The 144,179-nt window shown below is 42.6% G+C and overlaps 1 protein-coding gene across 1 annotated transcript; it reads right to left on the reverse strand.

Annotated features, from left to right (window-relative positions):
- Window positions 1-14,305: 14,305 nt before the first annotated feature.
- Window positions 14,306-111,521, reverse strand: LOC124803179. The gene is made up of 5 exons (XM_047264363.1): window positions 111,330-111,521; window positions 92,054-92,194; window positions 66,855-67,138; window positions 33,823-34,011; window positions 14,306-14,495 (listed from the first exon to the last, which is right to left on the reverse strand). The coding sequence occupies exons 1-5, from the start codon at window positions 111,519-111,521 to the stop codon at window positions 14,306-14,308; spliced, it is 996 nt and encodes a 331-aa protein (XP_047120319.1).
- Between the last annotated feature and the right edge of the window lie 32,658 nt (window positions 111,522-144,179).

Consider the following 144,179-nt stretch of genomic DNA (forward strand, 5'->3'; position numbering starts at 1 on the left):
GTATGACTTACCTACGACTTGCACCACTCCTTTCCACTTATGCTGTCTACTGCAAAACGGCAGAAGCAAAGTTGTAGACATGGTATTAATTTTGATGAAGAATCTTTCTACATATTGTTACATCGATCTACAGTAAGATAATCAATATTCATGTATTTATGCGCTTTTGCTGTAGAATGAATTTGAATGAGACCAGCTTTGTATGTAACCCCAGGTTTTTTATTGCATCTTTTGTAATGATCATTTGTTTTGTAAATTTAATTTTTATGATATACAATTGCAAGTCAATATCACAGTATAGTAAGATTTTCTAGTAAAATATTACAGTCATTCTCCTCAGTCATTTGCGACTCACAATTCCAAGTCATTTTTATTTAAACAAATTCTAAATGAATCTCAGCCACATATCTTGCATTTTGACTTTTGCAGTAGTTAGTTTAGTGGTGCTGAGAGCTGAACAGTGCGTTATCCAAGGCGACACCGTTTATGGATCTTCGCGCAGGGATAACTTTTGTAGTTATTCATATTTACAGGACCATAATAAGATCGAGTAGATCTGAATGCTCTGAATGTACATACCTCCAATTTTTCATTATTGCACACATGTTTTAATTAGTTTGGGTTTAATGGTATTCCTTTCTTGCTAGTAGACAAATCGTTTAAAACAGAGTCAGGTAAATATACAGATACACGTAATCAGATATGCTCTCGGCATACCACTTGATATAACTGTTCTTTATAGGCACAAACATCACACCTTACTTTAGACTTAAGCATTACAACTTGCAACTAAAGTCCAAAGTTATTTCTAGGATATATTCCAATTTCTGTCTTCCCCTACTGTTTTATCCCCTAATCCCCTATATCCCCCACTGTTACTGTGGAAGTTAATGCTTGATGTCTTAATACGAGGGAGATTCAATAATTAATTTAACACTTTTTTTAAAGCAGGTTGGTTTTATTCAGGATTCCAACACACCATTTTATTCCGCACTCTTTTGGCTACAAAACTCTAGTTTTCAACATAATCTCCATTCAATGCGACGGCCTTACGCCGCCTTACTGAGAGAGAGCCTGTATGCCTGCATGGCATTACTTGACTGGTCAACATCAGAGCCAACATCTTGCTGCATCATTAACCTCCCTGTTATCTATCTACTGCTTCCTATGTAGTGCATCCTTCATTGGGCCAAACAGATGGAATCAGAAGATCAGATATCAGGACTGTAAGGTGGATGAGAAAGAACAATCGAATGAAGTTTTGTGAGCTTCTCTCGGTGCGCAGACTTGAGTGAGGCCTTGCGTTGACGTGCAGATGGACAAGTGGTGATGAACACGAAGTCGTTTCTTCAATTTCCCGAAGGTAGAACAATACAATTCAGAGTTGATCGTTGCACCATGAGGATGGACATCATAAAGAATAACCACTTTAGACTCCCAGAAGACTGTCGCAGTGCCTTTACCTGCTGAGGGTGAGACTTTGAACTTTTTCTTTAGAGGAGAGGTGGTCTGGGGCACCCCATGTGAGCGGCGGCGACGGCTCCTTACCGAATCTTCCCTGCCGCCAGTAGTAGTATGTGTCTCTGGCGCCACACTTCCCTCTGTGTATCGATTCTCCTTGTGAAGCAGCATCTCTGGCGGTGCATCGAGGTGGAGGCAGAATACGCAGCGAGCCAATACGACGAGGGCAAGCAAAGAGCTGGGTAAGGCAAGCCAGGACGACCAGCGTCATGGACTACCAGCGGCAGCTATATTTCTCAGGTGCTTGTTTTGGTCACGGCTTTAGTGTTTCTCACCTACTGCAATTTTTGGGGAGACGGCGTCCTATCATATGAATTCTGTCCATCTTGACATCCAGTGGTTTGCGATTCAGGCGATTCAATGATGTATGTGATTGGATATTTAATGCTGCCCTTAAAATATTCAAGTTACCTTCGCCTTTTCCATCTTCATGAACAATAGTTCTACCTGGTCTTGGTGGCTTCCTGAAGGACTGAATTTAATGTGATTGCTGATTGAGCCCCCTTTTTTATTAATTAGTGTTTTTTATTAATTGCGTATTTGTGCCTTTCAGTGTGTCTCTAATAATTGTTTTCTGTGTTATTTATTGCGTCTGTAATTTGGTCACTTAAGTCTAGTTAAGTGGCCAAAGGCAGTTATGTAACTAACGTTAGTTATACTTTTATTGTTTTGGTGATTACTTTGAGGGTTACCCTGCTTTATTTAAATGTAGGTGACAACCCTTTTCTAATAAGAGGGTTGTCAATTGAAGTTTAGTCCTTTAGTATTCTTTAAACAATTTTGTGGTGTAACTGGGTCAGAGATTTCTTATGGATGGCTATGTGCAATTCTAATTGAACTGAAATTTTTATTTAACCAGATGAACACCTGAGTAAAGTAAATTAAATTTCCTTGTAGTATTGTCTGCTGCTTATTTTAGCAGTTGCATTTTTTTCTTTTTATTTGTAGGGGAGTGGATTTAAACCTTGTATGTCTAATACATATGCAAATTGTGTTATAGATTTATTTGCTTAAAGTGCCTAAGCAGCTAATGGGCGTGAGAAACTATTTAAGTCCAGTTCTGTAGAGGTAAGCTTGTTCCCTCTTGCCTTATTGTAATATACGCCAACAAACGGATTGGTAGCCTGACAGTTATTGGCTGGATTTGTTGCTGAGCCTCTGATTTTAACTGTGACTAGCTACTTGATTAAAGCTTGAGGCTGCCTTAAATCGTCATGTTCTCTTTTCTTGAATAGAGATATTTCTTACGAGAGTTAAAGATAAGTAGCTAATCAAAAATGGTTCAAATGGCTCTGAGCACTATTGGACTCAACTTCTGAAGTCATCAGTCCCCTAGAACTTAGAACTACTTAAACCTAACTAACCTAAGGACATGACAAACACCCATGCCCGAGGCAGGCTTCGAACCTGCGACCGTGCAGTCTTGCGGTTCCAGACTGCAGCGCCTTTAACCGCACGGCCACTTCGGCCGGCAGTAGCTAATCTTTGGTACATTCTTGTAAGGGCTATATTTATAATTGTTAAACCGCTTCTTTGGGCCTCGCTTATTTCGTGCCTCTTGTTAACAGCACTCGCCCCAGCTTGCGGGCCGACTTCTCTACGCCTGACGGGTGCGGTGACTTGTTGATGTTACAGGCCGCCTTGTTGTTTGGTAACTTGGCTCAAGGTGTAAGGGACTGGCCTATGTATAGTAATTCAAGTCGTCCACTGGAACGAGCAACTTAAGTTCTCTTATGTATTTTACGCCCTGTATTCTTATTCAACATTGTACGCATTCCCTCACAACATCTTGCTTATTAGAATTTCAGATTTAAGTAACTGTACTCTACCAGTCTTTTCTCGACCATTAGGGATTCATAGTTTATTTCAAAGTGTTTCTTTTAACTGGCCTTAGCCTGAGCTGCCAATGTACTGGTTTCACCTTATATCCTCTAGAGTCACTTTACTGCTGTATATTTTTTTAAAAAAAATCTGTAAAAAAGAGCTGGGCAAATGTTTGCTGCGTTTTAAGAAATTGCTGGTTGTACTATAAATTGTAGCAGTTCCTATGATTACCGATGTAGATTGGTCGAGTACAGACTGAATGTGGGAATAGGACCTGAGGCCTCATTTTTACCATTTTCTTAATGTGAAATACCGCTGTTCTTCATTGCGTGTATATCTCTGTTACACATTTTGATATATTTGCCCTTTGGATGTGTTTTGTTAAGAGGGAGTCTGATCATTAACTGTGTTTAACATTATTTGTTGTTATCTGAATAAATCTAATCAAACGAAAAATGACATTACTACACTGGGTTGCCCTCACACTTCGTTATCTTTCCATCCTGTGTAAAGGAGTTATCACCGTGGATTGACGGTTTTTTTTTTTTTTCAATTCGAACTGATGAACCCAGGTTTCATAGCCTGTGACGATGTTCGACAAAAAATTGTCACGATAAGCCTCGGAACGCACAAGCAATTACACACAGATGGTCCTTCGTTTTTCCTTATAGTCCTCTGCTGAGCAGTGAAGAACCCAGCAGGCACATAGCTTTGACAACCGAAACTGGTGGACGAGTGTGTCAGCGCTACCAACAGAGACGCCCAGGTGTGCAGCGAGGTGTTCGATTGTGATCCATCTATCTCCTCAAATGAGTGTGTGCGCACGTTCCATCGTTGTGAAAGTAACAGTCGAATGCGGCCGGCTGAAACGCAGGAGATGGAACAGGTTTGCGCGACCCTGTTGTGATGGTGACAGTCGCCTCGCTTAGCGACCTCACTGTGCTTTTGTTCACTGCGAGGTCTCCGTAGACATTCTGCAAGTGCCTACGAATATCTGCGATGTTCAGGTTTTTCCCCCAAAAGAAACTCAATGATAACTGTCTACTTGGAACGAACCTCCATAACAGACACCATTTTGAAGGCTACCTGTAGCACCGCCACCTGTTGAAACTAATGAATTTATAGTGGCTGCAGCGGAAATATTCCTCGATGTTTACAAGAAATTCCGCATTTTGTCAACACTTATTGGACAAGGAAAAAGCATGTGTTCCATTACCTATTGAACGCCCCCGTATGTGTCCTACCGTCTTTTATCTTCTTCTTGTCAGTGTTTACATGTTCCTTTCCTTTTAGATTCCGCCAGGAAACTCCTCATTCCTTATGTTATCAGACCACGTAATTTTCAGCATCCTTGAATAGCACAACATCTGGAACGCTTCGAGTTACTGCTTTTCCGATTTTCCCACAGTCCATGACTCACTACCATACAATGCCGTTCTCTAGATGGACACTATCAGAAATTTCTACCTCAAATTACGGGCGGTTTTTGATAATAGTAGACTACCTTAGACCAGCTCCAGACCGGCTCCAGTCTGCACAGCACTGTATTAACCTCGTTATATCTTCGCCAGCAGTTTGATAAATATTTGTATGAATATCGGTTTTTGAAACTTTCTGTGCAGATTTACGAAAGTTGCTAATGTTTCTCAAAAACTCTACCAGAATTCCTAATGTTTCTCAAACTCGTATCATTTTTACATTATAGCTGTTCTACTGTCACAGGAAATAAACATCTTAGGATTTACCTTACCCTGTGTGTTGTGCATTTCAACCGGGGACCTAGAATCGACGGAGAGGTTTCGTCCCGCCGTAGCCCTCAGTGGTTCACAACCCCACAGCAGGCCACAGCAGTCCACCCACCCCACACCGAACCCAGGGTTATTGTGCAGTTCTGCCCCCAGCGGATCCCCCCCCCCCCCTCCAGGGAACGGCTCATACCAGACGAGTGTAACCCCAAATGTTTTCATGGTAGAGTGATTATGGTGTATACATACTTGGAGACAGTGTTTATGCAGCAATCGCCGACATAGTGTCTCTGAGGCGGAATAAGAGGAACCAGCCCGCATTCGCCGAAGTAGGTGGAAAACCGCCTTAAAAGCCATCCTCAGGCTGGCAGGCACACCGAACCTCGACACTAATCTGCCAGGCGGATTCGTGCCGCGGACCGGCACGTTTCCACACTCGGGAAGCAGCGCTTAGGCCAAGCGGCTTTACCCTACCTTAGTTTGTCCACTATCATCTCCCCTGTTGGTTACACCCAATATGATTTCCATCCATTTTAGCAGTATTCCCATACAGGCCGTAGAAATTTTTGTAAGGAATCACTTTCGAAGAAGACTGGCGGTTATCCAGTACGCTCTGAAATAATCGAAACATCTAATTCGCTGTACCTAGAAGCGAGGAAATGTGCAGTAGTGAGTAGTATTATTTTGTATCCTAACACACTACTACTTGCATTCAGTTACATGACATCTGCAGTCGCAGCTGTGAAATTTTCATCACGTAGTCAGAGCACAGTAGGAGTTTCCAACACTGTAACTGTTTATGGTTATCATCAGTCTTGCATCAAGATCGGTTGCTATGTATAATAATGTCTTAACGTTAAACAGTGTGAAAAAAGAAGGTATGGAAAGACAAAATGTGGGCAGTTATTGTAATAGCGGTGACGATTTCCAAACAACCTCGGATTGTGCTATCTGTAAGGAAAACAAATTGTCAGGGTGTGGAAAAGAAACAAAGTAAAAGATAAGGAAGAATTAGACCTATAACATTACAGACTGCATGCAGTATTGTAAAATACCGATAAACTGATGACGTTGCAAATATTTCTAGGATTGATGGGAGACAGAATACTTCCCACAAAAGTAATGTGCAGTTCTGTGCGTTGGGTCGTCTATATCTCATATCCATTTAGTGCTCCCATCTAGCGATAAGCCTTTGGAACTCGAAGAAAAATACTACAGACCATGGATATGTAGAAATCTGTTAGCAGTCAAATGGGTCAGCGTCTGTTTATAGCAGTCACAGTACGTTTGTTTCATGAAAATAAGATCAATTCGGCACCTTCTCCGTTCTAAGAATGTCTGACGCTACTAATTGTGTTTATTGTACATCGTGGACATCGTTTTGAAATATACTACCAAAACCAGTCATTCTTCTGGTTTGCATATAATTTTTTATTAGAGCCAGCGAACTTCGTACAGTGTGAAAAACATTGGTGTACCTTACTGTACGATATGTCAAAGCTATCTTGAAATGTTATGTAGAAAATTTGCGCACAGTACTTCATGCTTTTTCATAGTCACGAGGGTAACTGCGTTTTGGTACTGATTTATTATACTGGTACTTGTTTCCAAATCTCCCATCCCGATAAAATCACTCTACAAACAAAATTTTGACTTTGAAATTCCTAAGTCCATATGAAAACATGGACTGAGTTAGATTCTTGAGACGCATTTGTCCCAAGGCACCAGTTTTCCAAATAGGTCAACATCAGTTTTATATCATTGCTCACAACGAATAGCAGTTTAACCTTTTAATATGTGTAAAATAGATTTTAACGTCGAAAGGTTGGCCCCATATTCTGGAGAATGGATGCCCCCTCTCCATGTGGCCATCCAGATTTAGATGTCGGGTGTTTTCCCTAAGTTACGTTAGGCAAACACCGGATTGGTTGCTACCAAAGGGCCACAGTCAGCTACATGTGCCCTCCTTATCACTCTAGATCTGTTTGTGAATGGCTGTGTGTATCGATTATGTGTTTATTGATCTTAAATTGTAATCTTTATATGTCCAATACTCTTATGAAAATGAACATCGCATGAATAAAACTACAACTACAGCACCCGCCATTTTTGTTCTGTATTTTGGGCCACTAATGAAAGGAAGCATCTCATCTTTACTGACTAATCCCGTTTTAGTTCACAGTATTACTAGCGTCTTGTCCATGGTTACGCCAGCGTACCCATGTGTTAGATACATGTATTCCACTCTGGCAGCTGATTTTACACTGTTTTACAACATCCAGCTACAGAGATAACATTAAATGTATCAGCTATTAAGCCACGTGGCATTAACCTAGGCCTGAAACACGCTGAGAAAATAATTAGCTTCCTGCAGAGCTTATGATTGCGATCATACAGGGTATTAGGGGAATAAGTGGGTTTGCAGACAAATAATTATAGCTATTAGGAATGGTATGTTTTTAGACTGGTTAGTGGCAGCCAATCAGGTGTTGAAGTGTGGACGCAAAATGGTTCGTCTATACTCACAGGCGTAATCCACTTAGCGGGGCAGTTACGACCATGCAGAAAACATCAGGTAGTAAATTATGTGACATGTTAATGGGAAGACTATTAGATGCAGAAAAATAGCAACTAACACAATGAAGTGGGTAAATATTAATGTACCAAAGATCACAGTATCTGCACTTCTGCAGCTAATACCCTGTATATAAGTGTCAGATTGTGCTTCATACTTTTAAATTATTTCAAGTCAGCTAAGTACAGGAAAGAAATACCAATAAGTTGCCTTTGAACATTTTTACATGTCGCCCCATATCATCTCCACCTCCACCCCTAGTGTTAGTAGGAGTACTTTACCCCCACACTGTTTTTGAACAAATAATGAATCGTGTTTACCAAATCTGGCTGAAACTGCTCTATGCGTTTCTGAGTTAAGCTTTTATTTCAATATTTTTTCACGCCTAGACTTGCCCAAAGGGGTTGTAATACTTTCACAGCAATTTTGTTTCCAGACAGCAGGTGATACATGTGCCAGGCTCAGCAGAAATTGATTCAGGCACTACAGAGATATGCTGGAATGTCTGTGCCCCTCTCCCCTATCTCCCCCTTCCCGCCCATAGGTGTGAAACGTCATCAGGACTATCACCAGTGTACCTAGCGATCCCGAAAACTATTGATTCAATGCTAATGTCGGCCGTTATCTAACATTTTTTTTTTTAATTTCATGGCTTCTCAACCACATCACTAGCAATGTTAGATGCATATTATTGTCACTGTATTTCTATAAAAAAATCTTCTAAAATGTTTATACCAGATTTGTATGAAACGGCTTCAGAGGGTCCTGACTTATGCTTCTATGCTACCGCCTATCCGCCCCCACACACGTACCCCTGCGGGAGTCAGGTGGTTTTTACTCCCATCATGCTCTTTCCAGGTGTAGTAAGTGATATGTGTGCGAAGTCTGGTTAAAATCGATACGGATGCGTGGAATGTACATAGATACATACACATACTGTACTGAAATGGGTGTTCCGTGTACTCGGCTCAGAAGCATCTCCTACCCTAAACAAAGGCGTTTCTTTCTAAATATAAAACAAGTTTTAAAGTGATTTTCTTGTTTGAGTGTGCGCTCTTTTCTTAAGGAAATGTTTCATATGGTCTTTGAAAAATGTAATAAAACGTGTATGAACTGTGAACTGGTGAACTGATGAAAGCCATCAGAGGAATCAGCCTGTGGCTGAAATGAAAAGGATGAATTGTAGTTTCAGATGTTGTATAAGAAAATGTAAGCGAGAAGCGAAGCTCCACTCAGCAAACTGTACACTTTTCTCTTGTCTCCATCGATCTGAGTAGACGTATTTTATGTAAGGCTCTCTGCAGTATAATTAGTTCTGATTTATAATTAAACATATTAAAAATGGGATATATTTACGTTTTTTATTTAAAAGGAAATGTGCTCTCCGCAATCAGTACGTTGTACATGATTTACATTTAGTCAGAATGGCTCCACTGAAATACTGAACGTGCGTTGCACTATCGACCAACTGTGCATCGGGTGACTGATAACACCTAAGTCGACACTTAAGTCTACTGCCTTCTTGCAATACGTAGGAAGCACTTCCAATAAGATCGGTCGAAATGTATTTTCCAAACTCCATCTACAATTAGAGTGCTTTTGGGTTCTATTAAGGATGATCTTGGTTTGCGTAAGGCCGGTGTATATCGCATTCCTTGCAGCTGTAGCATGGCATACATTGGTCAGACTATTAGGACCGCGGAGGACCGATGTACTGAGCATAAACGGCACACACGATTACAGCAGCCAAGTAGATCTCCTATTGCCGAACATTGTTTGGATACTGGTCACGCTATGTTATACACTATGTGATCAAAAGTATCCGGACACCTGGCTGAAAATGACTCTCAAGTTCGTGGCACCCTCCATCGGTAATGCTGGAATTCACTATGGTATTGGCCCACCCTTAGCCTCGATGACAGCTTCCACTCTCGCAGGCATACGTTCAATCAGGTGCTGGAAGGTTTCTTGGGGAATGACAGCCCATTCTTCACGGAGTGCTGCACTGAGCAGTGGTATCGATGTCGGTCGGTGAGGCCTGGCACGAAGTCGGCTTCCCAAAACATCCCAGATGTGTTCTATAGGATACAGGTCAGAACTCTGCGCAGGCCAGTCCATTACAGGGATGTTTTTGTCGAGTAACCACTCCACCATAGGCCGTGCATTATGAACAGGTGCTCGAACGTGTTGAAAGATGCTATCTCCATCCCCGAATTGCACTTCAACAGTGAAAAGCAAGTAGGTGCTTAAAAAATCAATGTAGACCTGTGCTGTGATAGTGCCACGCAAAACGACACGGGGTGCAAGCCCCCTCCATGAAAAACACTACCACACCATAACACCACCGCCTCCGGCTTTTACTGTTGGCACTACACATGACGTCCACCGGGAATTCGCTATACCTCACCCTGCCATCCGATCGCCACATTGTGTACCGTGATTCGCCACTCCCCATGACGTATTTCCACTGTTCGATCGTCCAATGTTTACGCTACTTACGCCAAGCGAGGCGTCGTTTGGCATTTATCGGCGTGATGTGTGGCTTATGAGCAGCCGCTCGACCATGAAATCCAAGTTTTCTCGCCTCCCGCCTGTCGTAGTACTTGCGTTGGATCCTGCTGCAGTTTCGAATTCCTGTGTAATGATCTGGATAGAAGTCTGCCTATTACGCATTACGACCCTCTTCAACTGTCGGCGGTCTCTGTCAGTCGATAGACGAGGTAGGCCTGTACGCTTTTGTGCTGTACGTGTCCCTTCACTTTTCCACTTCTCGATCACATCGGAAACAGTGGACCTAGGGATGTTTAGGAGTGTGGAAATCTCGCGTACATACGTAGGACACAAGTGACACCCAATCACCTGACCATGTTCGAAGTCCGTGAGTTCCGCGGAGCGCCCCATTCTGCTCTCTCACGTTGTCTAATGACTACCGAGGTCGCTGATATGGAGTACCTGGCAGTAGGTGGCAGCTCAATGCACCTAATATGAAAAACGTATGTTTTTGGGGGTGTCCGGATACTTTTGATCACATAGTGTATACCATTACCGAGATATAGGAATGCGTGTCCACCTATTGGGACAGCGTTATTAGCGAAACTGTTGAGATCAAATTAGCGAGCAACCTTGTAAACAGGGATGGAGGTTTTTGTTTGAAATCTGTTGGAATCCTGTTCCCTCCCCTGTCAAAAAACGGAGGGACAGAGTCAATACTACCTCACCTGTTATTTCGTAGTTTTTCACTATCGATACCTCCGACTTTGTTCATCTTTGCTGGCACTAGTGTTCAGCGTGTGTGTGTGTTAGCTTTCCTGAATTATTCCAAGAACCGAGGTTTTAAATTTGCTTATACGCCGCCTGTCCGTTGCAGTTTGTGCCTTTACGATGGCGGTGTGTACTCCCGCCGAAATATCGGCGATCGCTGTAAATATTACCTGGTTGAATTCCCGTAAGCTGTTTGAAAATTGTATACGCCAGGAGAAACTCAGGTATCACGTGACGTGATTTTTGTAATATTCATTTCAGAAAAGCTAGCTGGAACTGCGATCTCAGCAGATAATGGTACGTACACGCAATGTGCCGAATGCATTCTGCTTTTAGCAAGCCGCGTCCCTGATATTATTTATGGATCATTTAATAGTGGCTGGCGATCATTTTGAGCAAGCAAGAATTTCATATGAGTCTGACTATTGTCTCCGAAATGCCAGTCCGTTGCTTTCGCTTCTGTGAAAAACAGGCCTCACAGAACTGATGGTGGTATTAAATTACTACGGCACGTAAATGCTAAAAACTTCAGTACCCTATTTTATTTTGAAATCATTACATTCTTTTTAGCTGCGTATAAGACGCAGTAGGAAGAATGCGCACCATCATCAACAATGACAATTGCTCCATTGCTCAAGGAGAAAGAAACTGTACTCAAGTTGCGTAGGTCAATTGTTATCTTTAGTGACTGTAATAAAAATCTTATAAAGATCAGATGCGTTTCGATTAATTTTAAAGTATCTTCAAGTGGTCACTGTAACAATATAGTCCTTTTCTTTTACAATTATGTTTGTTATGATCATTACTAGTTCGCACGCTCTACTTGTAACCACAAACGGTTTGTATACTTTTCGTTACGCACTGTTTCTTTTTTTCAATTTCATTCTTCTTCGTCTTCCACGAGTATGCGTTGAGCTTTTGCACACAGCACTTCCGCTGCACTTAACACATTTACACTTCTGTGTTGGGAAGTGTCATTGTCAGTGTCACTTCTGTAAAGGCCCTGTGGTACTAGCACCAGGTTCAGGGTCGGGTGACCTTACGCCTTGTAATGACACTTGCTGAGATTTCCAAAGAGGTATAAATAAAATAAAAAAAGGTAGCTCTGAGCTGCAGCAGAGACGCTGTTAGACGAGAGATATATGACTGCCACCTTTTTTTAAGTCGGCATAAGAAGAGGCGTCTGTGGTGTGTCTTTGATGAAGAGAAGCCGCGAACCTTTTATCGCTCCTCCTATTGTAACAGTTTTGTTAATAATATTTGATTTTGGGTTAATATAAATAACATCAAGTAAAATACAGCGTTGTCTATTTATTTGAGTAACAGTTCATCCCACCTCATTGAATTACGAGTTTCTTTCGTTACGCGAAACTGCCAACAATTTGCAACTTATGCTGTGGCTGTATTCGAGACGACCATTGCAGCAGATAGAAGAAAATCAAATGAAATCTGTTGGAATCCTGTTCCCTCCCTTTTCATTGAATATGAATGCAGTGTAAGTCTGTAACGACATAAAAAATTATAATTTATAATTGCAAAAGAACAATTTTCGAATTTTTTTCTTTTACTCGTACTGTGAAACATTGCTTCTTGCCAAATTTCAAGATTCTAGCGCAACAAGAAGTACCACATAGGTTTTCATGAGTGAGTTTCTATCAAAAAATGTCCATGTCTTTTGATTGCTCTAGCTTAGAAGCTTAAATTTTTCACACCGTTATCGGCCTTGGACCTTAGATGTGAAATGAAATTGAATTTCATACCTCTACCTGTTCCTGAGAGAAAGGGGTCTTAACAGTCAGACCGAAAGACAGACAACAGACAGACAGACAGAGAGATGGACAGACAACGAAGTGATCCTCTAAGAGTTCTGTTTACACCAACTGAGGTATGGAAACAGAAAAGTACTTCCTGTTTCCAAATATATTTGCTGAATTGCGAATTCCTTCAGCATAAGCTGTATTGGGTGCAGCAATGCTATCCATTGGTGACATATGAAAATTTGTACCCGACAGGGACTTAAGTGCGAATTTCCCGTTTATCGCGAGAATTCGACTTGACCACTTTGGCTGTCTGAGCATGCTCCCTAGACCTACACAAACCTTTATGTGTCACACTACCTACCTCCTTATGTCGCAGTCCAATCTGTTCATCTCTTAGTGCTCTCAACATTACTTATAGACTTTAGATAGACATCGTGATATGTGGAAGATTGGTCTGGTAATCGTGCTCAGATAGCCCCAGTGATACGGCGACCATTCACATGTGGGGAAGCCGAGTTGGTGTCCGAGTCCAGCACAGATATTAACATGACGACCACCGGTAGTATAGGCATACCCAGTACAGCAGATGCTAAAAACATTCTCAATTCAGCGAATACATTTCGAAAAATATTCCGACAGCACTTGGATCAAGAAAAAATAAAAAAGAAACCTAAACATTGCGTTAAGACAGTCACAGAGATGTACAGGCAACAGCAAAACCCAAGGTTTTCGTGCCGTTTATTACAGACGTTACTGGCCGTATAGCAAAGATCTTGGCGAAATAGTACATTGCTCTGATGTACATTCCCACCCGAAATATGCAGGAACTTCTAAATTCGACCAAGGCTGCTCAAAAACTGCTGAAAAAAGCACGAATTTACAGGATACCATGTAGCTGTAAAGAGGTGTACCAGGTTACTACCACAAGAATGGTCGAAAAACGTCTAGAAGAACACACGAGCACCTGCAGAAGAGCAGAAACAGAAAGATCGACCAGTTGTGCAACATGCTTTCCAGTCAGGGGACTGGCGGGTTCGATTGGATAAGACTCAGGTACTGGCAGCCACAAGGGGATACCATTAATGGCTGTGCGGGGAGGCAATAGAGATAACTGATTACCGCAATCTTTTTAATCGGAAGGAGGAAGGTGTGAAACTAAAAGGTATTTGGATTCAGTGCTGAAGACGTGTGCCAGCCTTCCACTATGGGGTGATGGCAACAGCGAACGACAACAGCCGACAATAGCCAACTGAACATGAGTTTTCAAAACTCGAAACGTCTGCATCTGCATGGGAGCACACAGAAAGGGATTTTATTTCAGTCAGTAGCGAGCCAGGGTGTGGATAAGATCTTCGAATAAGCAACAACGTCTCTTGAAGATGTCCTCCGCAGATGGAGACGAAACGTTGGGTTTCAACAGTAAACTCATGCGAGCACTGCATTATAGCATGGAATATTTCAGTAATTGTAACAACAGCATTGCTTCATTTTGGATGGCCTTTGGGATAGGTGTGCAATATGAGAAACGTAAACAGATTTTAGAATGTTTTTATTCGTAAAAGCATGATGTTGATTGTGAAGAACTAGAGAGGTCTTCCAGAGATACAGTTGACTCCACATTAGCAGAAGCCAAACTCACAGCGGTTGTGCACGGGGTTGTAGTAGGTGCCGTAGGTGCAGGCAGCATGCACCCACGTCCAGTTCTCGCTGCACTCGTAGTAGCGTGTGCAATCATCCGGGTCGGCGACCCTGATCAGTGGTGGCGAGCAGGGGGTGCCTGGGATGGGGGCAGAGCTGGATGTGGTGGTGCTGGTGGGAGCGGTGGTGGGAGTGGGAGGGGCTGGCGTGGTCGTGGTTGTGGTTGTGGTCGTCGTCGTGGCCGCTCCTGTGCTAGATGTTGGCGAATTGGGGTCGACACAGCTGAAATGAAATATTTATTTATTTAGCAGCTTTTGATGTACATACAGGGTATCCTGGTTAAACGCATAAGAATATAAAATGTAATAAAGTGAGAAGTAATTGAGATATTTTTTGACTGTGTGTTTGTACAAGTATGTTAACTCAAAATGTTTTTTCCACACCTAATACAACTTGATATGCGCACCATTAGTGGCACAATAGACATCTAATCCATATTCAACTACTCCCCAGATGTTTTGCAGTACTGCAGGCGTAATATTTCATACAGCTGGCGCAGATCTTGTAGAGAACGAACTGGTGTCTGGTACACTCGATTCCTGATGAACCCCTACAGAAAAAAAATCAAGTGGTGTAATGCCTGGGCCTCTAGGGCAGTAAGCAATCGATGGACTACATCCACAATCCAGCGATTTGGGAACACGCGATCCTAGAAAATCCTATAATGTTCGCAAAATGGTGTGGTGCAACATCTCATTGAAAGATCACATCATGAGTAAGTTAAGGCGCACCATACAGCTCCAACATGTGTATGTACATTGTTGTATTAAATGTAGGCTCTGCGAAGAAGAATGGGCATATAACCTGTCCTTCAACAATCCACACAACTCATTCACTTTCAGAGAGTCACGTTCGCACCCTATCACTATATGAGAGGGGAGAAAAGGGGGGTGGGGAGGGGAGTCGAGAACAGTTCCTCCATGCAGCAACTGTACATGTTTACTGTGCCAGAAGTATAGAATGGGCCGGCCGGGGTGGCGGAGCGGTTCTAGGCGCTACAGTCTAGAACCGCGCGACCGCTACGGTCGCAGGTTCGAATCCTGCCTCGGGCATGGATGTGTGTGATGTCCTTAGGTTAGTTAGGTTTAAGTAGTTCTAAGTTCTAGGGGACTGATGACCTCAGAAGTTAAGTCCCATAGTGCTCAGAGCCATTTGAACCAAGTATAGAAAGTAGTCTCATTAGAAAAACAGAAGAAATCGAGGAATGCCTTTTTTTCATCCATTTTCACCAGAATTGTCTCTGCGAATGCCTTCCGGGCTTGATTTTGTGATAAAGCTGCAATTTGTACGCCTGTGGGTGCAACCTTTTATGGACAATATGGTGTGTTGTTGAATGAGTTAACTGTAACTGACTACTTGCTAGTTGGGTTGACTTACAAATACTCCACTGGAAGGACGTACGGATTAGTTCAACAGTATCCTGTGCAACTACTTGCTCTGATGGTGGCCCAACACTGAAACAAAATCCCAGTTTCTAGAAGCCGCTTGTTCCATTTCTTACATAAGTGGGAACGTCATAAATTAGTCCCAGTCCATATTCATGCTGCAAATGACGTTGTATCAGTGTAACGGACTTCAGCTCTGCGAGAGTAAGCACACAGAACACCTTCAGCTGTGGAATCCACGTGGCTTCTGATGTATGTTTACGTTAATAAAGCAGTGACGTGCATGCGGACGCGGTACCAACTGCCTGGAGTGCACACAGAACACATTTCGAGGTACCATGCATGTAGAAGCAAACTGCCAAAAAATATCTCTGCTACGTCTCGAGTTATTACGTTCTTTGTTAATATATGTTTAAGCTGGACACCAGGTATAAGGATTAGATCCCAGTATATATTTGCATTGTCAGTCTTAAAAAATAATAAGCACATACACTATTTAATTATCATGGGTATATCTTTCTAACTACAATAACATCACACATAATTACACATTTTCTGTGTATTTTACAATCTCCCTACACACATTTTAATTCTATTACACCATGCATAACTATATCTTCTTCTATTTAGGACCCATCTGCTTATATACATTTTATGTCTATTACACTGTACTTGTATTTTCATTTGTGTTCACTGACGGAATAGAAAGGATTTTCTATAAGCAATAGTTTTATCATTCTCTTAAATTTCTCTTTCAAGCTGAAATATGAAATGGGAAGCAGTTGCACAATTATATTGGCATACTAGATGAATAACTGGCGTTGGTCAGGTTGAAAGGTGGCTACACTGTGCCACTGCGCCAGAGAGTGCGCCAAAGAGTACTATTAAGCCGCCTCCACAGTGCCTGTTTAGGGTTCGTGGAAGTCAGTGCTTGTTGTGACTTCGGAGAGGACAGTGCGTGTTGAGAACTCATAGAGTCAGTTTTGTCGAGAGCTCGTAGCAGTGTGTGCGTGGGCAGAGCTCGTGGTTGTTGTGAAGTTGGAGTAAGATGTTGTAGTAAAGAGTGTAGTTCCATGTCTTATGCAGTTATTTGATGGGAGAGATAGCAGATGTTATTGTAATGAGTGCATTTCGTCAATATATATGAAGGTAAAAATTACAATGTTTTTTTTTATTTATTGGTTGTGTATCTGAAATAATGTGTCACTACAGGTTCAGTCAACAAAGCATCTGGCTTGTGTTCTTGGATTAGAGTGTAATTGTGATTTTCTTGCGTAATTATAGTTTTTCTAAATTTTTTTTGTCACGCCAGTATAGTTGGTATTTAAAAATTCTTGTCTTGTTGGAAAAGAACCGTGCCAGATGTGGACGTTGAGTCACACTCCCACATACAGAACAGTTACATTTGTGCCAGGATTTGTAGATTTTATAGTTGCTGGGGACTTAATTAATTAACTGTGTTTACGGAAATTTTCTTACATTGTTTGTTGCAGTCAGATAGCGTAATAATTCTAGTCAGGGCCAACCGATTACGAGACTTACGTAATCGGACATACTAAAATTAAAAGTATTTTCAAAATTATTTAATTAAGCCCCCATGCACGTGGCGACCGCTGCTTCGGATCGTCCCTTGGATTCTTCTGATTGTGAAAATTGTAGACTGTAGTATTGTTGTAGCAATTGTAGTTTAGTAATTGTAGGTTATATTGCATGTGTAGATTTGGTAATTGGCATTCTTCTAATGGTATTTTTCAAAATTTAATTTTTATTGCCTTGCATACGCATTTGACAATTTTGTGCAATTATTTCAATTGTTCGATTGATCGTGTTTGAGGGAGACATTGCATGTGAATGGTATTGTTGGAGATAAAGAGTCATTGGGTGTAATTTTCGTACAGTGACGAATCTTTCGTATATTTTTTAAATGATTACGCGATCAATGAAAAAGGCAAAAATGATGAATAGTGAGAATAACGAAATTGTTGACATGGCGAACTCGCCAACACAGGAAAACAGTATGGTGGATAATGGAGTTGAAAACAATGTAATAAGTCGGGAAAATAGTCCAGAACCATTTCAAAATTTTTCTCAATCAGAAAATTTACAGAATATGAGATTAACGATAGAAGATTCTGAAATAGTATCGAACACAGATAGCTTTACAGCTATGACGAAGGAAACTGGTTTTGCGGGAAATGTTAGGCGCGAAAAGAATTGCGAACCGGCTACAATGGAGCAGTTGATGGGTGCAATATTAAATCTGGGATCACAAATGGGAACAATGGTAACACGAATGGAAACAATGGAAACAATTAAAACAGAGATGGGAACTTTGCGATCTGAAATTAAAACTGATATAGGAACAATTAAAACTGATATGGGAACAATGGAAACACGGTTTGGATCTGAATTAAAAACAGAGATTGGAACAATTAAAACAGAGATGGGAACTTTGGAAACACGGTTAGATTCAAGAATAGGGACATGTTTCAAAAATATGAAAGATGAATTAAAGAAAGAAATCAGGGAAGAAGTACAACCGATTCTGAATTCTCACAATAATAGATTAATTGCAGTAGAAATCAGACAAAGGGAACAGGATAGAGAACAGGAAGAAAGAGATCGCGTGATAGTACAGAATTTTTCAGAGTTAAATTTACAACGTGCAAAGGATAAGGAAGAAATATTTGAGAGAATCGAAGGATCCGTACCAAATGACAGATTAAATAACCTAACACAACAATATGAACAGCTAGCTACCAAATGTGACAATGCTGAAACCCGAGTCGCGACACTTACGGAAGACGTAAATAAACAGAAAGAACAATTTGGTGACTTATCGGAAAGAGTGGAGGAAATTTCAGATAAACTGACAAATCTTAGTTTACATGGGGACAGAGATTCAGATGATACAGTTCCATTACCATTTGCAGAAACTGAAGAGTATCAGAACATAAATAAGCATGTTGAAAATCAGGGAAAATTTAATGAACGTGTGAAAAGGGAATTTGAGGCATTACGGAAGCAAGTCAAACAAATTGAAGGCGAAATAGTAGGAAAGGACAGTAGAAGGAACTTAGAATCACAGATAGCAGAGGGGTATGAAGAAAGTAATTTATTTCATTTACGGGAGGCAGTAAGAGAGCGCGAGGCGCGTGAATTTAACAATAATCGACATTCGGACTGGGACAGACGCGGTAGGTCTTTGTCGCCACGAGGCGAGAACTTTGATTATAAACACTTTTTGACTGTCCGGAAATTTAAGATCTTCCGCAATTCTAAGGATGACATACATCCATGTTCATGGCTGGATCAATTTACGTACGCACTTCCGCCAAATTTACCACAAAGTCACAAACCTGAAATTATGTGCAGCTATTAAAGTCCTCAGGGGCTTCACTACACTAAGTGAATATGTGCGGTAGCGAGCATAGGGCCCCGAGCTGTAGTGGTGCTATTTCCCTTTTAGTTTTCTGTACCGCTGCCTACTCTTTTACTATTCTTTGCATCTGTCAAAAACAACTCTTCGACTATCAATCTATCTAGTGAGTAATTAAACAATAACCGGATTTGACTAATGTACCCAAAAGTGACTTCGGAAATTACCGTTTGGACTTACAGTATCTTCAGCAGCATTCATTCGTAGCTTAAATGAAATTTTACCTGTTTATCTTCGTGACAATGTTACTTCTTATGTTGACGACATTATTATTGCTAAACATTCTTGGAGTGAGCACAACAAAATTTTGGATTCATTGTTACGTATTTTTGCAAATGTTGGCATTACAGTGAACTTAGAAAAATCTGAATCTGGTCGTTCTCAGGTGAAATTTCTCGGTCACATTATTGCTACAGAAGGTATTCTTCCTGATCCAGAGAAACTAGATGCTATTCAGTTCGCAATGACATTTCTTTTAAACGAAAATCGGTCGACAACTCTGTTTGGTTAGTTTGTATTCCTGATGAGTGGGTTAATAAGCTGATTTGGTATACGCATTTCAGTTATGCGCACTTTGGTCCCAGAAAATGCTTTCGTAAATTACGAGAAAATTGTTATTTCAGTAATATGGAAAAACGTATTCGATCTGTTCTTGCCAAATGTAAATTATGTCAAATGGCTAAGCCTCCAACGATTTCTCACAGAGCACCGTTGTTTCCCATCATTCCAGCGAAATTAAAGGAGATGGCTGCAGTCGATTTGTTCGGTCCAGTGGTTCGTCCTACTAATGGTTTTGCGTACATTTTCGTAGCAGTGGAGTTGACGTCAAAATATGTGTGTTTTACACCTTTACGCAAAGCAACAGCTCGTTCAGTATCTAATGCTTTTATCAAACATTTTCTTAAAGAAGTTGGTCATGTTGACAAGGTTATATCAGATATTGGACCACAGTTTCGTTCTAAAATTTGGCTTCGTACTCTACAGCGTCGTAAAATTAAACCAATTTTCATTTCACTTTTTCACCCTCAATCTAATGCTTCAGAGAGATGGATGAAGGAAATCAATAAATTGTGCCGTCTTTATTGTCATCAGAATCACAGAACTTGGGATCAGTATCTTCATATTTTTCAAAACATTCTGAATGAACTCCCTAATGATTCAACTTCTTTACCGCCTCTATTGATATTAAAAAATAAAGCACCGACAAATCGCATTTCTGAAATAGTTCCTTTTCCGCCTTCACGGAAACTGCGGCATTCTGAAGTTGTCAACCTGGCTCTACGAAATATTGCATCTGCGGCTGCTAGAAGAGAGAAATCAGCTAAGCGTCCTGGTCGTTCAAAATTCTTGTCAGTTGGTCAAAAGGTATTAATTAAATCCCACCGTTTGTCTCACAAAGGAAAAGGCTTGTGTCGCAAATTTTTTCTGCTTTATAACGGTCCATACAGAATTCGCAAAATTATACATGATAACACTGTCGAAGTAGAAACTCTTAAATCTCGACGCTCTAAAGGAATACATCATATATCAAACGTCAAAATTTTTGTGGAATGACATACTTGTGAGAAACTAACAGCTAGATGTAAACATGCGGAGAGTACAAGGATACCGCGCTGTGTTTTGGCGGCGGCACATACTCAAAGCAACAGTCAAGTCTGCGCGCCGCACAAGGCAGTCGTTGACCGCGAACAATAGCTTCCTACGTCACGCGTCTACAGCTGATCGAGCGCTCAGTGCGAATGCACTGACAGCCGTAAACAAACACACAGTCTAATTTCTCCGACTAAATTCAGTATAAAGCTATAGTGACTTGATGAATTCTGTTATTAACATTCAGTATTTTGCAGGATACGGTTCTATAAAATATTTAAGAACTTCAGGTAAACTCTGTGTGTCTCCGACGTTAAGACGACCTGCTATCGAGAAATTTTCAGGAAGAATGTAATTTCCAAGAAGAAACTAATTAACTAAAAAAGGGTAACTATTAATTGAGTTTATTTTTCAGGTAACATATTTCCACATAGGTACGTACTTTAGACGTAATTTGCTGCTCGCGATTACGTGATTCATACTTTGTGCTAATTTTATGTTCTATGGATTTACTTGTGAAGCGACGTGCTTGTGTACATTTACTGATTTTGACAATTATTGATTAATGAACTGGGTTGTAACTTGTGTATATTATGCATCGCTTGGCTGCTATGCTTTTTCACTGACTGATTTTGACAATTATTGATTAATGAACTGGGTTGTGACTTGTATAGATTATGCATCGCTTGGGTGCTATGCTTTTTCACTGATGTCATATTTTCTTATTATGTGTCTGCTGTGCTTATTTATTTAAATTATAATTGTAACCTGATTTATTGTGCTGACTGTGGTTATGTATGTAGGTTATACTTTGTGATTTATCTGCTTGCGCCTTCATGTTTATTTATTAGGATGACATATGAACATTTATTTGCTTATGCTGATATGATGCTAATGACTTGTTTATTACGTAAGATATATGTTTGCTGCTTTTTGCATGGATTACATATTTACACATTTCTGTTTTGTTGCCATAACTGCTCTTTAATTTGGTATATAGAACTGCTGATATACTGTGTATGAACATAGAGTTTAGGTCACATTACTGTATTAATTATAGATTGTTCGCTTGGCAGAGCCTCGTTGTAGGAATTGTGCTGCATCCACTTGTTGACATTCTGTTCTTTACTGGTCTATTTATTCGCTATTGCTTGTTTTGCTTACGCTCAGTGCCTTATATTTTTAAGATAAGAAAATTCACTGCTATAATTCGACGAACGACATTAGTACAAGAAAGTCATTGAAGTCACATGAGCTGAGGTTTTATGGAAGCTGTATAAATTTATGCAAATAGGAAGGAGGCTAACGACATGACAGACCGAAACTAGGTTTAGACCATTAACAATTATTAGACTGCATTTTTCGTAAGCAATTGAAATAGGAAGTGACACTTGACACAAAAAATACTCCACATGTTTGCTTCTGCTATGATTCTTGAAGTGGTGTACACACTGTGAAATATTATGATCATTCACACTCCGTAATCGTACTTAATTACTGAGAGTTATTCGAACTAAGTCTGTTAGAGGTCAGGTATGCATTTCTTTTATTTAATGATGGACAAGGAACCAAAATGTATCTTATAATTGATAATGAGTAGAAAATTTGGGTCAGATGGATTACACAGAGGTTGTGTGTGGACACTGTGTCTTCGGATTGTATGGGATGCTGAATTGAAGTTGCATTAGGATTTTATCTGTACTTGTTCGAGGAGACTGACTAGAGGAAAGAGTTGTGTTGGAAGTGAAATGATATTGGTGCTGAGGTTTATATTTATCGACGTATTATTGAGGTATTGAGAGTATATTAAGTTGTTGATTATTGGAGTTTTTGTGGACAAGAGGTAAGGTAAATGATATTGATGATAAGACGTATTGAAGAGGTATTAGTGACGTATTGAGATTATGTGATGCAGATGATTATTGGAGTTTTGGTGTATAAGAGGCAAAGTAAGTGAGGAGCATATTTTTTGTTGTTGTTGGTCTTATGGAACAAGGAGGATGAAGATAGCAGACTAGAACATTAAAATAGAAGGAAGATGGTCTATACACACACTTTGTTAAATAACTAAGCAGTATATATTTTTTTTGGAGAGAGGAAGTAATTGCATATCTTGGCTCACTGACAGTTGTTCAACAACAGTACATTTTGATCTGGCTTGGCAAACATTGGTCTTGACATGATGACTATGACGTTGACTAACTACTATTGACTATTATACATTGCTGCCACTACTACTTGATACACATGATGAACATCAGATTTTGACAGAATTACATTTACACAGTTAACACTATTCAATTACACAGTAGTACTTAATGTGGATGAAGGATGAGTGAGTGTGTTTTGTGTGTTTTCCTTTACTAATCCTAACCACCTATCTCCTGAATATTATTTTATTTGTTTGTAGTGGCTTGCACTGACACCCATGAATATTATAGGTTTACTGGTATTTGTGTATTGTAATAGTTAATAGGATAATTATCTGATATCATTTATGTGTTTGTTATGATTTGTATGTTTAGTGTAAAAGCACTGTATGTGCATTCAAACTATTGTTCATGCCTGGACTGTCTGATTAGTGAAGATAAATATTCTGAACTGTTACCGGCACTTTTCAACATGATGTGTGACATTTGGTCGTGTTTAATTTCTGCTGATGAACTGTGTGATCAGTGTTAGTGAATTTTGTGGAACTGCTTCTGCTGAGAAATGTGACTTTTTGGTGTCTGCACCTGCTCTCAACATTGCTGGGTGCAACTGATGGACTGCTTGACTAACTACTATTGACTATTATACATTGCTGCCACTACTACTTGATACACATGATGAACATCAGATTTTGACAGAATTACATTTACACAGTTAACACTATTCAATTACACAGTAGTACTTAATGTGGATGAAGGATGAGTGAGTGTGTTTTGTGTGTTTTCCTTTACTAATCCTAACCACCTATCTCCTGAATATTATTTTATTTGTTTGTAGTGGCTTGCACTGACACCCATGAATATTATAGGTTTACTGGTATTTGTGTATTGTAATAGTTAATAGGATAATTATCTGATATCATTTATGTGTTTGTTATGATTTGTATGTTTAGTGTAAAAGCACTGTATGTGCATTCAAACTATTGTTCATGCCTGGACTGTCTGATTAGTGAAGATAAATATTCTGAACTGTTACCGGCACTTTTCAACATGATGTGTGACATTTGGTCGTGTTTAATTTCTGCTGATGAACTGTGTGATCAGTGTTAGTGAATTTTGTGGAACTGCTTCTGCTGAGAAATGTGACTTTTTGGTGTCTGCACCTGCTCTCAACATTGCTGGGTGCAACTGATGGACTGCTTCTACTGAAATGATGTCACTTGTTGGTGTCGGCACCTGCTCAACATTGCTGGGTGCAACTGATTGACTGCTTCTACTGAAATGAAGTCACTTGTTGCTGTTTGCACCTGCTCAACATTGCTGGGTGCAACTGATGAACTGTTTTTACTGAAATGATGTCACTTGTTGGTGTCTGCACCTACTCAACATTGCTGGGTGCAACTGATGGACTGCTTCTACTGAAATGAAGTCACTTGTTGGTGTCTGCACCTGCTCTCAACATTGCTGGGTGCAACTGATGAACTGTTTTTACTGAAATGAAGTCACTTGTTGCTGTCTGCACCTACTCAACATGGCTGGGTGCAACTGATGAACTGTTTTTACTGAAATGAAGTCACTTGTTGCTGTCTGCACCTACTCAACATTGCTGGGTGCAACTGATGAACTGTTTTTACTGAAATGAAGTCACTTGTTGCTGTCTGCACCAACTCAACATTGCTGGGTGCCACTGATGGACTGCTTCTACTGAACTAATGTGACTTGTTGCTGTGTGTACCTCTTGAACTTTACTGAGTGCCACTGTTAGAACTGTTTCTACTGAAATGATGTTACTTTTTGCTGTCTGCACCTACTAAACTTTACTGGGTGCAACTGATGGACTACTCCTACTGAAATGAAGTCACTTGTTGCTGTCGGCACCTGCTCTCAACATTGCTGGGTGCAACTAATGGACTGCTTCTACTGAAATGATATCACTTATTGGTGTCTGCACCTGCTTAACATTGCTGGGTACCTCTGATGGATTGCTTCTACTGAACTAATGTTACTTGTTGCTGGGTGTACCTGCTAAACCTTACTGGGTGCAACTGATGGACTGCTTCTACTGAAAAGATGTCACCTATTAGTATCTTTTTGTTGTATAAACTAATCATTGAAAGCATTTTATGTGAACATTTGTATAAACTGATTTTTTGTATATTGTGTAAACTATTATGTAAAGTCACGTGTATGAAAAGAATTTGTATTGCCTACTGTATTTCATATATTAGGTTAGTGAAAGGTCAGTGCAAAGCCAAAATTTTTAACTAGTTATGTGTTGTTTAGGTATTAATATTATCTTTTATTTTTGTCTGTATTTTTCTGGACGAATTTGGTGGTATTTTCACCACCAATGCTGGCAAAAATACCATCAAATTCTGGCCTGTGGAGGAGGGGCATATGAAAGGTGGCTACACTGTGCCACTGCGCCAGAGAGTGCGCCAAAGAGTACTATTAAGCCGCCTCCACAGTGCCTGTTTAGGGTTCGTGGAAGTCAGTGCTTGTTGTGACTTCGGAGAGGACAGTGCGTGTTGAGAACTCATAGAGTCAGTTTTGTCGAGAGCTCGTAGCAGTGTGTGCGTGGGCAGAGCTCGTGGTTGTTGTGAAGTTGGAGTAAGATGTTGTAGTAAAGAGTGTAGTTCCATGTCTTATGCAGTTATTTGATGGGAGAGATAGCAGATGTTATTGTAATGAGTGCATTTCGTCAATATATATGAAGGTAAAAATTACAATGTTTTTTTTTATTTATTGGTTGTGTATCTGAAATAATGTGTCACTACAGGTTCAGTCAACAAAGCATCTGGCTTGTGTTCTTGGATTAGAGTGTAATTGTGATTTTCTTGCGTAATTATAGTTTTTCTAAATTTTTTTTGTCACGCCAGTATAGTTGGTATTTAAAAATTCTTGTCTTGTTGGAAAAGAACCGTGCCAGATGTGGACGTTGAGTCACACTCCCACATACAGAACAGTTACATTTGTGCCAGGATTTGTAGATTTTATAGTTGCTGGGGACTTAATTAATTAACTGTGTTTACGGAAATTTTCTTACATTGTTTGTTGCAGTCAGATAGCGTAATAATTCTAGTCAGGGCCAACCGATTACGAGACTTACGTAATCGGACATACTAAAATTAAAAGTATTTTCAAAATTATTTAATTAAGCCCCCATGCAAGGTGTATATTCATTTTAATTCTATTAGTCAGTCTCTTCCTTCCCTTCTTTGCGGCCATCTTCTCTGCCCCCTCCCCTCTATTTCCATCTCCTCCTCCTCCTCTTCCCTGCCCCCCACCAGTGGGATGTCCATCTCCTCCTGCCCCTCCCTCGCTGTTCTTCTCCTTCTCCAGCTTCTCTGTGTCCACCTCCTCCACCTACCACTCTGTCCATCTCCTCCTGCTCCCCTCCCCACCCATCGGCAGCTCGCCCATCTCTCTCTGTCCATCTTCTCCTTCCCCAATCTCTGTTCACTTCCTCTTACCCTCTCCAAAGTCGGAGATCCCTATATCTATCACTTTCTTCAACCCATGGGCTGAGTTAGTGTGACAGGACTGTGATTTCACCATTCTGTGGAAACTGGAACATGATGTCATAGCTCCGCCAATAGTGTACAATGTCTAAGACCAACGACAATCAAACTTTCTCCCCAACAACACACATACTGCATGATTTTAAATAAAGACAGTCACATCATATGGAAACTGGAGGAGATTTGCGACATTGTAGAGCTTCTCCAATGTACGAGGATTTTGCTACTGCAGTGCAGTGCGTCTCCAAACTACATACAGGTACTGTAATCTCAAGGAGATCTGCTTTCCTCAGGGTGCATTCGTGGCTGAGCGGTTCTACGCGCTACAGTCTGGAACCGCGCGACCGCTGCGGTCGCAGATTCGAATCCTGCCGCGGGCATGGATGTGTGTTCTGTCCTTAGGTTAGTTAGGTTTAAGTAGTTCTAAGTTCTAGGGGACTGACGACCTCAGAAGTTAAGTCCCATAGTGCTCAGAGCCATTTGAACCTTTTTTTTTTATCATCCGTATTTTGTACCATTCAACAGAGAAAAAAGCAAAAATAAACTACAAAATATAAAAACTCCTCTAATGTCATCAGGTGGAGGACATGATAACATTTTTACCACATCACTATCTTCAGATATAGATATCAAAAACAAATATTGTCTATTTGCTGCCATAGTGCATATGTGCCGACCCTCATTAAATATACAGTTACTGATATACTCAGTTGCCTTCAGAGACAAGTGTAAAGTTTCATCGCCTGTACCTTAGGAGGAGGACCATATCCCATAGACTATACCATCAGCCACAAGAGACGGACCCTGTGTACCTGTATTGCTGTTTGTAACATTGTCTTTATTTATTTCTTTATTTATTTTGCTACAACACATCCAAGCAATGTATGACATAGCTTTTTACAACGCCATACATTTTGTTTATTTAATCATAACTTCAAAGTGTGTGTCAGTCTCTAAACTGACATTAACACATTTCCATCCATGGTGTAAACTTTGTTGCTGTTGCTCACACAGCACCCATACTGGATGATTGAAATAAGTCACAACATATGGAAACTGGAAGAGTTTTGCAGCATTGTGGATCATTTACAAACAGCTGTCGGAAGGTGATTGATGATCTCTACATTTAAATTCGTTTTTCACAATGAGCGGATAGCTGATGGGTCAGTGTTCTGTTTCGATCGATTCCTCATATTGCAGTCATGTACGGAATCCCTGGTTCAGTGGTAGCCATACCCGGAAGGCGTTTCAGCTCCACCGAGACTCTTTGTCCATCTCAGACAAGCAATGTCAGTCAATCATTATGTGGTAATGAACAATATACCAGTGGAAGGATGGATTCGAAAAGACACCACCTATGTACTGTTATAAGCATCACAGTTGATTGTGCGATCAATTTTAGCAATTTTACCAGTTTTTTACAAGGCCAACCAATGACACGGCGGCACGCTTCCCGATTTCTGTATCATCACTAAACTGTCCGTCCTCCATTTAGCGAGTACCATTGAGAATGTTGATAGATGACTGTGCAGTACGTTCATTCATTGTTAATTCTCGAACATACACACCAAAATATACCAGACAGTAATCTATACATTTCTAGTACTTCGATCATAGTACGTAATTTACGATCTTTCCCTATGCAGAAGGGAGTCACAGTGCATTCTCCCATTCTTAGGATAAAGTTGGAGACTGAAAGATCTCCTTGCATTGTCTTTGATCAATGCTCCCTGTAACACTGCCACCGATGTAATCTGCAGCTGACCAGAAGTAGACCACTCCACATTTCGTGAAGAAATAGAACGAACTGAGTCCGTAACTGCTCGTCCCGCACCCATCCAAGAGCACAAGATTTCTCCAGATGCGCACATGTGAAGGACGTTAGCACGCCTTATCGCTGTATAACAGATACGAAAATGCTGTGATGTAACAGCAGACGTTTAAGAAGAAGAAGAAGAAACAGGCGTTTTTATGCGTGATGGAGCTTCAGATGGACGGTGTTTGAAGAATTTCACGTAAAACAGCTGTACTATCAATTCTAAATAATTGTTCTAATGTCTGTGGGTCATCACCAAGAAGTTATTGGTATGAGAGAACATAAACACATGCATACCTAAGTCTACACGGTTATGCACTTGAAACACCCTTAATGTTAAATCGTTGCATGTGGACGGCACCGCTTTTACTACCCCAATGTAAGAAATGTATTTCCAGCACCTGGCATACGTTCTCCTTTCAGATTTCTATACGGTAAACTATGGTGACAAACAGTAAAATGAAAAAAACTACTTCCTTAAAAAGTCGATACTTTTTTATACATGCACAATACAGCCTTCCAGAGGTGTATATCGCCCACTGTTCACACCTGATCACGGTTAGGAATTATACTATGCTTGCACCAGTCCTATAAAAAAATGATCGATAGTAACGGAGAATTTCTCCTACAAGAAAACAGTCAAACGCATATCAGCCGTGTTTGACATGTGAAATTACAAGGCATGCCGCCACTAACTCCATAAACAGGACATTTGTCGAGCAGATGTGTGCATTGGGATTGCAGTAGCTCACAAACACTTGTAGCTAACTTAGAATCACTGTAGTTATGAAACTGAAGACTCGATTTTATCCCCAAGATGCGGCAAGGGAATGGAGTACGTTGCGTAAATCTTTTCTCGTCTAGAGGAAAGTGCAGAAAGAGGATAGACATGCTTCTCATCATCACATGTGACATGGAAGTCCTGTGATGACTGAGAGGTCTGCTGTTAACGATCGTAAGTAGACAGTGCTCTAAGCCACAGACAGAACATGCAGTTGTATACAAGTCGAACGCAGGTTATGCCACACAATTGATCCTCCCCGACAGAGCAACGGAAAAAGAAAGCGTTAAATGACGAGCAACAACATCTCTCTCTAGAATGCATAATCAGTCTCCCATTAATTCGTACTTCTTTACAGCTCCGTCTCAACCGACCACTCCATCCACTTTCTGTCGTTCTTCAACGCAGATGCAGATACGTTTAGAGGCAGATGGTTCTGTTTTGTGGATGAAAGCATCAACTCGCGTGTATCACTATTACCTCAATAGAAGTACAGTAGAATGTTGCCATACAGGAACTGTTTGTTAGATGACATCGCAAGATAGTGATCGGCGGAGAGTACAGAGAACCATACTGTAGATACTTGTTTGTTTGGGTTTAAAACAGTTAATCAGTCCTGCACACGGTGAAACACGCTATCGATTCTGTAGTTGTATATTGCAGTCATCCCATATCTAGAGCTGAAAGGGCTAGAACTGGTGTACAAAGGCTGGTCTGGTTTCCACCACGCCCCCCCCCCCCCCCTCTCCCCACCAGCCCCTGGTACAAAAATGTTACTGTTTCCAGCTCCAACCTGCTTGCTTACTGCCATGCTTTCTACAGCCATCTCCAGACTCTAGGATTACATGCGCTTGCGTATTTTGGAATCTGTCTGCTATATGTAGGAGTAGTGCTTTTGTATGGTGCACAATACGAATTGTGCGTTTACTACATCAGTATGGTATGTGGTGATATAACCCGGTTGGCGATCTGTTTCAAGCTGAAAAATTCAAGCATTCATCGACAGTAGCAGAGCATTGTAATAGAGGAAGTGTCTCTGGAGGTAGGTTCAGTATTTCATGATCTGTCGACCACTTTTGCAGGGTATAACTGTCAGTGCAAGATAACTGCTGTATGTTTGTTTTTATATCTTTACAAAATTGTTTTGCTGCTGAAACTCTCATCTGCAGAAAATGGCAGACAGTGCTCCCACACTGGCAGCAGCAGCAGTTTGGCGGTTAAATTCAGTAAGAGCCAATCAGAATGCTCCATTCACAAGATATCCTTTGTGCAGGGGATAGGAATCTCTACAGACTTGTTTGTACAAGACTGGGGGAAGGTATCAACGGAAAGCTCTGAGAGTAATCTGATGTCTTCTTTGTTTGAGCATTCAGTGACATGTCCAAGCAGACCATCCATCTCTGGCTTGATGCTGTCCCTCATTCACCATTGTGGCTTCAGAGCATCTCCAGACTAGCAGCTATAGGACACCGAAAATTCACCATAAATTCCAGCCCTTTTCTCGTCTGTAGGACAGTGCTTCTAATTGTTCTGATTTTCCCATCTGTGCTTAGACACAAGAGTGCGCTTGTAGAAATGAGGGAAATAACATCCCTGACTCCAGCAGCAGCAAATATAAAAATAAGCCCACTCACCGTTCCATAAAAGTGATGAACACCACAGCAGCTGTAGGATCTTAAACTCGAAAAATGGTGAGTGTGCTGTTTAGAGTTACAGAGATATTTCCTTCAACCTCCTTATATCCTAGCTTCGGCGTGTAAAATCAGGTTCCCACAAAAGTGTGTGAAGTATCTCACGGAGGTTTCACAAGTGTGCAGCGATCGTTTTTTGGAGACCATGTTCAAGTGTGGCAGTAAACATCGCAAAATTAAAGCAAACTACTGAGCATCGATCATTTAGAGACATATTAATTGGATTTAGTAACTCTTGAAGCAGCTCCTGCTCGAAGACAAGGATAATTCCCACAAAAGGGCGCGAAGTGTCTCTGATACAGTTTCACAACTGTGTCGCGAAATTTTTCCATCAGAGTCTGTGTTCAAGTGTGATGGTGGTGGTATTGCTACGTAATTGTTCGCATTTTCCCGTCTGTACATGGACACCACTGTTCTTAGAAAAGTGAGGAAAGTAAAAAATAAGAGCCTTAACATCCCCGACTCTGGCAGCAAATATTAACTAAGCCCACTCAGCGTTTCCATATGTTGGGGTTGGGTTGTTTTGGGGAAGAAGACCAGACAGCGAGGTCATCGGTCTCATCGGATGAGGAAAGGAAGTCGGCCGTGCCCTTTGAAAGGAACCATCCCGGCATTTGGATGGGGCGATTTAGGGAAATCACAGAAAACCTAAATCAGGATGGCCGGACGCGGGATTGAACCGTCGCCCTCCCGAATGCGAGTCCAGTGTTTTCCATATGTGATCAGAATATAAAAGCGCCGTAATTGTTTAAATATTCCATACTGCCTTGTCACCCATAAACTGTTTAAATAAACAGTACTCTATGCAGCGCAGTCAATTTCCTGACAAACTCTTTAACTAAATAAATAAACTATATTACAAACAGCGCCTTGTATCCCATAAATTATTTAAATAAACAGGATTCCACACATTGTCTAAATTGTTTAAACAATATTCCATACATTGCATTCGATTTCCCACCAAATTCTTTAAATAAATAAATAAGGTATATTCGATACACTGCCATAAGTAAATAAACAATATTCCACACACTGTCTAAACTGTTTAAACAATATTCCATATACTGCAATTGATTTCTCGCCAAATGGTCAATCAACTGGGTCTTTTTCCCACCAGTTTCCACGTGGTGGAAGGGAGGTGGAGGGCTGGAAGGTTTCCTAGAGGGGGAGGAGTTAATTAATTGATCAATTTAATTAAGTAGTCAATCAAATTGATATCAAAAGTGTGGTTTCATCGGCGAGTCGATTCCCAGAGGGATGGGTGAGGAGCAGATGGAGGGAGAGGTGGAAGAGGGGGAGGCGTTGGGTTGCAATAAGTTAAGGACCTGTTACTCAAAAGGAAGGATTATCCCTATGGTGGCATAATCTGTCAATCAAAAGGATGGGTTATCCCCAAGAGGACTTAATTCTCTTATCAGAACAATAGGTTAAGGACTTGTCAATCAAAGGAGAACAATATGTTTGTCCCTGATGTAGGCAACCCACGATGTGGGGTGATGTCGTTGTTGCCCTACTACTTACACTATCTAAGTTCAATTACAACAGCAGAACTATTTAAAGAACCAACCATAGTGATCTAGAATTTCGCTCTCTATTAAGAAAGCAACTAATTTTGATTAAGACTACTAAACCACAATTAATACCAATACAACAAAAACTTAACACAATTTCTTATCTAAAACCAAAAATTCAAGCGACCACATGAACACTCAACGAAACTAAACTCAGTGAACGAAAGTTTTATTGAAATATTTCACTACAAACAATAAGAAACGTCAGCTGAAAACTAGCGTACTAAATTTAATAAACGGCTTCAATGCTAAACAACTCCAAAAAAAAGTGGGCGAAAGTTTCCGAAAGTTTATTAAACCGTTATTTCGCCAGAAACAGCACGAGACACCGTTGAAAACTACTAAATTTAATAACTGAATAACAGTGCACAAACAACTTTGTCAGGACTTAAAGAACCGCTACAGCTGCAACTGCATGCTACGAAATATAAACACACTGCTAATATTTGGATGAACGACTGAAAACTACTAAATTTAATATTCAAATACGGTACACAAACAACTTTATCAATACTTTTCGATTACAGTTACAGAAATTCTTCCAGTTTAGTGTTACTGATATAAAGGTAATCTACATGTTGAATTACATCTCATCATTCTCTTCACCGAGAAAATTTTTTATAATCTTTGTTCTTTCGACAACTTCAATGCTACGTTGCAGCTTTTTCTACATGTGATAATACTTACTTGTCTACAAAATAGTCTCTTTCACCTGTACTACAATATTAGCCACAAGAAATTTCCATACCCGAGCCAGATTAATTACTTCTGGATGTCCTAGAAGATTCCAGTAACCTGTCATGTATTCTGGAAGGGACTTCCCATAGATTTCTTTTTTTCCCTTTATTCTTTATAATACCTCTTAACCTCGTATGCAACTTTTTCGGTTCCTTCTGTGCAACGAAATAAGAACTTCCTGTTTCTACGGTTCAGGTTTCACTTTCATACCATACTGCGTTCCATCTGTACATTTTAGGAGTAATTCCAGCATTCCATCTCCGTATTGGTCACCAGTCGAATTTACATGCTGAAAAAGCTTCCTTATAGTTCAATAAACAGCGTCACTTTTATTCCCTGTAGCCTGCTGCCTAAGAAATAGATATCTTCACTTTTTCTGTTACAGTGTCTCCGTAAGTATTGATGATCAACAAACCGACAGGTTCTTTCTCTTTTTCATCTTAGCTCTGTTTACCTTATACCCAGATGCTGAATAATTAGGCCGCTTATTCGACTGGAATGAATGGTAAAACACAATAATTAACGCTAATAGTGCTTGGGAGATGTTACAGTTCCTATGAGGCAAATCAGAAGATGAAGACTGTGCTAATATTCGAAATCTGGGGTCACACGAGTTGAAGGCTGAGAGAATTTTGTACACGACTGCTATTACAGAAAACTTTGTTGCCAACAAACCAAAACTTTCATTAGTATCAGTGGCATCTTTTCATCTCAGCTTCGCACTGACTGTTGTAAGCTGTTTGACTGGCAACTTACGTGTATGTTGGGGCGTCATATATTTCTCCGTTGTCGCACTTGTAGAGCGATGGGATCAGTACGTTATTAGCGTCGACTGTGCAGACGTAGTAGATGCTTGGATTGGTGGCCAGTGCTCCACTCTGACCCACACTGGCACAGGCAGGGACGGGGGGACCGCTCGTGCAGACTGGATCCGACGTCAGAAAGCTGAAACAGAATGCGCACCGGCCTATGGAGAAAGCCGCCCAGAACCACTAGTGGCGCAGCGGGGCTGTGCTGATCGTCCGTAAACATGCTGCGCGGAGTAGAATGGGAGTTTAAACAGCCCTTTACACTTCCGACTAATCAGGATTTAAATGAGTCGCGGGGAAGATATATAATCAGAAGAATAAATGAAATTTGTGAAACGTAAGACCCGCAATAAACGAATCGCCAATCCTCTGTGCTTTCAGCAATGGCGATAAGAAAGTTCGGTTTAAGTTAAAAGAAAATAAAGAATTAATTGAAATCACAATAGTCAGTAAAAACTGAAAAAAATTTGCGAATTTAGAAACGAATAAAGAAAATTAACGGTCGCCAGCTCAATACGTAAATAAAATTGCTGTTCTTGTATTCAGTGATTTGTATTACTGGTAAATTTATGTAAGAATAGTTGTTTTTTATCAGGCGAAAATAGCACGATATTGTTAAATATTACATTAGAACAGTTTCAAATGCATCTGTCACAGTGGGCAAACATTTTTCAATCACATCGTAAAGCATAGAAACAACTTAGTGATAAACAGAGAACAAAAAAAATTCGAAACTTTCCTTTATTAATATTATTCTCTTCATTTGATTTGAGATTTCGTACTGGCTTGCTTGGTTGGTTGTCGCTTTGCTCTTGGTTACGTTCGGGTGACTGTGCGTTTCCAACTGCGACAGAGACCAAATATGTTTGCCTGCGAGAATGCAACATGAATTTGGACCTGTTTTATAATCTTTCTAACAAAATGTGCAAACTGATTAAATCCTGAAATTTACTATGAATTTCTCTAATTAAACAAAGTGGTCCCTATGCGTTAACGACCTGCCTACTAATGCTGTTGATGAAATTGCCCCTGTGGATTAATAATTTTCGTAGCAAAGTGATACTGAAATGAAAATGTCTTACCTTGTAATGTAATTGCTTGCAAACACGGTTATTGCTGTTCTCTGTGCGCCAGCTGCAAATTACTAACTACATTTGCTGAAAGCTTAGTGCAATGCTCCAGACAACAAGTAAACCTTTTTTACACATCATTGAGTTAGACACTCTTTTAAATAAAAAATGACTTCGATCGAGGATGTGGACAATGCTCTTAGGTGAAATATCCTTTTAACAAAATGTTTTTTAAACTGATATATTATTACTTGTATGCAATTCGTGTTACAACACTCATTAACTTTGGCAAATTCTTACGCTCACAAATGTTAGACAAATCATTAATAAACACGAAAAATACCTTACACTGAAAATTACTCAATCTTTAACGAAAAATCTAAACTTTCCTAATATGGATGTCTCATTCAACGATGAATGGTAACTACGCGCTGCTGCAGTGTCAATAAATAAAACATATTACCTTCATTCCTTTTCATACTCTTTTTCGTTCTAAATCATTAATCAAATCCTGCACAACACACACACACACACACACACTTGTACTCTGCCCAGCATTAAAGTCTGATGTTAGTTTCACCGAAGTTCGCCGCCCGTCCTGTTTTAGTCCGCCGAGCCTACGACGTCCGACATCCGTAATGAGGGGTGGCCACCCAATCCACGACGTGTGGGCGTCGTTTCACCTTGGGTTCGCCACGTGTTGAAGAAACTCACCACAGCACTCCTCGAATACCCGATAAGCCATGCAGTTTCCAAAATTCTCGTGCCGAACCTCCGTGACATCACAATCAGCTCTCGGCCAAACTCAGTTTGATCGCGCGCCTTCGCCATTCTACACAAGGACCACACGCTCATTGATACTATATTAACAGTGCGTGTGTCTGACTAGCAGTCAGTCTTCGGCAGGTGACGCTGCTGTTGCCTGGATGGGTTTATATCGATAGCAGGTCGGTGGTCATAATGTTCTGGCTGATCAGTGTACATAAAATTCGAGAAATGACTTCACTGAGTTGTTGATCTCATCATAACTGCAACTTTCTCTGTTGCTTATTAACAGTTACTGAAAACAGCTTTACACGATTACTACAATAATTTACTCAAGACTTAACGAACAATTCTAAGTGATTGCAGTTGCGTAAAATGAAACCAATTTATCGTTGAAAAAATAGCCAAATAATATCTTTTACTGAATTTTATTCTGTTAAGCACTGCTTTTGAAACTGCTGTTCAAATTACCAGACGTAGTCACTTTGGTTGATCACTGTCTTTATAAGCAATTGAAACTTTAATTATTGTTACTAGTTTCAGCATTGCAAAAAGTTACTCACTGTTTAGTTATTTTACTTGACTTCAGTTTTTTATAGAAAAACATAGCTAATGCTTCTCATTCATTAGGTCTTTTGCAGGTCAGTAATAATGGATAGAAATGAACCTATTTTACTAAATTGTCTTAGGTAGAACTGATACGCTCAATAATGTTCATGTCTGGAGAGTTTGGTGGCTAGTGAAAGTGTTTAAACTCAGAAGAGTGTTCCTGTAGCTACTCTGTAGCAATCTTGCTATTATCCAGTCACAAAATTAGGTAGGACGCTAGCTAGTCGTATACAAGGCTAATCGGATAATTGGTTAGATGTTACTTCGTGTTGAGTCCTTGTCGGTGTATGTAAAGCATTCTTCGTTGTCAGTGTTTGGTACAGGCTCTTCTTACAGCTAAACGATAAATAAAATTGAATTCGCAGTACTCTTCGCGTTAACGGGTATCCTCCTGCAGTGATTGTACTGAACACGCTTAATGCGTTAGACTGTGCCGGGCCACATCAAACTTCTGTCCAGCCATATTTCAGAAGCGTGGACTTTCGACCACGTCTCACAAGGGAACCTCCCCATCGCACCCCCCTCAGATTTAGTTATAAATTGACGCAGTGGATAGGCCTTGAAAAACTGAACACAGATCAATCGAGAAAACAGGAAGAAGTTGTGTGAAACTATGAAAAAATGAACAAAATATACAAACTGAATAGTCCATGTGCAACATATGCAACATCAAGGACAATGTAGGTTGAGGAGCGCCGTGGTCCCGTGGTTAGAGTGAGCAAATACAGAACGAGAGGTCCTTGGTTCGAGTCCTCCCTCGCGTGAAAACTTTACTTTCTTTATTTTCGCAAAGTTGCGATCTGTCCGTTCATTCATTGACGTCTCTGTTCACTGTAATAAGTTTAGTGTCTGTGTTTTGCGACCGCACCGCAAAACCGTGCGATTAGTAGACGAAAGGACGTGTCTCTCCAATGGGAACCGAAAACATTTGATCGCAAGGTCATAGCTCAACCGATTCCTCCACAGGAAAACACGTCTCATATATTCTATACGACACTGGTGACGGCATGTGCGTCACATGACAGGAATATTTTGTCGACCCACCTAACTTGGACACTTGGCGAATGGGTAAAAAGATTCTTCTACCTTGCCCGATTTAGGTTTTCTTGTGGATGTGATAATCACTCCCAAAAAAGTGATGAAAACATAAGAGTTTGTCACATAAACTGCAACAAATGAATGCAACAGTTTCACAGTCGCACAGTTTTCCCTGTGCTCTGTCAAAACATACGTTTTTTTACGTTTTCAAATGTTTCCGTGTGTAGACCGTCAAATCCTGCATATGTCCAAGCAAATCTAAACATGTCCTGGAATTTTGGAGAGCGAAGTTGATTATGTGTGAGTGCCTGAACTTTAATAATTGTCTGAAAATAAAAAACTAAGCTTTTCACTCAAGAGAAGATTTGAACCAAAGACCTCTCGTTCCGCAGCTGCTCACGCTAACCACGGGACCACGGCGCTCGTCAGCTGCCACTCTCCTAGATGTTGGCTACCTTGCGCATGGACTACTCAGTTTGTATATTTTGCTTATTTTTTTCATAGTTCCACACAACTTCTTCCTGTTTTCTCGATTGATCTGTGTTCAGTTTTTCAAGGCCTATCCCTGTGCCAAGTTATAACTAAATCTGAGGGGGGTGCGATGGGGAGGTTCCCTTGTCAGCAAACACACCGTATCGCTACTTTCTCTACCGTTCTCTGCACGCAACATGACTGTTCAACCAGACTGTTTAACATCTCAACACCATTCTACAGTGTACTGCCTGTGCGCTCGCACGCTCAGCGTTAATTGGATCGAAACTCCATTATACTCTTTGATAACAACGTATGACCCTGAACAAACCAGCGTGTCTACGTACAACTAGCTTACGTTTATCATACGATATTGCTGTGCCTGTGTTATTAAGAAGTACAATACAATGCTCCCGCTGATATACGAGGGTTGTCCAGAAGGTAAGTTCCGATCGGTCGCGAAATGGAAACCACAGAGAAAACCAGAAACGTTTTGTTTGTAACAGTTAGGTACACCTTCCACCTACTTCTCTACATGGTCGCCGCTCCAAATTCGAGTTTTGTCGTAGTGTTGTATCAACTGTCCAATACCCTCGTCATAGAAAGCAGCCGCCTGTGCTTTCGGCCAGTTATCTGCACTGGTCTGCAGCTCGTTGTCTGTGGAAAAAGTTTGTCTTCATAGCCAGCGGTTCTTGAGAGCAGAGATTAGACTCAGGGGGAGACAATTACGGACTGTATTGTGGGAGATGAAACACTTCTCATCGGAAACACTGCTGGAGCGTCTTCACTGCCCCTGCAGTGAGCGGCTGAGAATTGGCACGAAGAAGGAACGGCTCGACAGTTGTGTTATGTGGGCTGCATGACACAGGCGAAATCTCTAACCAGGCCCTCATACTTGGCGGGAGACTTTACGTGCTCACTGTTCACTGAAAACTGAAAAGAGCGACGCAACACGATCGACGGGCATACTAGAGACACTGGCCAACACATCTGTGCAAAGCTTTACCGGCTTTTCACAATGGTTTCCATTTCGCGACCGATCGGAACTTACTTTCTGGAGAACCCTCGTACGTGCAAGTCCGAAGGAACAAGGACTTCGGTCACTACAAGCACTGCGGCAGCCATAGGCGCTGCGGCAAGAAATACATGAAATGTATTCGCAGTTGTGAATACGGACAACCCTCAGCTGTATAATGGAATGACGATGAAAATTTGTGCCAGACCAGGACTCGAACCCGCATTTCCTGCATTACGCGAGCGGCCGCCTTCACCTCTCTCGTCATGCATTCACGACTCACAGCGAGACCCAAACTCGTCGTTCGTGCGTTACAACCTGCACACGTACACATCATGTAACTCCCTTTCAGAGGGACGAAATTTTAATTGAAAGTCGCTGTCTTTTATCGGCGGATAAATACGATTTTACTGTGCCTGCGTTGTTCTAGAAGTACGATGCATTGTACTTTCTGACATGTATGAATGTCTGAAGAAACATTCGACCGTTCTTCCTCACTACATAGGCACTGTAGTATCGTACAAGGATCACTTCAAAAGAAATGCACACTAGCTTTTTTTTAAATCCATCTTTTATTCCACATGTTTGAAAGTTTTACAGTGTGTAGATACATCCTTTGGGAACAATATTTTCATTTCTCCACATAATTTTCATCCCTCTCAACTGCCTTACGCCATCTTGGAACCAGCACGGTAAAATTCTGGACCAACCTGTTGGAGCGACTGTTTGGCAGCGTGCACAAGGGAGTCATCATCTTCAAACCTTGTTCCACGAAGAGAGTCTTTCAGTTTCCCAAAGAAATAATAGTCACATGGAGCCAGGTCAGGACTGTAAACGGGTGTTTCAGTGTTGTCCATCCGAGTTTTGTGATCGCTTCCATGGTTTTTTGACTGACATGTGGCCGTGCACTGTCGTGCAACAGCAAAACATCCAGCTTTTGCCGATGTGGTTGAACACGACTCAGTCGAGCTTGAAGTTTCTTCAGCGTCGTCACATATGCATCAGAATTTATGGTGGTTCCACTTGGCATGATGTCCACAAGCAAGAGTCCTCCGGAATCGAAAAACATCGTAGCCATACGAGTAACTTTTCCAGCAGAAGGTGTGGTTTTGAATTTTTTTCTTGAGTGAATTTGCACGATGCTACTCCACTGATTGCCTCTTCGTCTCTGGTGAAAAATGATGGAGCCATGTTTCATCACCTGTCACAATTCTTCCAAGAAATTCATCTCCACCATTCTCGTACTGTTCCAAAAGTTCGCTGCATATCGTTTTTCTTGTTTCTTTGTGAGCCACTGTCAACATCCTGGGAACCCACCTGGCACAAACCTTTTATAACGCCAACACTTTCAGTATTCTGCAAACACTTCCTTCCCCTATCCCAACGTAGCGTGACAATTCGTTCACTGTAATGTGTCTGTCAGCAGTCACCAATTCGTTAACTCTCTGCACATTGTCTGGAGTGTGTGCAGTACGAGGCCTGCCGCTGCGAGGACAATCCTCAATAATGCCGTGCGTGCTTTCATCACGTAAACTGCTTGCCCACCGACTAACTGTACTGCGATCGACCGCAGCTTCTCCATACACCTTTTTCAACCTCTTGTGGATGTTTCCCACTGTCTCGTCTTCACGATACAGGAATTCTATGACAGCATGTTGCTTCTGACGAACGTCAAGTGTAGCAGCCATCTTGAAGACATGCTGTGATGGCGCCACTCACGGGAACAGGCCGAACTAAGTTTGAAAACAAGCGGGAAGGATGTATCTACCCACTGTAAAACTTTCACACATGCAGAATGAAAACTTTATTTTTACAAAAATAGTGTGCATTTCTTTTGGAGTGACCCTCGTATTTACCCGTCGATACTGGACAGCGACTTTCAATTAAAATATCCTCCCCTGAACGGGAATTACATATTGTGTGTACGAATACAGGTAGGAACGACATCTGGAAGTATAGGTCTATCCGTGAGACGTGCACGAATAGGTAAAGTGGTTAAGGCGACTGCTCGCATAAAGCAGAAATCCGGGTTCGAGTCCCAGTCAGCCACAACTTTTCGCTATAGTCATTCCGTTACACAGCTGACAGTTGTCCGTGTTTGCAACTGCAAATACATTTCATTCAATTTTATAATAGGAAACAGTAGAATATTTCATCATTTCATAAGAAAAATATTAGCACAATTAATTCAACCTCTGTTTGACAGAAAGAGACACATCACAACAGCAAAATCGAAAGGAAAAAAATTAGTAACACACAAAGTTGTATTATAAGTTCTGTCACACACTGTTGTTTATGTGCGCCATCTGCACGATCGCGTATCAGGTCACTAAGCCACACACCAGTCTGTGGATTAATTTTTCTCTGCTTTCAGTACACAGATTGTGTTAGAAATTCATCCCCCGCTTTCAAATAGTGATAGTAGTTCGCTATTTAGGTGTCGAGTTGGTAATTGGAGTAGTCGATGATATACATAAATTTATGTAAAACTCGAAATTTCCGTATTCGTCCCAGGCATTGGTTCCTGATACACTGATATGACATTATGTACATATACCGAAGAGCCAAAGAAACTGGTACACTTGCCTAATGCCGTGTAGGGCCCCGCAGGCATGCAGAAGTGCAGCAACACGAAGTAAGGGTACGAGAGGGTGGAGATCTCTTCTGAACAGTAATTGCAAGGCATCCCAGATACGCTCAGTAATGTTCACGTATGGGGAGTCTGGTGGCCAGTGAAAGTGTTTAAACTCAGAAGTGTTCCTGGAGCCACTCTGTAGCAATTCCGGACGTGTGGGGTGTCGCGTTGTCCTGCTGGAATTTTCCAACACCGTTGGAATGTACAATGGACATGAATGGATGCAGGTGATCACACAGGATGCTTACATACGTGTCACCTGTCAGAGTCGTATCTAGACGTATCAGGAGTCCCATATCGCTCAAAATGCATTCACCCCACATCATTACAGGGTCTCCACCAGCTTGAATAGTTCCCTGCTGACATGCAGGGTCCATGGATTCATGAGGCTGTCCCAATACCCGTACACGTCCATCTGCTTGATACTATTTGAAACGAGACTCGTCCGACCAGACAACAGGTTTTCAGTCATCAACAGCTCAGTGTTGGTGTTGACGGGCCCAGAGGAGGCGTAAAACATTGAGTCGTGCAGTCATCAAGGGTACACGAGTGGGCCTTCGGCTGCGAAAGCCCATATCGATGATGTTTCGTTGAATGTTTCGCACGCTGACATTTGTTGATAGCCCGGCACTGAAATCTTCAGCAATTTGCAGAAGAGTTGCACTTCTGTCACGTTGAACGATTCTCTTCAGTCGTCGTTGGTCCCGTTGTTGATGGATCTTTTCCCGGTTGCAGTGATGTCGGAGGTTTGATGTTTTACCGGATTCCTAATATTCACGGTACACTCGTGAAATGGTCGTACAGAAAAATTCCCACTTCATCGCTGCCTCGGAGATGCTGTGTCCCATCGCTCGTGTGCCGATAAAAATATTACGATCAAACTCATTGGAATCTAGATAACCTGCCATTCTGGCAGCAGTAAACGATCTAACAACTGCGCCAAACACTAGTAGTCTTATATAGGCGTTGCTGACCGTAGTGCCGTATTCTGCCTGTTTACATATCTCTGTATTTGAATGTGCATGCCTATACCAGTTTCTTTGGCGCTTCAGTGTATCATAGAAATAATCTAGGTTGTTACACTACTGGCCATTAAAATTTGTACACCACAAGGTTGACGTGCTACAGACGCGAAATTTAACCGACAGGAAGAAGATATTGTGATATGCAAATGATTAGCTTTTCAGAGCGTTCACACAAGGTTGGCGCCGGTGGCGACACCTACAACGTGCTGACATGAGGAAAGTTTCCAATCGATTTCTCATACACAAACGGCAGTTGACCGGCGTTGCCTGGTGAAACGTTGTTGTGATGCCTCGTGTGAGGAGGAGAAATGAGTACCATCACGTTTCCGACTTTGATAAAGGTCCGATTGTAGCCTATCGCGATTGCGGTTTATCGTATTGCGATATTGTTACTCGCGTTGGTCGAGAACCAATGACTGTTAGCAGAATATGGAATCGGTGGGTTCAGGAGGGTAATACGGATCCCAACGGCCTCGTAACACTAGCAGTCGAGATGACAGGCATATTATCCGCATGGCAGAACCGGATCGTGCAGTCACGTCTCGATCCCCGAGTCAACAGATGGGGACGTTTGCAAGACAACTACCATCAGCACGAACAGTTCGACGACGTTTGCAGCAGCATGGACTATCAGCTCGGAGACCGTGGCTGCGGTTACCCTTGACGCTGCATCACAGACAGGAGCGCCTGCGATGGTGTACTCAACGACGAACCTGGGTGCACGAATGGCAAAACGTCATTTTTTCGGATGAATCCAGGTTCTGTTTACAGCATCATGATGGTTGCATCCGTGTTTGGCGACTTCGCGGTGAACGCACATTGGAAGCGTGTATTCGTCATCGCCATACTGGCGTATCACCCGGCATGATGGTATGGGGTGCCATTGGTTACACTTCTTGCTCACCTCTTGTTCGCATTGACGGCACTTTGAACAGTGGACGTTACATTTCAGATGTGTTACGACCTGTGGCTCTACCCTTCATTCGATCCCTGCGAAACCCTACATTTCAGCAGGATAATGCACGAACGCGTGTTGCAGGTCCTGTACGGGCCTTTCTGGATACAAAAAATGTTCGACTGCTGCCCTGGCCAGCACATTCTCCAGATCTCTCACCAATTGAAAACGTCTGGTCAATGGTGACCGAGCAACTGGCTTGCCACAATACGCCAGTCACTACTCTTGATGAACTGTGGTATCGTGTTGAAGCTGCATGGGCAGCTGTATCTGTACACGCCATCCAAGCTCTGTTTGACTCAATGCCCAGGTGTATCAAAGCCGTTATTACGGCTAGAGGTGGTTGTTCTGGGTACTGATTTCTCAGGATCTATGCACCCAAATTGCTTGAAAATATAATCACATGTAAGTTCTAGTATAATATGTTTGTCTAATGAATACCCGTTTATCATCTGCTTTTCTTCTTGGTGTAGCAATTTTAATGTCCAGTAGTGTAGCTCGTCAAATAGGACGTATGTTGGATAAAATGGATGAGCGTGGGAACTGAAAAAATGGCAATTGAGAAGAAAGCAGAAGAAAGCACTAAAAAATCTGAACAATGAATTGAGGAACTGAACTGAACAAGCAAGAGAGGATTGAATGATGTACCAGTGTGAGGAACTAGAATAAGCAGAATCGAAAGGAAAATCGGAAGACATGTACAGAATAGTGAATCCTTAATAAAAAGAGAATTAAGGAAAATAATGAAACAAGGAAGGCTAAATAAAAATAGGAAAGCACAGTATGTACAGGAGAGGAGTAGAAAATTTGGAGGGGTTATGCGGAAGAGTTATACAGTGCAAGGTTAATAACGCCAGGCTGGTTTTTGAATATGAACTGGAACAACATGAAGAAGACCGAGGTCCAAAGATATTGAAATGGGAATTGTATAAAGCCATCCAGGGTCTTTGCGAAAATAAAGGATTGAGCTGTGATAGAATGCCATCTGAGGCACTGAAGATCTTAAGTACAAATTCAATAGCCTGATCGACTAAGGTAGTAAACATAATTTGCGGCACAGAAATTTCGCCTCAAGATCTGCTTAAGATTATCATAGTACCTACTACCTAAAAAGTACAAGCAAAAGAATGCAAAGATGATAGGACATTAATTTTATATCATGTTTCACAGGCTGTAACGAGAGTCTTACTGAGAAGAAATGAAAAAAAAATTGAGGAACATACTGGTGAAGACCAATTCAGGTTCAGAAAGGGTAAAAAAATAAAAGATGCTATGCGTTGTTTGATGATGATTGGAGAAAACTGTTAGAGATGAACAACGAGACATACACAGGGTTTCCCAGAAGAAATGATCAGTATTCAGGGATATGACAGCAACGATCATTTGAAGCAAAAAATTTCATATGCTCTATTCCGAATTATTGATTTTTCGTATTATTCAATACTTGTTAGATTTGCATACACGGTGACAATTATTGAACTATATGAAATAAAATAGTACCAATTCTGAACGGTTTGCGTAGGACGTTCAAACTGCACGGTTGGCCGCGGGGCCATGCATGCATGATTTGGTTTAGCGATGAAGCCCACTTTCATTTGGATAGGTTCGTCAATAAGCAAAACTGGCGCATTTGTGGGACTGAGAATCCGCTTTTCGCGATCGAGAAGTCTTTTCACCCTCAATGGGTGACTGTGTGGTGTGCAATTTCCAGTCACGGAATAATCGATGCGATATTCCTTGATCGCACGGTGACTACCGACCAATACATGAAGACTTCGGAAGAGGATTTCATTCCCATTATCCACAGTGACTCTAATTTCGACAAAATGTGATTCATGCAAGACAGAGCTCGACCGCATCGAAGCAGGAGAGTGTTAGATGTCCTGGAGGAGCAGTTTGGGGACTGGCGTACCCAGAGGCCACTAGCATGCGCCTCAACTGGCCGCCATATTTTCTGGATCTGAACACATGCGACTCCTTTTTTTGTGGCTATATTAAAGACAAGGTGTACAGTAATAACTCCAAAACCATTGCTGAGCTGAAAACAGCCGTTCAGGAGCTCATCGACAGCATCGATGTTCCGACACTTCAGCGAGTCATGCAGAATTTCGCTATTCGTCTGCACCACATCATCGCCAATGATGGCAGGCATATCGAACATGTCACAACCTAAATCCGAATATCTGTAGTGACGTTTACATGTTAGTAAGTAAATGTCGTGTGACTAGGGCCTCCCGCCAGGTAGACCGTTCGCCGGGTGCAAGTCTTCAAGTCTTTCGAGTTGACGCCACTTCGGCGACTTGCGCGTCGATGTAGATGAAATGATGATGATTAGGACAACAGAACACCCAGTCTCTGAGCGGAGAAAATCTCCGACCCAGCCGGGAATCGAACCCGGGCCCTTAGGATTGACATTCTGTCGCGCTGACCACTCAGCTACCGGGGGGGGGCGGACGTTTACATGTTGAATAAAGTGTGTGCACGCTGTAGTTTGCAACTGATTTATGTTTTTCTTCACATAGTTCAATAAATGTCACCCTGTATATATAACGGTTAGCATGAGAGGTGACATAACTTTTACATGCCTTTTGTGACCAGTCCCCTCTCATTTTTGCCGTCTTTATCATCGTTTTTATTGTGTCTCTTTGAGAGAAGAGTGAATAAAGTCATTGTGGGCAATGCAGTGAGTACTGACAACTGTAATCACACGTGGTGTGCGACTCTGCATGATTCCTTTGCAACACTGTTAAAGCCCGTCGACACGCAACGATCTGTCTGCGCAAATGTCTGCGCACATCATATCTGCGCAGACAGATCATTGCCTGTGGACAGAAGATTTGCACCAACTTGAGGTGTGTGCAAACCTGGAAGTTGGAGTATGAGGTTTGAGCGAAACCTCTCAAATCTGCGGGTTCAAACCACATCTGCGCAGACAAGTTGGAGCGTGTGGACAGGAGATCGCCGCAAATATGGAGCGAAACAGCTGTTTGCTCAGTCTAGTGTTTGTATTTGTGCGCACAGGGCATTAAAATGGCTGATACTCTTTAGTGTTCTCGAGAGTTTGTAAGTGAATTCATTGAAATATATAGAACCACCCATGTTTGTGGAAGATTAAAAGTAAAGAATATAGTGACCGAGACAAAGAGACAGCAGCAATTGAAAAATTGCGGGCAGTTGACGCCTCGGCAAACAGAGAAACAGTAATAAAAAAATTAAAAAAAATCGTTGCGAACTGTTTACCGAAAAGAGTTACCAAAGTTCAGAATTCTAGAAGATCTGGTGTAGGAGTAGATCAAGTATACCAGCCAACATTATGGTATTTTGATCTGCTTGGCCAGCCGTTCATGAGGAGAAATTGCCCTTCTCATACAAGTATTTTTTCTCATAATATGAGGGGTTACAAGCTTTAAGAGATAATTATAAGTTTCGACATCCATCTGCAAATAATTTCGCCAGTCGTTAGGTTCGCCCAGCAACTCTCGCAGTAAATTTACGTGAGAAAACTGCTTTCGCTTTAGCAGCCACTGTTTACACCATTTTGACCGCTTTCTCTGTTTCCTGCGGTTGGTCTGAATGTTTTTTTCAACACAAGTTGTGAACACAGACCACAACAGAACTTCCTCCATTTCTATATTTCAAAGAAACTGAATTAAATTTTTGACGTTTACGGGGAGCGTAGTCGCTTGTCACTGATATTTCTTTTCTACACCGACAGATGGCGGGCGAGCAGTAGATTGAGGTTTGTGTCGTGTGAACACACCACATTTGCAACGATCTTTTGCATGTACAGACATCTGCGCCGATGTCTGCGCAGACAGATCGTTGCGTGTGGACCGGGCTTTAGCCTTCAGTTGGGTGGTCAGTGAAGCTACAGGCGGCCTGACTCCAGAGTGGCCTTCCTGTGGTGTCACCGCCAGACACCACACTTGCTAGGTGGTAGCTTAAATCGGCCGCGGTCCATTTAGTACATGTCGGACCCGCGTGTCGCCACTGTGTGATCGCAGACCGAGCGCCACCCTGGGTCACGCGCCGCCCATCGCTTCCCGTGACCAGCTGTCCTCCGCCATGGAACTCTTGCCCGCTCCGGACCACATGGCGTCTTCGCGCGTCGGCTACCCCGACGCAATGGAGGTCGACCCTTCGGCCACTCCTGTCTCTTTACGGGCGCATACACCGCATGTTGACGTGCACCCTGGACTAGGTTTTCAGGCGTTTCCTAGCTCCCCTCGGACCGAATGGCCGGGTGCGGGTGGCACAGCCTCGCCTGTTAGGCTCCCCATCTCATCGCATACGTCAACATGGGGTCCTCCCCACGGCGGGCGGAAGCCTTATAACACGACCGTTCGCCGATTTGCGGGGGAGGAATGTGGTGTCACCGCCAGACACCACACTTGCTAGGTGGTAGCTTAAATCGGCCGCGGTCCATTTAGTACATGTCGGACCCGCGTGTCGCCACTGTGTGATCGCAGACCGAGCGCCACCACAAGGCAAGTCTGGGGATACGGACTAGCACTCGCCCCCAGTTGTACGACGACATTGCTAGCGACCATACGGACGAAGCCTTCCTCTCATTTGCCGAGAGACAGTTAGAATAGCCTTCTGCTAAGTCCATGGCTACGACCTAGCAAGGCGCCATTAGCCTTACCTAGTTTGAGAGTTATCGTATAAATGTCTCAAGAAGAAGCTGTATTCATCAAAGAATAAAAGTTAAGTATAAAGCAGCTACGTACTTTTCTTGCTACCATTCAATAGTTATCCTGTTCCAGACTTGACGCCAGTCGGCGTGTGTGTACTCGTGCCTTTCTTTCGGCTCCCTTCCCAGTGTGGCGTAGCAACCTTGTTACGCCACAACACTTCCTGCGGGTTCTTTAGGATCCGCAGACAATAGCGGCCGGCCCGTCCGTCTGCGCATGCGACCCGAGTTCCATTCCGGCCTACTGTACACACTGTGGAGCGATTGGGACGGCGACGGTCCGGAACCGGTGTAATTGATTTCGACAGTCTGGCGTCTTGGCCTAACTTGGTCGACGCCACCAGAGAATGACATTTCCGACCTTCCCAAAGGCTGACGCTAGGCGACCCGCTGGGTGCGACTCTCTGGCACCGGTAGTTCGATGAACTTTTGATCTTATATGTGTAGCGGGGGGCGTGACTATTCCCCCTCGTCAGCGTAGATGTAGGAAATCGATTGGACACCGCACAGTGAACGCTCTGTGACGTCTGAGAGCCTCGTAATGAAATTGGCGTTACAACATCCCATTGGATGGATATGTGTCGCTCGTCAGTTTCGTGGAATTTTCCACTGCACCTTGAATCTTACGAGTGGCGCATGACCCCGCGGCCGCCGTCAATTGGAACTTTCGACAATGTTTGGGATCACGGATGGCTCAACTTGGAAAGTGTGAGCGCGGTGCACATTGGAGAGGGCACTCTGGATCAAGCTCCGACGCTTCTTTCTGATACACTCTCAATCTCTCGCACTACTTCACGCGTAACCCACTGTGGACAACTTCGTGTTCAGCAGGCCAGTCTAAAGGCAGGAAGACATCTGGAAAAACGAGGTTGAAAGGACCGGGGTAGGTTGGGCTAGAATAAAATGTCAAAGAGGTTAATTGGCTAAGACGCATACTTGCACGCATTCGCCCAAAAATAAATGTACATGTCTTCTATCTCGAAAACCATTCGTAATAGGACACATTTCCGTATGATGAAGTTTTTTGCTTCAAATCAGCTTTCCTGCCACATCCATACATGAAGAATAACTGACAGGTAAGGCCACAGAGGACACATGAGGCACTGTAATTAGAGCAGAAAGGATGAAGATTATAATGTACACGGATGATCAAGCAATGTTAGCGGAATCAGAAGGGCGGCTACAGTAGATGTTGAAGAGTATTGCACGAATGGGCGAGCAGTGTGGAATGAAGATGAACACAGGAAAGACAAAAGTGATGACAGTAAGCAACAATGAAGCTCCAATTAACATGTTGTTTATTTGGTTTGTGAATAAAAACCGCATTTTCTTGCTGCACTATATTTTATTTCTGCCAGACGCATTTCGCTGTTCTCACCTTAAGACATCATCATTGGGATCTAGAAAGATACATATTGGCTTTTATGTGTGTTATTTGTAGATTATAAAACAGTTCACATCTCGTTTTTTTTATGTCCATAAGTGATTGCTTTCAGTTTCTCGCGTTTTTGGTTGCATCTGCGTATCCTCTCATCTGGTCACATGCTGGAGGTCTATTTACGACATAGGCAAATTTTTATGTTCAGAACTTTCTTCTTCCCAGTTTTCACCTTGTTTGTTCTTATTGTTTTGCTGCACTATTAGTCTTCTGTCACTATTTATAGATATTTGATCTAAAACTGTGATTTAAAGACGTAACTACTATGTTTTATCCTGTTTGGTTTGTTTACATACATGTTGCCAACCTAATGAAGTATATGCTGAAAACTAACATTTATTCATTTCTGTTATGTTTATATCTGTAAGTGCGTGTGTGTATGAGAGAGAGGGAGGGAAAGAGCATGTGCATGGAACTTTTTTTTGTGGGGTGGAGGTGATTGTGGTTATTCAGTGTGAGTTGTAGAATGTTGAATATGTATGTAATAGCTGTCAGAGAATGGTTGAAAGTTTTGGTGTTCAACTGATTTCAGTTATGGTTGAAAAGTTTTGTGGAGAGGTAATGAATGTATTCTTTGATGGGAAAAATACAGAACAAGTACAATCTTTCTTGTACGTGGGAAATTTGTTGGTACAGGTCGGAATCTTATACAAGAAGTAAGATGGAGGATATCAATGGTAGAAACAGCTTTTGGAAGGGTGAAGCGGTCAGTAAAATCTAGAAGAAATCCGGTCGAATTGAGATTGCTAAATGTTATGTCTTGAGTGTAGTGTTATGCTGCAGTAATCCATAGACAGTTAAACTGTCAGACTTAAGAACGAAGAATTAATGAAGAAAATGTGGGAAGATTGTAGATCGTTGGAAGTGAGCAGAAAGAGAATGAAATCTGCGTAGAAACTGTCTCCTTCAAAGAATTATGTAGGGAAAAGTGGAAAAAATGAGAGGAAGAAGTAGGGAGAGAACAAGAATGATGGACAACATTAGAAGAGGACGAAATTACGAGCGTATGAAGGAATATGCTCAGAACAGGACACGATGGAGAGCCTTCAGTTGAAACCTGTCATAAGACAGATACACTAAGAAAGGAGTAGTTACAGCAGTGAATGGTCTGTATGCACCAGTTGGTTGCGGAACCACTGCTGTAAGGTGGGTCGACGCTGAGGCATGACCGAGTTGTAGGAACCAACCGCCGTGTTTGTACGTGCGGGTAATCACACTTTGAGTAGCGTTGTCCCATTTTTTGCTGTATCAAAGGGCACTGTTCATCGTGTCTGCAAAGAGTGGTGCTTCACTTATGACAGAAATTACGCAACAGACCAATGAGGATGAGTTACCACTCTGTCTGCAATATACTGATTTTGAGAAAACATTCAATTCGGTTCTAACGGCCTTGAGGAAGAAATTATTTTGCCCAGTGATTGAAGACCAATCGGTCAAAAATTTTCTTACGGTCGTTGCAGAGAGGACAATGAACAACGTGCTAATAATCCTGACCGATGGAGGACGAGCAAGGATGTGGTGAGGACGTTTAAAGGTCACTTTTTCACGTTGTTCTGGAGTAAATCGGAAACTACGGACTCTAGGACTAATAGTCAGAGTGGTGCAGGAAACTGAAAATTTGCATATTATTAAAACGTTGCTTCAAATGTGTGAAATTAATGTTTATTGTGAAATGAAATGAGTTAAAACCAAATATTGAATACCTGTGCCGCAACTAAGTGAAGTAGAGCCATATTACGGAAGAAATTTTGTTCTGGGCATGTGACAGAGTAGAGGGCAGAAGCGTGACAAAAAACAAGTCATTACAGATAATAAGAATAGTGCAGACATTTTAGGTTGGTTGATTTTTGATGGGGTACTTGATGAGGGTGAAGAAAATGTCATTAGGGGCAGGAGTAGTGTACAGAAACCACATTTTGTAACAAGTGTGTGCTTTCAACGTCTTTTTTGAGGAGCAGTTGTAGGTTGCAGTGAGAATTATTTCATCATTAGATAAAAAAAGGTTGTTAGAAATAAGCAGTACTAAATGTCTCGTTAGATTGAGGCTTAATAAAACACCTACATTAACTAAATATAACTTATTTGTCATCATTTTAAAAATAAAAGTATTCAGGGAAATTGATTTTTTATTTTAAAGTGTAATTAGCGCTAATACTGATGACGGTGTGGGGACGGGGGGGGGGGGGGGAGGGGGGGAGTTACTAGCTAATATCTGATTGCACTCAGGGGTAATGACCCAAGAAGGATTGGGAACCACTGTCCTTGACGAAATATTCAGATCCTTCAATTAGGAACATGAAGAAAAAAACGCTTTGATGGATGATGTCCGAACCACATTCTTTGGTTTGTTGACATTCTACCGTTTACTTGTAAGACAGTTAAGCTTCAAAAACAAGCAGAGGGACTCAAGGAGTAAAGCAACCTTAAAAAACAATCAAAATAATAGGAAAATAATGTATACAGGGTGGTCCATCTGAAGTTTCGGATGAGATTATTTCGAAAACAATACATCGGGTAAAAATAGTTGGTAAGACAAGTTCGTAAGCTGAAAGGGGGACACCAAATGGTACTACACGTGGCCCCCAGCCTCCTCCCCCTTGGGTGGGGCGGGGGGCAACTTTTAAATCTTAACCCTCGTAATACCGTGGGGTCTATAATGACCCCAGGCCGTAATTTTCTGTAAAATATACCTTATTTCCTATTCCTAAAAATTATGAAAAATTCGGACTTTTCCTGAATTAAGTAATGGGTTCATAATATATTAATATAACTTTTTGAAAATAACTTTGTTTTGGAGAAAATCAAGAGAGAACCACTGAATACCATTGGGGTTAAATGCGACCCCATTTTTCTCTGGCGGTATTATTACCCAATAATCCTGCATTGAATCCGTAACTGTTTTTGTATTTCCTTTGTTTTATTCTTGTAAATCTTGTTGTAACGTGTGATTGTTGCCAATACTTTATAAGCCGACAGTTATTTGTTCCATACAAGTGGAGACTACTATCGTGTGTGTTGCATTTAGTGGAAAATGTCTCGTCATCTTTCCGAAGACGAAGTGCTTGAAATATTACTGCAGGATAATCCTCTATCTTTAGAATCAAATAGTGATATCAGCGATATAGTTGCTGATGTCTCATGCACTGATGGAGAAATTGACGTCTTATAAGAGAATATTCCTCAATCAGACGGAAGTTCAGAAGAATATTTGGACAGCGCAGATGTCCTGCCTGAACAGGAAGTAACACGTATTTATGACTGTTATATGTAAGTACCCGTTGAATTTTTGTAAATGTGCGTTAGGGTCTAGTGCCAAGACATACCCTTTGTATTTTTTATTATTTTTTTTATTTTGTGTAGGTCTAAAAACAAAGAAGAATTGTGGCACAAACACGAGTTGAGAAGAGCTTATGGAAGAGAAGAGAGATGGAATATAATGCGAGTAAAGCCAGGTCCAACAAAATTCGCAGTGAAAAATGTAGACTCCATATAATCAGCTTTTCAGTTGTTTCTTAGGAGAAACGTTGTTGATGTAATTCTAAAGTGGACTAACAAAGAGGGTAGTCTTGTTTGCGGTAGTAAATGGAAACCAGTAGATGCCATTGAACTGAAGTGCTTTATCGGTGTCTTGGTTCTAGCAGGTGCTTACAAGGCCCATAATGAAGCAGTTACACGTCTGTGGAACAAAGAGGATGGTAGACCCATTTTTAGTGAAGCAATGGCTAGAAATCGCTTTACGCAAATTTCAAGGTGCATCCGATTTGATGACGCAGATGTGAGACGTCACAACCGTGCTCCTGCCAATCTGGCTCCCATTAGGGAAATATTTGAAATGTGGGTACACACATTTCAAGAAGCATATGTTCCCCACAGCAACGTAACAATTGATGAATAACTTGTGCATTTCGTGGTAGATGTCCACTTCCACAATATATTCCTTCAAAACCAGGAAAATAATGGTTGAAATTATCGGCTGTACGTGATAGTGCAACGTCTCACGTTCTGAATCTCCAAGTTTACACTGGTCGACAAGAAAATGAATCTCGTGAAGTTGGTCAAGGCAAGAGAGTTGCTTTAGATATGGTGAAAGGCTTAGAAAACAGTGGCAGAAATGCAACAACTGACAATTTTTTCACTAGCCTTAGTTTGGAGAGAGAACTTCTGAAAATCAGTCTCACACTCTTAGGAACAATTAGAAAAAATAAAGGAAAACTACCACAAGCGTTCACTCATAACAAAGGTCGATTCAAATATTCATTTATTTTTGGATTCCAAGAGCATGCTTCAATTGTTTCATATTGTCCGAAAAAGGGAAAAGTTGTAACTTTGCTCAGTACAATGTATTCAAGGAAGGAAGTAGAAGATCATGAAGAATGCAAGCCAGTAGTGATTCGGGATTATAATAAAACAAAATCAGGAGTAGATACCATGGACAAGCTGGTTAGAACATACACTACAAGGAGGATGAGCAGAAGGTGGCCAATGGTATTATTTTACAAAATGATTGATATCGGTCCACTGAATGCATTTATCAGATGGCTACATCTTACACCACACTGGGCAGAAAGAACCAACTACAAGAGACGAGCATTTCTCATAGAATTATGAAAGCAGCTCGTCGAAAGAAAGCCAGACAAAATTATTTCCACAGTACTTCCTCAATACTACAGACAAAAAAAAGAGGAAGATGTCCGTTCTGTAAAAGGTCTGAGGATAGAAAATTCACCGATAAATGTTCAACATGTGGATGTTCTGTGTGTAAAAAGCACTCTGCAATTTATTGCTGTAAGTGTATTGCGTCATAAATGTCATTTCGGAATTTAATCAAAAATGTTTGTAGTTTCATGAGAATCGTTTGTAAATTTTACGGAAATAAATAATTTAAAAAAAATTGCATTTTAATTTAATGTTATGTCACTGCCATCATGTTTTAGATTGTGGAAAAAATAAGGAATGTGATTTTATTCTACCATTATTAAAACCATCCTTACTAAAAAATAAAGTCCGTTGGGGTTACTAAAGACCCCAATGGTACTCAGTGTAACAAAAAAAATCGGTATTAGAAGGGTTAAATGGAAACACATATTTTTTATTGCAGATTCGGATTCTCCATAAAAAAGTAATCAAGTTTTGTCTGAAACATTTTTTAAACCATTGACAGATGGCGCTGTAATCGAGAGAAAGGTAAAATTGGGGAAGAATCATTTATTTAGAATTATCCAAGAAAGATGCATCAAATCGATAAAAAATGTGCACCAATTCTTTCGTTACGCCAAATTAAGCTATTTTTGTACAAAATGTACTGTATCCTACTTTTAGCGTTACCCAGGAACAACGACATGGACGTAGTAGAATGATGTTCCCATAGGGTGCTTCATTAGTGTGAGTCCCCTTGCCTCTCACAATTTGGAGTGCTTAATTAATGAAATTAGCCACGAAGAAATTGTTCAAAATTATCCCCATTTGCTTCAATGCATAAAGTCAATCGTCTGCGAAAGTTGTCCACAGTTTGGAGCAGCACAACCAGTGGTATGGCTGCACACGCTCTTCAAATGCGTTGCTCCATATCGTTTCGGTTTGTTCACTGTTTGCAATAAACAATATTTTTTAAATAACCACACAAGAAAAAATCAGGAGTTGTTAGGTCTGGTGAAACTGAAGGCCACTGAATTGGTGCGCTGCATCCTATCCACCGACCAGGGTACCGTAAATTTAAAACGTTCCGCACATTTTTAGGACAATAGGGAGCTGCTCCGTCCTGTTGGAATCACATTCGTTGGCTAGTTTCTAAACCAGCATCTTCCATTAGCTCCAGCAAATCATTGTGGAGAAGCTGTAAATAAGATTCTCCAGTAACATTTCGGTCAAAAAAAATACGGTCCTATCAAGTAACAGTTTAAAATTCCACACCAGGCCATAAACGACCATTTTTGTTGATTGTCAACGGGTCTGTGCCATTGTCGATTGACAGGGGACCAATAACGACAAACATGACGATTTAATTCGCCATTGTTTTTGAATGTGGCTTCATCGGCGAACATAAAATGTCTAAAAAAAAAATCATTGTCACCTCTTATCATTTCCAAGGTCTATCGGCAGAAATGCACGCGTATTTGCATATCTGTCGGCGTTTATGTCTATGTCAGTGTGATGTGATACGTATGATATTTATGTGCCTTCAAAATCCCAAGACAGTTGATGTCGATATTCCAGTTTGTCTCTGAATCGCACAACTACTCATATTGGGATCCAGTTGAGCACAGGCGAGAACGGCAAGGGTACGAGCATCATTTTCATTGTATTCGTGATGACGAGGTGGACAGCGCATGTATCCATTTCAAGCTCGTTGAGTGCAATTTCGAATAATGTTTTCTCTTGGATGTCGTTTGTTTGGGAAACGATCAGCATACCATTGCGCAGCTGCAGCGTTATTGTTATGGCATTCACCTAAAATTTCATCATATCAACAATCTCTGTAGGAGGATAGTGAGCCACGTTTCGCTAAAAATAATTTACTTTCGACAATTCATGTTTATGGTTCACAATCTGAAAGTGAAGTGACGTCTGATCGCATTGCACTGACCTTTATACGGAGCCATAGTTCGCAGTTTGGCCAAGGTAGCGTCACAGGCGGGTGAGTAATGCAACTGTGAAGAGTTCCCTAACGAGATTTTAATACCATTCCGCCTCCCTCTATCAAAAACTGTGGCGGGTAGGATAGATTTTGTAAAATCATAGCTTAATTTGATGTAATGAAAGAATTGATGCACATTTTGTATCGATTTGGTGCGTTCTTCTCGGATCATTCTAAAAAAATCGGGGTTTCTCCCCAATTTTAATTTTTCTCGATTTCAGCGCCATCTGTCAATGGTTTACAAGAATGTTTCAGGCAAAACTTGATTACTTTTTTTTTTATGAAGAATCCGAATCTGCAATAAAAAATGGGGTTTTCCATTTAAGATTTAAAAGTTGCCCCCCGCCCCACCCAAGGAGGCGGGGCTAGGGGTCACGTGTAGTATCATTTGATCTCCTCCTTTGAGCTTACGAACTTGTCTTACCCACTATTTTTACCTGATGTATGGTTTTCGACCTAATCTCTTCCGAAACTTTAGACGGACCACTCTGTATATAACATCCCAAAACGAAAATCGCACAAACGAACAGTGAATTTGTAAGGGATTCATGTCGCTCACACAGCTTGCGAACAGGTAAATGATCGATTGTCGAATACTGAGAGAGCGGAGTCGGTGAGGTTGGAGTGTGGTGTCGGTGCTGTGGAGCTGTAGCGTGAGATGGTGTATTGGAAGTATTATCGGCAGAGTGGGCCACCGTTGCTTTCGGTTGACCCGCAGTATACCGTTAAAATTATATGAATTGGTGGAAAAAAGTATTAGTTTTTAACAAAAAGTGAACATCGAAGTGCACAGTGCCGATTACACACATACGCGTCAGCCGCATCAGCCAATGGATCACGGTGTGGACAACGTGCGGCGATATTTCGTCGTACTGAACCTTTATTCAGATTTGTATGAATGCAGTCTCGCGGCGATAACATTGAATAAAATGTTCTCGGGTTTCCAACCGCGTCAGTTGCTTAAAACTGCACGAGCTTTCGGCCAAGCACTCCTTGGCCATTGTCAGGTGGTATGACTGCCAGTGGGCTGTTGGTGCGCCCTTATATACGCTAGCTGCCGGCTGTGACGTCACTATTGCCCGTGACATTGCCATATACGGGCATGTTTTGAGTCGCCGTTCGATCCTCTTCAACTGCGCGATCGCTGGATCCCACGCAGCGCTGAGCTGCAAGCCACCGTCTCTATTCAGGGTGTTTGCGGTAATTTTTATTTCAATAGCTTCCTTTATTAAAGTGTCCCAGAAGCCGTTAGCGCGAGCCACGACAAAGGTATCGTCAAATTTTATGTGGTGACCGTTTTCTAACGCATGCTCAGCTAACGCAGATTTTTCTGGATAGCGTAGGCGATAATACCTCTCATGGTCTTTCCTGCGTTGTTTCACAGTGCGCACTGTTTGTCCGATGTACTTCTGGCCACAGTCACAAGGTATTTCGTAGACTTCAGGTGTTCTGAGACCTACTGCGTCTTTAACTGGTCTCTGTAATTGACGGATTTTCGTTCGCGGACTGAAGATTGATTTGATCTTGTGTCTTTTCAACAGGCGGCTTATCTTGCCCTACACAGAGCCACAGAATGGCAGCAAAGCAAGTTTCTTTTCCTGCTCTTCGTCGGTGGTCTTATTCTTATACTTCCCAGAAATCACTTCTTTCAGTTCTTTTACTCACGGCTACAGCGCCCATCAAGTGAAAGAAGTGATTTCTGGGAAATATCAGAATAAGACCACCGACGAAGAGCAGGAAAAGAAACTTGCTTTGCTGCCATTCTGTGGCTCTATGTCGGGCAAGATAAGCCGCCTGTTGAAAAGACACAAGATCAAATCAATCTTCTGGCCTCCAACGAAAATCCGTCAATTCAGTCAAAGACGCAGTAGGTCTCAGGACACCCGGAGTCTACGAAATACCTTGTGAGTGTGGCCAGAAGTACATCGGACAAACAGTGCGCACTGTGGAACAACGCAGGAAAGACCATGAGAGGTATTATCGCCTACGCTATCCGGAAAAATCTGCGTTAGCTGAGCATGCGTTAGAAAACGGTCACCACATAAAATTTGACGATACCTTTGTCGTGGCTCGCACTAACGGCTTCTGGGACACTTTAATAAAGGAAACTATTGAAATAAAAATTACCGCAAACACCCTGAATAGAGACGGTGGCTTGCAGCTCAGCGCTGCGTGGGATCCAGCGATCGCGCGGTTGAAGAGGGCACATCGAACGCCGACTCTAAACATGCCCATATATGGCAATGTCACGGGCACCAGTGACGTCACAGCCGGCAGCTAGCGGATATAAGAGCGCACCAACAGCCCACTGGCAGTCATACCACTTGATGATGGCCAAGGAGTGCTTGGGCGGGAGCTCGTGTGGTTTTAAGCAATTGACGTGGTTGGAAACCCGAGAACATTTTATTTATTGAGAGTACTCGCGAGGAAATGTGTAAGACGAAGGTAGTGACTGTCTCCCATTGTGTTTAATGAGAATACACAGGGTGAAGAAAGATTTGCGCTCTCGGACTTCACAGCGCGAATCCTCACATACTAGCAATACAAAAATGCCTTTCACAAAATTTCGTCCTGCGCATATTTCCGGCAGTAAATGGAAGTTAAAAATTGGCAGTCTAGCAACACTGTAATCGCTTGTACGGTAACTACCTCTGTCAGCAGTGTAGTTGGTGCAGGTGGTAGCGTTTTTGGTTGGCTTGCAGAAGATCGGGGGTTCGATTCTGGATCGACGCGTATTTGTTTTTATCTGCCAATTTCATTCTGTCATATAATACTCTTGTATACACAGGTTCTTAAGCTACACGTATCCGACATCTACATATCACAGTGTTTTGTAACGATGAACACAACAAAAACGTGGTCAGACAAGTCATAAATAGACAGTTTAAACAATTAATCTGTCATAGGACAGAATAACTACAAAAACAATATTAGTTTCGAGATGTTAAAGATGACTGCACAGTTAAATAACTCTACAGCTACTAGTCGTTTATACCACACGCCGTACATCGACTCAGATGTAACACATCAGCAACCAGTGACAACAATAATTTCTATATTAATGACCACATGACGTTCACAAAAGAATACTTTGTACTTAGAGCAGATGCTCAAAGCGGCCTCTCTTTACGTCCAAACATTGCGCGACCCGTTGGATCATACGCTCTGGACTCTTCGCAACTTGGGCGCATCCACAGATACAAGAGCAGCATAAAAACCTGTTATCAGCTCTTAGCTCTTTCACTTGTATCGGCAGAGAAGATTACATGGGATCCTTCAAGTGTCCCCACAGGAAGAAATCTGGGGGATTTCGGTCAGGTGGAAGCGAAGGCCATACAACTGGCCCTCCACTTCCGAGTTATTATCCTGGGAATATTCTGTCGAAATACTGTCGCACATTAATTCCAAAGTGTGGAGTTGCACCGCCATGTTGGATCCACAGTCTATGCCGAACATGTAGGGGATAATCTTCCAGTGCGTCAGGCAAATCGTTTGAGAGGAGTGCACGATACCTTCGTGCTGTCAACCGTCAGAAAATAAGTAGGGACCCAGACTCCTGTCTCCCAGACGTCGATGCCAAAGCGAACTTGATATCCAAGGTCACGGGTGACGTTCGGGTTAACGCCACACCAATGAAGGACATTGTGCATATTGAAGACGCCCTCACAAGTGAACGCTGCTTCATCCGAGTATAATACAGTGATTATGAAGTCGTCGTTGGCTTCCTGTTGTTGCTGGAAGCATTCACATAGCTGCATCCGCAGATGGCGGTCTGTAGGATGTAGGTGTTGCGTTAAAGAATAATGTTAGGGGTGCGGCCAGCGCATGTTAAGCACGTCAATGACTGCCTTGCTACCTACAGGTGCTTCGATGGGGTTCTTGGTGCATGACCTCCAGAATAGCTTCCCCATTAGCTGCAGAACGGCGAGTATGTGGATGACCTCTGTCGCGCGATGGTGAAAAGACAGAGCCTGTCTCCCGAAGGCGAAGCTCCACACGACGAAACATATTTTTATTTGAATGAAGTCGACCAAGATATCTAGCAGCATGTTAACAAGCGGCAACACCAGCCTAGTTATCAGAAGCATATCCACATATTCATCAGTTGTGTATGCCTTGCGCCTGCCACACTGTTTTATAATAACACAAGAAGAAAATGCGATATGTGAACGAATGGACGCGGAGTCCCTCATGGTGGCGTTACTCCACTACCAACTAGCCCACGTCTAGTGAACAGAGTATAGAGTGCAAACACGTCATTAGACGCAGAGGGCTATTCCACCCAACGCGCATCACCTCTCGCAGCTTTTGCTCTGCTTCATTCATCCCGACGCTGCTAAGTGTGAAATGTTCGATTTCTAATTACACTCTTTCCCTAATGGTAATGGGCTTGATGTTTCCACATTTCGTCGATGGTAATAATAATAATAATAATAACAGTAATGCATTGGCATACTTACTAAGCAGAATGTGCTTATCAGACTCCATGCTGGATCAGTGATTCCATGGTGGTAATACATACACTACTGGCCATTAAAATAGCTACACCAAGAAGAAATGCAGATGATAAACGGGTATTCATTGGACAAATATATTATACTAGAACTGACATGTGATTACATTTTCACACAATTTGGGTGCATAGATCCTGAGAAATCAGTACCCAGAACAACCACCTCTGGCCGTAATAACGGCCCTGGTACGCCTGGGCATAGAGTCAAACAAAGCTTGGATGGCGTGTACAGGTACAGCTGCCCATGCAGCTTCAACACGACACCACAGTTCATCAAGAGCAGTGACTGGCGTATTGTGACGAGCCAGTTGCTCGGCCACCATTGACCAGACGTTTTCAGTTGGTGAGAGATCTGGAAAATGTGCTGGCCAGGGCAGCAGTGGAACATTTTCTGTATCCAGAAAGGCCCGTACAGGACCTGCAACATGCGGTCCTGCATTATCCTGCTGAAATGTAGAGCTTCGCAGGGATCGAATGAAGGGTAGAGCCACGGTCGTAGCACATCTGAAATGTAACATCCACTGTTCAAAGTGCCGTCAATGCGAACAAAAGGTGACCGATACGTGTAACCAATGGCACCCCATACCATCACGCCGGGTGAAACGCCAGTATGGCGATGACGAACACACGCTTCCAATGTGCGTTCACCGCGATGTCGCCAAACACGGATGCAATCATCATTATGCTGTAAACAAAACCTGGATTCATCCGAAAAAATGTCGTTTTGCCATTCGTGCACCCAGGTTCGTCATCGAGTACACCATCGCAGGCACTCCTGTCTGTGATGCAGCGTCAAGGGTAACCGCAGCCACGGTCTCCGAGCTGATAGGCCAAGCTGCTGCAAACGTCGTCGAACTGTTCGTGCAGATGGTTGTTGCCTTGCAAACGTCCCCATCTGTTGACTCAGGGATAGAGACGTGACTGCACGATCCGTTACAGCCATGCGCGTAAGATGCCTGTCATCTCGACTGCTAGTGATACGAGGCCGCTGGGATCCAGCACGGCGTTCCGTAACACCCTTCCGAACCAACCAATTCCATATTGTGTTAACAGTCATTGGATCTCGACCAACGCGAGCAGCAATGTCGCGATACGATAAACCGCAATAGGCTACAATCCGACCTTTATCAAAGTCGGAAACGTGATGGTACGCATTTCTCCTCCTTACAAGAGGCATCACAACAACGTTTCACCAGGCAACGCCGGTCAACTGCTGTTTGTGTATGAGAAATCGGTTGGAAACTTTCCTCATGTCAGCACGTTGTAGGTGTCGTACCGGCGCCAACCTTGTGTGAATGCTCTGAAAAGCTAATCATTTGCATATCACAGCATCTTCTTCTTGTCGGTTAAATTACGCGCCTGTAGCACGTCATCTTCGCGGTGTAGCAATGTTAATGGCCAATAGTGTACAAATGGTAACCGAGTTTGGAAATTATTTGCGAAGCACCTTGCTAGCCCTACTGGTGACATAAGGCACTAATAAAATGTAATAGACCTGAATGTGGCAAGAATAATGGTCGATACTAATCGATGGGACCAGGAAAACAGGTTTAGAATCTAGTATATGGTGTGAAACAATTTTCGTCTACGACGTGCAAACGGTTCTTTAAATGCTGCCCAATGGAAACGATTGCCCTTTTTTTCTGTGTTCGTCGTACGTAAGTGCAAATGTTTTGTAGAAGACCCACAGTAATTCCTGTATGACGATTGAGACCCCAGATACTGTAGACTACATTTAGAAAATGAAAACAAATACGCCTGGACCCACATTCGGACCCTCGACCACCCGCATGCTAACACAAACACTGTCCACGTCTCCATCTGCACACCACTATTCCTGTCCCTTTCAGATCCTCTGGCTACAGTTGTGTACATTAAATTATACTGTCTCTTAGTTGGAACAGGAATATTTTTCCCCAATGTGAATGTTCAATTTTCTTATCATGTACAAGTGCTCGCAACTGTTGGGCTTCACTATAAAAATATCAATTAGTCAGTGTAGCAATACATAGCAATTTGTGACTGACAGGATACCGAAAGTAGTTGGTTAGTTATATTTCACTGCATAAATCAATATTATTATTGTTACATTGCATGGTAATTATTAAATGACCAGTTTAATTATTACAACAGTGAATATTTCAAAATTAGTTATTTTAGTCCATAAAAAGAAAGTAAGCGTACAAAGTATATGTTTAGACCGGTGCGTATTTTTGTATAAGTCTTGCATCTAAACTCCCTAAAACATCAACTACGGGGGCTAAAGCAAAAAAGAAAAATTTTTTCCTCCAGGAAAAATTTAGGTCCGAAAGGGCTATGTGCTGATAGCGGCAGTTACCGCAAATGTGATCACAGTTTTGCCAGGTAGCCCATCTTAAACGTCCATTTATATGGGCGAAAGGTTCGACTGCTGGAGTATTCCGAACTTTAACAATCAAAATATAATTGGGGATGTTACAAACTCATAGAACCAATTGATGATTTTGTATATCGATGGAAGTTGAAGACAAATGGACTGATAGGGAAAAGAGGAAACGAAAAAGTAAAATTGGACTGAACTCATTTTTGTAAACTTAGCTGGGTTGCAAAGCTAGGTTTCCTATACGTTTGATAATGAATGCTTACAATCTGTAGGTACTACCAATTTTGAATTATGGCAGCCACACATGTGCTGCCAGTGCCAAACTGTTCACAAACTAATAGTCGCTGAGAGAACAGTGGACAAAAATTCACGATGACCTTTAATAGAAGAGACAAGACGACGACCGAATAATCAGGGAACACAGTGAAAAGGAAAACGTAGCTATGACATGAATGCAAATACAATGGTTTGATGCGGCCCGCCACGAATTCCTTTCCTGCGCTAACCTCTTCATCTCAGAGTAGCACTTGCAACCTACGTCCTCAATTATTTGCTTGACGTATTCCAGTCTCTGTCTTCCTCTACAGTTTTTGCCCTCTACAGCTCCCTCTAGTACCATGGAAGTCATTCCCTCATGTCTTAGCAGATGTCCTATCATCCTGTCCCTTCTCCTTATCAGTGTTTTCCACATATTCCTTTCCTCTCCGATTCTCCGCAGAACCTCCTCATTTCTTACCTTATCAGTCCACCTAATTTTCAACATTCGTCTATAACACCACATCTCAAATGCTTCGATTCTCCTCTGTTCCGATTTTCCCACAGTCCATGTTTCACTACCATACAATGCTGTACTCCAGACGTACATCCCCAGAAATTTCTTCCTCAAATTAAGGCCGGTATTTGATATTAGTAGACTTCTCTTGGCCAGAAATGCCTTTTTTGCCATAGCGAGTCTGCTTTTGATGTCCTCCTTGCTCCGTCCGTCATTGGTTATTTTACTGCCTAGGTAGCAGAATTCCTTAACTTCATTGACTTCGTGACCATCAATCCTGATGTTAAGTTTCTCGCTGTTCTCATTTCTACTACTTCTCATTACCTTCGTCTTTCTCCGATTTACTCTCAAACCATACTGTGTACTCATTAGACTGTTCATTCCGTTCAGCAGATCATTTAATTCTTCTTCACTTTCACTCAGGATAGCAATGTCATCAGCGAATCGTATCATTGATATCCTTTCACCTTGTATTTTAATTCCACTCCTGAACCTTTCTTTTATTTCCATCATTGCTTCCTCGATGTACAGATTGAAGAGTACGGGCGAAAGGCTACAGCCTTGTCTTACACCCTTCTTAATACGAGCACTTCGTTCTTGTTCGTCCACTCTTATTATTCCCTCTTGGTAGTTGTACATATTGTATATGACCCGTCTCTCCCTATTGCTTACCCCTACTTTTTTCAGAATCTCGAACAGCTTGCACCATTTTATATTGTCGAACGCTTTTTCCAGGTCGACAAATCCTATGAAAGTGTCTTGATTTTTCTTTAGCCTTGCTTCCATTATTAGCCGTAACGTCAGAATTGCCTCTCTCGTCCCTTTACTTTTCCTAAAGCCAAACTGATCGTCACCTAGCGCATTCTCAATTTTCTTTTCCATTCTTCTGTATATTATTCTTGTAAGCAGCTTCGATGCATGAGCTGTTAAGCTGATTGTGATAATTCTCGCACTTGTCAGCTCTTGCCGTCTTCGGAATTCTGTGGATGATGCTTTTCCGAAAGTCAGATGGTATGTCGCCAGACTCATATATTCTACACACCAACGTGAATATTCGTTTTGTTGCCACTTCCCCCAATGATTTTAGAAATTCTGATGGAATGTTATCTATGCCTTCTGCCTTATTTGACCGTAAGTCCTCCAAAGCTCTTTTAAATTCCGATTCTAATACTGGATCCCCTATCTCTTCTAAATCGACTCCTGTTTCTTCTTCTATCACATCAGACAAATCTTCACCCTCATAGAGGCTTTCAATGTATTCTTTCCACCTATCTGCTCTCTCCTCTGCATTTAACAGTGGAATTCCCGTTGCACTCTTAATGTTACCACCGTTGCTTTTAATGTCACCAAAGGTTGTTTTGACTTTCCTGTATGCTGAGTCTGTCCTTCCGACAATCATATCTTTTTCGATGCCTTCACATTTTTCCTGCACCCATTTCGTCTTAGCTTCCCTGCACTTCCTATTTATTTCATTCCTCAGCGACTTGTATTTCTGTATTCCTGATTTTCCCGGAACATGTTTGTACTTCCTCCTTTCATCAATCAACTGAAGTATTTCTTCAGTTACCCATGGTTTCTTCGCAGCTACATTCTTTGTACCTATGTTTTCCTTTCCAACTTCTGTGATGGCCCTTTTTAGAGATGTCCATTCCTCTTCAACTGTACTGCCTACTGCGCTATTCCTTATTGCTGTATCTATAACATGTACGCAAGCAATAAAGGTAATAGATGGACCAAAGGAATCAGAAACCAAATGCATGTGTATAGCTGGAGACTGCGACGTAGCGATGCGTTTGGAGGAGTGTTCAATGGATGTCAAATGGCCGATGATGTGTAGCAGCTAGTTCAAGTTACTCACCCAGGCCAAATGCTTTGAGATGAAACAAGAAATTTTATTTTATAGTTTCACTTTTACGTCGCGTTATAGACTTACGGAGTTCCTTATTAGCAGTCTGTTGTTTTGCACAACGAAATCGAATCATTCATTCAATCGCCTGTGGTTTATAGCCCATGTTTTTGTATGTACCTCAGAAGTGCAAGGGAATTTGATAATATGTGGGATAGTTACTTCAATACACAGAAATGCTGTGTTACGTGTTATCACGAGTAGACAAGCATTATTCTTCGCAGTAATGTGGAGGTATAAGACGACTCTGAATGAATACTGTGTCCATGCGTGTACGTACTGCCAGGGGTTGGACGAGTATATACCGAACTTCTACATCGTGCATGTACTTGTTTCACAGGGTTAAAGTGTAAGTAGGCTGTTTAGGTTTTTTTATTGGTAACGCCACGTAGCGCTCTGTATGAAAATCACTGGCTGTGCTGTGTGCAGTCTGTGGCTGGTTTGCATTGTTGTTGGCTATTGTAGTGTTGGGCAGCTGGATGTGAACAGCGCGTAGCGTTGCGCAGTTGGAAGTGAGCCGCCAGCAGTGGTGGACGTGGGGAGTGAGATGGCGGAGTTTTGAGAGCGGATGATCTGGACAGAGACAGTAAATTTGAAAGACTGGATGTCATGAACTGGTATATATATATTATGACTTTTGAACACTATTAAGGTAAATACATTGTTTGTTCTCTATCAAAATCTTTCATTTGCTAACTATGCCAATCAGTAGTTAGTGCCTTCAATAGTTTGAATCTTTTATTTAGCTGGCAGTATTGGCGCTCGCTGTATTGCAGTAGTTCGAGTAACGAATATTTTTGTGAGGTAACAATTCATGAAAGGTATAGGTTATTGTTAGTCTGGACCATTCTTTTGTAGGGATTACTGAAAGTCAGATTGCGTTGCGCTAAAAATATTGTGTGCCACTTTAGTGAATGTCTGAGTACGTTCAGTTTTGCTGAGCTGTTTGAAAATCAAATAACGTAGGGGTTTATCAGCACAGTAATTCATTAATTTTTCTAAGGGGACGTTACAACAGTGCTAGCTGAATGTTCTCTAAAACGAAGGTTGTCCCAGTCGTGTAACAACCAAAACTTACCTGCAGTCACTCGTGAGAGGATTGTAGGCGTGTCCGGCAGCGCACACCATTCGCTGGGAGTTGATGTACAGTTCGGAGCAGAAGTGGAAGACGCTGCAGTTGTACGGGTCTGGGAAGTACCCGAGGCTGTGGCAGGGAATGCTGCCGGTCGTGTCAGCGCCACAGGCCGTGGGGCCAGTCACGCAGGTCCCCTGCTCGGCACTGCACCTGGTAGTGGCCGGAGTGCACGTCTCCAGCACCACCTCCTGGAAGCCTCCCTGGCCGTTTGACACGCAGAGGATCACCTATAACCAGAAAAAGGCGAAAAAGCTCCTTTCAGCTAAGGAAAGCTTTCTTCACCAGATTGAATCTACTGACATGAAACATTCCTCTCGTAGCGGTCCAGCGCGATACGACCACTACGGAGCGGTAGAGAGCCATTCCTCCAGCTTGTCAGGACAGTATGTGTGATGACTGTCCTTTCGGACATGTACGAAAGAACAGACACCAATTTGATCCTGCATCGACCATGAATCAAGACACAAAGGAATTAAAGAAATTAGCTGCCACTCGGCACAGCATCTGCCTGGTAAACAGGAGACCTGGTTTCGAATCCTGGTCCGGCACAAATTTTCAGCTTGCCCCATTGATATAAATCAACACCCACTGACAGCTTACGTCTTTAATTCCTTTGTGTCTTGATTCATGGTGGTTGCAGGATCAAAGTGGTGCCTGTTCTTTTAGACATGTCCAAAAGAGAAAACACCACATATACAGGATGGTCCTTTGATAGTCACCAGGCCAAATATCTCATGAAATAAGCATCAAACGAAAAAACTACAAAGAACGAAACTTCTCTAGCTTGAAGGGGGAAACCAGATGGTGCTATGATTGGCCCGCTAGATGGCACTGCCATAGGTCAAACGTATATCAACTGCGTTTTTTTTAAAATAGGAACCCCCATTTTTATTACATATTCGTGTAGTACGTAAGGAAATGTGAATGTTTTAGTTGGACCACCTTTTTCGCTTTGTGATAGATGGCGCTGTAATAGTCACAAACATATGGCTCATAATTTTAGACGAACAGTTGGTAACAGGTAGGTTTTTTAAATTAAAATACAGAACGTAGGTACGATTGAACATTTTATTTCGGTTGTTCCCATGTGATACAAGTACCTTTCTGAGAACGCATGCTGTTACAGAGTGATCATCTGTAAATACCACATTAATGCAATAAATACTCAAAATGATGTCCGTCAACTTCAATGGATTTGGCAATACGTGTAACGACATTCCTCTCAACACCGAGTACTTCGCCTTCCGTAATGTTTGCACATGCATTGACAACGCGCTGACGCATGTTGTCAGGCGTTGTCGGTGGATCACGATGGCAAATATCCTTCAACTTTCCCCACAGAAAGAAATCCGGGGACGTCAGATCCGGTGAACGTGCGGGCCATGATATGGTGCTTCGACGACCAATCCACCTGTCATGAAATATGCTATTCAACACCTCTTTAACCGCACCCGAGCTATGTGCCGGACATCCATCATGTTGGAAGTACATCGCCATTCTGTCATGCAGTGAAACATCTTGTAGTAATATCGGTAAAAAATTACGTAGGAAATCAGCATACTTTGCACCATTTAGATTGCCATCGATAAAATGGGGGCCAATTATCCTTCCTCCCATAATGCCGCACCATACATTAACCCGCCAAGGTCGCTGATGATCCACTTGTCGCAGCCATTATGAATTTCAGTTGCTCAATAGTGCATATTAAGCCGGTTTACGTTACCGCTGTTGGTGAATGACGCTTCGTCGCTAAATAGAACGCGTGCAAAAATCTGTCATCCTTCCGTAATTTCTCTTGTGCCCAGTGGCAGAACTGTTCATGACGTTCAAAGTCCTCGCCATGCAATTCCTGGTGCATAGAAGTATGGTACGGGTGCAATCGATGTTGATGTAGCATTCTCAACACCGACGTTTTTGAGATTCCCGATTCTCGCGCAATTTGTCTGCTACTGATGTGCGGATTAGCCGCGACAGCAGCTTAAACACCTACTTGTGCATCATCATTTGTTGCAGGTCGTGGTTAGACTTTCACATGTGGCTGAAAACTTCCTGTTTCCTTAAATAACGTAACTTTTCGGCGAACGGTCCGGACACTTGGAAGATGTCGTCCAGGATACCGAGCAGCATACATAGCACACGCCCGTTGGGCATTTTGATCACAATAGCCATATATCAACACGATATTGACCTTTTCCGCAATTGCTAAACGGTCCATTTTAACACTGGTAATGTATCACAAAGCAAATACCGTCCGCACTGGCGGGATGTTACGTGATACCACGTACTTATACGTTTGTGACTATTACAGCGCCGTCTATCACAAAGCGAAAAAAGTGGTCCAACAAAACATATTTCTTTACGTACTACACGAATATGTAATAAAAATGGGGGTTCCTATTTTTAAAAAAACGCAGTTGATATCCGTTTGACCTATGGCAGCGCCATCTAGCGGGTCAACCACAGCGCCTTCAAGCTAGACGAGTTTCGTTCTATGCAGTTTTTTCGTTTGATGCTTATTTCGTGACATATTTGGCCCGATCACTATCAGTGGACCTCCCTGTATAATTAAGATGATGATGGGCAATGATCGTGCAGATGCACAGCAAGCTCGAACGATATGCCATGAGTAGTGAGGCTGATGAGCAGAGCACTACATCAGAAGTATGTGGTATAAGTTGATAATTCCGGTCTGTCGGTATCCTCCACACCTACAAATCCTTAATCCATCCCATCCTCTGTTATGCCAGTCCCACCTGGTTATCTGCCCCCCCCCCCCAAATTCTATAAGTCCCTCCAGATCCTTGAGCGTCATGCACTCCGCCTCGCATTCCGTATACGCCTCCCGTCCCCCATGTGGATCCTCTATGACCTCATTCCTTTCCCCCATCTGCTCCTGTTCCTCGAACATATCCGCGTACTCTACACTTCCCGCCACCTTGATCCCCCTCGCCCCCTGGTTGCTCCTCTCCTCTCCCATCCCCCCCCCCTGTCACGCCTTCACTGTTGTGTCCCCCCTGCCCTAAATCACCACACCCTTCATCTCCTTTCCCAAGGTGGCTTCCATCAACTCCCCCTCCTGGATGATGCCCTCTCTCCCTCTGTCTATCCCTCCTATCAACTCTGATCCTCACCCTCCCTCCTTTCCTCTGTCCTTCCCCTGGGTTCCCTCTCCCCCCCCTTCCATACTGTTTCCTCCCCACCAAACCTCTCCCTACCTCCCTTCTCCCCCCCCCCCCCTGAGTCCTTTTGTATTCCCCTCCTCTGCCTTCCCCACTCCCTGTCGCATCTGCCCAGCACCCCCACCCATCTTCTGGGTCCTCATCCTCCATCGGCTCCCCCCCCCCTTCACTTTTCCTCTCCTTCCCCCCTTTTTTTTATTTTCCCATCATCTGTCCAGTTTCCCCCGCCTGCTCTCGACTGTCGTATGTCACGTTTGCCAACTTTTTAGTGCAGTGTTCCAGTGATTGTTCAGTGTTGTTCGTCTTTCTTGTGCTGTGAACAGAGTCGCTGGGTGTGAATTTTATGTCTTTTGCGAACAGAAACCAGACTCGTCGTGGTTTTTAATTGTCTGTCTATTGTTTTGCCTGTCTGCTTCGTATGTATTTTATTAGCATCATCATCCCTTTGTTCTATGTTTTAAGTTCCACGATTTTTTCGCCATGTTACTATATAATTCTCCGATTTTATCGCCTGTTTTTATTATTTATTCTCTTCATCTTTTTCACAAAGTCTGTAGGCTGAAGAGCGGCATACTAAGCTGCTGCCAGCCCTCCCCCTTTGGGGGGGGAATCGAAATTCAAGAAAGGAAAAAAAAAGTCTGTCAGTAGTCGTGCTAGTGTAGTCCACGTGGCTGTGGTGACCACTGTGTCCAGGTGGCGTACTGGTCAGCACATCTGCCTAGTAAGCACGAGACTTCGTTTCGAATACCAGTCCGGCACAAATTTTCAATTTGGCCTATTGACATAAATCAAAGCTCAACTAGCACCAGTGTCATCAGTTTCTTTGTGTCTTGTCACGATAGTGTGGCTGCTCACCTACCCAGGCATTATGGGTTCGATGGGCTGGTGAAAGAGACAGGAGACTGTCAGTGGTGAGGCTGGCCACAGCAAGGTAGAGTTCATGAATACTCTTCATTATTCACGAGGCTAGAGCAGAGAAAGGTGAGTGGCCTCATCTTTTGGGTGTAGCCTGGCGTCGACCAAAGGCATCTTGATTCCTGCACAGTAGATTCGGATGAGCCTGAAGGGCACAGTTGGTGCAGCGATACAATGTGATTACTCGGTGGTGCTGAGACGGCTGCTTGTGCACGGGCCTCGCAGCTCCACTGGATCTGGCTGGCATGGTCCACAGCACTCAGTACCTCTGGGTCAGCACCTCAACGTATGGGCCGAAAACCACAATGGCTGTACGGAGGATACAGTGGGCGTCCGGAAGCATGGCGGTCGTTTGGTTACTGGCGCGACTTCGAACACGCCTGGCGCCTTTATCAGCGTGTATAATGTAGAAATGCACTACTAGCCACTAAAATTGCTACACCAAGAAGAAATGCAGATGATAAACGGGTATTCATTGGACAAATATATTATACTAGAACTGACATGTGATTATATTTTCACATATTTGGGAGCATAGATCCTGAGAAATCAGTACCCAGAACAACCACTTCTGGCCGTAATAACGGCCTTGATACGCCTGGGCATTGAGTCAAACAGAGCTTGGATGGCGTGTACAGGTACAGCTGCCCATGCAGCTTCAACACGACACCACAGTTCACCAAGAGTAGTGACTGGCGTATTGTGACGAACCAGTTGCTCGGCGACCACTGACAAGACTTTACAATTGGTGAGAGGTCTGGAGAATGTGCTGGCCAGGGCAGCAGTCGAACATTTTCTGTATCCAGAAAGGCCCGTACAGGACCTGCTACATGCGGTCGTGCATTATCCTGCTAAAATGTAGGGTGTCGCAGCGATCGAATGAAGGGTAGAGCCACGGGTCGTAACACATCTGAAATGTAACGTCCACTGTTCAAAGTGCCGTCAATGCAAACAAGTGGTGACCGAGATGTGTAACCAATGGCACCCCATACCATCACGCCGGGTGATACGCCAGTATGACGATGATGAATACACACTTCCAATGTGCGTTCACCGCGATGTCGCCAAACACGGATGCAACCATCATGATGCTGTAAACAGAACCTGGATTCATCCGAAAAAATGACGTTTTGCCATTCGTGCACCCAGGTTCGTCGTTGAGTACACCATCGCAGGCGCTCTTGTCTGTAATGCAGCGTCAAGGGTAACCGCAGCCATGGTCTCCGAGCTGATAGTCCATGCTGCTGCAAACGTCGTCGAACTGTTCGTGCAGATGGTTGTTGTCTTGCAAACGTCCCCATCTGTTGACTCAGGGATCGAGACGTGGCTGCACGATCCGTTACAGCCATGCGGATAAGATGCCTGTCATACGGCGTTCCGTATTACCCACCCGAGCCCACCAGTTCTATATTCTGCTAACAGTCATTGGATCTCGACCAACGGGAGCAGCAATATCGCGATACGATAAACCGCAATCGCGATAGGCTGCAATCCGACCTTTATCAAAGTCGGAAACGTGATGGTACGCACTTCTTCTCCTTACACGAGGCATCACAACAACGTTTCACGAGGCAACGCCCGTCAACTGCTGTTTGTGTATGAGAAATGGGTTGGAAATTTTCCTCATATCAGCACGTTGTAGGTGTCGCCACCGGCGCCAACCTTGTGTGAATGCTCTGAAAAGCTAATTATTTGCATATCACAGCATCTTCTTCCTGTCGGTTAAATTTCGCGTCTGTAGCACATCATCGTGGTGTAGCAATTTTAATGGCCAGTAGCGTAACACCGCGGTCTGGCTACGATAGCGTGTACCGCAGATTAGTGCTATGCCGTTTCGACGAGTCGTTGCGAGAGTCCTGTCACATACTGATGTACCGTGTGTGACGTTTTTGCCTTCAGTATGGTTCACTGTGTGCCAAAGTTCCCCCTGTATCGTATATTCCGTCCATGTAGCAACGCCCTAGATGCACAGAGGAAGGAAAAGAGGCTTCATCGAGTCCCTCACCCCAAAAGCATTTAAATACAAATGCTGGAGGAAGGCGGCTGAAGTCGTTTAATGAGAGGGACTGAAATTATATTAATTATATTAATGTTATATAGGGTACCTGCAATAATCTAGTTTTACGACTGGAAATATTTTGTACATGTATATCTTGTGTAATTCAGTGCTGCCTATATTCAGAGGAATTCATTTCGATGGAATTCTCCTCTTTTGTATACATTGACTGGAACTGAAAATGCCTGGCAAATAAACGGCTAAAAACTGCGCACAACGTTCATATCTCTGAATAAATATGAACATTTTTTCATGTGGTGCAGGCATTGAAGGAATAAGTCTCATAGAACTGAAATAAATGTTGTCCTTCGAAATACAAACGAAACAATAATCGAAACACTGGCAGTTTGTTCGAAGCTGCGTATCTTTGCAAATCTTTCAAAACAAACTGTGGTGTTGCGTAACATTCAACACCATGTTGCTCCAATCAATGCACAATAAGAAGATTGATCCACAGTCTTGTATAAGAATCGTCGAGCATCATTCAGATCCAGTGTGTGCCAGTGAAGACCTAGGTTTCAGATCACCTCCTCAGCATACCACGATGCTGAGGGGGAGTTAGCAGCCAATCTCGTAACGGACAGATAAACGCCGAACCGATGCTGTTGAATTCTCCACCTACGAACCAAATAATTACTATTAAAAACAGTCTTGACCACAATTTATTTAATAAGGTGACCGGTTTCGACCACTACTGTGGTCATCTTCAGACCATTGAGTAGGAACCTCTTTGTAGTGATTCTCCAACAAAGAGGTTCCTACTCAATGGTCTGAAGATGACCACAGTAGTGGTCGAAACCGGTCACCTTATTAAATAAATTGTGGTCAAGACTGTTTTTAATAGTAATTATTTATAAGACATTGATCACTGCTGTTCCCATAATGCATTCAAAAGTAATTCATTTATTGCCAAGTCAGGTATTGGGAGATTACAAGAAGTTTAGAGGGTTACGCACTAAAATTATGAGTAGTGATTCTCCAACAAAGAGGTTCCTACTCAATGGTCTGAAGATGACCACAGTAGTGGTCGAAACCGGTCACCTTATTAAATAAATTGTGGTCAAGACTGTTTTTAATAGTAATTATTTATAAGACATTGATCACTGCTGTTCCCATAATGCATTCAAAAGTAATACGAACCAAATGTTGTAGATGGCCGTCATCAGCTCTTGTCATTGAGAGCTGTGTTTTGTGCCTCACGATAGCAATCGATTGCTCGAATGAGGTCGCGGTGGTACACGCCTGTTTGGAGGGAAGCTTCCAGCATAGACAACTTTTTTTCTGTAAAATGATAGTTGCACGATCTAAGCGTGAAATGACCTGAGTCATGACGTCAAACTTAACTTTGTTCACAAGTCTTATCGACCCTTTCACGATTGGAGAAACGGAGTGCGTTTCTAAACTGCACTGACTCACATCTGTATCTGCATCCGCGACGACATTCTGCCAATCATTGTGAAGCACATGGGAGAGAATACTTACCACTGTACCACTTCTTAAGATTTCCTCCTGTTCCATTCGTGTACTGGCTGCAGGAAGAATGACTGCAATCGTTTATAGGCTGATTGCGTTTCCCAGTATCCTGCCAGTGAACTGAAGTCTACCACTTGCTTTGCCCAAGACTGAGCATCTGTGTTTATTCATCCGCAACTCGTGGTCTAGTGGCTGACGTTGTTACATCTGGATCACGGGGTCCCGGGTTCGATTCTCAGCGGGGACGGGGATTTTCTCCGTCCGGGGACTGGGTGTTTGTGTTGTCATCATCTTTCGGAAGTGGCGAGATTGGAACTGGAAAGATTGGGAACTTGTACGGGCGCTGGTGACCGCGATGTTGAGCGGCCCACAAACCTATAGCATCATCATATGCGTTTATTCCACCTGATGTGCCTACTAACTATTGCAATTGCATACATTGTTCTGCGAAATCCGAATGAAGAGCCATATGCATATACAAAAAGGAGTCCCATAGCTTGGCTAATGACCATACAATACGTTACTTCCCGACAAAAAAAGAAAAAGAAACGTCCTGCACTTCAGATTCATTGCACGATAAAGACAAAAGACTATCAGAAAACATTGGAAAATTTTTAAAAATTTATATAATTCTTTGCAATTTTAAAAAAATACACAAGTCTGTGAAATTTTGTGAACAGAGTGAATCGAAAAAGACGCAAACTCAAGGACAAAATAATTCTAGTGTGTTGACTTATTTATTCTCATACGTGGTACAGTTTTTTCTGGAAAGGTGACAGACATTTACTCTGAAGTAGAAATATCGGAAGTGCCTTATTTTTTATGCTGAAGAAATCTCAGAGAGGAACTTCATCCTCACATCAGACGAAGTGGTGTATTTACTTTTTTTTAAGATTATGTAAACATTTCTGTGGTGTCACCGCCAGACACCACACTTGCTAGGTGGTAGCTTAAATCGGCCGCGGTCCATGTAGTACATGTCGGACCCGCGTGTCGCCACTGTGATCGCAGACCTAGCGCCACCACCAAGGCAGGTCTCGTGATACGAGAGTGGACTCGAGCCCAGTTGTACGAGAACCTAGCTACCGCCCAGTTGTACGCGAACCTAGCTATCGCCCAGTTGTACGAAGCCTTTCTCTCTCATTAGCCGAGAGACATAATAGCCATCAGCTAAGTTAATGGCTACGAACTAGCAAGGAGCCATTTGTATCAGTGCCTATAGCTTACGAGTAATCAAGAGAGATGTATTCCAAGGAATCAATAAAAGTTAAGTAAAAAGCATCTACATACTTTTCTTCTTATTCATTCATAAGTTCTCATGTTCCAGACTTCACGCCCGTCTGCTTATTGCCGTTCGTGCACTATCGGCCACAGCGTTAGTCTAGCTTTCTTTTTCAGCAATCCACATCACGGTGTCGGTCCAGCTACCGACACTACAATTATTGGCGACGAGTAAAAGAGTTTGTATTAATTCATTTGTAATATTGGTGACGAGGGAAAAGTGAACTTTTTCTGATTGCTTACATTTAATTGTGTCATGGCTTCGCCACATTCTCCAGATGTACTGTCCGAATTTTATCGCTTGCAGAATCAGCAGACGCAGGCGTTACTGGATGCCCTTGGACAGCTCGTCCAGGGTCAACGTGCGCTGCACACCGATGCGGCCGCAGCCGCTTCACCGCTACCGCAGCCACAACCTGCCGTTGCACCGCCTTTTAGGCACTACGACCCGAACCAAGAGACCTGGCAAGAGTGGTCTCGCCAGTTCGCCTTCCACCTTGCTGCCTACAGAATTCAAGGTAATGAGCGGCAGCCGTTTTTGCTTTCTTGTGTCGGTGTGTCCACATACCGTGTGATAGTGAAATTGTTTCCCCGACGCGACGTAGCAACTCTGTCCTACGAGGAAATTTTGTCTGCATTAGATGCCTATTTCAAAGAAACAGTTAATGTGGTTGCAAAACGGTATACGTTTTTTCGTACAAAACGTACGGCCGGTCAAACTAATAGGGAGTGGGTAGCAACATTGCAAGGACTTACTAGGGACTGTGCCTTTGAATGTGACTGTGGTCTTTCTTATTCAGATACAATGGTGCGTGATGCAATTGCACAGAACGTTTCTGATGTTCGCATACGGGAGCAAATTTTGAAACTAGTTAATCCCTCCCTTCAACAAGTGATAGACATATTGGATAGACAGGACACACTGGACTGTGCTCAGGAATCTTTTGAAACTTCGCCAGCCGTGTGTAACATTAACCGGCCCGCTGGACGCGCTGCGCGGCCCGGTAACCGGGCCTCGCGCACGGACGCACAGCGACCGCCGCGTGCTAAGCCAGGTGTGCCGCGCCAGCCCACAAATGTAGTGAAATCATGCCCGCGGTGTGCTACTAGACATTCGCGTGAACATTGCCCGTCACGCCAAGCTATTTGCTTTTTCTGCAATAAGAAAGGACATGTTCAAAGTGTTTGCCAGAAAAAGCTCAGATCAGACAATCACGATCATTCCAGGCCCTTTGCTTCGCGCCGGAATCGAACCAAGGACGCTCAGGCTCGTGGACCTTCGCCTATGGACATTCATGTCGTTAATTCCGCTTCGTCCAGTGACACTTTCTCTAACAGTAACAGTGATCGTCCCACAAAAACTGTGCGTCGACGTCGCCGGAAATCACGTCAATTAGCAAGTGATTCTGTACCAGTGTCTGTTCCACTTGCACAAAACAGTCGCTCTTGTCGTCAGCAGAACAATAAACTTTTTGTGGACTTAGACTTTGAAGGCCAAGTGATACCATTCCAGCTCGATACCGGAGCTGCAGTTTCATTGCTCAATCATGACACATACAAACAACTGGGCGCACCTCCGTTGCGTGCCGCACATGTTAAGCTAACTACATATTCCGGACAGAAAATTCCTGTGTTAGGACAGTGCAGCCTTCTTGCAACATACAAGGGACAAACAAAACTTGTGTCATTTTACGTTCTTCGTTCTTCTTCTGCAGTGAACTTGTTTGGTCTCGATTTATTTAAGTTGTTTAACATGTCTATTGTAAATCAGGTCCTCTCAGTGAATCAGACTGTGCCTACAGACAGTGTTTCCCGGCTGTGTGACGAATTTGCAGACGTTTTTGCACCGGGCTTAGGTTGCGCTAAAAACTATGAAGCACATTTAGAACTGAAGGTAAACGCGCAACCGAAATTTTTCAGGGCGCGCAATGTTCCCCACGCATTGCGTGATGAGGTCGCAAGAACGTTACACGATCTCGAATCACAGGGTGTAATTGAACGTGTGCAAGCTTCTCTCTGGGCCTCACCCTTAGTAATATTGCCAAAACCTTCCGGAAAATTGAGACTTTGCGTGGACTTCAAGGCCACAGTGAATCCACAGCTAGTGACTGCTACTTTTCCTTTGCCCCGCCCGGAAGATCTTTTTGCTAAACTGTGCCCGGGAAAATATTTTTCAAAGTTGGACCTAGCCGATGCGTACTTGCAAATACCGGTGGACGACGAATCCCAGCGCGTATTGGTGGTTAACACGCATCTTGGATTGTACCGCTTCAAAAGACTGCCATTCGGGTGTGCATCCGCCCCGGCCTTGTTTCAGCAATATTTACAAACTATTTGTGCGTCGGTCCCTACTGCAGCAAACTATCTGGACGATATAGTGATCTCCGGACAGACAGAAGAAGATCATCTTGCGAATTTACGAACATTATTTCAGGTCTTGCGGCAAAATGGTCTTCGCTTGAGGAAGGACAAATGTGTGTTTTTTGCTCGTGACTTACCATACCTGGGACATGTCAATAATGCCCAAGGCATACATCCAAGTCCAGAGCACCTCCGTGCCATACACGATTTGCCTTCTCCTCAAAATCTGAAACAGCTACAGAGTGTGTTGGGTAAAATTAACTATTATCATAACTATGTGCGCAATGCCTCTTCCATTTCAGCTCCGCTTCATCGCTTACGCCGTAAAGGTGTTCCGTTCGTCTGGACGCCGGAATGTGAACGCGCCTTTCGCCAGTTGAAATCGGCGTTGCTTTCTAATACTTGCCTTACGCCATTCGATCCCCAGAAACCCCTTTTGTTGATGGTAGATGCATCGGATTTCGGGATCGGTGCTGTGCTTGCGCACAAAGTTGGCTCGCATGATCGCCCTATTGCCTTTGCGTCCAAATTGCTCTCGTCTGCGCAAAGAAATTATTCACAGATCGAGAAAGAAGCTTTGGCTCTCGTGTTTGGTGTTACTAAGTTCCATGATTTCTTGTATGGTCGTCACTTTACCATCATCACAGACCACAAACCTTTGACATCGCTTTTTCATCCGACCAAGCCTGTACCTCCACGTACAGCGCAGAAATTCATTCGCTGGTCTATTTTCCTCTCGCAGTACCGCTACGATATCTTGTATCGGTCCACTGCTAAGCACGGAAACGCCGATGCGTTGTCCCGTTTGCCTGTTGCTGAGGATAAAGCATTCGATTCTTCCGAACTTGCTTGCATGTTCATTGATTCGGAAACCGATGAAGTGGTCGAATCGTTTCCGATTGATTTTCGTCGTGTAGCTACAGCCACAGCTGCTGACCCTGTCCTTGCTACAGTTTTACGTTTTGTTGCTACGCAATGGCCTTTGTCAAAGTCTCGGATCGAGGATCCGTTGGTTCGCCGATTTTTTGCTCACAAGGAGAGACTTTTTGTTCGACGTGGTGTTTTGTTGTTGCGTTCTGATAATGATCAGTCCAGAGTCGTGGTCCCACGTTCGTTACAGTCCTCTGTTTTACGGCTTCTTCATCAAGGACATTGGGGTATAGTGCGAACGAAACAACTTGCTCGTCAGCACTGTACTTGGTTCGGAATCGATGCTGCGATTACGAATATGTGTTCTTCGTGCCCGGCGTGTGCCGAACAACAGTCCGCACCGCCGCGGAAAGTCTTTGCGTGGCCAAAAGCCACTTCCCCTTGGCAACGCTTGCACGTTGATTTTGCTGGTCCATTCTGGAATGCTCGATGGTTGGTTCTGGTCGACGCCTTCAGTAATTTTCCTTTTGTTGTCCGGATGTCTTCCACGACGTCCTCCGCCACCATCCAAGCGTTGTCTGCTATCTTTTGCATTGAAGGTCTTCCGCAGACTATTGTTTCCGACAATGGCCCGCAATTCATGTCCGCAGAATTTCAGTCATTCTGCCAGGCCAATGGAATTCAACATCTGACATCCGCGCCGTTTTCGCCTCAGTCCAACGGTGCTGCTGAACGATTGGTCCGGACTTTCAAGTCACAGATGTTGAAATTGAAAGAGTCGCATTCTCGGGAGGACGCATTGTTGCTCTTTTTGTCTTCGTATCGCTCTCAGCCCCGAGATGGTCGCTCGCCGGCTGAGTTGCTCCACGGTCGTCCTCATCGCACCTTGATGTCTTTGCTGCATCCGCCGCATCAGGTTCCTGCGCAGCGGCAGACTCCTGCTTTTGCTCCAGGCGACGTTGTATTTTATCGCAACTATCGAGGTTCACGGCGTTGGCTCGCAGGGCGCATTCTTCGCTGCCTCGGCCGCGCGATGTATTTGGTTTTGGGGGCCTCTGGTGAGGTGCGTCGGCATCTCAATCAGCTGCGCCTCTGTCGTCGCTCGGGTTCTGCCGCTCCCCGTCTGCTTTCAGCGACGGTGCCGTCCGGTCAGCGCCCTGGGGACCCATCTACTGGCTCGCCTCATCCCCAGGTGTTACCGACGATGCCTTCCATTTTGCCCCATGGCGACGCGCCGCCGCCGCCGCAGCAGCAGCAGCAGCAGCAGCCGCCGCCGCCGCCGACCGCATTCGACGCTTCGTTGCAGCCGCCAAGCGCCTCCCAGGGTCACGCGCCGCCGATCGCTTCCCGTGACCAGCTGTCCTCCGCCATGGAACTCCCGACCGCTCCGGACCACATGACGTCATCGCGCGTCGGCTACCCCGACGCAATGGAGGTCGACACTTCGGCCCCTCATGTTTCTTTACGGGCGCATACACCGCATGTTGACGTGCACCCTGGACTAGTTTTGCAGGCGTTTCCTAGCTCCCCTCGGACCGGATGGCCGGGTGCGGGTGGCACAGCCTCGCCTGTTGTTAGGCTCCCCACCTCATCGCATACGTCAACATGTGGTCCTCCCCACGGCGGGCGGAAGCCTTATCTCACGACCGTTCGCCGATTTGCGGGGGAGGAATGTGGTGTCACCGCCAGACACCACACTTGCTAGGTGGTAGCTTAAATCGGCCGCGGTCCATGTAGTACATGTCGGACCCGCGTGTCGCCACTGTGATCGCAGACCTAGCGCCACCACCAAGGCAGGTCTCGTGATACGAGAGTGGACTCGAGCCCAGTTGTACGAGAACCTAGCTACCGCCCAGTTGTACGCGAACCTAGCTATCGCCCAGTTGTACGAAGCCTTTCTCTCTCATTAGCCGAGAGACATAATAGCCATCAGCTAAGTTAATGGCTACGAACTAGCAAGGAGCCATTTGTATCAGTGCCTATAGCTTACGAGTAATCAAGAGAGATGTATTCCAAGGAATCAATAAAAGTTAAGTAAAAAGCATCTACATACTTTTCTTCTTATTCATTCATAAGTTCTCATGTTCCAGACTTCACGCCCGTCTGCTTATTGCCGTTCGTGCACTATCGGCCACAGCGTTAGTCTAGCTTTCTTTTTCAGCAATCCACATCACGGTGTCGGTCCAGCTACCGACACTACAATTTCTTTTAACAAGAAGAAGCGATTAACTTAATTTCTGCTGTTCGGTGATACATTCATCGTAATCTGGAGCAACCAAGACGGCAGTACGGAGCTTCTGGCGAGTGGCGTGCTCATAGTTAAGAGAAGCCAAACTCAACAAACAAGCCTCAGGAAACCGATGCACCACATAAATCATGAAGATATTGTGAAATAAACTGGAAACCAATCTACGAACTGAGCCGAAAGTGTTCCCCTGCAGTGGTGGTCATCTGGAAAAGGACAAATCAGAAACAGAGACAGTTATTGTTTATGATTCTACAAAAATGCAAGTTCTTCATAACTTAAGCAAATGGCATTGAAGCGAGGCCGAAAAGACAAGCACGGCGAATGGAAGGATGGGCTGAAGAAGAGGAAGGAAAACCTGGAAGAGCACTTGTTCATGAAAGACAAAAGTCCCAGGTTAAAGTCCCATTTGCTTTAATCTGCCAAGAACTTTCATATCAGCGCTTATTCCGCTGCAGAGTAAGGAATTCATTCTGGAAGCGACCCATCAGGCTGTGGCTAAGTCATGTCTCTGCAATATCCTTTCTTCCAGGAGTATTAGCGCCGTAGGCTATGCAGGAGGACTTCTGAGAAGTTTGCAGGGTAGGAGATCAGGAGCTCGCGGAAGAAAATCTGTGGGGACGGATCATGATTCGTGCTTGAGTAGATCAGCTGTTAGAACAAGAGCACTTTCCCCCAAAAAGCAAAACTCCCGGGTTCGAGTCTGGGTCCAGCAAATAGTTTTAATCTACCAGGAACTTTGATATCAGTGCACACTCTGCTGAAAAGCGAAAGGTTCATTCTGCAGACAACAAGATGTCGGATGTCTACTCTTCATCACAGAGCATGAATGTCTGAGGTCGGCCCACAGGTTAGACGACGGTGTACAGCACTGGTGCAGCGAAAGCGATGGCATCTTGCGGTAGCATAACTGTGTCACGAGGCCAGAATCGTAACATTTTGGTTTGAAGATCATAATGTGCTGGCCACCGAATTCGCTTAATTTGAAACCCATGGAAGACATCTAGGTTGCTATCGGGTACCAACTGCGCTCCCACAAATCAGCGGTCAATAGTTTAAGGGAACTGCATGACCTGTGCGTAGACATCTATTACCTTATATGTGTGGAAAGCTCCCATTCCAGCAGTCAAATATACGCAGTTCCGAACAAACTGCCACTGTTTCGATTATTGATTCGTTTGTATTTCGAAGGACAACATTTTATTAGTTGTATAAGACTTATCCCTTCATTCTCTGCGCCACATGAAAAAGTGTTCATACTCATTTACAGATATGAAGGTTATGCCCAATTTTTAACAGTTTATTTGCCAAGCATTTTCAGCTCCACCCTATGTATACAACAGAGAAGAATTTCCCAGAAACTTTTATTGGGACCTGTCCATCGAAACTACACTGGCGGGAAAAAAGTCGCAATACCAAAAAAACGCAGAGTAATGAAATTTCGGGAATACATTTATCTAGATAATATATTTAAGTGATTAACATTGCAAGATCAGAGGTTAATGCAAGCGCGAGGTAAGCCATTGCAAATATGAAATGCTGATACATTAATAACCACTGTAACAGTCAAAACGTTGAACGCAAGCACGCAACCGTTCATGCATGGTGTTGCACAGGTGCTGGATGTCAGTTTGTGGGATGGAGTTGCACGCTTGATGCACTTGGTCAGTCAATACAGGGGCAGTCAATGCTGTTTGTGGATGGCGGTGGAATTGTTGTGCTCGATTGGAGACAGATCTGCTGATCGAGCAGGCCAAGACAACATATCGACATTCTTTATAGCATGTTAGGTTATAACAACTGTATGGTCCCTGGGAATGCTGTTTATGATTGCAGCACAGCAGGTCGAATCATCAGATCGAGGTACTAATTTGCAGTCAGAGTGCGTGGTATACCTTCGAGAGTGCTCCTTCTGTCATGAGAAACCGCACCCCAGAACTCCTGACTATAATTCCACGTATAGCTGCAGGGCGTCTAGGATGCAGGCAGGTTGATGCAGGCCCTCAGCTGACAACCCGCTAACCAACACACGGCCGTCACTGGCATCGAGGCAGAACCAGCTTTCATCATTAAACGCAACAGACCTCCACCTTGCCCTCCAGTAAGGCTCTCGCTCCTCACCACTGGAGGCGCAGACAGCGGTGGCGTGGGGTCAATGGAAGACACGCTACAGGGCGTCTGGTTCGGAGCTGTCCTTGAAGTAACCCATTTTTAATAGTTCATCGCGTCGCTCTGGTGCCAACAGCTGCTCAAATTGGTGCTGCAGATGCAGTAGGATGCGCCAGAGGCATACATCGAACACGATGGTCTTCCCTCTCAGTAATGCCACATGGTCGTCTGGAGCCCGGTCTTCTTACGACCTTAATCACCGCTGCCAATAATCATGTACAGTGACAACATACTTGTCAAGTCTTTCAGCAGTATCACAGAAGGAACATCTAGCTTCTCGTAGCCCTATTACATGACCTCGTTCAGACTCAGTGAGGTGCTGATAACGGCGTCTTTGTCGTCTTGAAGGTTTGTTGTTGCGGTCTTCAGTCCTAAGAATGGTTTGATGCAGCTCTCCATGCTACTCTATCCTGTCCAAGCTTCGTCTCCCAGTACGTACTGCAACCTACATCCTTCTGAATCTGCTTAGTGTATTCATCTCTTGGTTTCCCTCTACGATTTTTACCCTCTACGCAGCCCTCCAATACTAAATTGGTGATCCCTTGATGCCTCACAACATGTCCTAACAACCGATCCCTTCTTCTAGTCAAGTTGTGCCACAAACTTCTCTTCTCCCCAATCCTATTCAATACCTCCTCATTAGTTACGTGACCTACCCACCTAATCTTCAACGTTCTTCTGTAGCACCACATTTCGAAAGCTTCTATTCTCTTCTTGTCCAAACTATTTATTGTCCATGTTTCACTTCCATACATGGCTACCCTCCATACAAACACTTTCAGAAACGACCTCCTGACACTTAACTCTATACTCGATGTTAACAAATTTCTCTTCTTCAGAAACGCTTTCCTTGCCATTGCCAGTCTACATTTTATATCCTCTCTACTTCGACCATCATCAGTTATTTTGCTCCCCAAATAGTAAAACTCCTTTACTACTTTAAGTGCCTCATTTCCTAATCTAATTCCCTCAGCATCACCCGACTTAATTAGACTACATTCCATTATCCTCGTTTTGCTTTTGTTGATGTTCATCTTATATCCTCCTTTCAAGACACTGTCCATACCGTTCAGCTGCTCTTCCAAGTCCTTTGCTGCCTCTTACAGAATTACAATGTCATCGGCAAACCTCAAAGTTTTTATTTCTTCTCCATGGATTTTAATACCTACTCCGAATTTTTATATTGTTTCCTTTACAGCTTGCTCAATATACAGATTGAATAACATCGGGGATCGGTTACAACCCTGTCTCACTCCCTTCCCAACCATTGCTTCTTGAAGGTATTCTTAACTAGTATCGACTCCCCATGCCGAGTCTCAAAGGTAAGTAACACTCACGATAGTTACAGCGTGTCTTCAGATGTAGGACGATGCCTACCAACATTCGTTTATGTCGCGCAACTCCTTCTTATGTTGCGATTTTTTTCCGTCAGTGTATTTTTATTTTGATATGAAAGCCTAGTGTGTGTACGCGCATCTCTATTTCTAGATGCGTAAGAGCTGTTTTCATTTCTCTTCTCGTTAGCGTAGCGTCTGCATCCGTAGCTGAATTGTCAGGGCAGCTGGCTACCGGATGGAGGACCCGGGTTCCATTCCCGGCACTGCCAGGGATTTTTCCTTCGTGGGAGGACTGGTAGGGAGTGTCCTGAGCCTCGCGAGGCCGACTGAGGCGCTACTTGGCAGAGTAGTAGGGGATGGAGGTCGCGAGAACTGACGACAGCCGGGAGGGCGCGGTAGTGGCCCCATGCTCCTGCGTACCGCGTCCAGTGACGCCGTTGGCGGAAAATGACGCGGGGTCGATCCGTACCGATGAGGTCACCTGGGCTTGTGGACCAAATTCACGTTTTACATGAGTACCGTGTGGCCTATTGTAGAGTTTTGTCCTTTTGAGCCAATTCAAACGCTGGACTGGGACGAATTCGTTCTTAGTTGAGAACAATTAGAGAGGTATCTGCAACGCAGTTCCTACGACAACTCAGAGAAACTTCCCTTCCTTGTTAAGCAAATAGATTGGGACTGCTTTCGGTTAGGTCAAGAACATATTTCGTTCAGTCTAAAAAAAAAGTGTGTGTGTGTGTGTGTGTGTGTGTGTGTGTGTGTGTGTGTGTGTGTGTGTGTGTGTGTGTCTGTGCGTGTCTCTGTGTGTGTGACTGGTTGTCTTCCTAGATGTCGAGCGCAGATTTCGTTGCTCGCTGTTTGGGCTCCAGCCAGACAGCGAGCGATATACGCTGCGTGCCTCCTAACAACTGCAGTATTTCCCGGCGTCGATAACAATAAGACAGTGGACAGAAATTAAACGGATAGCTACTTCAAGGGAAGCAGTGGTTAGGAACGGAGTGAGACAGGGTTGTAGCATATCCCCGATGTTATTCAATCTGTATATTGAGCAAGCAGTAAAGGAAACAAAAGAAAAATTCGGAGCAGGTATTAAAATCCATGGAGAAGAAATAAAAACTTTGAGGTTTGCCGATGACATTGTAATTCTGTCAGAGACAGCAAAGGACCTCAAAGAGCAGCTGAACGGAATGGAGAGTGTCTTGAAAGGAGGATAAAATGGTTCAAATGGCTCTGAGCACTATGGGACTTAACAGCTGTGGTCATCAGTCCCCTAGAACTTAGAACTACTTAAACCTAACTAACCTAAGGACATCACACACATCCATGCCCGAGGCAGGATTCGAACCTGCGACCGTAGCAGTCGCACGGTTCCGGACTGCGCGCCTAGAACCGCGAGACCACCGCGGCCGACCGAAAGGAGGATATAAGATGAACATCAACAAAAGCAAAACCAGGATAATGGAATGTAGTCGAATTAAATCGGGTGATGCTGAGGAAATTAGATTAGGAAATGAGACACTTAAAGTAGTAAAGGAGTTTTGCCGTTTGGGGAGCAAAATAACTGCTGATACTCGAAGTAGAGAGGCAATGACAAGGAAAGCGTTTCTGAAGAAGAGTAATTTTTTTAACGTGAAGTATAGATTTAAGCGTCAGGAAGTCTTTTCTGAAAGTATTTGTTTTGAGTGTAGCCATGTATGGAAGTGAAACGTAGACGATAAATCGTTTAGACAAAAAGAGAATAGAAGCTTTCGAAATGTGGTGCTACAGAATAATGCTGAAGATTAGATGGGTAGATCACATAACTAATGAGGAGGTATTGACTAGAATTGGGGAGAAGAGAAATTTGTGGCACAACTTGACTAGAAGAAGGAACCGGTTGGTAGGACATATTTTGAGGCAACCAGGGATCACCAGTTCAGTATTGGAGGGCAGCGCGGAGGGTAAAAATCGTAGAGGGAGACCAAGAGATGAATACATTAAGCAGATTCAGAAGGATGTAGGTTGCAGTAGCTACTGGGAGATGAAGAAGCTTGCACAGGATAGAGCAGCATGGAGAGGTGCATCAAACCAGTCTCTGGACTGAAGACCACAACAACAACAACAGCTACTTCTGTCTGACTCTCCACAAGTATCATTCTTCTCGTCCTCTTCACTAACTTCTGTTGGTACTTGCGCATCCAGTAGTGTGATATCACCGTATTTATGCCCGACGGCTGCGACAATTGTGGCTCCTCGCTGTCTGTTTTGGGGATGATATACAGTCTTCGCCTAATTATTCTCCGCTTTTTTTAAAGATAAGATAAACTAATGAATTGTACTCTGATGTATTAATCAAACAGACAAATGAGGAGGTGACACTCAAAGCCGAACATGTCCACAATTTAAAAAATAGATACGTAATGGAACGGTAAATATAGGTTAATCGGAATCTAAATACATCACGCAGTTTGAGTGAAATCTAAAACGTGCCATGATATAAGCCTGCGAAAATATATGGTTCAGAGCAAACACGAATCTCATGCGACGGTACCTAAGAGTTAGTGCTAGTTCAGCTGCTCTTCCAAATAGCATCCCATACGACCAAACCAGTTTGGTCTTTACATGTGGTTACTCGTACTTAAGTACTTGGTCTATGTACGGCCCAGTTTAAAAAGAATAACTCGATGCGGTCGTAGGGTCGAGCCGCTCACGTCTGCTTTCATGCTCCTCAGCTAATTCGCTGCAGTCAAATAGTCTAAGCACTGGCTATAATTTCGAGTTGATAAAACACACAGAAATATAAAATGAAAATCACATGAATAATTTAATACCAAGGGCTCTATTCTAACGTCTGTAATTGATGTAGACGATAGAGAATTATGATGAAAAATTACATTTCAAATAAATGGAAAGTGGTCCTATGATATAAAGTTAAAATACAGACAGAAAATACCCTTATTAAATGTAGAAAAGTTACATTGAGAGCGTTACGAGTCTGATAGCAAAATCCTCAAACAGTCGCTAAAGATACGCGAAAACTAAGTCCATTTCGTAATCACAATACACGAAATATACACCATTTCAGAACGGCTCAGTGTTTAACACGACGATTTACAAATTATCACACATGATACAAAGAACAGTAACCCATATTCTGTTTGTCCTCAGTTCCGTGACACGATTGGAAAAAGTTAGAGTCCTATACAGGAGCACTTTCAGACCTCTCGAAATATAAAGTCTCTTAAGAGGTTAAAGTATGTTAGCGGCCATTCACTACCCAGAATTAAACGCCGCCACCATCGAATACCACTTGTTACCACAGGCAGGTCTGCCTCGTTTCAGAACTCACGTGAAAGTGTCCAGAATAGATCCCTTGAGTTCTTCACTCGAAAGGTCCCAGTCTCCACTTGACTCCCGTAGTGTTCCGTTATTGTCTGCTTTTCCATTGGCTAATGGCTGACCCCACCGAAAATACATCGTTCTTAAGTTCTCAGACATCATTTGACTCAACTTGACCACTTCCCAGACTGTTGTAACACAATTCTAAGTTTCAAAAACTCACGCAAAATATTTCTGTGTGTCACGTCTGACGAGGCAAAAGAACTTTATCACTGAAACCGTGCGTGGCTAGATCACCACTCATATCAGCATAGATCTTGCCTCTTCAACATCATGCTAAACTATAAGACGGCCATGACCTTTCAAAGGTGTTCCTCCACGGGAACACGCTGCATCTACATCGCTTAATGACTTTGTACTTTCTCCAGCCTCATTCACAACCTTTTTTTACTTAAATGATATCACAATTTGAATGAGCTGCGATCTAAAATTCTAAACCAAACTGATAACTTACACTTAGTTTTTTGTGAAGCAGTTTTCCCAAAATTTAAAGTTAAACAAATGCAAAGTTTTGATGAAGAGCTAAAATTCGGTTCATACTTTCTGTGCTATCAATAATTACTACAAATACAGGTGTAGCGCCACTTCATTCTTTGATATTTCCTCCTGTTTTCATTGCACTGTTCAGAATTATGATCGGTGTAAGAGTTTAAGCAGTTAACTAAAAAAAAAAAAGGAACAGAATAAAATATGTAAATCTTACGAACTAGATGTTGAATGTGACGTGTATACATGTCCTTTAGCACGTACTGCCTTGCTAATTGTGTATGTGTCTTGTATTAAATTACATGTAGATTTTTATTAAAGTTCGGTTAAGAAGTTTCTCACAGATTAATTAGTTCAATCGATGCACACTATTGAAAAATATAATTCGAGCGCTTGATTTCTTTTGCATCGTAAATATTATAGAAGTTATTAATGAACTGCTGTATTTCAATTATGAAAGTAATCTAGGTGCTGTATCTTCTCACACATATAAATTAGAATTCATATCTGCATACTGGCAGAGTCATGTTAACCTCCTGTTTAATTTTACTTGTCATCCTTCGCCATAGCTGTTGCAATTTGCACTGTGGGTGCACAAATGCGAACAATGTAAAAGAACGCATTGCTTCTCATTACCAAACCAGATCATCCTCATTCAAATACAGTATGTTGTGTCAATGCTGACTCTGTATAACTGTTCCACTTGTGCAACAATTCACTGACTACAAAGCCTGTTACTGGGACTCTTAACAATTGCAGGATGATGAAGCACAGCGTGAAGGTCAATCAGGCACTCTGTGTACTAAAAACAACGTTAGCAAATAATACGTATATTAGTTTAGGTTTTACAGTTGAACAATCTCTGTGACAGTGCTGAGGGCAGTGGACACATCACTCAGGCTTCGAACATGACGCATTGCCTGTCTTCCCGGTGCCATCTGGTAGGCTATGACAGCTCACATAGCAGGTGCTATGTCATGCAGGTAGCTGGTTGAACAGTCAGCAGTCATAGCTTGTATGATGGTGGTGTTCATGAAGTCGTCAACTCCCTGTTACTAGGGCACACTAGTGGGTATTGCAGTAAACTTCCACCAGCTCTGCATGGGACAAAGGTGGTGGTGCAGAATTTCAGCATGGCCTCTCCATTAGATACGCACAGCCTGTGCTCACAGATCCAAGTTGAAGGGCAGCAGCAGCTACCACACCTCGCCAGTACAGAGACAGGTTGACGGCGTGCCACACACCATCACTTTGGCTCTCAGCAAGTCGGTGGTAGAAGACTCGAAAGTCTTCACATCAGTAGATGAGACGTCGGCACTCACAGCAGCCAAGTTCAGAAGACAAGGCAGGCCGCAGTCTCCAAGGTAGACGTCATCTGGTGGATGGTAGGCAACATATAACATGCTCTGCATTGTGGCTGACTTCCTTTAACTGAACAGGAAAAGAACTTGGAAGTCCAAGAATTTGTAGCAGTCCGTCTGAGCCACTGCCATTACGTCTTATTGGGGACGAGTGAATTTGGCTATTCTTCCAATCTCATCGGCGTTCTTCACTGCACCTCAGTGTCACAACTTATTCTTTCAGTGCTTCACCTTAGTACTTTTCCGCGATGTCAGTGGGCTGATAGGCGTTCTTGTGTAAAATTTACTCGTTGTTTTGGCACCTTTCTGTGCTGTCAGACGACGTTATGTTCCTTCCTCAGTGAGGTCACGTTGATGAACTGATGATTCAGATTTTTTGCTCGTGCAAGGTGTACAAATAGCTTCGGCTGTGTGCTACACTATTTGCAGCGTCCGCTCTCTGCCTATTTGTCATTCTGATTACGAACCTGTCTCTGCTTGGCTCAGTGCTGGCTGGAGAAAACTGAAAATAAATTCACATTTCTCCACGATATCTTTCTGCAGCACAGCGCATCCCATCTCCTGTAGAGCAGTGACATCATTTGTGAAAGGTAAATGAAAACTTTGATCATAAACGTAATTGTAAAACAGTACCCCAAGTATGTACATGTCCACGTATAATAGATACAACATTGGAAATTCGATTCTTTTGAAGCTAGGAATTTGGGATAAATTTTAACTTACACACAGGACTACAAAGATTTTATATTCATTGATATGGGAGGTATAGGCTCGTGAAATCAGATGAATCATTCTGAAAATCCCGTATTTCCACGGATTAAGTTACTCGCACAGGAAATCAGTGTACGACAGCATGAAACTGGCCACAAAACTATTTGATGAAATCAATGCATACACTAGGACAGGGGTCTCCAGACTTTTTAGTCCGCGGGCCACATTGACTCCTCCACGAAGTCATAAGGGCCAAGATCTACCTAGTGGGATTAAAGCACCCTAGCACTCCATGATCGCCGTAATGTAAGGCTAAAGGAAACATGAAATCGCAAAAATCTAAGGTTGTGGGAATAGCTAGCACTGAAACGAACTACGATTTTTATTTAATTACATAATTTTAACCGAAATTCTGGCTTATTTTATTCTGGCGAATTTCACCGACAAAAAAGTATGTCACTGCACATTCTTCGCGAAAGCGTCCTGCAAAGTTAACGAAATCTCAAAATCATTGTTAGCAACATTATTACTGCAAGACGTAACAAGGTAGAGTACGTCAACGCATTGTTATTTCAAGAGGCGCAACAATAAGTTCAGTTATGTAGTCTTGTAGCGAGTAGCAGAACCAGAGCATGGATTTGATAGTTCTGTTGCGTTATTGTGTCTATGTTGCGAGTGTCTCACGAGTTTTTTTAGTGTTTTATGCGTTGTACTAGTAGGTGAGACGACGAAGTGTGGGACAATTCAAAGTCTGAATTCGAAGAGACAAGGAAAATCTGAAAATCTAAATACGTATAGCACTACTTAAGTACTTTTTGACTGTATTTTTAGTGAAACTACAGTGTAATTGTGAGTATTTAATTTGGTGATTAAAGTACCTGAAAAATAAATTCATTGCATTTTGTTTAGGCAGACTATTACCTAGTTTTATTAGTATAAAATAGCATAATTTTATTTTCAGGTTACAATCTTTTGTGAAGTTCTGTACAAATATGGAAAAGAAACGAAAGGTCTCTGAAACGCCATCTATCGTATTGGTCGCGATACGCCTCGAAACTCAATTGTTGGCAGTATAGGTACCACTTCAAATATTTGGCGGGCCGGATACCGGGGATGTCCGGCCAGCTAACGCGGGCCGGTTTGCCGGCCCTCGCGGGCCGGTTTCGGCCCGCGGGCCGTGGTTTGGAGACCCCAGCACTAGGAGAATAACTTTTTTTCTGTCGTGTGTACTCTAAGGCAAATGGAAGGCAGAAAAGAGATTCTCGACCAACAAACTTGTTCTGTGAGCAGCAGGATATGTGGTGTTTAGTTGCTCCTTACCCCATAGCAGCCCGTAGCACAGACAATCTCCCCAGCTTGGCTGCACGGGGAGTCTGCCAGCGGTAGCGCGTGGCCCAGCTGCAGCAGAAAGTCCCGCAGCGACCTCTGGGCTGGAGACGCGCCGACCTGGGACGCTGTCACCTGCAACACGGACCCACAACCAGACAAGTTAAAATGCAGCAATTACTATAGCAATATAGCGAAATTCAGAATGAATACAATATCTGATCAAAAGTATCCAGACACCTATCAGTGGACATTAATATGGACTGTGTCAACCTTCGCCTTTATTAAGTCTTGAATCCTGCTGGGGACACTTTCAGTGAGGTGTCTGAATGTTTGTGGAGGAATGGCACCTCACGCTTCCTCAATAGTCGAAACTGGAGAAAGCAGTGTTGTTTGACGCTAGGGCCTAGAATGAAGCTGATGCGCTAACTGATCCCAAAAGTGTTCCAGTGGGTTCACGTCAGGACTCTGGACAGGCTAGTCCATTTCAAGAATGTTATTGTCCTCAAACCACTGCCTCACACACCCTGCTTTATGACAGTGTGCTTGTATACTGATACAGTCATTGACTCCTAACTGTTCCTCTACTATACACTCTACCACAATGCTGTTGACTGTGATTGATATCCTTCCACATTAGCGCTTTCTTAAGTGCAATAAGGTTGCCACAACCTAATCACGAAAAACATCCCCAGACTGTAACATAACCTCCTCCTCACTTCACTGTTGGCACTACACATGATGGCAGGTAATGTTCTCCATATGTTCTCCAAATTCAAACCCTGCCATCAGATAGCCAAAGGGCCCAGCGTGCTTCGACCACCACAGATCACTCGTTTCCAGTCATTCAATGTCCGGCAGCTTTCCTTCTTAAGACCACCTCAAGCGTTGCTTAGCAACATGCGGCTTATGAGGTCCTCCTCGACCATTGTACGCCATTATTTTTAATTCCCAATAAACAGTCACTGTCCTAGCTGGACTCCTAGTAGCACATTGGAACTCACGAGTGATTCCTCCCACTTGTTTCATCCGATTTCTTACAACCAACCTTCACAGTGCTCAATGATCACTGTCAGTCAGTACGTGCAGTACGCCTGGTTTTGGTTTGGCTGTTGTTGTTACTTCGTATTTCTAATTCACGGTCACATCCACAGCAGTGGACTAGGGCATCTATAGAATGATTAAAACCTCTCCGATGGATTTGTTACTTACGTGACGCCCAATGACCAGTCCACATCCGATGTCACTAAGCTCTCCTGACTGACCCACTCTGATGTTACTGCTTACAACAAAATACTCACTTGCGATGCCTTACTTAGGGTAGTGCGTAATCAAGTCCATTTAAAATACGAAGTCTGCAATCTATTCCAGATATTCTCATTTTCGTTCCTCCACTCCTTTTTCCTTCATAAATTCAACAATAGCGAGATTTAAATCGAAAAATCATTCCAGGCATGCCTCTTGACTTAGCCAACGTACTTCACAGTAATAGACACTGAAGAGCCAAAGAAACTGGTACACCTGCCTAACATCGTGTAGGGTCCCGCAATCACGCAGAAGTGCCGCAACTCGATGTGGCATGGACTCGACTAATGTCTTAAGTAGTGCTGGAGGGAACTGAAACCATGAATCCTGCAGGGCTGTCGATAAATCCGTAAGAGTACGAGGGCGTGGAGATTTCTTCTTAACAGCACGTTGCAAGGCATCCCAGATATGCTCAGTACTGTTCATGTGTGGGGAGTTTGGTGGCCAGCGGAAGTGTTTAAAGTCATAAGAGTGTTTCTGGAGTCACGCCGTAGCGATGCAGGACGTGTGGGGTGTCGCATTGTCCTGCTGAAATTGCTCAATTCCGTCGGAATGTACAATGGTCATGAATGGATGCAGGTGATCAGACAGGATGCTTATGTACGTGTCACCTGTTAGAATAGTATTCAGACGTATCAGGAGTCTCATATCATTCCGTTCATACACTCCCCACACGATTACAGAGCGTCCACCAGCTTGAATAGTCCCCTGCTGACATGCAGGGTCGATGGATTCATGTGGTTATCGGTGTTAACGGGCGCAGACGTGGCGTAAAACTTTGTGTCGTGCAGTCGTCAAGGGTACAGGACTGGTCCTTCGGCTCCGGAAGCTCATGTCGATGATGTTTCGTTGAATGGTTCGCACTGATGGCCCAGCATTGAAATGTACAGCAACTTGAGGAAGGATTGCACTTCTGTGACGTTGAACGATTCTCTTCAGTCGTCGTTGGTCCAGTTCTTGCAGGACCTTTTTTCGGCCACAGCGATGTCGGAGATTCGATGTTTTACCGGATCCCTAATATTCACGGTACACTCGTGAAATGGTCGTACGGGAAAATCCCCACTTCATCGCTACCTCGGAGATGCTGTGTCCCATCGCTTGTGCGCCGACTGTAATAGCACGTTCAAACTCACTTAAGTCTTAATAATCTGCCATTGTAGCAGCAGTAACGGATCTAAGAACAACGCCAGACACTTGTTGTCATATGTAGGCGTCGCCTACAGCAGTGTGGCATTCTGCCTGTTTACACATCTCTGTATTTGAATACGCATGCCCATACCAGTTTCTTTGGCGCTCCAGTGTAGTTCGTTTGCCGATGACCATTTCAGATTTTTCTGTGGAGGAAAGGTCTGGAACGGGTTTCACACAACCTTGCCAGACCGAATGAGAAATTATTTGGATAAGAAGAGAAATTTTGCTCACAGACTATGGAAGTGGTGAGAAATCGAATTGCTTGGCACAGTATAGAAGCCCCACATCATTCTTTACAAAACCCGAAGTGGTTATGACAGTGCACGGGTCTCGGTAGAGGCTATTTTAGAACAAGGGATCCTCGCAAGAAGTGGGACGAAATATTTTCTTGATAACCGATATTTTAAATAAATTCAGTAAATGAATTACTTGAATGAAAATTTAGGTTGTAAGAGAGGCATATTCCCAGCTGTTTCTTGCGTACTGACAAGGCGCTCAGAGTATCAATATTCGTTTACGCTACTGCGAAGAGCGTGTGTGTTGGGAAGTCGTTGAGGGACGTAGAGCCATTTCCAAGATGTGGCGGCACAGATTTTAAAGGCTTAAACCTACAGAGGAAGTCGGCCGCCGCATAAACGCATTATCCTCTTGCCTGTGTATCCTCCCTAGCTTTTTTGGCAGATTCTAATTCTGTTTCCGCTCACATTTCGACAACAGAGAAATGTACGTCTTGTTGCGAAGTGAAATCTTCCTCCTGAATTCATTTGCGGATCCTGCAAACGTACCGGGTGGTTATAATTAAACGTTCCCTATTTAACACGTTATAACATGGAAACTAATTAAGATATGAGTACCAAACTTAGTAGCATTAATGTCAGGGACATGGGGAAGAGAAATAATGCAGAATCAATTCAATCGAACACTTTTAATGTGCTCCTACGGTACATCATACCGGTACCATTACTGCTACAAAAGGGGCTCAATATGGCGCTCACCAGTGACCAAAAGAGTCTCGAAGTGCAGTATTGCAGCCGGCCGGGGTGATCGAGCGGTTCTAGGCCCTACAATCTGGAACCGCGCGACCGCTACGGTCGCAGGTTCGAATCCTGCCTCGGGCATGGATGTGTGTTATGTCCTTAGGTTGGTTAGGTTTAAGTAGTTCTAACTTCTAGGGGACTGATGACCTCAGCAGTTAAGTCCCATAGCTCTCGGAGCCATTTGAACCATTTTGCAGTATTGCATTCTGCACAGCAAAACCAAGTATGTCCTTAAGTATGCTGGTTACCTCTCTTGGTATGTTGGGCTTCAGATCAGCACGTGTGTGAATGTTCCCCTGGTAAACCCTGTCCTTCAGGTAGCACTATAACCACAAATCACAGGAGTCAGATCGGGTGTAGTGCTGCCCAAGCATTTGGAAACGATCGGCCAATAATTCGATCGTTTCCAAATGTGTCTCGGAGAAGCAGGTGAACTTCATGAGCGATGTGCGGTGGGACCCCATCTTGCGCGAAAACTGTTGAGTTCAAAGCGTCCCTTTCCTGTAGGGCGGATATGACGTGCGGGCGAAGCATATCGCAGTAACGCTGCCCAGTCACACAGCACATCTGTGGTCCTTGAGCGCCAGCCTGTTCAAAAGAGAATGGTCCAATCACGAACGTAGCCGTGAAGCTGCACCACACGGTGACACGTTCACCATACAGAAGAACTTCATGCGCAGTGAATTGAACTGAAGAACCCTATAATCGGGAACTCTGTGAGTTCATCTCACCTGTCAGAGAAAACTGAGCATCGTCTGTCCTTAGGATGGTCCAGGGTCAGCCCTCGGCAACTTCTATCCTTGCGAGAAAGTGGAGAGAGAAGTCAATACGACGTTGTGCGTCCTGTGGTGCAAGCTGCTGTACGATACGAATCTTGTGCGGATACCATTTGAGAGTGGTTCGAAGCACCTTCCATACAGTGGACCACGGGATGTTCAACTGTCGTGACACAGCACACGCACTGCCTGACTATCGGAAATTGCGTGCAGCGTTGTCTGCCATAGCAACAGCTGTTTCATCAACCATCTGTGGTGAAACCGGTCGTCGGCCTCTTCCCAGAGCGACGTCCAGTTCTCCTGTTGATTCGAACTTCTTCATCATGCTCCGCACAGCAGGTGGACAAGTAGGACCCTTCCCTAATTCTTTCAGCCGACGATATTCTCGAAGTGCAGCTGCAGCGTTACTGTTGTTTTGATAACAGAGTTTCACCGGTAATGCCCTGCTCCTTTTGTCCAAGCTCATGTTGACACGTCAACAAGTGCACTGCGACTGGTCAGGTGTTTGAGACTATGAATCACGATGACGGATCACGGCACCTGTGGCCATAGTTGGAACAGATCGGTGGTGCTGTGACGCGTGGAAATCATGCACCCCATATTCTGCACATTAATCTACCAAGTTTCGTACAAGTGCGGAAATTAGTTTCCGTGTTATATAGTATTAAATAGGGAAATTTTAATTACAACCACCCAGTACTAAGAATGTGTTAATTTCTGGAAGTTTGATTGTGGCACCTGTTTCTAAAGTTCTAGTACGATAATAACATTTATTGTTGGAAGCTGTTGCAGAATACACAACCCGTGGTGAACTGTAGTGTACAAAGACAACCATTATTCTTCAGAGTACGAAGTTTTCTTATCCCGTGAATGTTCATTCCCGTGCATGAGTGAAACAAGAATCTGTTCCACAATGTTTTTCCATTGGAATTTTCTGCATCTGACAAACGTATCCATGAGAGGCTTCAACAGAGACTGGTCGGTACAGTGGCATGTCCAAGACATTCTAGGTAGGGTTTCGAACCAAAAACACGTAACCTGTGACAAAGCACGAGAAGCAAACTACCTTCCATCTATTTCCTATTTCTCGTCACAAAATCCTTGTCTAGGGATTCAGATAATGGAAGTTTCCCTCCTTCTGTAGATGTGAAAGCTGAATTCATACAGCTCGATCTTATACAAATTAAAGTAGCTAACGTGAGTGCTAAGCTGACAGCATGAGAACTTTCTTGAGTCTGGATTCAAACGAATATTAAGAGCAGTGATAGCCTCCAAAAACTATTTGCTTCTTACGCTGAATATTTTCGTGAAACTTCTCTTGTTCTGACAATGCTCCAATACCTTAATAGTAAAAATGTTGACCACAAAACATCCAAATGAGAGAAATATTTCGTTTTCAGACCACTGACATTAAATTGTAGGATATAAATCTATAAGTTAACGATGAACCTTATTCATAATACATCTCTTGACTAAACTGTACAAGGTATTCTGTAGTGATATTCTTTGCTATCACTGAAGCATTTAACTGTGTAAAACATAACACATTAGGACAGAAGCTCTCACACTTTGGCATCAAAGACCAACATTAGCTTAGGTAGAATCCTACTTACACAACAGATTTGTGCTAAAAGGTTCAGGTGAAACAACAAAATTAGAGTGTGGAACTATTAAAAACGGTGTTCCGCAAGGCTCGATTCTTGAATCACTGATCTCCTTAGGGTGCCTTAATGACCTACCAGCATCAATAAGTAACAATCCAAAGATCGTAATGTTTGCTGATAATATAAGTATCTCGATCAAAGGCATGAAATCCTCAATACAGAATACAGCTAAAAGAATAACACAAGTAAACAAATGGTTTACATTAAACATTCTCTGAAAAATAAATGTAATAGAGTTTCAGACAGCAAATAACAAGCTAAAGCTCTTCAAATAGAGATCAATCGTCAGAAAATGAATGAAACTTGACTTCTAAGGTTTTTAGGAATACAAATGAATAATAAATTAAGAGGGAATGAAAGCTCCGTATTCTTTGCGCTAAGAGCTACTCCACACTATGTTTACAGGGAGATAATAATGGTGTCATACTTCACATATTTCCACTGTCTTATCTCGTATGGTATAATATTCTGGGGAGATGCTGCAAAACTGGAAAAAGTTTTTAAAATACAAAAACGAGATGTGAGGTTGAGCTGTGGTGTTTCAAATCGTACATGCTGTAGACACCTATTCAACACACTTGGGATGTTGACGCTCACAAGTCAGTACGTCTACTCGCTGACGATATTTGTACTGAACAACGAAACCGTTTCAAACTAACTGTGATGTTGACAATTATGACACAAGTCAGAAGCAAAGCCTCCAGTTACTCTCTAGGCAGTACAAAAATGAGTTACCCAGGCTTGAACAAGAATTTACAATAAGCTCCCACTGAACATAACAAAGGACATTGAAAACCCTCATATACCCTAGAGGAAAGTGAAACAATTCCTCATAAATCATAATGTACGTAATTTAAATGAATTTCTGCAGCTGTAAGTTTTTTAGAAGCAGTGTTATATTACAAATTATATAATTTGTGTGTTAATATATGTAGAACTGTATGTCTTGTATGTACTCGCATATTGTCTGCACTGGTATGGTTTTTCTTGAAATTTGGGTGTAATATTGTATATTTTGTATTTGTATTGTTCACAATATTGTTTGTTTTGCTTCTGTTTTTGCCCATGTAATATTGTGTTCATTGACTTGTCCTACATTGTAGTGCAATCTTTGTACAGAATTAGATTAGATTAGATTTACTTTCATTCCAATTGATCCGTAGTGAGGAGGTCCTCCAGGATGTGGAACATGTCAGAAAAACAACAATACATGACAAATATTTACAACTAAAACAAATAAGCTAATGTACCATTCCACAGGTCCCAAGTGGAATGATCGTCATTTTTTAATGAACACTAAGAGTCATTTTACAAATACTATTGCACTGAATTTAAAATAAAAAAGTTTTTTATTTATTTATAAGGTAAGAAACATGTAATACAACTACTGTAATACTTATTTACAATGAACACATTACTGCACTGAAATGGTGCAGAAGTTAGATTATACTTACACACACACAAGCACACACACACACACACACACACACACACACACACACACACACAAATTTTCAGTGAACACATTACTGCACTGAAATTGTGCAGAAGTTATGTTGTACTTATATACAAATCAGTTGGTTTTCCTAAGAAATTCATCAATGGAGTAGAAGGAGTTGGCCACCAATAAATCCTTTAGGCTTCTCTTAAACTGAATTTCATTGGTTGTTAAGCTTTTTATGGCTGCTGGCAAGTTATTGAAAATGTGTGTTCCTGAATAATGCACACCTTTTTGTACAAGACTAAGTGACTTTAAATCCTTGTGAAGATTATTCTTATTTCTAGTATTGATTCCATGAATTGAGCTGTTGGTTTGAAAAAGTGATATATTTTTAATGACAAATTTCATTAAGGAATAAATATATTGGGAAGCTGTAGTTAGTATCCCTAGTTCCCTAAACAGGCTTCTGCAGGATGTTCTTGAGTTCACACCACATATAATTCTTACTGCACGTTTTTGTGCCCGGAAAACTTTAGCTTGGCTTGATGAATTACCCCAGAAAATAATCCCATATGACATTATGGAATGAAAGTAAGCATAGTATGCCAGCTTTTTCATTTTTATATCCCCTATGTCTGACAAAATTCGCATTGCAAACAGAGATTTGTTAAGACGCTTCAGCAGTTCTGTGGTGTGCTCCTCCCAGTTGAATTTATTATCAAGCTGTAATCCCAAGAATTTAACACCGTCCACTTCTTCTATCTTCTTGTCATCATATGTTAGACATATACTCTTGGGACACCCCTTACAAGTTCTGAACTGCATGTAGTGTGTTTTTTCAAAGTTTAGTGACAAAGAATTGGCTAGGAACCAGTGATTAATGTCCACAAATATTTTATTGGCTGATCTTTCTAAGACTTCACTTGATTTGCTATTTATTGCAATGTTTGTATCATCAGCAAACAAAACAAACTTGGCATCTGGTAATGTTACTGATGAAAGGTCATTGATATACACAAGAAAAAGTAAGGGCCCCAAAATGGAACCTTGTGGGACCCCACATGTAATTAGTTCCCAGTTGGATGATGCCTGATAGCTTGATACATGTCTCTTTCCTAATAACACCCTTTGTTTCCTGCCAGAGATATAAGATTTGAACCATTTTGCAGCATTTCCTGTTACACTATAATATTGTAGTTTACTTAAAAGGATATTGTGATTTACACAGTCAAATGCCTTTGACAGATCACAAAATATACCAGTTGCCTGCAATTTTTTGTCTAATGAATTAAGTACATTTTCACTGTAAGTGTAGATAGCCTTCTCAATATCAGAACCTTTTAGAAATCCAAACTGTGACTTTGACAGTATGTTATTTGAGATAAGATGGTTATAAAGACGACTGTACATTACTTTTTCGAAAATTTTTGAGAATGCTGGCAACAGTGAAATTGGACGGAAATTTGATGCTATTTCTTTATCTCCCTTCTTAAACAGTGGCTTAACTTCAGCATATTTCAGCCATTCGGGAAATATTCCACTGATAAACGACTGGTTACACAGATAGCTTAATATGTTACTTAGCTCAGAATCACATTCTTTAATTAACTTTGTTGATATTTCATCATACCCACTAGATGTCAATCTAATTTTACAGAGCCAAATAAAAATTCAAATTAAATGAAATCACTGGAATGCATATCACATCCGATTATCTGTTAATGGAGGAACCAAAACCTCAGCCCTGGAAAGTGAAATTTACAAATTAGTGTAAATAGTATTAGGTAAGCTCAGCTGCTCATCTTAAAAGGAACAGCAGGAACAGGAGAACTGCAATTAGTGTTTCTCGATTTTGCCAAAACAGCGGGAGGATGCAGTGCTTGGAATCAAATGCACTTCATATTACTATTTAATATTTAAGTAACCTAATATAGATTGTATGGTAATAATGAAATTCCGATCATTCAAGCCGGTTTCTGTTTGCGCTAAGTTTTAATGTGCAGTGTTAGTCGGATAGTATGGGCCATACCAAAGTCGGGTGGTATGGACCATATAACTTATATTTTTGTTTTGCTTTTAGTGCGTAGTGGCCCGCTGGTGGAGGTCGATGGAAGTGGTCGGCGACTGCAATGAAGCAGGCGGTTTCAAATCCTTTGGAAACCGATATGATCGAAAGGACTGCTGCACGTCGTTTTATTGTTCCTAGAACCACACTCCAAAGGAGATTAAAGTCGTTGTAGCGAATCAGCAGACATCTACGACATCCCCGGTGGGATTCTCCAAATGAATCGTTCAAATGGCACTGAGCACTATGGGACTTAACATCGGAGGTCATCAGTCCCCTAGAACTTAGAACTACTTAAACCTAACTAACCTAAGCACATCACATACATCCATGCCCGAGGCAGGATTCGAACCTGCGACCGTAGCAGTCGCGCGGTTCCGGATTGAAGCGCCTAGAACCGCACAGCCACCGGGCCAGCTCCCGAAATGAACATTTGAAGAAATTTAGAAAGAAATATTTGTAGCACACATCAGGGATTTAGATTACAGGTTAATGGGCCTAACTAGGATTGAGTTTATAACGTTGGCTTGAATTTGGCATGAAAATTTAAAATTGCTTCACAGATTTAAGAAAGAAAAGATAATGTTTTCTATCAAAATGTTATGAGGAAGGATCTAGATCTTTCTTACGGAATATCTCAGTCCAGAGGTTCAGTCGACCGCAAGTTGAAAGGTCTTTTAACCTATTTCTTTTTATTATCTAGTACTTTAGATATACATAAACACATTAATTTATTGTGAATCGCAATATAATAGGCGACACTTTTCTTGAAAGCTCGAATTGTAAGCCTTAATAAAGTTTTCCTACCTGGGTGTCATTTTGATTAGGAACCACCGTTCTCCTGTGTGTATAATTACAATGAGAGCATTTCTCAAAATATTCAGACTTCTTAGCACTGTGCAAAAATGTATAAGAATGATCTACGTGAGCGTGATGTGACCACTTTGGCGATATTTATCAACAAATCCGTTCGTTTAACTTTAATGTATTAACGGCCGAGTGTCGCAGTGGAAAAATGGATACATCAATTAGCAACTCACAGAACCGTGAAGCTCATCGAATCGTTTTGATTTACATTAAAATACGTAGATTTCACACTACACAATTTTAGGCAGAAAAGTAATCAGTTTGGTGTGAATAGAAACATAGAATTCACATTTAGCGTTCAGAAGAAAGAGACTTTAGTCCAAGTGTTAAAAATATAGACACGTGACGAAAACAGCAAATACTGCTTACCAGAAGTAGTGGGAAGGCAAGCAACAAACTACGCATTCTGCTGCAGCGTGTGCGACCCACGAGCACGTGACAGTATGTGTGCGATAATAAGACAGTGATGAGACAGAACGATATCTAAACACTCGATGGAAAAATTTATCTGATTCCGTTGAAGTAACTGACCAATCGATTTACTACGTAGCTAATTAGTTCTCCACGACACTTCTCCAGAACAGTGGGCTCTTTTCTGACAAAACGATATCATGTTATCGAATTTCTATATTGATACGGATCTGATATAATTAGAAATATAGTTCCACATTTGCCATGACATGTGAAGTACTCATTATAACAGTCACTTACTTACGAAAAAGAGTTGCTTCTTCGTAGTACTGAAGTATAGGGTGGCGCAGTCAAGGACACTTCGAGAACATTATTCCCCACAAACGACAAGTTTCCCCTCAAAAAGGTCAGTTGAAGTGTGGACGCAGAATAGTTCGTCTATACTTACAGGCGTAGTCCACTTACCGGTGCAGTTACGACCATGCAGAAAACATCAGGTAGTAAATTATGTGACATATTTATGGGAAGACTGTTAGATGCAGATAAATAGCATCTAACACAATGAAGTGAGTAAATATTAATGTACAAAAGATCACAGTATCTGCACTTCTGCCACTAGTACCTTGTAATAAGACTCAGATTGTGCTTCGTACTTTTAAATTATTTCAAGCCAGCTAAGTACAGGGCAGAAATACCAATAAGACGTCTTTGAACATTTTTATATGTCGCCCCGTATAGTCTCCACTTCCACCCCTAGTGTCAGTAGGAATATCTTACCCCCACATCATTTTTGAACATATAATGAGTCGTGTATTTACCAAATCTGGCTGAAACTGCTCCATGCGTTTCTGAGTTAAGCTTTTATGTCAATAGTTTTTCACGCCCAGCTTCGCCCAAAGGGATTGTACTACTTTCACAGCAATTTTATTTCCAGACAACAAGCGATACATGTGTCAGTTTCAACATAAACTGATTCAGGCATGACAGAAATATGGCAAAATGTCACTGTCTTTGCCCTTTGCCCCACTTCCCTAACCGCCCTCCCCCCCTCCCGCCCCTAGTTGTGAAACATCATCAGGGCTATCACCAGTGTACCTATGATCCTGAAAACTGTGGATTCGATACTAACATCGGTTGTTGTCTAACTTTTTTTATGTCCCGGCTTCTCAGCCCCACTAGCGATATTAGGGGTATATTACTGTCACTATATTTTTATAAAAAATGTTCAGCAATTTTATACCAAATTTGTTTGAAATGGCTCTAGCTCTTGCTGAGTTATGCTTCCATAGCGCCCCCTACTCGCCCACACACATGTCCCTGTGGGAGGCAGGTGGTTTTTAGCCCAACAATGATCTTTCCAGGTAGAGAGAAGAGAAGTCGTGTGACTAGGGCCTCCCGTCGGGTAGACCGTTCGCCGGGCGCAAGTCTTTCGATTTGACGCCACATCGGCGACTTGCTCGTCGATGGGGATGAAATGATGATGATAAGGACAACACAACACCCAGTCCCTGAGCGGAGAAAAGCTCCGACCCCGCCGGGAATCAAACCCGGGCCCTTAGGATTGACATTCTGTCGCGCTGACCACTTTTTTTTAATCTCATTTTGTTCGCTTCTGTTCGTTGCGTCTGCTCGGGGCGGACGTCGTAAGACAACCGTTTAAGTTCGTTGATGATCGATTAACTCATTTTTTTATTACAGAGGGCACGTAACCCTCAGACCGAACACGCTGAGCTACCGTGCTGGCACCACTCAGCTATCGGAGGAGGACTTTCCAGGTAGTAAGTGGTATGTGTTCAGTCTGGTTTAAATCGATACAGTGGTTTACAAGGAGATGTGGAACATACGTATTATGTGCTGATACGTGTGTTCCGTATACTGGGCTCTAACGCGTTACTTGAAGAAAGCCGTCTTTTTTTAAATGTAACGCCGGCCGCGGTGGTCACGCGGTTAAGGCGCTCAGTCCGGAACCGCGCGACTGCTACGGTCGCAGGTTCGAATCCTGCCTCGGGCATGGATGTGTGTGATGTCCTTAGGTTAGTTAGGTTTAAGTAGTTCTAAGTTCTAGGGGACTGATGACCACAGATGTTAAGTCCCATAGTGCTCAGAGCCAATTGAACCAATTTTTAAATGTAACAAATATTTAAAAATGATTTTCTTGCGCGAATGTGCGTTCTTTTCTTAAGAAAATGATTCATATTGTCTTTGAAAAATGTAATACAACGAATATGAAGTGTGAACTCAGACCAAAGACATCAGAGAAATCAGCCTGTGGCTGAAACGAACCGGAGGAGTTGTATTTTCAATTGTTCTACAACATAATGTAAGGGAGGAGTAAAGCTCCTCTCAGCAAACTGTACTTTTTTCTTTACGAATGAAATACGCACAACACTGGTGTAATTTTCTATACGAACTTGTTTTTGGCTGCTCCAGAGATGAAAATGTTAATGTTGGAGTTAGGAATAAATGCGATGTAAGATTATTTAACTAAGATGAAATGTGTGATACATTAGTTGCTGAAGATTAGACAAATTACAACAGTTGTACAATGAAGAAAATAACTGAACAGTAAACTGTGGTGACATATTTTAAAGTTGTGGCTGAACAAAATAATAAATATTGTAGAATATTACACCAGTGTTGTGTGTATTTCATTCATAATGTATAAAATATTCTGCTAAGAACCGACGGAATAGTCAATCAGAGTATTCTTTTCTCTTGTCTCTGTCGACTGAGTAGGCGTATTTTATGTAAGTCTCTCTGTAGTAGAATTAGTTTCGATTTATAGTTCAATATGTTAAAAACGGGTTACATTTATGTTCAATTTAAAGGAAAATGTATTACTCGCAATTATTAAGTGGTGCATGATTTATAATTTTTGTAATATTTGTTTCAGAAAAGCCAGCTGGAACTGCGAGCTCAGCACATCATGGTACAGACACGCAACGTGCCGAATGCATTTCGCGTTCAGCCATTGATTTCATTCTGCTATCAGCAAACAGCGTCGCTGATATTATTTGTAGATCATTTAACAGTGACTGGCGATCATTTTGAGCAAGCACAAATTACATATGACCTGACTGTTGTCTCTGAACTGCCAATCTGCTGCTTTCGCTTCTGTCAGGTACAGGCCTCACAGAACTAATGGTAGTACTACATTACTACGGCACGTAAACGCCGAAAACTTCAGGACCCTATTTTATTTCGAAGTTATTGCATTCTTTCAGATGCATATGAAATGCAGTAGGAAGAACGCCCTACTATCAACAATGGCAGTTGCTCCGTTGGTCAGTGAAAAAGAAACTGTAGTCATCTGTTAATTCGATTTTCACAGATTCTGTCATTTTATTCAATTACCGGAGCCAACAACGCGTCGGTTCTTTGGTTTGCTGGGTTCTTCAGTGGGAGCCATCGTGGAGTTATGCTGAGAGTCTGGAGAGGTAGATGGGGGACAGTCGGTGTTCGCCAGCGACACACAGAGGGCAGGGCTGGTTGCCAGTGCTACGTGCCTTTATTTGTATGCATATCAAGGGCTGACCTCCTTTCAAAGATATACTTTGGCTTTCTCGAAGGCTTCCATAGATATCTCTGTTGTCACGGAATCTTCGAGACTGTGTCAGTCATTCTAGCAGACGAATTAAAGCAGAAGCTCTTTGTATGTGCAGCTAATTCATTCACTGCAAATCTGAAAACTATTGCTGTCTTTTCTTTCTCAGAAAGTGACCGCGTACCCACTTCATAGTCATCCGCATAGCTGCATGTAGTAGGAAATGTACTTGAGAAACTTCCTCAACGCTAAATAATGTGCTGGTTGCGTGAAGTGTGTTCTAATTTGTTAGAAAATTTACAACTATTACTGTATTTTCTTCTTTGAAACTGAGAACCTGTCAACTACACACTTGTTATTTATGTAGTGGTAAGCGTTACAAAAAGTACTTAGGTAGAAGCTTACCTACTAGTAAATAAATTTACTGGTTGTGTGAAGTATGTTCTAATATGCGCGGAAAACTACAATTCACCTCCAGAAAAATAAACTTCTTCCTTTGCTATTGAAAGTAACTGAAACAACTAGAAAAAACACCAGCAGAAATATTTCCACACCAGTACCAGACTATATTTCGTCTGCATATGTGCTTGGTTTGGAAACATTCTTGTATGGAAAATAAGTCTCCTAAAATAACTAGCTTGTAAACTTTCTTTTATACATTATAGGCTGCTAATAGTGATAATAAGTCACCTTCTAATTCTTTCTCACATTTTTCAGCAGCCTTTTCTATGTTTTTCGTTCTGACGATGAGTGGTAGTTTTTCTTACTAGATAATCAACGTGTTTGGAATATTCACTCTAAATTTGTTAATTATTGGCAATGACAAGCCACGGAAGAAGCTGTTAGAAACGTGAAGATGAATTATAAAATTTTTACAGACGGCACGACGCGATCCAAAATTGGGACATTTGCGTCTCGACCTCCACTAATGATGTAAACCATTGAGTCTCAGTGGTGATACGTACGTAGTAACTTTGTCCTGTGTCATAGAGCAACTGAAACCTTTCAACGCCGGAAAGTCATTATTTGACATTTAATATTAATAAATTGTACCTTATCGAAAGATGCTCAATATGCTGGTGTTTTTGGAACAGCATTTACTTACAGGGTAAGCTTTACTTTATGGTTAAATGATATGGCGTCTTCTTGGGTAAAATATTCCGGAGATAAAATAGACCCCCATTCGCATCTCCAGGCGGGGACTACTCATGAGGACATCGTTAGCAGGAGAAAGAAAACTGGCGTTCTACGGATCGGAGCGTGGAATGTCAGATCGCATAATTGGGTAGGTAGGTTAGAAAATTTAAAAAGGGAAATGGATAGGCCCTGGGAGGAGACAACATTCCATTAGAACTAGTGCATGCCTTGGGAGAGCGAGACATGACAAAACACTACCATCTAGTGAGCAATATGTATGAGACAGGCGAAATACGCTCAGACTTCAAGAAGAATATAGTAATTCCAATCCCAAAGAAAGCAGGTGTTGACGGGTGTGAAAATAACCGGACTACCTGATTAATAAGTCACGGCTGCAAAATACTAACACGAACTCCTTACAGAAGAATGGAAAAACTGGTAGAAGCCTAGCTCGGTGAAGATCAGTTTGTATTCCACAGAAATGTTGGAACACTTGAGGCAATACTGACCCTACGACTTATCTTAGAAGATACATTAAGGAAAGGCAGACCTGCGTTTCTACCATTTGTAGACATAGAGCAAGCTTTTGGCAATGTTGACTGGAATACTCTCGTTCAAATTCGGAATGTGGCATGGGTAAAATACAGGGAGCGAAATCCTAGTTTCAATTTGTACAAGAACGAGGGGCATGAAAGGGAAGCAGTGATTGGGAAGGGAATGAGACAGGGTTGTAGCCTATACCCGATGTTATTCAATCTTTATATTGAGCAAGCAGGAAAGGAACCAAAGAAAAATTTCGAGTAGGAATTAAAATCCATGGAGAAGAAATAAAAACTTTGAGGTTTGCCAGCGACATTGTAATTCTGTCAGAGACAGCAAAGGACCTGGAAGAGCAGCTGAAAGGAATGAACAGTGTCTTGAAAGGAGGATATAAGATGAACATCAAAAAAAGCAAAACGAGGATAATAGAATGTAGTCAAATTAAATCGGGTGATGCTGAGGGAATCAGATTAGGAAATGACGCTAAAGTAATAAATGAGTTCTGCTATTTGGGGAGCAAAATAACTGATGATGGTCGTGGTAGAGAGGATATAAAATGTAGACTGGCAATGGCAAGGAAAGCATTTCTGAAGAAGAGAAATTTGTTAACAATGAGTATAGATTTAAGCGTCAGGAAGCCTTATCTGAAAGTATTTGTATGGGGTGTAGCCATGTATGCAAGAGAAACGTGGACGATAAATAGTTTAGACAAGAAGAGAATAGAATCTTTAGAAATGTGGTGCTACAGAAGAATGCTGAAGTTTAGATGGGTAGATCACGTAACTAATAAGGAGGTACTGAATAGGATTGGAGAGAAGAGCAATTTGTGGCACAACTTGACTACTAGAAGGGATCTGTTGGTAGGACACATTCTGAGGCATCCAGTGATCACCAATTTAGTGCTGGAGAGAAGCGTGGATGGTAAAAATCGTAGAGGGAGGCCAATTGATGAATACACTAAGCAGATTCAGAAGGATGTAGGTTGCAGTAGTTACTCGGAGATGAAGGAGCTTGCACAGGATAGAGTAGCATGGAGAGCTGCATCAAACTAGTCTCTGGACTGAAGACCACGACAACAACAAGTTGTGAGCGTACAAGCTGTAGGGTGATATTAGAGCGGCAGGTTCCCGCCGCAGAGCACGTGTCTGGCGGTTACTATGGGGCCATGGCGAGCGGCTAGTGTTACGCGGCCTTGGAAAAACCTGAGCCGGAGCTAGGCAGGGGTGCATATGGCCGTGTTTGCGCGTTTGGAGCAATTTATATGCCAGAGAAAATTTGATAAAAATAGAACTAAGAGTGACACGGAGGTGCGAGTTGGCACTCATGGACAGAAAAATATGTAAAACTAAATTAGCTAGACGCGCCACAAAAATATAGAATAATTTAAAAGTTATTGTTGTCTTAAGAATTATAAATTTATGAAATTTCAAAAGCTAATCTCTCGGCAGTGCTTTGGCCGATTAATATAAACAAAATGCCTACGGATGCGGCTAGTAGCAATCACAGCCGATTTTGCAGAATCTGTACTATTTTTTAATTAGAGGTCGTAGTATGGGATTCGACGTAGAGAAACTGTTTTTGGTAATACCTAAATTTAAAGAGACGAAACTAGCGGCAGCATTCTAAAGTTTAAAGAGGTAGATGAATAATTAAGTATGTATTTTTATTTATTTATGCCAAGTATCAAAAATACAGGAAAAGCAATATCACGCCACAAGAACATTATTTGTGAAAGAACGGTGGCAGATACAGAAAATTGAACCTTAAATTGTTATTGTCTGGAAATTTTCCGTATTTTTCAATGTATCATATGCGTTTTGAGTTTAGTTTTAGAATATTCGTAATTTTGTGTCAAACATTGTTTTGAGTTAGGCATTCGCTTCGGAATTCGATAGGGCGACCATCTTTGAGGTCAGTTGGGTTTGAGCGACGCTAAGAAACAGACGTGTCGCCCATCTGTGGGGTAGCAGTGGGTTGGTAGCCACGTTCGGGGACAAGTATGTATGTAGCGACGTTCGAAAACGCTCAAGATGAGCGCAACATAGGGGTTTAGAACAGCAGAAAAGAGTGTATTTTGTGAATTGTGAACAGACTGCCGAGTGCCGTGATTGCGACATATGAATTTTATAGTGAAGTGTTGTGGCATCAGTTATTAACGGCCGCCCTTACGCAAGAGCCCCTCAGTCCGTATTTTATGTGTTAAGTGAAAAATAAAGTACTTGCTCAGATTATAAATCAACGCGACTGACTTAATATTTTAAATTTCACCGCAGTACCTGCCTGCATTGTTTTGTTATATTTTATTTCAGCTTAAAAACTGAGTTTAAGACGAGTGTGAGGTGACACCCTATGACGGAATACGTAGCCAAACATTGAGACCAGCCACATCTCTGGGCCACTCAATTAAACTAAGTGCAACAAATATATTGGGTGGTCAAAAAGTCAGTATAAATTTGAAAACTGAATAAATCACGGAATAATGTAGATAGAGAGGTACAAATTGACACACATGCTTGGAATGGCATGGGGTTTTATTAGAACCAAAAAAAATATACAAAAGTTCAAAAATGTCCGACATATGGCGCTTCATCTGATCAGAATAGCAATTATTAGCATAACAAAGTAAGACAAAGCAAAGATGATGTTCGTTACAGGAAATGCTCAATATGTCCACCATCATTCCTCAACAATAGCTGTAGTCGAGGAATAATGTTGTGAACAGCACTGTAAAGCATGTCCGTAGTTACGGTGAGGCATTGGCGTCGGATGTTGTCTTTCAGCATCCATACAGATGTCGGTCGATCACGATACACTTGCAACTTCAGGTAACCCCAAAGCCAATAATCGCACGGACTGAGGTCTGGGGACCTGGGAGGCCAAGCATGACGAAAGTGGCGGCTGAGCACACGATCATCACCAAACGACGCGCGCAAGAGATCTTTCACGCAACTAGCAATATGGGGTGGTTCTAATAAAACCCCATGCCATTCCAAGCATGTGTGTCAATTTTTACCTCTCTATCTACATTATTCCGTGGTTTATTAAGTTTTCAAATTTATGCTGACTTTTTGATCACCCGGTATATTTTTTCGTCCCACACCACGTGGGGGTTCGAGCCAAACTATTCAATTTTCTACGGGTAGTGCCCAGCACTGTCGAAAAGTTATAAGTTGGTTATAATATAAAACGCACCAAATACGAGCTTGACGAAATCCAATATGGCCTCACCCAGGTGCTTCAGCCAAAGTATATCTTTGAAATAAGCACAGCCGCACTACCTCTCGTAACTTACACGTAAATAAAGACACACGCTGGCAGTATGGCGGCAGTTGGGCTTGGCGGAGCAGCGCGGGCAGAGGGTGAGCCCGCACTGCAGTGGGGACTTTGGAGCGGCCAGTTGCTGACGGAACGCTGCGGCTCGTGTGGCAGACCTGGCTGTCGTCGGGGCACGGCCTGCAGTACTGGGCCCGTGCGAGCTGCTCATCCTCAGTGCTGAGCCACCTTATTTGAACGTTACTCGTTTCTAAGCTGTTCTTCGGTTCTCGCCATAAGTGGTTACCGTTAGAGTTCCCCTACCGGTCGAATGCTGTGTTTTCCAACACCACGCCTGCATAGTAGTTATCTGATGTGGCTTGGTTGTGCCAGCGTTCTCAGTCCCCTCCAGTGTGTCACGTTCTAGGTAGCTTCTTGTTTCCTAATTATTAGTTGGAAATAGTAATTCTGGAGCTTCTCCACCTGCACTGAAGACGATCTGGAAGTTTTTGGGTCCACCTTTTGAAGGTGGCTCATTGTAACGCTGCTGTTGTGAACTTTGTTTATTGAAAAGTTTTCACTCCCCTTTAAAGGTGGCGCTTCAGTCTGGAACCGCGCGATCGCTACGGTCACAGGTTCGAATCCTACCTCGGGCATGGATGTGTGTGATGTCCTTAGGTTAGTTAGGTTTAAGTAGTTCTAAGTTCTGGGGGACTGCTGACCTCAGCTGTTAAGCCCCATAGTGCTCAGAGTCATTTGAACCATTTGAACCTTTAAAGGTGGTTCAGTGGAGCCTTACTAGTGTCAGACACTTGTTTAAAGATTGAGAGGTTTAATTTCCTCTTGAAAGGAGAGTTCACTGTATCTCTTAATTGTGAATATTTCCTTAAAAGTTTGAAAAGTTTTTTAATTCGTCTTTAAAGGCGCCTCCGGACTGAATGACCTCTACACACCCTTATAAGTGTCTTAGAGTAAATTTAAGCAAGGATGGACATCTGCTTAAAATTTTGAAAAGGTTTGTGTGTGATTATCATGTCATACACTTTTCTTAACACTGTTGAGCAAATAGTTGAAGAACATCAGAATCATGTCCCACGAAAAATTGAGTCTCGTAACATTGGTATTGCAAAAGTATCACACACTACCATCTGTTGTTGAATCTTTAGTAAATATATGGATCTTGTCTGCATGGGTACTTCCAGGTATCTGAATTTTCTCAGTTTTATTGCACTAAAAATTTATAGTATTCTTAGGTTTCAAGTCAAGTAATGTTTCGTTTTAATGAAAGTCTATTTAAACATTTGTTCTGAGTCCCCATTTTAATGACTCAGATTGCTTAGCTTCTCTGTAAAACCATATTGTGAATAGTTGTTCTATGCATGTTAACAGTGTATAGCATACAAAGTGTCTTAGCAAATAAAAAAAAAGAGATTTATCCTGTATCCTCAACTTCGGTTCAGTAGTTCCATTCCAGCAGCCCACGCCCTGCTTACCTAACATATCATTTTTATAATACATTAGACTTTTCCCCGCGGTTTCGCCCACGTATGTTGTATCACATATACTCCACACATCTCACCCTCTCAATTTCTCTGTCTTGTGCTCCCACTTCTCTCTATTCATTTTCCCAGCTCCCTCTTCCTCTCTATCTCCTCCTGTGCTCTCTTTCTGTGCATGTTCTCCTCCTCTCTTTCTCTCTCTCTCTCTCTCCATTTTAACCCCCCCCCCCCCCCACACCCCACACACACACACACACACATGCACTATGTGATAAAAAGTATATGGACACCCCCCAAAACAAACGTTTTTCATATTAGGTGCACTGTGCTGCCACTTACTGCCAGGTACTCCATATCGGCGACCTCAGCAGTCATTAGACATCGTGAGAGAGCAGAATGGGGTGCTCTGTGGAACTCACGGACTTTGAACGTGGTCAGGTGACTGGGTGCCACTTGTGTCATATGTCTGTACGCGAGATTTCCACACTCTTAAACATTCCTAGGTCCACTGTTTCTGATGTGATAGTGAAGAGGAAACGTGAAGGGACACGAACAGCACAAAAGCGTACAAGCTGACCTCGTCTGTTGACTGACAGACACCTCCAGCAGGTGAAGAGGGTCGTAATGTGTAATGGGCAGACATCTATCTAGATCATCACACAGGAATTCCAAACTGCATTAGGATCCACTCCAAGTGCTAAGACACTTAGGCGGGAGGTGAGAAAACTTGGATTTCATGGTCGAGCGGCTGCTCATAAGCCACACATCACGCCGGTAAATGCCAAACGACGCCTCGCTTCTTGGAAGGAGCGTAAACATTGGACGACTGAACAGTGGAAAAACGTTGTGTAGAGTGCTGAATCACGGTACACAATGTGGCGATCCGATGTCATGGTGTGCTTATGGCGAATGCCCGGTGAACGTCATCTACTAGGCTGTGTAGTGCCAACAGTAAAAATCGGAGGCAGTGGTGTTATGGTATGGTCGCGGTTTTCATGGAGGGAGCTTGCACCCCTTGTTGTTTTGCATGGCACTATCACTGCACAGGCCTACACTGATGTTTTAAGTACCTTCTTGCTTCCCACTGTTGAAGTGCAATTCGGGGATGGCGATTGAATCTTCCAACACGATCGATATCTGTTCATAATGCACGGCCTGTGGCGGAGTGGTTACACGACAAAAACATCCCTGTAATGGACTGACCTGCACAGAGTCCAGACCTGAATCCTATAGAACACATTTGGGATGTTTTGGAACGCCGACTTCCTGCGTGGCCTCACCGACCAACATTGATATCTCTTCTCAGTGCAGCCCTCCGTGAAGAATGAGCTGCCATTCCCCAAGAAACCTTCCAGCACCTGACTGAACGTATGCCTGTGAGAGTGGATGCTGTCATCAAGCTGTCATCAAAAAAATGTTCAAATGTGTGTGATATCCTATGGGACTTAACTGCTGAGGTCATCAGTTCCTAAGCTTACACGCTACTTAACCTAAATAATCCTAAGGACAAACACACGCACCCATGCCCGAGGGAGGACTTGAACCTCTGCTGAGCTGTCATCACTTAGTGTACACACTCAATACCCACACACAAATGTATTTATATAAATGTATACACAGAATGGTTATAATTAAACTGATGTTGTTCTGAGTGCAGCAATGCGCACTGCTTGTGTCTCAGGAAGCTGAAACATTGAAGGTATGGTCGTTAATCAGTGCGATAGTGGACTACGCTGGAAAAAATAATAGTTCCTTTTTTTGCCACCAGATGAAAAAATGGCATTTTAAGCAGTGAGAATGTGAAATGTTTCCTTTTGACTTCCGTATGTTGTGAGTCGATTGGCGATGCATGTTGATTTATTTTGTGAAGTGACTGTTGGTTAAAGGGTTAAGAGGGTTAATGTTTTATGTGCAAAACGCAATGGCTATTGAAAAAAGTTGTTTTATCATAAAGACAGCAATATCAGCATTGTATTGCGGCAACATCGCCGGTAGAAACAGCTGTGAAGAGATCCCATGTCAATCAATGGACTAAGGAATATAATCAAGAAAATTAAAGAAACAGGTGAATTAGGTGGTGATTCATGGAGAAGGGAGCATCTCGTTCCCATGGCAGTTGTTGATGAAGTTGCTGAAACTATAGCCAACTATTCAGTATATGCCTCAAGTTCTGCAGCCAGTGCTCAAGCTGTGTCACAGGAATTGTCTCTCCTCTGGTCAACGGCTCAAAAGATTTTGTGGCGCATTTTACACTGATATCCCTATAAGATTCAGAGTATGCACCAAATGAAGCCCCTAAGAGAGGCTACAAGCCGTGATGTTGCCCTTCGGTTTTTGTACACATGGAAATGGAGGGCATGTGGCCAGGGAATATTCTTTGGACGGACGAGGCACGTTTTACTCTTCATATAGCTGTGACTGCAAGGAACTGTCGCATATGGCGTTCTGCTCTGACACATGTTGTCCAGACATATCCATTTCATTCAGTTATGTGACTGCGTGATGTGGTTTCACTATCTCCTTCATTCTCGGCCTGTTTTTCTTGGAGGAGATGATATCTCGTGGATGTATTAGGTATACAGTGACATCTGCGTGTTATAATGATCTCCTTTGCAACACGTGATTCCGGCTTTACAAGAATGTAACTTGTCCACACCACTATTTTCATGCAAGATGGAATGACACCACATATCGTTTACCAGATGAAAGACTTGCTTGAGGAAGCATTCGATAATGACCGCATCATCTATAGGCATTTCCAAGATATAAGATCTTCTGGATTCCCCAGCCTGAATCCATGTGACTTGTAATTGAGGGGATATCTGAAAGATTGTGTCTATCAGGAATGTATCCAGATTATCTCTGATCTGAAGGTCAGCATAAGATGCATATCACTATGATTACACTAGATATGCAGCGAGCAACTGTCGACTGCCGGCCGGAGTGGCCGTGCGGTTCTAGGCGCTGAAGTCTGGAACCGAGCGACCGCTACGGTCGCAGGTTCGAATCCTGCCTCGAGCATGAATGTGTGTACTGTCCTTAGGTTAGTTAGGTTTAATTAGTTCTAAGTTCTAGGCGACTGATGACCTCAGAAGTTAAGTAGCATAGTACTCAGAGCCATTTGAATCATTTTGAACTGTCGACCATGTCGTGTTATGAATGCAGCATGTTGCTAATCAAGAGACTGTGTTGAACACAAACATGCCAGAACCATCATCATCGTGTGTTTGCCCGTTCTTCCCCTTTCGCTGCACTGACACCACATTCTGACTGCTTATAGCGCCATATTTACACTACTTGGCAGAAAATGCAACTATTATTTTTGTCAGCATACTCCACAAGCGCAGCAATTAATGAGCATACCTGCAGTGTATGCAGCCTGCACTGCAGCGCTCAGTAGCCCATCAGTTTAATTAGAAACACCCAGTATGTATATATATTCCCATCATAAACTGGACTGGACAGAAACTGGTTTCCCACACAAGCAGAGTAACATTATGGACAGGCACAACACTGGGAGAAAATGAAGGCAGAAAGATCAGGGTTTAACGTCCCATCGATGACGAGGTCATCATTGATGGAGCACAAGCTCGGATTGGGGAAAGATATTGGCCATGCTCTTTCAGATGAACGATCCTGATATTCACATTCAGTGATTTAGGGAAATGACGTAAAACTTAACCCAGCATGGCCAATTGGGGATCTCAACCGCCATCCTCTCGAATACGAGTTGAGCGTCTTGTCAGTGCTCCATTTCTTTCGATACCAGATTTGCGATTGTGATGTCCTTGTATGAGGAACAACATTTATGGCCTGGCATAGGAAGCTCCACACCTTCGTTCATGTTTGGAGGAGTGCTGTAATGTCCAGAACTGAGGTGATACAACTATATGTGCGACGGTTTTGAACAGCTGTTGATCCAGACTGTGCTCCAGTGGTTGGATTTTGTAGGGTAACGATATCCACCAGAGTTTCGTTTGGCTCATTATAGGTGATATGTTACTGTCCACTAAATGTATTTAACCTATCGAAATTGTTTTTAAAGTTGGAAGGGAAGGCACGTCACACTACAGTATGGAGAAAATAGAAGTTAAAAGTATTTTATTTGCGCCCAGTGTCTGACATGCATGTACCTTACAATTCAGTCGTCAACAGTTAGTAATAAATGCCATTAACAGTATTACTTTTTTTATCGGGTTATCAACATGTAATGGGTTCAATCAAGAACTGTGAACATCATCAAAACAAGCAGTAACAATAGTTAACATAGGAACATCCTCCTGGCAAAACAAAACAGCGACCACATACCAATGAGAGTTGAGTAGGTTGACGTTGATCTCCGTAGTCCCAGTGGGCGTGATTCTGGCACATCGCCGCAATTAATATTCCACAATTGAAGTTCCGGAATAACACCAAACTAGAATTCTTCTTCCCGTACCTGACAAGCCCCAGATGCGGGGAGAATCCAGGAAGACACTACCCAAAAAGTTGTCATAATATTGACGATATCTCGAATGGCTCATTAAAGCAGTACGACGATCCTGGAGAAACGCCCAGAATTCAAAGCTACCACTTCGGTCATCCATACACGCCACTCTTTTTCGAATTGCTTTCGGATAGCTGTCAATCGTCACGAATGACTGTTCATCCAGAATTACAAGTGTTAATTTCATGTCGAAAACACGAATGAAAATTCCAGCACTGATACAAATACTGACTCCTGCAGTGCCCCATAACAGCTGCATCGGTCTTAAGTGAAACTGATTTATCAGCTCAAAGTCCCATAAAAGAAAACTTAAGAAGTAAAATAAAATTACTGCAAGGAATAAAACGATATTTACAAAACAAAGTAGCTTCACAGGTTGTACAAACTTACGCTATAATTTTTTTACTAAATATTTGGCACAGCTTGTTTAATTAGAGTGTTTTTTCGTAAAAGTTTTCCTTTGGTTGGTTAGATTACCTCTGTGTCGCAAGAACGTCCATTGCGATCCACAGCAGTAAAAGTCCGCAGCTCGTGGTCTAGTGGCTAGCGTTGCTACCTCTGGATCACGGGGTCCCGGGTTCGATTCCCAGCCGGGTTGGGGTTTTCTCTAGCCAGGGACTGGGTGTTTGTGTTGTCCTCATCGTATCATCATCCTCATCATTCGTGACAGTGGCTAGATTACACTGTGAAACAAATTGGACTGTGAAAAAATTGGGACTTGGTTCAAAATGGTTCAAATGGCTGTGAGCACTATGGGACTTAACTTCTCAGGTCATCAGTACCCTAGAACTTAGAACTACTTAAACCTAACTAACCTAAGGACATCACACACATCCATACCCGAGGCAGGATTCGAACCTGCGACCGGAGCGGTCGCGCGGTTCCAGACTGTAGCGCCTAAATCCGCTCGGCCACCCCGGCCGGCTTGGGACTTGATACGGGCGCTGATGACCCTGCAGTTGAGCGCCCCACAAACCAAACATCATCACCATCGCAGCAGTAAACAGCTAACGTTTCGCATTTACTCGGTTTAAATATGGCATCGGGCACAATGCTTGACTTGATACAAGTCAAGGGAGCCGCCTTCTGCTTCCCTTTCTGAATGCTGTGATGGCGATGTGTGTGTGTGTGCCAGTTGGGTTTATGGGGTCAACGCAGTATGATGAGTCGAGGAGCAGAGGACACGAGTCCGTGACCTCACGATGAATGAAGTTGCCCATGTTGGTGTATCGATGCGGATAACAAACTTGTTCATAACACTGTACACACACACTAAATCTTAGGCAAGCAATCACATCTCGACTAGCCTTCTCAACCAGCCGATTATTAATCTGTAATTCATACTTAAGTATTTGACAGAGGGTTCGTAGAACCACTTTCAAATAATTTCTTGACCATTCTACTCTCGAATAGCACTTGCCAGAATTGAAAGTCTCAGACTTGACGTACGAGCTCTAATTTCTCTCATTTTATTACAATGAAGATTTCTCCTTATGTAGGTGTCTGTGAAAAATAAAAATATATTTTTGCATTTGGAGCAGAAAGTTGATGACTGAAATTTGGTGAAAAGATCTCACTGCAACAAAAGACGCCGTTGTTTCATTGACTGCGACACCGAGTTGCGTATCATACCTGTGACACTATCTCCCCAAATTCAAAATAATACGGCCGGCCAGGGTGGCCGAGCTGTTCTAGGCGCTACAGTCTGGAGCCGCGCGACCGCTACGGTCGCAGGTTCGAATCCTGCCTCGAGCATGGATGTGTGTGATGTCCTTAGGTTGGTTAGGTTTAAGTAGTTTTAAGTTCTAGGGGACTGATGATCTCAAAAGTTAAGTCCCATAGTGCTCAGAGCCATTTTTTTTTTTTCAAAATAAAACAAAACAAGCTGCCCTTCTTTGAACTTTTCAGTATCCTCCGTCAATCCTATCTGGGAAGGATCGCAGACAGCGCACCAATAGTCAATAAGAGGATGAATAATCGTAATGTAAGCAGTGTTTTTAGTAGATATGTTTCTCCTCTAAGTGTTCTGCCAAAAAAGTCTTTGATTTGGCTTTCCCCCGACATTTTCTATGTGATGGTTCCAATTTAATTTGCTCGTAAATGTAATCTAGAGGTTTTTTAAGGTACACATGCTGAGCTGTGGGGCGATGAGTGTGACTCACTGCTCCAAGATGACCAGCTTCGACAATCTTATGCTGCCATCATCTGATCTGATCGGAAAACAAAGATAATAAGGGAGGTGGTGGGAGACTACAGTTCATATGACAGATACCTTAAATATACATTATTCCACGCACCTTCTGGAACCTGTTATAAAATTGTCACGTTATACGAAGTATGAAAGGCACGCTCTATGTGTACATGGCTTGATAAGTGTCCAGTCGATAAGATACACACAGTTGGTAAAGCGCATACAAATGATAAAAAATCACACGGCTAAAATCACCGTACCGTCCATACAAGCTGGTGACGAATACGATTCTCAAAAACCTGCCACACAACACCACGCTGCTGGCGGAGTGTTGACGTAGAGGCGGCACCTGCTACCAAGTTATCTGTCTCGCCGCTGGATGGTACATTTCGTACATGCTAAATGACCACATACGATGGTTACCAGTAATGAATAGCGGTGCAGCAGAGAGCAATATGTTGTTGTTGTTGTGGTCTTCAGTCCTGAGACTGGTTTGATGCAGCTCTCCATGCTACCCTATCCTGTGCAAGCTTCTTCATCTCCCAGTACTTACTGCAACCCACATCCTTCTGAATCTGCTTACTGTATTCATCTCTTGGTCTCCCTCTACGATTTTTACCCTCCACACTGCACTCCAATGCTAAAGTTGTAATCCCTTGATGCCTCAGAACATGTCCTACTAACCGGTCCCTTCTTTTTGTCAAGTTGTGCCACATACTCCTCTTCTCCCCAATTCCATTCAATACTTTATCATTCGTTATGTGATCTACCCATCTAATCTTCAGCATTCTTCTGTAGCACCACATTTAGAAAGCTTCTATTCTCTTCTTGTCCAAAACTATTTATCGTCCATGTTTCACTTCCATACATGTCTACACTCCATACAAATACTTACAGAAACGACTTCCTGACACTTAAATCTATACTCGATGTTAACAAACTTCTCTTCTTCAGAAACGCTTTCCTTGACATTGCCAGTCTACATTTTATATCCTCTCTACTTCGACCATCATCAGTTATTTTGCTCCCCAAACAGCAAAACTCCTTTACTACTTTAAGTGACTCATTTCCTAATCTAGTTCCCTCAGCATCACCCGACTTAATTCGACCACATTCCATTATCCTCGTTTTGCTTTTGTTGATATTCATCTTATATTCTCCGTTGAAGACACTGTCCATTCCGTTCAACTGCTCTTCCAAGTCCTTTACTGTCTCTGACAGAATTACAATGTCATAGGCGAACCTCAAAGCTTTTATTTCTTCTCCATGGATTTTAATTCCTACTCCGAATTTTTCTTTTGTTTCCTTTACTGATTGCTCAATATACAGATTGAATAACATCTGGGATAGGCTACAACCCTGTCTCACTCCCTTCCCAACCACTGCTTCCCTTTCATGCCCCTCGACTCTTATAACTGCCATCTAGTTTCTGTACAAATTGTAAATAGCCTTTCGCTCCCTGTATTTTACCCCTGCCACCTTCAGAATTTGAAAGAGAGCATTCCAGTCAACATTGTCAAAAGCTTTCTCTAAGTCTACAAATGCTAGAAACGTAGGTTTGCCTTTTCTTAATCTTTCTTCTAAGATAAGTCGTAAGGTCAGTATTGCCTCACGTGTTCCAACATTTCTACGGAATCCAAACTGATCTTCCCCGAGGTCGGCTTCTACCTTTTTTTCCATTCGTCTGTAAGGAATTCGCGTTAGTATTTTGCAGCTGTGACCTATTAAACTGATAGTTCGGCAATTTTCACATCTGTCAACACCTGCTTTCTTTGGGATTGGAATTATTATATTCTTCTTGAAGTCTGAGGGTATTTCGCCCTGTCTCATACATCTTGCTCACCAGATGGTAGAGTTTTGTCAGGACTGGCTCTCCCAAGGCCGTCATTAGTTCTAATGGAATGTTGTCTACTCCCGGGGCCTTGTTTCGACTCAGGTCTTTCAGTGCTCTGTCAAACTCTTCACGCAGTATCATATCTCCCATTTCATCTTTATCTACATCCTCTTCCATTTCCATAATATTGTCCTCAAGTACATCGCACTTCTATAGACCCTCTATATATTCCTTCCACCTTTCTGCTTTCCCTTCTTTGCTTAGAACTGGGTTTCCATCTGAGCTCTTGATATTCATACAAGTGGTTCTCTTTTCTCCAAAGGTCTCTTTAATTTTCCTGTAGGCAGTACCTATCTTACCCCTAGTGAGATAAGCCTCTACATCCTTACATTTGTCCTCTAGCTATCCCTGCTTAGCCATTTTGCACTTCCTGTCGATATCATTTTTGAGACGTCTGTATTCCTTTTTGCCAGCTTCATTTACTGCGTTTTTATATTTTCTCCTTTCATCAATTAAGTTCAATATTTCTTCTGTTACCCAAGGAGCTCTACTAGCCCTCGTCTTTTTACCTACTTGATCCTCTGCTGCCTTCACTACTTTATCCCTCAGAGCTACCCATTCTTCTTCTACTGTACTTCTTTCCCCCATTTCTGTCAATTGTTCCCTTATGCTCTCCCTGAAACTCTCTACAACCTCTGGTTCTTTCAGTTTATCCAGGTCCCATCTCCTTAAATTTCCACCTTTTTGCAGTTTCTTCAGTTTTAAACTACAGTTCATAACCAATATAAAACCTGGTTCCTAAATCTCTGTCTTACCATTATATAATCTATCTGATACCTACTAGTATCTCCAGGATTCTTCCATGTATACAACCTTCTTTCATGATTCTTGAACCAAGTGTTAGCTATGATTAAGTTATGCTCTGTGCAAAACTCTACCATGCGGCTTCCTCTTTCATTTCTTACCCTCAATCCATATTCACCTACTATGTTTCCTTCTCTCCCTTTTCCTACTCTCGAATTCCAGTCACCCATGACTATTAAATTTTCATCTCCCTTCACTAACTGAATATAACAATTAGGAATGCCACGAGGTCATACATATACCCTGAAGAGCCAAAGAAACTGATACACCTATGTAATATCGTGTAGGGCCCCCGCGAGCACGCAGAAGTGACGCAACACGACATGGCATTGACGCGACTATGTCTGAAGTAGTGCTGGAGTGAATAGACACCATGAATCCTACAGGGCTCTCCATAAATCTGTAAGTGTCCGAGGGGGGCGGAGATCTCTTCTGAACAGCACGTTGGAAGGCTTGCCAGGTATGCTCAATAGTGTTCATATCTGGGGAGTTTGGTGGCCAGTAGAAGTGTTTAAACTCAGAAGAGTGTTCCTGGAGCCACTCTGTCACAATTCTGGACATGTGGGATGTCGCATTGTCCTGCTGAAATTGCTCAGGTTCGTCGGAATGCACTATGGACGTGAATGGATGCAGGTGATCAGACAGGATGCTTACGTACGTGTCGCCTGTCGGAGTCGTACCTAGAAGTTTCAAGGGTCCCATATCACTCCAACTGCACAGCGTCATTACAGAGCCTCCACCAGCTTGAACAGTTCCCTGCGGACATGCAGGGTCCACGGATTTATAAGGTTGTCTCCGTACCCAAACACCTCCATCCGCTCGATGCAATTTGAAACCAGACTCGTCCGACAAGCCGACATGTTTCGAGTCATCAACAGTCCAATGTCGGTGTTGAGTGGCCCAGCGAGACGTAAAGCTTTGCGTCATGCAGTTATCAAGGGTACACGAGTGGGCCTTCAGCTCCAAAAGCCAATAGCGATGATGTTTCGTTGGATGGTTCGCACGCTGACACTTGTTTATGGCACAGCGTTGAAATCTGCAGCAATTTGCGGAAGGGTTGCACTTCTGACACGTTGAACGTTTCTCCCTTGGTCCCTTTCTTGCCGGATATTTTTCCGTCCGCAACGATGCCACAGATTTGATGTTTTACCGGATTCCTGATATTTACGGCACTCTTTTGAAATGGTCTTTCGGAAAAATCCCTAATTCATCGCTACCTCGGAGATGCTGTGTACCATCGGTCGTGTGCCGACTATAACACCACGTTCAAACTCACTTAACTCTTGATAACCTGCCAGTGTCGCAGCAGTAACCAGTCTAACAACTGCGCCAAACACTTCTTGTCTTATATAGGCGTTGCCTACAGCAGCGCCGTATTCTGTCTGTTTACATATCTCTGTATCTGATCACGCAGTTTCTTTGGTCCTTCAGCGTACGTTGCCATGGGCCTGTGCCTTCTAGGTCTGGCCGATTTAGCATTCACACTCGCACCAATGCAGTTTTCTTCCTTTTACGTCATACTGCTTTGTAAATAAAAGGCATTGGTTTTTTAAGTTGTTTATTATTACTGTTATTTTTACATTGTCAAGAAGCACACAGCATGTAGTTACTACACGCTTCGTATGGGCCTCCCGCCCTCTAACCTATCCCGCGATTACATAATCGAACTCCCAAGTACCAAATAGCTTCAAACGTCTGATTACTTTGGAAATGAGTTATTGTGATAAATATTTGACGTTAAGGTTGTAAATAATATATATATATATATATATATATATATATATATATATATTATTTCGGTTTTTTTATGTCATTTTTGTTGAACTGAATTGAGATGGATGGAAATATTTTTAAAAAATCAGTGAATATATTTAAACCATGATAAGGTAGCATCAGACATATACTTTGAGGTTTTCGTCGCCGTAAGAAGGAGGTTCGTGGGCCACGTTATTTCTGAGCTAAAATGAGATAAATACTGAAAATACAGTTTACATATAATGTTGAAATTTTAGGATCATAGATTAAACAAATAATGAAATCACAATAATGTTAATCATAACTATAATTACTGAAGTGCACTATGCTACTTACATTGGGAATACAATATTAATCACTAGTGATATGTTGATTATCCGCACGTCGGTATCTCGTCCGTGCGCAGTGGAAATTTCCTTATATAATTACTAGTACGCGCGAGTATGTGCCCTGCAGTATGCAGTGACTTTTTATAAAATTAAAGGGTTTAAATTAGAGCGGCCAGTCTAACGCGCGAGGCTCTCCCTCGACTCCCTTCCAGAACAGATAACAGACGAAGTAATTAACATAAGACTAGGCATCCTTTCTGTGTCTCACCAGCGATCGCATGCGACCGCGTACAAGATAACTTGCATTGGCTTTCATGCCTTATTAAACAGGGTTCTCTGATTAAAAAAATAGATTTACATGCTGTGACTAAAAATGTGCCTTTAAAAGGTGTAAAACCTTTATGGCACAAAACCGTGATTATGTTGGTTTTATCAGTTAAAGGCATGACGTCTGTAAATGAGTCCGTGATCATATTATGGTATTTGGAATGGTATATGGTATACACTGGGGTGAAAGAACTGAGGGGATAGCGATATGCAAACATACACATGGGAGTAGTATCGCGTATGTAGAGTATAAAAGGATAGTGCATTGGCGAAGCTGTCATTTGTACTGAGGTGATTCATGTGAAAAGGTTTCCGGCGTGATTATGGCCGCGCGACGGGAGTTAACAGGCTTTGACCTCGGAATGGTAGTTGCAACTAGATGCATGGGACACTTTGTTTCGGAAATCGTTAGGGAATTTAGTATCCCAAGTGTCAAGGCAGTGGCAAGAATACCAAATTTCAGGCATTACCTCTCACCGCAGACAACGCAATGGCCGACGGCCTTCACTTAATGACTGAGAGCAGTGGCGTTTGGGTAGAGTTGTCAGTGCTAACTGACAAGCAATGTGGGACGCACGACGGGCGTATCCGTCAGGACAGTGCGGCGAAATTTGTTGTTAATGGGATATTGCAGCAGACGAGCGACGCGTGTGCCTTTGGTAACAGCGGGATGTCGCCCGCAACGCCCCTCCTGGGCTCGTCGCCTGGTCAGATGAGTCCCAGTTTCAGCTGCTAAGAGCTGTGGAAGGGTTGGAGTGTGGTGCAGACGCTGCGAAGCCATGGACCTAAATTGTCAACAAGGCACCGTGAAAGCTGGTAGTGGCTCCGTAATGGCGTGGACTGTGTTTCATGGAATCGACTGGGTCCTCTCGTCCAACTGAACTGACCATTCACTGGAAACAGTTATGTTCGGCTGCTTGGGGACCATTTGCAGCCATTCAACGATGGAATTTTTATGGATGACAGTGCGCCATGTCGTCACACCACAATTGTTCGTAACTGGTTCGAAGAACATTCTCTACAGTTCGAGCAATTTATTTGGCCACCCAGATTGCCCGACATGAATTCCATCGAACATTTATGGAACATATTCGGGAGGTCAGTTGGTGCACGGAATTCTGCAATAATTGAAGCTTATAGAGGCAGAATCAATCAGTATTTCTACAGGGGACTTCCAACGACTTATCGTGTCTATTTCACGTCGAGTCGAACGAGAGAGGTGGCGCATTCGGGAGGACGACGGTTCAATCCCGCGTCCCGCCATCCTCATTTAGGTTTTCCGTGATTTCCCTAAATCGCTCCAGGCAAATGCCGGGACGGTTCCTTTGAAAGGGCACGGCCGGCTTCCTTCCCCGTCCTTCCCTAATCCGATGAGACCGATGACCTCGCTGTCTGGTCTCCTCCCCCAAACAATCCAATCCAATCACGTCGAGTCGCTGCACTACGCCGGGCAATGGAGATCCGACATGATACTAGGAGGTATCCCATGACTTTTATGGCCTTGATCGTATTAGTTTCGGCTTATTCAGCTGTATAGCAATGAAATGTTTAGAAAATGTTTGAAATTATGTTTGAAACTTCCTGAAGTCGCTTAGTGCTCTCATCGTCAAACTCTGTACGAATATAATCGGGTAATTTGCACTCCTTTTTAAGAAAAGTTAGTTTTTCTAGCATCTCAATTTCATGACGCCATATCTCCTGAACTAGCGTCGTGCAACGACATAATTTTGCAGGTACATTCAGCAGTACGAGTGGATACCCCCTGCAAAATGTTTTGCATACAGAGTTAGTGGTAAAGAAGCAGTACATTAAAATGTCGTATCTGATGCTGAAATTTTACTGCAAGAACAGCGAAAATGCAGTAAGCGATTAAGTTTTTCCCTTTTTTGTGCAGCAGATCATCGAGAAAAATATTCACAAAGTTTTGAAGTTATGCTTAATGTCTGTTGAAAGTCGCTCTCATTATTAAATACTGGGTGCGTTTAGTCTGGGTAATTTGTGCGCTGGTAATTACACTGCCTCAAATCATATACAAGAAAAGCTTTAACCTGCGCTTTATTGCTAAGCCTTTAACGGAAGACTATATGTCTTAATGGGCAGATTGTGATAACATTTTAAATTTTTAATAAGTGTATGGAATGGCATAAACAAAATTTTTGTGGCCGCTGCAAGCCATATAGTAATATACAGGGTAGCCACAAAGTCCTGTTACCCCATATACGGGGTGTTCAAAAACTCTCCCCAGTGCCGTAGCCGGCCTGATTGGCCGAGCGGTTCTAGGCGCTACAGTCTGGAACCGCGCGACCGCAACGGTCGCAGGTTCGAATCCTGCCTCGGGCATGGCTGTGTGTGATGTCCTTAGGTTAGTTAGGTTTAAGTAGTTCTAAGTTCTAGGGGACTGATGACCTCAGAAGTAAAGTCCCATAGTGCTCAGAGCCAGTGCCGTATGATTGTCAGCCGCACGTGCCGTATGCCGCAGGGAATATGCCGAAATGAAACTCAGTGAAATACACGTTATTAATTCATTGAATATTCATTTTTACTTACAAATTTTCACATTAAATACTGAAAGTATCCCCCCTTGTTGTTGAATACACAATTCAATTCGTCTAATCATGTTTCCAAACACAAGCTGTAACATTTCTTCTGTAACAGAAGCAGTGAAAGTGGATATTGCAGTTTTCAATTCATCGATGGATTTTGGATTGTTTTTATAGAGAGTTGCTTTCGCTGCACCCCAGAAGAAGAAGTCACGTGGTGTTAGGTCAGGCGAACGTGGAGGCCAAAGTCCCTGTGATATTATGCGATCACCAAAAACATCAGCAAGCAGTGACATTGAAATGCAAGCTGTATGCGCGGTTGCACCATCTTGTTGAAGATAACCGTTCAGTATTTCACTTAACATAAGTCCTCCTGTGAATGGGTACAGAATATCACTGCAGAATCGTTGTGAATTTATTGTTTCGTTGAAAAATATGGGACCCACAATCCAACGTCTAGGAAATTGCAATCCAAATTCCTATTTTCACAGAATGAAGTAGTTCTTCATGAATACACAATGGATTTACAGTGCTCTACATACGATAATTTTGCGAGTTCACGTACGCGGATAAATGAAACCAAGCCTCATCACTGAAAAACGTTTCATTAAGAATATCCCATTTTGTTGAACGAAATTTTTGAACCATTGACTGACTTATTCTTGCCATGATCAGTATTTTTCAGTTCTTGCACGACTGTCACTTTGTATGGGAAAAATTCTAATTTTTTCCTTACAGCTGTGTGGGCCGTTCCGACACTAACATCCTGGGCCAGTTTTCTTACTGACTTGTTCGGCCTCATGGACATTTTATCGGAAATATCGAGTAGTTTATCCTCATACAAAACGCTAGGACGACTAGTGCTCGGCGCATCTGTCACTGAACCCGTACTTCGAAATTTGTTAATCAAATCTGGTACAGTTTCGCGATGTGGGAGTGTTGTCTCCGGGAAAAATGAATTAAATGTTTGACGAACTGAAACTGTGTGTTTACCGCCAGCGTTGAACACTTGTTCGACTAAAAACACACGTTCTTCAATGATTAGCATTTTAACAGTGACAAAAGAAATGGTTCAAATGGCTCTGAACACTATGCGACTTAACTTCTGAGGTCATCAGTCGCCTAGAACTTAAAACTAATTAAACCTAACTAACCGAAGGACATCACACACATCCATGCCCGAGGCAGGATTCGAACCTGCGACCGTAGCGGTCGCTCGGCTCCAGACTGTAGCGCCTAGAACCGCACGGCCACTCCGGCCGGCTTAACAGTGACAAAAACGAAACAAACTAACAAAGGAACTAAATTTAACGTTCACGTCAACACGTAACGACACACGCCAACGACACTACCGACGCTAGCTGAGATAAGCGAAACAGTAGAATGTTGGGATATTCCACTTGAAGGGAAGTAACCCAGGCAGGCGAACAATCATACGGCACGCGCGGCTAACAATCATACGGCACAGTGGAGAGACGTTTTGAACACCCCGTAGTAATCAACATAAACCCCTAAAGAAGAAGAACAACAGTTCTTTAGAGTAGTTTTGTTGAGATACGAGCCATTGCTTGTCCAGAAGATCAGTCTGCGCACTGTAACCCTCATGGCAGAAGATATTACGCCGCCAGGTTCTGAACGACGCTTTGCGGAGGACTGATAGTGAGAGTTCTTTTTGCAGAGACCATTGGGTCGTCGGTCGTTCTGCAACCGTTTTCTGGACCTGTACGTCTTACGAACCCCCAAAGTGAATATCACATGTATTGTGTTCAGGCTACCACGAAGACCAGACCTCACCACATGTGGTATTCACTTTGGGAGTTCATAAAAAATGCATTTTCATCATCCGAATTTCCAAATTTTTGTCCGTGAAGTTGATGGCGCAGTTACTTCCTTTGGCGCCGGCTGCTGTGATAACAGGCGATCAAATTTTGTCATCGACTGAGACGTTTCATCCTTATGGATCCCGTCGAATTTGCCCGATGTCACTCCACCAACTCAGTCCTGTGAAACAGGAGGAGGAGGAGGAGATTAGTGTTTAACGTCCCGTCGACAACGAGGTCATTAGAGACGGAGCACAAGTTCGGATTAGGGAAGGATTGGGAAGGAAATCGGCCGTGCCCTTTAAAGGAACCAACCCGGCATTTGCCTGAAGTGGTCTAGGGAAATCACGGAAAACATAAACCAGGGTGGCCATGCGCGGGATTGAACCGTCGTCCTCCCGAATGCGAGTCCAGTGTGCTAACCACTGCGCCACCTCTCCCGGTGTGAGACAGGAGTGACATGTACTGCAGCATGTAGATGTTAGTAGTTCGTTTCTTCTAAAACCATCTTCTCGTATAAAAAAATGGTTCAAATGGCTCTGAGCACTATGGGACTTAACATCTGTGGTCATCAGTCCCCTAGAACTTAGAACTACCTAAACCTAACTAACCTAAGGACATCACACACATCCTTGCCCGAGGCAGGATTCGAACCTGCGACCGTAGCGGTCACGTGGTTCCAGACTGAAGCGCCTACAACCGCAAGGCCACACCGGCCGGCTCTTCTCGTATAACAAATACTTTCTTTCACAATAGCGTGACTGGCCTTCTTCGCAATCTTCTGTGCAGCAGCAGTCGTAAGAAAATATGTCACTCTGGCAAGTGTTAGCGTTGTGCCAATTTTCAAAAACCGGCTTTATATGATGACTCTAGGAATAGTATACCTATTGCTCACATAGGGATCGAAAGGACTAGGTTAGAATAATTACAGCACGCACAAAGGCATTCAAACAATCACTCTTCCCGCACTTCATACGTGAATGGAACGGGAAGAAACCCAAAGAACTGGTACAATGGAACGTTCCCTCTACCATGCACCTTGCGGTGGTCTACGGAGTATGGACGTAGGTGAAGAGGTCTGCACATCTCAATAAAAAGTTTAAAGGACTTAGAAGTTTTCGTTCTCTTATCGTATTAGTTCTCAACATTTCGAAAATTTAAGGCCATGAAGAAGTGTGTGGCGTGTGTATACCACGCATATGGAGTATTGTCTCAGTTGTGTGACTGGATTCGTGATTTCCTCTCAGAGAGGTCACAGTTCGTAGTGATAGACGGTAAATCATCGAGTAGAACAGAAGTGATATCTGATAATCTGAGCAGGCCCCTTAGTTTGTTTGCAGATGACGCTGTAATTTACCGTCAAGTAAAATCATCAGACGATCAATTCCAATTACAAAATGATCTAGAGAGAATTTCTGTATGGTGCGAAAAGTGGCAAATGACACTAAACAAAGAACAGTGCGGGGTCATTCACATGGGTACTACAAGAAATCCGATAAATTTCGGGTATGCGATAAATCGCACAAATCTAAGGGCTGTCAATTCCACTAAAGCACTAGGAATTACAATTACGAGCAACATAGATAATATTGTGGGGAAGGCGAAACAAAGACTGCGCTTTGTTGGCAGAACACTTAGAAGATGCGACAAACCCACTAAAGGGACAGCCTACATTACACTTGTCCGTCCTCTGCTGGAATATTGCTGCGCGGTGTGGGATCCTTATCAGGTAGGATTGACGGAGGACATCGAAAAAGTGCAAAGAAGGGCAGCCCGTTTCTTGTCACCGCGCAATAGGGTGAGAGTATCACTGATATGATACGCGAGTTGGGGTGGCAGTTACTGAAACAAAGGCGGTTTTCTTTGCGGCGAGATCTATACAAGAAATTTCAGTCACCAAATTTCTCGTCCGAATATTTGGTTGACATCCACCTACGTAGGGAGAAATGATCATCATAATAAAATATGAGAAATCAGAGCCCGAACGGAAAGATTTAGGTGTTCCTTTTTCCCACGCGCCATCCGAGAGTGGAATGCTAGAGAAGCAGTATGAAAATGGTTCGATGAACCCTCTGCCAGGCACTTAAGTATGAAATGCAGAGTAACCATGTAGATGTAGATGTATGTAAGGTAGTGATGGCAGATTGACCGCACTACACAGCAGGCAGCACCTCAAAGGTGGAACTGCAGTACACAACTGTCCACAGGTTTGGCTCTGACCATCGACTGATTCTGTCTTTTTCGCCTGGAGCAGATTGTCGAAATAACAGGGTTCCACGAGTTATCCGCAATAACGAATCTTCCTTCCTTAATCCAAGAAGGTTTGAAATTTTAGACGGCGCAGTCAATCAAAACGACCGCCCGGGCGTGGCGAACCTCAAGGGAGCCATACACACGGAAGAAAGTGATGCTCACCAGGTTGAAAATAAGAAAGTATCCATAGATAAACAGATTCCTTCTGCAGCGGGGTGTCCCGCCAATATGTATCGGTGCAGTACCACCGTCGACACAAGATATTTCAAGAACTTGTATTACATATGTTGACAAAATGGCAAACTTCTGCTTGGGTGAAAACCTGTCTATAATCCTAGCTGACAATGAGACCTGTGTCATAGGCATTTCAAATTTTGTGAAGCGTCTGACCTCCTACCTGAAACGCTGGAAGAAGAGGCCAATCAGCTCTTGAGAGCAGGGCTCGAGCCCTCCGGAGAAACCTTCTAATATGTGTTGTTGAGGAATCGTCTCAGCAAATTCGCTTGTGTGAACAGACATCTTTTGAACCACGTGGTAACGATGCTGGTGACCAGGCTTTTGAGCACCCTAAATCTGTCATCATCATCATCATTACCATTATCATCTTTTAACGAGTACTGTCCTAGGAGACGTTTGGCTCTAAACCTTTCCTTGTCCGATAGAAGCTACTGTATGCAACTTTGCACTGTCAGAGGCACTTCAGCGAAGCAGCACAAGCTAAGGGCTCTGTGTAGTTGAGGTCACTGCAGTCACTCTGCCCAATCACCCCTTCCTAAATGAAACATACGCAGTGTAGTTAAAATATTTTCAGATAAATAGGTTTTCATAGCATTGCTTTTGGGCACATGTATTCGACAAGAGAATAAATGAGAGTTTTGCACTTTGGCCCGACGCAAACTGTCAGACTTCTGAAAACACAGCATTCTTGTGCAATGTAGACAACAGAGTGTTATCTACTTAGCTGGCGAACGATTTCATTTCTAGGAAGGATGGTTCCTTTGAAAGGGCACGACCGACTTCTTCCCCGTCCTTTGCTAATCCCACGAGACCGATGACTTCGCTGTCTGTTCCCCTCCCGCCAAACCAACCAACCCACCAACCAATCATTTCTAGGAACGATGAGGTAATTTTATTTGCGCTTTTTTTCTAAGAAAGTCTGTCGTCTGGGTCTCCGTCATAATTTTTCACTTAATACTGGTTGCCGTAAGAATGACACAGAGGCTTGTTCATTTTTTTTAATTTTAAAATTTTAATTTCAAATTATGTTTTGGGTGAGAGGCGACGGTATAAGGTTTTATTTGTAGGCAGGAGCTGATACCTTATAAGTACATTGATATTCATGACTCTAATTGCAGAGATGCAGAATCTGACATATTCCTCTCTCCTCTTTACGAATGTCCTTCTTCGTTGTTTTTTTTTTTTTTTCAAAACAAGATAACTTATGATTAAATCTGCAGGATGATGATAAGTGTTGAAAACAATATTAGTATTCTTAAGTGCACGTGATTTTTTTGTATTTGTCCTCTTTTTATAAAGCCTATCTAAAGCGGAAACGCTTACCCGATCTGCCAGTACCTACCAGAGTGCGGGTAATTGAGGCTGATCAAAGGAAACTACTCGGAACGACCTGGGTTAGATTGGAGACAGCGTTCGCCTCCACCGTCTGAAGGTCTTGACATATTATTTTTTCACTTCCTCAGCGCGTTACTAATTTTCCCACTGGGAAAGGACACAAAACACGGTATCACATTTGACTGTGTAATTGTCTAAACAGCGTCGTTCCGAGCTACCATTAACATTAACTGGGGCGAGTAGTTTCAGTGCCTCCACTAACGCTTATTATGTTGTTGCTGTAAGATTTCAGAAATCAAAGACCACAACGTACAGCATCTGTTTCTCTGATAAAATGAGTTAAATAAAATTTTTGACGACTCCTTCAAATATAACACTGAAAGTACAGTAATGTGTTTCAAAAAATATGAATGCAGGAAAATTAACGAGACCTCTGGAGAAACGAGAACCACCTGTATGAATATCAAGAGCTCAGATGGAAAACCAGTCCTAAGCAAAGAAGGAAAAGCAGAAACATGGAAGGAGTATATAGAGGGTCTACACAAGGCTGGTGTGCTTGAGGGCAATATTATGAAAATGGAAGAGAGGACGTAGATGAAGATGAAATGGAAGATATGATACTGCGTGAAGAATTTGACAGGGCACTGAAACATCTAAGTCGAAAAAAGGCCCTGGGAGTGGACAACATTCCATTAGAACTACTGATAGCCTTGGGATAGCCAGCAATGAGAAAACTCTTCCATTTGGTGAGCAAGATGTATGAGACAAGCGAAATACCCTGAAACGTCAAGAAGAATGTAATAATTCCAATCCCAATGAAAGCAGGAGTTGACGGGTGTGAAAATTACCCAACTACCTGTTCAATAAGTCACGGCTGCAAAATACTAACACGAATTCACGAATTCCATACAGAGGAATGGAAAAACTCGTAGAAGCCGAGCTCGGTGTAGATCACTTTGGATTCCATAGAAATGTTGGATCACGCGAGGCAATACTGACCCTACGACTTATCTTAGGCCGGCCGGTGTGGCCGAGCGCTTCTAGGCGCTTCAGTCTGGAACTGCGCGACCGCTACGGTCGCAGGTTCGAATCCTGCCTCGGGCATGGATGTTTGTGATGTCGTTAGGTTAGTTAGGTTTAAGTAGTTCTAAGTTCTATGGGACTGATGACCTCAGCTGTTAAGTCCCATAGTGCTCAGAGCCATTTGAACCATTTGAACTTATCTTAGAAAATAGGTTAAGGAAAGGCAGACCTACGTTTCTAGCATTTGTAGACTTAGAGAAAGCTTTTGACAATTTTGACTGGAATACTTTCTTTCAAATACTGAAGGTGGCAGGGGTAAAGTACGGGGAGCGAAAGGCTATTTATAGTTTGTACAAAAATCAAAGGCAGTTATAAGAGTCGAGGGGCACGAAAGGGAAGCAGTGATTGCGAAGGGAGTGAGACAATCTGTATGTTGAGCAAGCAGTAAAGGAAACAAAAGAAAAATTTGGAGTAGGAATTAAAGTTCATGGAGAAGAAATAAAACATTTGAGGTTTGCCAATGACATTGCAATTCTGTCAGAGACAGAAAAGGACCTGGAAGAGCAGCTGAACGGAATGGACAGTGTCTTAGTAGATGAACTTTGCTTTCTGGGAAGCAAAATAACTGATGATGGTCGAAGAGGAGAGGATATAAAGTATAGACTGGCTACGGTAAGGAAAGCGTTTCTGAAGAAGAGGAATTAATTTGCATCGACATAGAGTTAAGTGTCAGGAAGTCCTTTCTGAAAGTATTTGTATGGAGTGTAACTATGTATGGAAGTGAAACATAGACGATATATAGTATAGTCAAGAAGAAAATAGAAGCTTTCGAAACATGGTGCTACAGAAGAATGCTGAAGATTAGATGGGTAGATCATGCAACTAAAGAGGAAGTACTGAATAGAATTGGGGAGAAGAGGAATTTGTGGCACAACTTGGCTAGAAGAAGAGATCGATTGGTAGGACACATTCTGGGGCATCAAGGGATGACCAATTTAGTACTGGAGTGAAGCGTGGAGGGTAAAAATCGTAGAGGGAGACCAAGAGGTGAATACATTAAGCAGATTCAGAAGGATGTAGGTTGCGGTAGTTACACAGAGATGAAGAAGCTTGCACAGGATGGAACAGCATGGAGAACTGCATCAAACAAGTCTCTGGACTGAAGACCACAACGCAACAACATTTCTGAATAGGGGTCCTCACAGTTTGTCAGAGCTACGGGCGTATTGTCTTTTACTACCCTGGTGTTTCCCGCATCAAACTGTGACAATGCCCTGCAACTTGACTTTGTCTTGCCCTCTGCAGTCACCCACCTCTGAAGTCACTACTACGCTCAGGTTGCGCTCATCTGGGTGGTATTTGGTTCGATTCTTGGCGCCGGAGGATGTTTTCACCCGAAGAAATTTGGCCAGCAATAGCAGCAGAAGTGGTGGCGTACCTACTGGTCCGCAAATTGAGTGCCCATGCTGTATGTTGAGTCCCAGGCAGTGTCTAGCGGAGTGTGAGAATGTGACGCTGTTGTGCTGATCCGTCCACCGACGGCCCGTTTGATGCTAATTGCGAGGGGTGAGCTATGCGCCTGTACTGAGATTCACTTAGGCACTACTTTCCCATCGTCAGCAACGATATAAACACTACATCCGACCACACCCACCAGTCGGTTATCTGCAGAAAACAGCGTATGGGCTTTGGGCTTTTCGAAGGAAAGATGCCGGTTAGAACCAAAAAGAAAATCTTCCCATCCAGGAGGTCACCCTTTTCCTTGGATGTATTTTTTTTTTCTATTTCATTCTCTAGACAGAGCGGCTGTTTGAGTAATGACCCATCTCAGAGTGAGGTACTCTTCAGTCAAATACTAGGCGACGTGATGGAGAGGACGCGAAGTCCCAGTTGCGAAATCAAGGAATAGGTTTCGATTCCGCCATTTGCCATACAATCAGGGGAGTCTTCCCGAAAATCTTCGTCATAACCGAGGGGTGGGAGCTATTTTTAATTTAATTCTGGATTAAAATATGTCACGCAAAAGACTGAAAGCCTGGTGTGTGTGGAAGTGTATTTGTTTAAGAAGTAAATTTAGCAATTAGCTGCACTTACACAGTGTATTTGTCGTTGATAGTAAGAGTTTCACACAACAGTATTCCCACTTTTTGTGTGAAATTCATATTCGAGCGTACTTCTTTCATTTCTCAGTTCTTCTACCATAGTGTATAACCAGCAATGCACAGCTGAACGAAACTGGCATGTATATATGAATAATGATTCTAACTGTAGACATGAATGATACAATTTTAACACTGTCTCGATTATTTGCAATCTTAAATCCTTGCTGTTTAGAATAAGTGCCTGCGAGTGACATCGTTTCATTATCAAACCTTAATGACAGTGAAAAATTAAACCGCGTGTACCTAATGGAAATTTGGGGAAAAGCAATCGTCACCGAAGTTAATCTGTCGGTAAAGAGGAAGGAAAGGGTTACATCTAAATGAAAGGAAAAATGCAAATGAAACTGGTGGAAATTAATTTTGAAAAGGGGTACAATTAATAAAGAAAGTAAATGTGCGGCCGTTACGTTAACAATTAACTAGCGGTAATTAGATATTTGAGATTTGGGGGAAATTACGGTCGCCAGTCCTATGGACAATTACTATAGTAACTGAAAAAGAAAGGTTATTACACATGTAATTAGCACTAGAAGCGTGGCAACTGAAGGTTGACACACGTAGTGTGAAAACTGAAAGTTTGTCAGAAGTAATAAATTTCGCTACACTCTGACTTAATTTAGCAAAAGAATTAATAAAACCGGAAAATCGAAAGTTAATTTAGTGACTGAAGTTAATTGTGAGCTTTCTTTCTGAAGTACATCGGAATTCAGTAAAATACGGTTAATCTTGGACTACCTCAACAATCATTTCAAAAGCTACTTGAATCTACGCAATTTGGAAATAAGAGATTTAACTTTGAACTTGAATTAAATGATTCTGAACAATTAACAATAGTAAAATTTAGTACGTACCAAGCTGAGCTGGAGTCACGGGTAAGCTAACATATGCAAACAAAACTCGCACTCTTAATTTGTGCTTGTGTAATCTAGATATTGTAGCCAGCTATGAATACCTTAACTGAACTTTGAAATTAAAGCAGTGAAATCGAATGATGCTGGCGTTTGAATTTCAACGACACTCGAGTTCATTCCGGAAAAGGAAGGGACCCTGCTTGGTAATGCAATTGGGACAATGAGCAACAAATATTCATGCTAAGTTGCTTTAATTATAGTTACAAAAATGGAACAGTTTGAAAAAGCTGAGGTCTGCCATACAGTTCTAAAACTTTACGTGCTTCCAGTCTTCCTTGTTGGTTGATTGAAGGTTTGAAGCCATCGATCGAGGAGGTGGCGACAGTCACTCATTGTCGGCCGTCGCTGTTGCAGAAGCTGGATGTTGGCGCGCCTTCTTCTCGACACGGTCACCAGGCGAAACGGGCTCTTGATGTGCGCCAGCTAATGCTTCCCGTCTGCGACACCATGTCAGAAACTATCATCGCAAGTCGAGCGCAATTACATGCTGCCAAACCCCGAAAGCGCGGCAACTCGCGGGAGCTTCACACAACGCACCTGCTCCACTGCACCACCCCAGCCAGAATCTTTCTGCTCAGCCCGCGCTCCACGCGGCAGAGTTAACACTACCAAAGATCCTAAACACTTTCGTTCTCCACACGGCCTATCGATGTAATCGTTCGATAGCATAGTTTTCCCTAGGCAAGACCCAGCATAAAAATACAAATAATATTTACAAAACAAACCAATTATACATCGACATAAATGCATAAATGTATATATACAAATAGTAAAACAATTACAATATATAAAGACACAGAAATGTCATATCTTAAGGTAACAAAACAAGGAAAAAAATTTGCAGTGCAATAGATGGAAATAGGAGGATATGCATTTCCGGCGTTACACGTGCCCCACATTGTCTGAGGATATTCGTGTAACCTGAACAGACTCAGAAAATGTCTCAAAAAGGAAAAAAAACAACGGAAATGCATATGCTCAAAACATCAAGAAAATTTAGCATTCGGCTAATTAACAATAAACCAATTTTTAGACCATAATAATTGAGTGGAGACGCTCCTAATCTTATTCCACTCTGTCATCTTACACAAAAGAAAACAGGTTGACAATATATTAAAATTCATAGAAAACATAGAAAGTGGTTTAGCTATCCAAAAAATCAAAATTCCTAACAGTATCAAGAAATGAAATACTATTTACAAAAGTAATCAGAGTACATGGTCATAAAAACAGGTATATCAAAATACGCAAATTAATAATTAATCACATAGAATACACATTTTTGCATAACCTTTTCATAAGTAATATTCTCGTCATGAGAGTCCATTAAACGCTAAACAAGAAAATAATACACATCAGATCGAAAAAAACATAAATATTGACAGCAGAATTCTTTCACATCAGCTGTCCGGGAAGAAATACAACTCCGCCTTCCTTACTCGCAAGTACAAAGAATGCCGAGAGCGGCACAAGAGCCGACAGCGGCACAAGAACAGACAGCGACTCAGCCTCGCTAGTATTGTTGCGCCGGCCTGTGCGGCACGCTTGATCTCACTCGCCCTTGTAACGGCACTTCCAGAACGTCCGTTTCACTGAATTCTTTCGGAAAAACTCACTCCCGAGTAAACTCAAGGAGTCCATTAACACTATCACAGTGGATGACTCAACACTGTCCATCATCACACGCATGTACTAGCCTGAAACTTAAAACAGCGTCTAAGTACATCGGCAATGACTAGTAAATCACATATTTATGAAATCTTACAGCTAGTTACAAAATCATATTTACATTCCTTAATCTACTGTGACTCAGCTGAAAACTTAAAATAGCAGCTTGGATTTTTCAATTGATTATTAATCAATTCCTCTTAAATCATTTAGTCAAAATTAATTAATTATTAATTACAACTTCTTTAATGTCCTCTTGGTCAGGCAAAAGCATGGCAATCTGGCAAATCGTTAAATATTACACTCCATATTTACATACTGTACAAATTACCCTTCTGTGGTATTAATCAATCCTAGGTTGGTACAATTTCATGTCTACAGTTGTTCCGTATACCTAATAGTTTTCCAGAGCTTGGATACTCTAAGCAATAAACATTTGTGTGAGGTATACCAATGACTTTATATGGTCCATTATAAACAAACTTAAATTTAGATATTTCATTGTCTATCTCGCTCGATTTCTCATGAGCTTTTACAAGTACTAAGTCTCCGATTGCAAACTTAGCAAAACGCGCTTTAGCGTTATGATGACGTATGCGAGCATCGGCTTTTAGCTTCATTACTTCTCGCAAACGATCTTTTTTCATACCAATACTAATGTCAATCCGTGGAGGGAATTTGATTATCTCTTCAACTAAACTTTTACTTCTATCATCCAACAGGATTTCCTCTGGAGAAAATCCCGTAGATTCATGCCTCAAGGTGTTCATAATTCTCTCAAATACTGCCACATATTTGCCCCATGCCCTATGGTTGTGATGGCAATAGGTATGGCAAAGTCGGCCTAGCTCGCGCAGGCCTCGTCTTTGTTCGTGTGTTACGTTTGACACACCGTCTACAATACTTTCCAATTCACTTTCTACACTATTGTCAATGCCGAGATTCCTCACATTACAGTAGTTCAAATTCATACCTATATCAATACCATCTGGCCAGTTAACAATGTGTATAGGCTGGTATTGCCTATGCACACCGTCTCCTGCCTCGTCAAAGCTAACTACTATTGTTTTATCTTGTGACGTACATGTCAAAGTTTTGCTTTCGCAATTAATCACTACACGGTACTTTAATAGGCAATCTAACCTGATAATTACTTCCGTAGTTAAGTCTGGCACGACGAAAAACTCTTGTTCAAATCGTGCCCCACATATCTCAAAGTTGACAAAAATCTGTTTTGTGACCGGTTTACTGGCCTTCCCAGTAGCACCGATAATTTTCACTCCTGTTACTGGCATAACTACGATGCCAGGTCTGTCTTTCAGTAACTCAAATAATTTCCCAGATACAGCACTCAAATCTGCACCAGTGTCAATCAACACGTTTAGTTGTAGGTCGTGCATATTAACAGACACTACTATCTGTCTACACTTGTCCTCGACTGTTTCTTTATTTTCCCACAGTAAATCCTCGTCTATATCCAGGTCATTCCAGAAAAAACCATCCGGCTTTGATCCTAAATCCTGCTTATCTGGCGGCTTTTTCAGCCTCTATTCACATATAGTTTTAATTTCAACACGTTTATCCTGAGGATTAGTCTGTAGCTTCGCCTCCAATACCGAAACCTTTTCCTGTAACTCGTCAATTATTGAGTGTTGCTTTGCTATCAATTCACTAATTGTCACCTTCGTTGATTCATCTTTGGCCAGACTGATCTCATCTGCCAATCTACCTGGAGGAATGTGCCCAGTAGTATCTGCAATTACTTCCTCTGGATCTGCGCAACCCGCACTGCTACCGTCTGACCGTATGACGTCAGTTCTAACCTCATACACGCTGTAATCTATGTGCTTTTCTACCAATCGTGTCCGGCTATCACTAAAATTTTCGCAATCTTTCTCCTTAATACTCTCGCAATGTTTAAACTGGAGGTTTGCGTCGGATGGGTCGGCTACTTCTGCCACTATAACTTTCGGTAAAGTCTGCCGGTTAGGGCCAGAACTTTCCGTTACTACTTCAACATCCAACTCCTGCGGGACGAAACACGACGAATCTTGCTCGTGCTCCCCATTAACATCAACTATTTCTAGTAAAGTCTGCCCGTTAGGGCCAGAACTTTCTATCACTTCACAAATACTATCTTCCTGTGGAACGAGACGCGGCAAATCGTGCCCGCGCTCCCCATAAACACTTCTCCCGTACAGGCCCCTATAATCTCTTAGTTCGTCGTATAAGCGACCGAACTGCCTTAACCAGACCTCATCCCTCTCTGCATCCCCTCGCTCAATGACGAACGTGTTATCCGACATCTAATCTTCTCTCAACAATTGCGAATCATTCTTAAACTCAATCTCCAGTTCCGCTGTGGGTGTTACAGCTGCCACTTTATAATCGTTTTCCGGAACACTACTTAAATTGTTCTCACTGACAGTGAATGTACTTTCTACTGCCGTGTCTACAGCTGATCTACTACTTGTGGGCGCACCCCTTTCTCCTAACACTGGCACACTCCCCCGCCGTTGATTATTCCATACGGAATTTTCATAATGACGACACCTGGGTTTTCTCCTGTTATTGGGCCGCCAAAATTTCTCCACGCCCGGTCGGCCCCTCGCCGGCGCGGCTAATGGTTTCCCTGTCTCGTCCCAGCAGATACGCTCCCCGGATGCTGCTGAGGCGGCTGATCACACCCTCTGGCGTTATTACTATTCTGTGAAGCCCGTATCACGTTAGTATGATACTGGTTTCCGTCATTCCTGTTATTATTTGCATTGTACCGATTGTTATTACGGTCCGAACCATTATTGTTATTGCTGCCATGGTTGCGGTATGCATTATTCCCATGGTTATCGTTGTTGTGGTTGCTGTGGTACCCGTTGTTGTTACCACGGCCTCTACCACTGTCGCGATTATTGCGCCAATTGTCCTCGTCCTCCACTCTTTCCAGGAAATCATTGATTGTCCTGTAATTGCTTCCTACGTAGCGTTTTGTATCATCTGGAAGCTTCTTGTAGAGTTCCCAGACTATTTCGGATTCCGTGCGGCGATCACGCAAATATTCCAACTTGCGGATCCAGCCCTCACAAAACTCCTTCATCGAGCCGCGCGAATTCGCATCGAAAGGCCTTGATACGACAAATTCGCGCCAGACACTTTGCTGTTTTTGCTCTGACCAGTATTCAGCCAGAAGCAAATTTTTAAACTCGTCAAAAGTCAGGTTCGTAATGTTGAGGTTTAAGCCCCAACGCTTGGCATCACCAGCCAACACATCAATAACCACTTTAATTTTTCTCTCATTAGTCCATGATCTGGGTAAAACTATTTCACAATTTTTAATGAAATCCGTCGGGTGTATACCGCCTTTTTTCAAGGGGTCGAACCGCTCCTCTTTCGTCAACAATTCCGAACTATGTGCACAGATTGGCACATAGCTCTGTTTTTCGTCAAGTTTCTTTTCCAATTCCGAAACTCTCGTAATTACTTGGCAAGTGGTTGTCGCAAGCGTTTCTACTTACCTTTTTTTCTCTTCGCAGGTATTAGCCTGCTTCATCACTTTAACATCAACCTCGGACACTAAAGCCTTTAAAGTTTCCACCTTCTGTTGATCCTCTTTTTTCACTAATTGAATTTGTTCCGTCACCTTATTCTCGATGATCGGAGCAACTGCTTCTCCTACACTTTTCTCGATTCTGCTAATTTCGGAATTAAAACGAGTATTTATGCTCGCAATTTCCGCCTGAACGCTTACCATTTCCTGTTTAAGATTACCGATTTCGGTATTAATTACAACAATATCTTCTTTCATTTTAACAACTTTTGTGTTAACAACTCCAATATTGTTGTTAACAACATTAATAGCTTTGTTCTGATTGTCTAGCTTCCGTTCAATTTTTTCAGCCTGAGCTTCTTGCTTGGCAGCCTGAGCTTTAATTTCTGCCGATTGACTCTTGATTTCATTAATCAAAACATTCAATAAATCAGTTAAATTCCCGGAAACTACCGGTTTTACTTCCGTAACGGCTTCCTCTTTAATTGTCCCCCCGTATTCGTCATCAAGGGATTCACATTTGATTTTCACTTCTGATTTGGAATTCCATTTCTGCTCTTTATTGCGTTTCGGCGGTCGCGTCTTTCATGCTAGCCGCCTGCCCCTGAACAATGGGTACCGCGGTGCGCGTTTCCCACTGTTCGACCGATTGTTCCGTATCCAAGTCTACCAAATTTTGGTAACTGTTGCCTTCACTCATTTTAATAATTTTCAGTATAAATAACAAATCTCAAATCTAATTAGGATTCCTCCCACTACTTAATCTCGCTGACGTAACTATCTGTTCGTAACCAATACTTTGTTACGACATTTGCACCATACAAAATTCGTGTCCAGAACAACCTCAAATCTGAAGATTATCCTGTCACCAGGTCGCCATGTGTAACCTCCGCCTCACTTATAGACCTTAATGACAGTGAAAACTTAAACCGCGTGTACCTAATGGAAATTTGGGAAAAGCAATCGTCACCGAAGTTAATCTGTCGGTAAAGAGGGAGGAAAGGGTTACATCTAAATGAAAGGAAAAATGCAAATGAAACTGGTGGAAATTAATTTTGAAAAGGGGTACAATTAATAAAGAAAGTAAATGTGCGGCCATTACGTTAACAATTAACTAGCGGTAATTAGATATTTGAGATTTGGGGGAAATTACGGTCGCCAGTCCTATGGACAATTACTATAGTAACTGAAAAAGAAAGGTTATTACACATGTAATTAGCACTAGAAGCGTGGCAACTGAAGGTTGACACACGTAGTGTGAAAACTGAAAGTTTGTCAGAAGTAATAAATTTCGCTACACTCTGACTTAATTTAGCAAAAGAATTAATAAAACCGGAAAATCGAAAGTTAATTTAGTGACTGAAGTTAATTGTGAGCTTTCTTTCTGAAGTACATCGGAATTCAGTGAAATACGGTTAATCTTGGATTACCTCAACAATCATTTCAAAAGCTACTTGAATCTACGCAATTTAGAAATAAGAGATTTAACTTTGAACTTGAATTAAATGATTCTGAACAATTAACAATAGTAAAATTTAGTACGTATCAAGCTCAGCTGGAGTCACGGGTAAGCTAACATATGCAAACAAAACTCGCACTCTTAATTTGTGCTTGTGTAATCTAGATATTCTAGCCAGCTATGAATACCTTAACTGAACTTTGAAATTAAAGCAGTGAAATCGAATGATGCTGGCGTTTGAATTTCAACGACACTCGAGTTCATTCCGGAAAAGGAAGGGACCCTGCTTGGTAATGCAATTGGGACAATGAGCAACAAATATTCATGCTAAGTTGCTTTAATTATAGTTACGAAAATGGAACAGTTTGAAAAAGCTGAGGTCTGCCATACAGTTCTAAAACTTTACGTGCTTCCAGTCTTCCTTGTTGGTTGATTGAAGGTTTGAAGCCGTCGATCGGGGAGGCGGCGACAGTCCCTCATTGTCGGCCGTCGCTGTTGCAGAAGCTGGATGTTGGCGCGCCTTCTTCTCGGCACGGTCACCAGGCGAAACGGGCTCTTGATGTGCGCCAGCTAATGCTTCCCGTCTGCGACACCATGTCAGAAACTATCATCGCAAGTCGAGCGCAATTACATGCTGCCAAACCCCGAAAGCG

Source organism: Schistocerca piceifrons, chromosome 6 (genome assembly GCF_021461385.2).
Source record: "Schistocerca piceifrons isolate TAMUIC-IGC-003096 chromosome 6, iqSchPice1.1, whole genome shotgun sequence".
Classification (NCBI taxonomy): domain Eukaryota; kingdom Metazoa; phylum Arthropoda; class Insecta; order Orthoptera; family Acrididae; genus Schistocerca; species Schistocerca piceifrons.

What these genes read in the sequence shown, in the direction of transcription:
- LOC124803179 (XM_047264363.1), bottom strand. Translation starts at nt 111,521, where the DNA reads ATGAGCAGCTCGCACGGGCCCAGTACTGCAGGCCGTGCCCCGACGACA. An exon ending in CCTCTCACGAGTGACTGCAG is followed by an intron (nt 34,012 to 66,854) that starts GTAAGTTTTGGT and finishes ATTCTGTTTCAG; the next exon opens with CTTTCTGACGTCGGATCCAG. An exon ending in TATGACGCCCCAACATACAC is followed by an intron (nt 14,496 to 33,822) that starts GTAAGTTGCCAG and finishes CGCTCCCACCAG; the next exon opens with CACCACCACATCCAGCTCTG.